The 144,179-nt window shown below is 46.6% G+C and overlaps 1 long non-coding RNA gene and 1 other non-coding gene across 2 annotated transcripts; one reads left to right on the forward strand and one right to left on the reverse strand.

Annotated features, from left to right (window-relative positions):
- Positions 1 to 38,196: 38,196 nt before the first annotated feature.
- On the reverse strand, positions 38,197 to 38,334 carry LOC114806823. Its single transcript, XR_003754881.1, has one exon. It is a non-coding gene; the product is annotated as a small nucleolar RNA SNORA7 (small nucleolar RNA).
- A 32,541-nt stretch (positions 38,335 to 70,875) lies between these two features.
- On the forward strand, positions 70,876 to 88,040 carry LOC114806396. Its single transcript, XR_003754424.2, has 3 exons — positions 70,876 to 70,963; positions 81,344 to 81,447; positions 87,896 to 88,040. It is a non-coding gene; the product is annotated as an uncharacterized LOC114806396 (long non-coding RNA).
- The last annotated feature ends 56,139 nt before the right edge of the window (positions 88,041 to 144,179 follow it).

Here is a 144,179-nt window from a genome sequence, read left to right on the forward strand (position 1 = left end):
TAGCCAGAGGTAATACTGGATTCCTAGGCCTGTTCATTTTGCTTATTTCCTGTTCAACAGCCTCAGAGGCTGTTTTCTTTTAAAACACACACAGACACACGCACACATGCGTAGAAGCCCTGCCTAGACCTCACTGCCTTGAGAATTATTTTACTCTCATTTTGAAATTCATTCACAATGTGTTTGGTAATCTATGGAGGTACGATAGAGATTCTCAGAAACAGCCATTTCCTCCTGTTCACTTGCCACCATACGAATCAAAAAAGGGAGAGAAAGAAACAATAAGTAATAATAATAGTTGTGGTATTTGTTAAGCACTTACTATGTGGCAGGCACAGTACTAAGCACTGGGGTGGATAAAAGCAAATCAGGTTGGACACAGTCCCTCTCCTGTATGGGGCTCACAGTCTTAATCCCCATTTTCCAGATAAGGCACAGTCTTTAGGAAAGAAGCTGTGAGCATAGATTCTGGATTTTCATCTGGCCAAAGGGGGGCAGTTCTCTTTCAATCAATCGTTCAATCAGTCGATAGCATCAGGCCGAGGCAGAGCACTGAAATTAGTACTTGGGAGAATACAAGCATATCACAAGGCCTAATCCTTGTCCTCCAGGGGCTTAGTGCCTAGTGGAGGAAGCAGATTTAAAAAACCAATGAATTAATTATAATAATTGTGGTATTTGTTAAGTGCTTACTATGTGCCAGGTGCTGTACTAAGCACTGGGGTGGATACTCCTAATCCCCTAAATCCCTCCTCCATCACTTGTCTGTGTGATCTTGGGCAAGTCACTTAACTTCTCTGTGCCTCAGTTACCTCATCTGTAAAATGGGGATTAAAAGTGTGAGCTCCACGTGGGACAAGCGATTGCCCTGTTTCTACCCCAGCGTTTAGAACAGTGCTTGGCACATAGTGAGCACTGAACAAATACCACTATTATCGTTATCATTATTGCAAGCAAATCGAGTTGACACAGTCACTGTTCCACATGGGGCTCACAGTCTCAATCTCCATTTTCCAGCTGAGGCAACTGAGGCTCAGAGAAGTGAAGTGACTTGCCCAAGGTCACTCAGCAGACACATGGTGGAGCCGGGATGAGAACCCGTGACCTTCTGACTCGCAGGCCAATGCTCTGTCTACCGGGAGAGGGAGGGGGGGAGTGGGGGTGAGTGAGGCACAAGTGCTGGGGATGATAGGAAATAGGGATGTGAGAGGTTAATCAGAGAAGGTCTCCCGAAGGAGATGTGATCTCAGCAGGGCTCTGAAAAGGGGAAGCTCTGAATCAATTTGAATTTTTCAGGATCTCCCCGACTTGCTATGTTCTTCGCTCTCCCCGATTCTCCCTCTTTGCCGAACGAGGAGCCTGGAGGCCTGGATTTTGAGCAGACCCTGGGGACAGGGAGTCAGAAGTAGCTGACGATAGATGGTCTGCACAAGTGACAAATTCAGTTTCCTGGGAAAAGTTGCTGACTGCTGTGTTCTAAGTGGAGCCGCTTATCTGGCCCCTCCACATGTTGTAATCAGGACAGCTGGGAGGGGAACCTTGACAAGAAGGAGGCCCAGAGTTCACTGGTGAGCCCAAGCTGCCTGGTGGTCTGAGGATGAAGTACCACTTAGGGAGATTCATGTTGGGATGAGTTGGACCTTCAGCTTTTCTCAAAGCCCAAAGCAGAAGGAATGTTTACAGAACTCTCCTAGGAACTCTAGGCATCTATCTTTTCTCCATATAATGCTGTCCACCATCTCATGGATTTTAGGGACTCATTGGTCAGTGAGGGAGTCTGGAAGCTCCAAGGCTCCTGTTTTCCTCAGCACCTGTGGGGAAAGCCGGACCGAAGCCATTTTTCGACACTCTGATTGCCTAAACTCTTTCCACTGCCCACCCCGCACGCTCCGCTCCTCTGCCGCCCACCTCCTCACCGTCCCCCGTTCTCACCTATCCCACTGTCGACCCCTGGGTCACGTCCTCCAGCGGTCCTGGAATGCCCTCCCTCCTCACCTCCGCCAAACTAATTCTCCTCCCCTCTTCAAAACCCTACTTAGAGCTCACCTCCTCCAAGAGGCCTTCCCAGATTGAACTCCCCTTTTCCCTCTGCTCCCTCTGCTCCCCCTCTACCCCCCCTTCACCTCTCCTCAGCTAAGCCCTCTTTCCCCCCCTTTCCCTCTGCTCCTCCCCATCTCCCTTCCCCTCCCCTCAGCACTGTACTCGTCTGCTCAACTGTATATATCTTCATTACCCTATTTATTTTGTTAATGAGATGGACATCACCTTGATTCTATTTATTTGCTATTGTTTTAATGAGATGTTCATCCCCTTGATTCTATTTATTGCTTTTGTTCTTGTCTGTCCGTCTCCCCTGATTAGACTGTAAGCCCATCAAAGGGCAGGGACTGTCTCTATCTGTTACCGATTTGTACATTCCAAGCGCTTAGTACAGTGCTCTGCACATAGTAAGCACTCAGTGAATACTACTGAATGAATAAACAGGCCACTTTCCATGGGCAGAGGTGCTCTTGAGCACGGCGAGGCCATTTGGTGGGAAAATCCCGTTTCCTGGAGGATGGAAATGTATTCTTGGATACTCCCCCTGCTCCCCTATTCCCAGGAGGCATTTCAGCAGCTGCTTTCAAGCGAATAGTCACACTCTTTCACATGCAGGATTCAGTGGTAACATCTCACTTGCTGAAATCGGGACATTACACATTTATGATGACACTGTTTAGTTAAACTGGGGGAGGCTCTAATTTGTTCTTGTTACTGAATTGGTTTGTAGGCCAGCATCTTGGGAAAACAGCACAATTCCAGCACGGAGATTCTCTCAAGCCAGGAAAGGTAAAAAAGGTAGGATCCGTGTTGCAAATGACAACACAGCCCGAGGATGGTGGACACAAAACCTGTTAATAAGGAAGGAAAACCTGAGGCTGGAAGCTCCTGGATGCCAGGAATTGTGGGAGCAGTGGGGCCTAGTGGAAAGATCCCAGACCTGGATTCTCATCCTGGCTCTGCCACTTGCCTGCTGGGAAACCTTGGGTAAGTCACTTCACTTCTCTGTGCCTCATTTTCTTCATCTGTTAAATAGGGATATGATGCCATTCTCCCTCCCACCTAGGAAGTGAACTCCATGGCAGGGACTTTGCCATCCAAATTATCTCAAGTCTAGGCCAGCACTTAACACAGTGCTTGATGCATAGTAAGTGTGTGACAGACATTGCCAAAAAGGGCAAACAGAAACTCCTTGTGGCCAGGGAATGTCTGCTTATTGTTGTATTATCCTTGCCCAAGCGCTTAGTACAGTGTGCTGTACACAGTAAGTGCTCAATAAATATGGTTGAATGAATAAATGAATAAGGACTTAGTGTATATCATAATAATTACCATTATTATTATTTCTATTATTATTATACTTCCTCTGCATATCTCATTGAGTATATCAATAAATCAGTGTTATTTAAATGAGCACTTACTGAGTGTAAAGCACTGCATTAAATGGTTGAGAAATTATGGTGGGTGGGAGTGGGAGTGGGATTGCTAGCTGGAGTATAGCTAGAGAGAAGCAAAGAGCAAGTCACTTCTTTGTGCCTCAGTTTCCTCACGATTAAACAGTTGACAAAGCAGTCATTGAGTTTCATGTCAATCAATTGATGGCGTTGTCCTAAGCACTCAGGAAAGTACAACAGAGGTGATAGATGCGTTTGTACCCTGCCCACCAGCAGTTTCTCCAGAGGGAGAGACAAGCATCCAAATAAATTACAGTTGTGTATGGAACTACTGAGGGTGGGATGAATATCAAGTGCTTAAAAGGGAACAACTCTATTTGGAGAAGCTGGAGTTGGCTTAAAATACAAATCCTATTAATTCATTCCCAAATACTTGAAAATTTCAGCACAAACGGATGATTAAATGACTCATCTCGTCACTGGAGCGAGCGAGACTGAATTCTCCAGGGGGCAGGGAACGAATTGGGGTGGGGGTGGAGCACTAGGGATTGTGTCATGACAGGGAGAGGGGGAGGGGGAGATGGCAGCGTGTCAGAGAATAATTCGACCCCTTCATCTTGAGGTTGATGGAATCGCTAGGACCTCGGAAACCAGCAACACAATTCTCAAGAAAATTGCACATTAGGAGTAATAATAATAATGGTATTTGTTAAGCACGTACTATGTGCCAAGCAATGTTCTAAGTGCTGGGGGAGACACAAGGTAACAGGGTTGTCCCACGTGGGGCTCACAGTCTTAATCCCCATTTTACAGATGAGGTAACTGAGATCCAGAGAAGTGAAGTGACTTGCCCAAAAATCACACAGCTGACAAGTGGCAGAGGTGGGATTAGAACCCATGACCTCTGACTCCCAAGCCCGAGCTCTTTCCACTAAGCCACGCCACTTCTCACTGATAATAGTGGTAATAACAGCAGCCTTCACTGAGGGCCCACTTGATGTGCTGCACTGTAATAAATGCTGTGGCCTAGCAGAAAGAGCAAGAGCCTGGGAGTCAGAGAAAATGTGTTCTAATCCCATCTCTGCCTCGTGTCTGCTGGGTGACCTTGGGCAAGTTACTTCACTTCTCTGCACCTCAGTTACCTCATCTGTAAAATGGGGATTAAGACTGTAAACCCAATGTGGGACAGAGACTGTGTCCAACCTGAGTGCCTTGTATCTACCCCAGCGCTTGGAACAGTGCTTGGCACATAGTAAGTGCTTAACAAATACCATTATTATTATTAGAATAAACGAGTGACATGTTCCCTGCCCCCAAGGAGCTTTCACTTTAACGAGGGATAAGGATGCAAAAATATTGACAGCTCGGTTGTTGAAAATCGACAATCGAGTACACATATTTGCATCAGTATTTAGGAGAGTGTATCAGAACAAAGAAGAAACTCCATCCGAGAGGGATTAGTTGAGAATTGAGAAAGTAGTTGAGAATTAGTTAAGAAGCAGCGTGGGCTAGTGGAAAGAGTTCGGGCCTGGGAGTCAGAAGGAAGTAGGCTCAAACACGGCTCCACCTCTTGTCTGTTGTATGCCCTTGGAGAAGTCACTTCACTTCTCTGGGCCTCAGTCCCTCATCTGTAAAAGGGGAGTTAAGACTAACAATAATAATAATAATAATGTCGGTATTTGTTAAGCACTTACTATGTGCAGAGCACTGTTCTAAGCGCTGGGGTAGATACAGGGCAATCAGATTGTCCACATGAGGCTCACAGTCTTAATCCCCATTTTGCAGATGAGGTAACTGAGGCCCAGAGAAGTTAAGTGACTTGCCCACAGTCACACAGCTGACAAGTGGCAGAGCCAGGTTCCAAACCCATGACCTCTGACTCCCAAGCCCGGGCTCTTTCCACTGAGCCACACTGCTTCTCGTGACTTGCCCACAGTCACACAGCTGACAAGTGGCAAAACTGGGATGCAAACCCATGATGCTGACTCCCAAGCCAGGGCTCTTTTCACTGAGCCACACTGACTATGAGCCTTACCTGGGACAGGGACTGTGTCCAACCCAATTATTTTGTATCTACCCCAGCACTTAAAACAGTTCCTGGCACACTGTAAGTACTTAGCAAATACCATTGAAAGAAGAAATAACATGAACCTTTTCCAGAACCCAGTCCCCACGTCCCAGTAAAACTGGACAGTGCACTTTATTCCACTGACACCTTAAGGAAATGCTGAAATGCCCATCTCTCAGGACTTGGATCAGCTTTGAAATTTGCCGCGAGAGGGGCTGTTTCCTCCTGCAAGGCCCAGTTAATTCCCTAAGGGAAAGTGTTCCCTTAATGGTTACTATGGCTTTCAGATAATAATAAAGACTGTGGTATTTATTAAGCTCTTACTATGTGCCAAGCACTGTACTAACTCCTGAGGTAGATACAAGACAATCAGGTTGGACACAGTCTCTGTCCCACATGGGGCTCCCAAGCTAAGTAGGAGGGAATGTGGATAATTATAATTGTAATGATTCTTGTTATTTTTATTATGGTAGAAAACAGATCTCTGTTTGAGTCCACAGTAAGGTCCCAGCTCAGCAGAGAGGTAGCTCTGGGAATCATTTATGTATGTATCAAAGGATAAAGATCCAGATCTTCTAACACATGGGGTTTGCATTGGTTGAAGCCCTCCACGTTAAGGAAAATGTGCATTCTTCAACATGGCTGTTTCTACCAATACTTCCCTGTGTTGGTTCCGGCTGGACATGGGCCGTCAGAAGAACGCTTAATAATAATAACCACAATAATTATGTTATTTGTTAAGCGCTTATTATGTAGTAGGCACTCTATTAAGCGCTGGGGTGGCTACAAGCAGATCGAGTTGGACCGGGTCCCTGTCCCACATAGGGCTCTCAGTCTTAATCCCTATTTGACAGATGAAGTAATTGAGGCACAGGGGAAGTGAAGTGACTTGCGCTTGGGCCACACAACAGACAAGTGGCAGAGCTGGGATTAGAACCTTTCATTCATTCAATAGTATTTATTGAGTGCTTACTATGTGCAGAGCACTGTACTAAGCGCTTGGAATGAACAGGTCGGCAATAGATAGAGACAGTCCCTGCCGTTTGACGGGCTTACAGTCTAATCGGGGGAGACAGACAGACAAGAACAATGGCAATAAATAGAGTCGAGGGGAAGAACATCTCGTAAAAACAATGGCAACTAAATAGAATCAGGCCATGTACATTTCATTAACAAAATAAATAGGGTAATGAAAATATATACAGTTGAGCGGACGAGTACAGTGCTGAGGGGTTGGGAAGGGAGAGGGGGAGGAGCAGAGGGAAATGGGGGGAAAAGAGGGTTAAGCTGCGGAGAGGTGAAGGGGGGGTGGTAGAGGGAGTAGAGGGAGAAGAGGAGCTCAGTCTGGGAAGGCCTCTTGGAGGAGGTGAGTTTTTAGTAGGGTTTTGAAGAGGGGAAGAGAATCAGTTTGGCGGAGGTGAGGAGGGAGGGCATTCCAGGACCGCTGGAGGACGTGACCCAAGAGTCGACAGTGGGATAGGTGAGAATGGGGGACGGTGAGGAGGTGGGCGGCAGAGGAGCGGAGCGTGCGGGGTGGGCAGTGGAAAGAGTTTAGGCAATCAGAGTGTCGAAAAATGGCTTCGGTCCGGCTTTCCCCACAGGTGCTGAGGAAAACAGGAGCCTTGGAGCTTCCAGACTCCCTCACTGACCAGGGGTCGACGGCGGGATAGACGAGACCGAGGGACGGTGAGGAGGTGGGTGGCGGAGGAGCCGAGCGTGCGGGGTGGGCAGTAGAAAGAGAGAAGGGAGGAGAGGTAGGAAGGGGCAAGGTGATGTAGAGCCTTGAAGCCTAGAGTGAGGAGTTTTTGTTTGGAACGGAGGTTGATAGGCAACCACTGGAGGTGTTTAAGAAGGGGAGTGACATGCCCAGATCGTTTCTGCAGGAAGATGAGCCGGGCAGCGGAGTGAAGAATAGACTGCAGCGGGGCGAGAGAGGAGGAAGGGAAGTCAGAGAGAAGGCTGACACAGTAGTCTAGCCGGGATATAACGAGAGCCGTAGCAGTAAGGTAGCCGTTTGGGTGGAGAGGAAAGGGCGGATCTCGGCGATATTGTAAAGGTGAAACCGACAGGTCTCGGTAACGGATAGGATGTGTGGGGTAAATGAGAGAGACGAGTCAAGGATGACACCGAGATTGCGGGCCCGAGAGACGGGAAGGATGGTCGTGCCATCCACGGTGATAGGGAAGTCTGGGAGAGGACCGGGTTTGGGAGGGAAGATGAGGAGCTCAGTCTTGCTCATGTTGAGTTTTAGGTGGCGGGCCGACATCCAGGTGGAGACGTCCTGAAGGCAGGAGGAGATGCGAGCCTGAAGGAATGGGGAGAGGACAGGGGCGGAGATGTAGATCTGCGTGTCATCTGCGTAGAGATGGTAGTCAAAGCCGTGAGAGCGAATGAGTTCACCAAGGGAGTGAGTGTAAATGGAGAACAGAAGAGGGCCAAGAACTGACCCTTGAGGAACTCCAACAGTTAAAGGATGGGAGGGGGAGGAGGCACCAGCGAAGCAGACCGAGAATGACCGGCCAGAGAGGTAAGAGGAGAACCAGGAGAGGTCGGAGTCCGTGAAGCCAAGGTGAGATAAGGTATGGAGGAGGAGGGGATGGTCGACAGTGTCAAAGGCAGCAGAGAGGTCAAGGAGGATTAGAACCTATGACCTTCTGATTCCCAGGCCCGTGCTCTATCCACTACACCATGCTGCTTCCCATCAAAGGTATTTATTGAGCTCTCACTGTGGCAAAATACTGTAGCAAGTGCTTGGAAGAGTACAATACAACAGAGTGGGTAGTCATATTCCCTACCCACAGTTCTGCCATCAAGTACTAACTGTAAAACATAGAGAAAATCCACAATCTGGCCAAATTGAGTGAAACTCTATTTAAGTGCTTATTTATTTATTTAGGGTAGGGAACATGCTTGCTAATTCTGTTGTTTGGTACTTTCCCAAGAACTTAGTACAGTGCTCTGCACATAGTAACCACGCAATAAATATCATTGATTGATTATCCTTTTTTCCATTCACTTGTTATGACCAGACGTAGTTCTCTTTTTTCCTACTCATTTTAAATAACGTATCTGTCTCTTACATTAGAGTATATGCTCCTTGAAAGCAGGGATTAATAATGATAATGCTGATAATGATTATTAGGGTATTTGTTAGGCAATTACTATGTACCAAAAACTGTTCTAAGCGCTGGGGTAGATACAAGGTCCTCAGGTTGTCCCCCGTGGGGTTCACAGTCTTAATCGCCCATCAAACGGCAGGGACTGTCTCTATCTGTTGCCGACATGTTCATTCCAAGCGCTTAGTACAGTGCTCTTCACATAGTAAGTGCTCAATAAATACTATTGAATGAATTAATCCCAATTTTACAGATGAGGTAACGGAGGCACCTAGAAGTTAAGTGAAGTTTATATCTTTTACTTCCATTTGTTTTTACGGTATTTGTTAAGTCTTTTCTATGTACCGGGCTTGGTACTAAGCTCTGGGGTAGATACAAGATAATCAGGTTGGACCTAGTCCTTGTCTCACATGGTGCTCACAGTCTCAACCCCCATTTTACAAATGAGATAACTGAGGCACAGAGAAGTGAAGTGACTTGCCTAGAGTCAGCAGCAGATGAGCGGCGGAGCTGGGATTAGAACCCAGGTCCTTCTGACTCCCAGGCCCGTGCTCTATCCACCAGGCCATGCTGCTTCTCCACTCTCTCAAATGCTTAGAATTCTGTGGTAAGCTGTGGAGTTAGGTACAATGTTATGAGACAATTCATTCCATGTCTCACACAAATCTCGCATTCTGTCCTCCCCATTTTACAGATGAGGAAACTAAGATCCAGAGGGTCACACAGTAGACCAGTAGCTGAACTGGGATTTGGACCCAGGTCTCCTTGACACCCAGTCCTCAGCTCTTTCCACTAGGCTACACTGCTCCCTAAGGACCTGGGAAGGACAAGATGGAGAAGTGAAGTGTTCCCTACCCCCAGGGACCTTCCATTCTATTGGGGGATTTGGAAGAGAAGTTTTGTGACAAACCACCTCATTTTCTGCTGAACCCTGACCCTTTGAATATTTTATCAAAACCCTCCTGGAGATGCCAGAATGTTCCAAACAGAGAGTAGAATGGAGATTGGGAAGGGATTGGCATGAGGGGAGAGAAGAGGGAAAGGGAAGAGCTAGAGGTCACAGGTCAAGGCCTGAGGGGCCAGAACAGTAAATTAGAAACACTGAAAATCTCCCAAAACTCAGTCACTTACTGCTATAAATTGTAGCAGCCAAATTGATCCCATGATTAAATGGCACCCACTATATTATTAAATGAAGCATCCTGATTTATGGCAAGAGCCCAGTCAGGTAAAAAAAAAAAAGCTGTAAATCTCCTTCTAATACCCCCACAAATGCTTCTGTCAAGGAACATATCAAATAATTAACTTGTTTTCCTTTTGAAATTGAACTTTCAAAATGTATGTTATGTCTATTTTACAAAACTAGTCTGGTCAGATAATAGCTTTTTCTAGGAAAGGGGGTTGATTTTCATTAGTAACATGGGTTGGGATCATTTATCTACTTTTCTAATGAGGTGGATTGTAAGGTTTGCCAAATTTGTGTTCCTTGGGGCCTAATTAAAATCAGGTGAGAGTGCAAACATGAGCCATCGAGGTGCTCTTAATCAAACCAAAATGAAAAGTACTAATTAGAGAGACTGATGGCCTTCATTAAATTCCTCAGAGGTAGCAAGATACTTAGTTTAATTTTCCTAGATGGTCAAGTAAAGATATAACTTTTAAGTAGAAGCCCAGACATTGAAATCCTCCCAGTTCAAAGGCAAACTTTGAAAACTGCATCGGAAGGAAGATCCATAGATTCCATTGTGTTTATTCCATTTCAATGCCACTGAGATTAACTCTATTTGATTTTGGTAATCCTGGAATTTTTCAGCGGATTATTTTGACATAATTGTTTCCACAGAGGATATTTGTTTGGATCTGAGACGTGAGGGTTGATTTCATTTGCTGATGTGGCAACTCCTCCGCCACAAAGTCGCTTCCCACCCGGCCCCAACCAAGACTCACGATTCCCATCCCTCAGCCCTCAGAAGTCACTCAGTCAAGTCAATCAATCGTATTTATTGAGGGCTTATTGTGTGCAAAGCACTGACCTAAATGCTTGGGAGAGCACAATATAACGATAAACAGACACATTCCCAGCCCACAGTGAGTTTACAATCCGGATTGGATAAGGCGGGCCTGCTGTCAAAGTGTCGCCACTCCAAGACGTGTTGTTATGCAAGTCAGATACTATTTCCTCCCCTACACGCAATGCAAAGTAGTGTGGCCTAGTGGAGACCTCACAGGGCCCGGGAGTCAGAGGACCTGGGTTCTAATTCTGACTCCTCCTCTTGCCCGTTGGGTGACCCTGGGCAACTCACTTCGCTTCCCAGGGCTTGTTTCCTTATCGGTGAAAGGAAACCCATACGTGTCGTCCTTCCCCCTTAGACTGTGAATGCCTTGTGGTACTGGGACTGTGTGTCACCTGATTATCTTGGTATCTGTCCCTGAACTTAGTACAGCACTTGGCACATTGGACATCCTTAATGAATACAATTATCATTATTATTATGGTATAAAGCAATTGGAGCATCGGATTTCACTATGGCTGGGAGACTTGAACTTGAACTATGGCTGGGAGACTAGAGAAGCAGCGTGGCTCAGTGGAAAGAGCACGGGCTTTGGAGTCAGGGCTCATGAGTTCAAATCCCAGCTCTGCCACTTGTCGGCTGTGTGACTGTGGGCAAGTCACTTAACTTCTCTGTGCCTCAGTTCCCTCATCTGTAAAATGGGGATTAAGACTGTGAGCCTCACGTGGGACAACTTGATTCCCCTATGTCTACCCCAGCGCTTAGAACAGTGCTCGGCACATAGTAAGCGCTTAACAAATACCAACATTATTATTATTATTATTATTACTTGAACCACCCAGGGACACTGCTCCTGATTTGGGGAGCTGTTCTGAGAACGTCACCAATATGCCAAAGTTTTGGTTCATTGAGATTTGAAAGCTTCTTTTCTGTTCATGCATTCATTCATTCATTTCGATGTTAATCAATCAATCAATCAGTGGTATTAATTGAGCCCTTACAATGTGCAGAGCACTGTACTAACTGCTTGGGAGAGTATAATACAACAGAATTCCCTGCCCTTAACGACTTACAGTGTAGAGGGGAGCTAATTTTTGCACTCCTTCTAGACTGTAAACTCCCTGGGGGCAGGGGAGCGTGTCCATTCATTCAATAGTATTTATTGAGCACTTACTATGTGTAGAGCACTGTACTAAGTGCTTGGAATGTACAATTCGGCAACAGAGACAATCCCTGCCCAGTGACGGGCTTACAGTCTACCAACTCTCTCATAGTTTAGTCTTCCAAGCATTTAGTACAGTGCTTTGCACAAAGTAAACAATTAATAAATACCATTAATTGATTGATTATTGAGCACTTACTCTGTGCAGAGCACTGTACAAAATGACTGTGAGCCCATCTTTGGGCAGGGATTGTCTCTATCTGTTGCTGAATTGTACATTCCAAGCGCTTAGTACACTGTTCTGCACATAGCACTCAATAAATACTACTGAATGAATGACTTCGAACTGTTGCGGAAGGTGATAGTGAGGGCAACCCTGAGTCCGTGTTATGTGAACTGCAAGATGGCTCCTTCGTGTCATGTGACCCATTGCAACTTTGCATTCTGGTGGGTGGGGTGTGACGAACTGGTCGGGTATCACGTGATCCAGGAAGTGCTTACTGATTGGCTACCGTTCCTAAGTGTGTCTAGCCCCGATTGGGTGTGGAAATTGAGCATGGAAGTGTTTACTGATTGGCTGCTGTTCCTATATGTGTCTCTATCCCTGATTGGGCGCGGAGGTGCTTACTGATTGGCTACGGTCCCTATGTGTGTCTAGCCCCCATTGGGCGTCCTGCGCTAGCGTCAGGTTACCAATAAAGGGGCAGGGCAGCTTTGGATTGGAACGCGGCATTCATTCAATAGTATTTATTGAGCGCTTACTATGTGCAGAGCACTGTATTAAGCGCTTGGAATGTACAATTCGGCAACAGATAGAGACAATCCCTGCCCAATAACGGGCTTACAGTCCAAACGGGGGAGACAGCAAAGTAAAACAGAACAAAACAAAAACAAGACAACATCATCAAGATGAATAGAATCATGGAGACATACACCTCATTATCAAAATAAATAGGGTAATGAATAATCTATATAAATAAGCACAATGCTAAGGGTAGGGAGAAGGGGAAGGACAGAGAGCAGGAAGGGGGAGGGGAGGGAAGTAGGAGCAGAGGGAAATGGGGGGCTCAGCCTGGGAAGGGCTCCTGAAGGAGGTGAGCTGTCAGTAGGGCTTTGAAGAGGGGAGGAGAATTAGTTTGGCAGAGGTGAGGATGGAGGGCATTCCAGGACAGCGGGAGGACGTGGGCTGGGGGTCGACGGCGGGATAGGCAAGAACGGGGGACGGTGAGGAGGTGGGCGGCAGAGGAGCGGAGCGTGCGGGGTGGGCAGTGGAAAGAGAGAAGGGAGGAGAGGTAGGAGGGGGCAAGGTGATGGACAGCCTTAAAGCCCAGAGTGAGAAGTTTTTGTTTCGTGCGAAGGTTGATGGGCAACCACTGGAGGTTTTTAAGGAGGGGAGTGACATGCCCAGAGCGTTTCTGTAGGAAGATGTTCCGGGCAGTGGAATGAAGAATAGACTGGAGCGGGGAGAGACGGGAGGAAGGGAGATCAGAGAGGAGGCTGACACAATAATCCAGCCGGGATATTATGAGCTTGTACCAGCAAGGTAACAGTTTGGATGGAGAGGAAAGGGCGGATCTTGGCAATATTGTAAAGGTGAGACCAGCAGGTGTGGGTGATGGATTGGATGTGTGGGGTGAATAAGAGAGCCGAGTCAAAGATGACACCAAGGTTGCAGGCCTGTGAGACGGGAAGGATGGTAGAGAAGCAGCGTGGCTCAGTGGAAAGAGTCCGGGTTTGGGAGTCAGAGGTCTTGGGATCTAATCCCGGCTCTGCCACTTGTCAGCTGTGTGACCGTGGGCAAGTCACTTAACTTCTCTGTGCCTCAGTTCCCTCATCTGTAAAATGGGGATGAAGTCTGTGAGTCCTTTGTGGGACAACCTGATTGCCTTGTATCTACCTCAGTCCCTAGAACAGTGATCGGCACATAGTAAGCGCTTAGCAAATACCAACATTATTATTATTATTAGTTCCATACACAGATACAGGGAAGTCAGGGAGAGGACAGGGTTTGGGAGGGAAGATAAGGAGCTCAGGTTTAGACATGTTGAGTTTTAGGGGGCAGGCAGACATCCAGGTGGAGACGTCCTGGAGGGAGGAGAAGATATGAGCCTGGAGGGAAGGGGAGAGAAGAGGGGAGGAGATGTAGATTTGTGTGTCATCTGCGTAGAGATGATAGTTGAAGCCGTGGGAATGAATGAGTTCACCGAGGGAGTGAGTGTAGATGGAGAACAGAAGAGGGCCAAGAACTGACCCTTGAGGAACCCCCTCAGTTAGAGGATGGGAGGGGGAGGAGGAGCCCGTGAAGGAGACCGAGAATGAACGGCCAGAAAGATAAGAGGAGAACTGGGAGAGAACGGAGTCCCTGAAGCCAAGGTGAGATAAAGTGTGGAGGGGAAGGGGATGGTCGACAGTGTCAAAGGCAGATGAGGGGTTGAAGAGGATTAGGATAGAGAATGAGCCATTGGATTTGGCAAGAGGGAGGTCATGGGTGACCTTTGAGAGAGCAGTCTCGGTGGAGTGGAGTGGACGGAAGCCAGATTGGAGGGGGTCCAGAGGAGAGTTGGAGTTGAGGAAATCAAGGCAGCAAGTGTAGACGACTTGTTCTAGGATTTTGGAAAGGAAGGGTAGGAGGGAAATAGGACAATAACTGGATGGGGAAGTGGGGTCGATAGAGTGCTTTTTTTAGGATGGGGGAGACATGGGCATGTTTGAAGGCAGAGGGGAAGAAGCCATTGGGAGAGTGAGCGGTTAAAGATAGAAGTTAAGGAGGGGAGGAGGGAAAGGGCGATGGTTTTTATAAGGTGAGCGGGAATGGGGTCCGAGGCACAGGTGGAGGGGTTGGCACTTGCGAGGACGGAGAAGATCTCCTCTGAGGATACTGCGGGGAAGGATGGGAAAGTAGGGGAGAGGGTTGGGAGCCGGGGGGAAGGAGAAGGGGGAGGGGTGACTTTGGGGAGCTCAGACCTGATGGTGTTAATTTTCGTAATGAAGTAGGTGGCCAGATCTTTGGGGGTGAGGGGTGGGGAAGGGGAAGGAGCAGGGGGCCTGAGGAGAGAGTTAAAAGCTTGGAACAATTGGTGGGGGTGATGGGCATGGGCGTCAATGAGGGAAGAAAAATAGTTTAGCCTGGCAGAGGAGAGGGCAGAGTTAAGGCAGGAAAGGATAAAGTTGAAGTGAATAAAGTTGACTTGGTGCTTAGACCTTTGCCAGCAGCGCGCAGCAGCTTGAGCATAAGAGCAAAGGAGGCAGACAGAGGCAGAGATCCAGGGCTGTGGGTTAGTGGAGCGAGAGCGGCGGAGGGAAAGGGGAGCGAGTTGAATAGAAAGGGTGGAGTCGAGAGCAGTAATCTGATCATTGAGAGTGGGAAGGAAGGATAAGGAGACGAGGTGGGGTGAGATGCTTTGGGAGAGATGGATGGGGTCAAGAGAGTGGAGGTCTCTGTGGGGGAGTAATACAGATGTACAGGGGGAGAGAGTGTGAGAGAGGAGGCAGGTGAGAAGGTTATGGTCAGAGAGAGGGATTTCAGAGTTGGTGAGGGTGGAGATAAATGCAGCAGTGAGAGATGATGAGATCGAGGGTGTGACCAAGTTGGTGAGTGGGTGACGTGTGGTGGAGCGGGAGGTTGGCAGAGTCAAGGAGGGATAGCAGGCAAGTGGCGGAGGGGTCACCGGGTACATCCATGTGGATGTTGAAGTCTCTGAGGATCAGAGTGGGTAGGGAGAAGGAGAGAATGAAGGTGAGAAAGGGGTCAAGGTGGTTAAAGAAGTTGAAGGTGGGACCAAGAGGGTGGTTGATGACAGCAACAAGAATCTGGAGGGGGTGGTAGAGGTGAATTGTATGGGCCTCAGAGGAGGAGAAGGAGAGGGAAGGGGGAGGAGGGATAGTGTGGAAGCGGCATTGGGGTGCGAAAAGGAAGCCGACGCCTCCTCCTTTCCCGGTGAATCTTGGGGAGTGGGAGAAGGAGAGGTCTCTGCTGGAGAGGGCAGCAGAAGATACCATATCTTCAGGGGCGAGCTAGGTCTCCGTAAGGGCGAGGAGGAGGAGAGAGTGGGAAAAGAAAAGGTCAAGGATGAAAGGTAGTTTACCTGTAATGGAGCGGGGGTTCCGGAGGCCACACTTGAAAGTAGCTGTTGGTGCGGGGGGCGGGGGGGAACGCGAGGAAAGCGGGGAGGGTTGGATGGGAATGAGATGGCGGGGACGTGGGAGGGGAGAAGGGGATGAGGGGTGGTGATGGGACAGGAGAAGGGAGTGGAAGGAGCGGGTTTGGTGGGGAAGAGCGCAAGGGGAGGAGGATGAGGGGTGGCGCTGGTAAAATGGGAATCTGGGGAGGGGAGGAGGGAAGGAGGCAGAGCAGAGTGTGGGAAAGAGCTGGGCGGGAGAGGGGATGGTGAGGATTGGGAGGGGCAGATGGGAGGAGGGGGGTTGGAAGGACATGGTGTAGTCAGAGAGGTCAGTGGCAGCACTGAGAACAATTAACGATAACATGCGATAACGGTAATATAGTAATATGATACAATAAGATAATATTAATAAGCGGGGGATGACCAGGGTCGGATGTTGACTTGTCTATGGGTCTATCAGATTAAAATCAAAAGGCTAGCAGCGAGGAGAGTCCTGGGGCTTGTGGTCCAAATGTCTCTGAGGCGGCGGAGGGAGCCCTGGGGATGTCCGACGTGGGGAAGGGTGGAGCCGTTGTGGGGGCTAGAGGAGGGGAAACTCCTGGGGAGAGGAGTAGAAAACCGAGCCACATGGGCGGGGTGAGTAGTTGCGGGTGCAGGTAGCAGCTAAAGTAACACAGTGAGAACAAGGCCAGTGTTGCCCCGGGATGGGGATTGGGGGTGGGGGGGGCGCGAGCGGGGGAAAACAATCACCTCTAGTCAGAGCACAGGGGAGGAGGGAGTGAGGGCTCCCCAAAGGATGGCCGTTTCTGGGCTGAAGAAGGGAGGACGGTTGGGAATGTAATGTCTCATGGCTTTAGGGAGCACAATGTCCCACAGCTGGGGAATGCAGTGTCCAGATGGGCTTCGGAGGGGAGGGTCCTCGGGCGAGGGGCGGGGGAAGTCTTGCAGAAGTCCGGGTGGGAGAGACCGACTACGAGCCCAGAGGCGGGTCATTGAAGTCTGATGGCGCGGCCTTCTTGGGAAGAGTAGAGAGATCTCGGAACATCCCGCCACATCCGTGTCGGCGCCCGGAGGAGGAAGATCCACTGGGAATAGCGGGACGGGCTGTCCAAGGCTCCAGGGGAGAGAAGGTCCTGAGCCCACGTGGCAGCGATCAGAGGAGGAAGATTCAGTCCCTCGTACCCCGCCGGGGTGAACGGGCTGCTCGCCACTTTTCTACTGCTCTGTTCTTTGACTCGTTCTCTCGAAGTCTTTCATCTCTTCAAGCGACTAAACGAACCCACACCCATTATTTGTCGATAAAAGAACTAAACCCCAGACTAAGCCCTGCTTTTCCTCATCTCCCACTCCCTTTGGCGTCTCCCTGACTTGCTTCCTTTGCTCTTCCCCCCTCCCAGCTCCACAGCACTTATGTATATATCTCATTTCATTTATTTATATTGATGTCTGTTTATTTGTATCGGTGTCCTTCTCCTTTCCCTAAACTATGAGCTCATTGTGGACAGGGATTGTCATTCTTTATTTTTGTACTGTACTTTCCCAAGATTTTAGTACAGTGCTCTACACCCAGTAAGCGCTTAATAAACAATTAAACAAATAAATTAGGTGATAAAAAAATTTCTCACTATTGGCTTCAAAGCTCTCTATCACCTTGCCCCCTCCTACCTCACCTCCCTTTTCTCCTTCTCCAGCCCAGCCCGCACACTCCGCTCCTCTGCTGTTGCTAACCTTCTCTCTGTGCCTCGATCTCCCCTGGCCCACTGCCTACCCCTGGCCCACGTCCTACCTGTGGCCTGGAACGCCCTCCCTCCTCAAATCCACCTAACAATCACTCTTCCCCACTTCAAAGCCCTATTGAAGGCTCACCTCCTCCCAAACTAAGCCCCCCGTTTTCCTCAGCTCCGCATCCCTTCCTAGTCACCTCAACTCTCCAGAGAGAGCAGCGTGGCTCAGTGGAAAGAGCACGGGCTTTGGAGTCAGAGGTCATGGGTTGGAATCCCAGCTCGGCCACTTGTCAGCTGTGTGACTTTGGGCAAGTCACTTAACTTCTCGGTGCCTCAGTTACCTCATCTGTAAAATGGGGATTAAGACTGTGAGCTCCACGTGGGACAACCTGATTCCCCTGTGTCTACCCCAGCGTTTAGAACAGTGCTTGGCACATAGTAAGTGCTTAACAAATACCAACATTATTATTATTAACTCTCTCCCTTTGCTCTTCCCCCCTCCCCACCCTACAACACATGTATATATACATATCAAATTCTATTTATTTATATTGTTGCCTGTTTACTTGTTTTGATGTCGATCTCCCTCCTAGACTGTAAACCCATTGTGGGCAGGGATTGGCTCTCTTTATTACTGAATTGTAATAAAGCCCTAGTACAGCACTCTGCTCACAGTAAGTGCTCAATAAATACAATTGAATGAATAAATGAATGAACTTGGGAGAGTACACGTGGCTTAGTGGAAAGAGTACAGGCTTTGGAGTCAGAGGTTGTGGGTTCTGATTGGAGGAGATGTGCCTTCAAAAGGGTCTGAAAGTGGGGAGAGTGACCGTCTGTTGGATACGGAGGCGAGGAAGTTCCAGACCAGAGGCAGGGTGTGGACGAGAAGCTTAAACATATCTACATAGGTGCAATATGTGCCAGTGCGATTATGCATATATATATATATAGGAGAGAGAGAGAGAGAGAGAGTGCATGGCTTAGTGGATAGAGCACGGGCATGGGAGTCGAAAGGATCAGGGTTCTAATCTTGGCTCTACCACATGTCTGCTGTGTGACCTTGGGCAAGTCACTTAAATTCTTTGGGTCTCAGTTACCTCATCTCTAAAATGGGGATTAAGAGTGTGAGCCCCATGTGGGACAGGCACTATGTCCAACCTGATTAATTTGTATTTACCCCAGCACTTAGAACAATGCTTAGCACATAGTACGTGCTTAACAAATACAATAATAATAATAATAGCAATTATTATTATTATTACAAATAAGTGAAAGCTGGGGATAATAATAGAATATGCAGTAGTAAGGATGGATATTGATCGGTATGAGTGGGGTGTTGTGACTTAATCAGGGAAGGCTTTCTGGAAGAGGTGGGCTGTTAAGTGGGCTTTTAAAATCTGGCCAGCTGTGGTCTCACCCACAGGGTGAATGACCAGCCCCATTCTTTTCTTTCTACTTCTCCAAAATTAATTTGGAAATCCATGTGGCACTCCAAATGGGAAAGAAGAACTAACTCAACTTCCACTATTTGTAAGGACTTGGAATATGTTTTTCATCCTAATATACTGAACTCACATAAGGCACTCCAATCCAAATCAGGGTAAACTCCTAATTCTCTGTGTCCACAATTTTCTAAAGAAAATACCAAGAACCAGGGACCCAGATTTGATGTACTCTGAGCTGCAGGCTTCTACTGACGTGATTCTAAATCAAAAGCATATGAGATTGTTAAGCAATCTCCCCTACCCCTTTCCTGTTCAAATTCCTCAAACAAGTTGTATCCACCCTCCACTTCCCCTCCTCCAATTCCTTTTAAACCTCTATTTTTCAGTTTTTGCCCCCTTCACTCCACTGAGATTGTTGTCTCCAAAGCCACCATTGACCTCCTTCTGGCCAAATCTAATGGAGTCTTTTCATTCATTCATTCATTCATTCATTCATTCATTCATTCAATTGTATTCATTCATTCAGTAGTATTTATGGAGTGCTTACTGGGTGCAGAGCACTGTACTAAGCACTTGGAATGTACAATTCGGCAACAGATAGAGACAATCCCTGCCCACAAAGGGCTCACAGTCTAGAAGGGGGGAGACAGGCATCAAAACAAGTAAACTGGCATCAGTAGCATCAAAACAAATCAACAGAATTATAGATATTAAACAATAGTATAAATGAATAGAATTATAAATATGCACATATATACACAAGTGCTGTGGCGGGGGGAGAGGGGGAGAGCAAAGAAAGTGAGTCAGGTGGATCGGGAGAGGAGGTGGAGCAGAGGAAAAGGGGGCTTAGTCTGGGAAGGCCTCCTAGAGGAGGTAAGCCTCCAGTAGGCCTTTGAAAGGGGGAAGTGTGATTGTTTGGCGGACGTGAGAAGGGAGGGCATTCCAGACCAGAGGTAGGACGTGGGCCAGGGGACAACAGCAGGACAGGCAAGAACGAGGCACAGTGAGGAGGTTAGCGGCAGAGGAGCGGAGTGTGTGGGCTGAGCTGCAGAAGGAGAGAGGGGAGGTGAGGTAAGAAGGGGCAAGGGGATGGACAACTTTGGAACCAATAGTGAGGAGTCCGTGGTTCATCTGACACAGTCCTCTGCTGATTCTCCTCTTTTCTCTCCAACTGATCCTTCTCACTCTCTTTCGCTAGCTCTTCCTTCGTCCTTGGATTTCCACTACTACCTCTATACAGATGGCTCCCAAACTCATCTCACTGCTTCAAACTCTCTCATTCTACACTCTCGGAATTTCTTCTTGCCTCCAGAACCTCTGTATGTGGATGTCCCACCACAACCTCAAATTCCACATATCCAATCGAGTTTGTGATGGGGGATGTGATTCGCATAAGAGGCATTTGGTTGACTTACTAAGTTTTTTTTAAAATTTTTGGTTTCTTTTATAGTATTCATTAAGCACTTATGTGTCAAACACCATTCTAAGCACTGGAGAGGTATAAGTGAATTAGATCAGACACACAGTCCCTGTCTCACACAGGGATCACAGTCTGAGTTGTCTGGGCATCCCATCAATTCTACCAATCCTGAGGGGAAGAGGCAGAATTAGGTTCCGACATGGTGTGCCCCCCCGCCCCCCCCCCCAGTCATTCTGGTACCTGCACCTAGGGGTGGTCACCTCTGTTTCGGACCATGGCCGATCCCGGGGGATTCATTTTTTAATTTATTTTGAAAAGGAGAGAAAACAAATCCAAGGCTTCTTATGGGTGTCTTCCCACTTCCCCTGCTCTGGTCTGACAAGTCAGGAGACAGACCTCAGGCAGGAACAAGGCTGGCCCCAGGGAAATCATTTTTTATTCATTTCAAAATGAAAAGAAAACAAACATGAAACTTCTTGCAGGGACTTTCCTGCTTTCCCCACTGGGGCTTTGACGAACCATCCCGAGGAGTTAGTGGAGAGTGGCTTTGGTTTTATTGCTATTGTTCTTGTCTGTCCGTCTCCCCCGATTAGACTGTAAGCCTGTCGAAGGGCAGGGGCTATCTCTATCTGTTACCGATTTGTACATTCCAAGCACTTAGTACAGTGCTCTGCACATAGTAAGCGCTCAATAAATACTATTGAATGAATGAATGAATGGTTGGCAACACTTACCTTCTTTGAGGGGAGGGAAATAATAATGATAATAACGATGGTATTTCTTAACCACTTCCTATGTGCCAACAACTGTTCTAAGGGCTGGGGTAGATGCAAGGTAAGCAGGTTATCCCACGTGGGGCTCACAGTCTTAATCCTCATTTTACAGATGAGGTAACTGGGGCACAGACAAGTAAAGTGGCTTATTCAAGGTCACTCAGCAGACAAGTGGTGGAGGCAGGACTAGAATCCACGTCCTCTGACTCCCAAGCCCGGGATCGTTCTGCTAAGCTATGCTGCTTCTTGATGCCCCCCACTCCCCTTGCACGAGGGCACATCTCCATTCTCCCACACAGCCCGGCGGCCGATGAGCAGGGATGCGGACCTCGAACCATCCCAGGAGCTGCTGGGAGAACACCGAATGTAGGGGTCAGGTCCGGGGTCACCCACACGTGCTTCAGGTGTGTGCCCCCATGGTCAGCCTGGGTTCCTTCTTCCACAGATTGTCTCCCCCTCCAGACTGGAAGTGTGTCGTGGGTAGGGAGCATTTCTGCGAATTCTGTTGTATCATGCTCTCCCAAGTGCGTAGTATAGTGCTCTGCACATAGCAAGTGCTGAATAAATACAATTAAATGATTCATGAAAAGTCCTGCTTCCCTTTTCCCAGGCACCACCACCTGATCAGGTGATCTAGTAATTCAATCTGAGACAGATTCTCCAATAGACATTAAAAAGAGTGTGACTGTAATATCATCTTGAAGGATTTTTCTTCAGTGGTTCCCTCAATCACTCAGTGGTATTTATTAAGCACTTACTATGTTCAAAGCACTGTACTAAGCACTTTGGAGAGTACAATACAGTAGACAAAGGGTGTCACCCCATCGTGGAACCATCCAATCCTCAACCCCTTCCTCTTCCCTTTCAAATTGGAGAAGCAACATGGTTTAGTGGAAAGATCACGGGCTTGGGAGTCAGAGGTCGTGGGTTCTAATCCAGGCTCCACCACTTTCAGCTATGTGACCTTGGGCAAGTCACTTAACTTCTCTGTGCTTCAGTTACCTCATCTGTAAAATGGGATTAATAATAATAATGATGGCATTTAAGTGCTTACTATGTGCCAAGCACTGTTCTAAGCGCTGGGGGGGGGGTACAAGGTGATCAGGTTGTCCCACGTGGGGCTCACAGTCTTAATCCCCACTACCTCTGACTCCCAAGACCATGCTCATTCCACTAAGCCACACTTCTTCCCTGTGAGCCCCACGTTGGACAACCTGACTTCCTTGTATCTACCCCAGAGCTTAGAACAGTGCTCAGCACGTAGTAAGCACTTAACAAATACCATCATTATTATTATTATTATTATTAAATCCTCCCCTCCCCATAACCTTCCCACTATACTTCCCGTTTCTGAGGCCTGCAACCTTGACACTACCTTTAACTTTTCTATTTCTCTCTCTCTTTCTCTTTTTCTCTCTCTCCTAAACTCCACACTCTGACACAGATGGGTCAGGTTTTTTTTCTCACAATATTTCTGGGATCCACCCCTCCCTCTCCATTCATTCATTCATTCATTCGTTCATTCATTCATTCAATCTTATTTATTGAGCACTTATTGTGTGCAGAGCCTTGAGCCCTGAACTAAGTGCTTAATCCAAACGGCCCACCACACCGATCCCGGCGCTCGTGGTTTCCTGACCTGACTACTACCTCAGCCTCCTCACAGACCTCTCTGCCTCCAGTCTCTCCCCACTCTGGTCCTTACTTCACTCCACTGCCTGGCCAATTTTTCTAAAACATCATTCTGTACACGTCTCCTCTTGCCTCAAAAACTTCCAATGGTTGCCTGCCCTCTTCTCATCATGCTGAAACTCCTGGCCTCTGGTTTTAAAGCACTCAGTCAGTTCTCCCCTTCCTCATTAACTACATCCTTCTCCCACTACATCCTTGCTTGCACTATTCCTTCCCCTCAAGCTAACCAACTGTCTGTGCCTCATTTCCATCTCTCCCTCTGTCATATTTGTCAGGCACTCACTGCATGCAGAGCACTGGATTAGCTGTTTGGGAGAGTACAGTACAATAGAGTCGGTGGACACGTTCCCTGCCTACTAAGCGTTTATTGTCAGGAAGTCCCTCTCAGGTCACATGCGCTAGGCCACTTCTCTCCTCATCTTCTAGGCCCTTCTAAAATCTCTTCTCCTCCAGGAGGGCTTCACTTATTAATCTCTCATCTCCTCATTCTCTTTCTCCCACCTGTCGCTCTGGCACCTCTGTGCCACTTAAGCCCTTAGGGTTTATTTGTTTGTTGTGTTGTGCTGTGTTTTTTTGTTTTGTTTTATTTGGGGTTTTATCATGGTACTCATTAAGCGCTTACTATGCCCCAGGCACTGTTCTAACATCTAGGGTAGATGTAAGCTAATCAGGTTGGATTTAGTCCGTCCCACATAGGGCTCACAGTCTTAATCCCCATTTTACAAATGAGGACATTGAGGCACAGAGAAGTGAAGTGATTTGCCCAAGATCACCGAGCAGATGTGACAGAGCCCAGGTCCTTCTGATTCCCAGACCCATGCTCTAACCACTCAGCTCCTAGGCTATTTCTGTCTCCCTCACTATTTTCCCCCAACAACTACCATTTCGGCACTTCCACATCACCAAACAATTTGGGTACTCACCCCTCCATGGCACTTACTTGCTGATCTTTCAACTCTGTTGCTTAGTGTCTGTCTCCCATGTAAGATAGCAAGTTCCTTGAGGGAAGGGAATCATGTTTTGTAACTCTATCGTACACTGCCCAGTGTTTTCTGTGGTGCTTTGCGCAAGGTAGCTGCTCGATAAATACTACTGATCGACTGACTGATTTGTTCGGGATGTAGCTAAAAAAAAAATATACACCATCTGTAAGCAAAGAACCTCCAAATTCTCCATTTCTCTTGAGCTTTTAGTTTGGGGGAGGCCACGTACCAGCAAAAGCGAATGCTACTTGGGGGATTGGCCTCCCCCGCCTCTCCACCTCAAGACGTTCTCTCCCTTTGTCACTTTTCACCTGAGTGAATTCCAGGTTGAGTCACCCCCTCAGTGACCCAGTTATTCCCAGGGGGCACAGAGACTCAAAATGACCAGCCAGTGTTCCCACCTTTTAAAAAGAGGCAGGGGTTATTTAAGGGTAATTATTCAGTTTTCCAGAAGAGTTCTAATCTATTTCTCAATAATTGTCTGTCCCTGAGGGGACAATACAGTGAACAAAATGGATCATCGGTGCCTTCAACAGGCAAAAGGAACATATGTGTCCCAGTCAGCACTGACTTCCCACTCAGAGCCAAGGGCACATTCAGGGAAAATGAGCAACTCAATCCCCAAGCTACTCCTACCACGCAGAGAGGCAGGCTGCCTCAAAATTTAGCCCAACCAGCCCCCAGGAACCCTACTGATTTTCCAGGATGTGTCCGAGCCAGCTGCCAACAGGAGGACCGCCAGAAAGCCAAAGCATAGACCAGGCATCGTTGGAACAGGGATGAAAAGCTAGAGGGAAAGCCTCGATTTTCCATTCTGGAAAACACTGGCTCCTCCCCACTGGCCCATTCTGGGAGGGGCAACACGGGATGGTTAGTCGGCAGAGCAGCCTTCTGTACAAAAAGAGTCCAGAAAGAGTGCCGCTTCAGCCTAGAAAGGAGAAGGCTGGGGAGGAACAAGACCTAAGTTGACAAAATCCTAAAGGGTGGGGATGGGTAGAATGAAACTACTCTTCACCAGATCCCACCTTATCAGGACGAAGGGGCACCTTCAACCCATCATTCAATCGATGGATGGTCTTTATTCATTCAATAGTATTTATTGAGCGCTTACTATGTGTAGAGCACTGTACTAAGTGCTTGGAATGTACAATTTGACAACAGACAGAGACAATCCCTGCCCAATGACGGGCTCACAGTCTAAACAGGGGAGACAGACAGCAAAGCAAAACAGAACAAAACAAAAACAAGACATCATCAAGATAAATAGAATCAAGGAGATATACACCTTATTGACAAAATAAGGTAATAAATAATATATACAAATGAGCACAGTGCTGAGGGGAGGGGAAGGGGGAAGAGCAGAGGGTGGGGGGGAGGGAAGGAGAGAGGAAGCAGAGGGAAAGGGGTGCTAAGTCTGGGAAGGCCTCCTGGAGGAGGTGAGCTCTCAGTAGGGCTTTGAAGAAGGGAAGAGAGTTAGTTTTGCGGAGGTGAGGAGGGAGGGCATTCCAGGTCAGCGGTAGGACATGGCCAGGGGTCAACGGCGGGATAGACATGAACAGGGGACAGTGAGGAGGTGAGCGGCAGAGGAGCGAAGCGTGCGGGGTGGGCAGTAGAAAGAGAGAAGGGAGGTGAGGTAGGAGGGGGCAAGGTGATAGAGAGCTTTGAAGCCAACACTTGAACACTTCCTCTGCATCAAGCACCGCGCTGAACACTTGAGAGAGTACGATAGAGTTGGTAGACATGATCCCTGGGTGGTAAGTGCCAAGGCAACCGGAATTAAACATCAGTTTCACAGTGGGTGATACAGACTCTCGGATTTGTTACCTCAGAGAGTTGTCAACACAAAAAATAGCAATAGGTCCAAGAATTCTCCCGAAGGATCGCCACAATGGCCATCCAAGGGGGGAAAGAAATGGAAACAGCTAAGGAGCTCTTTCTCCACCCAGCTGAAGTGTGTGAAGGGTATGAGTGGCAATTAGGAAGGCATCTACACACGAACACACAACACGCCTACACAGGCACATCCACAAACACACAAAGCTGGTCCCCATTGCTTGAAGAAGATGCTGCTGACAGTGAATTTCTCCTGTAGGCAAGTGGGTGCCTGAAATCATTGTTAGCTCCTCGGAGGGCAGGGATCACATGGACCAATTCTATTGTATTCTCCCAAACGGTTAGTACGGTGCCCTGCACACAGTGGACACTCAATAGATGCTACTGATTGATGGACAATGCCAACGTGGGAAACACAGTCCCTCCCTCACTGGGAACAGGCAGAGGTCATTCTTTGTTGTGATGTCCTGTTTCTGGTTTTTAGCACCGTTTTCACTTTGCCTCCTTGTTTGTGGTTTGTTTTAATGGTATTTGTTAAGTGCTTACTATGTGCCAGGCATTATACTAAGCGCTGGGGTAGATACAAGCTAATCAGGTTGGACACAATACATGTCCCACATGGGGCTCACGATCTTAATCCCCATTTTCCAGATGAGGAACTGAGGCACAGAGAAATGAAGTGACTTGCCTCAGTTCCCACAGCAGGTAAGTGACTCCTAGGCCCGGCCTCTATTCATTCATTCACTTGTATTTATTGAGTGCTTACTGTGTGTGGAGCACTGTACTAAGCGCTTGAAAAGTATAATTCAGCAGGAAAGTACAATTTTCTCTCTATCCTTGAGATGGTTCTGCTCGAAAAGGATCATTCCTTTCTTGGTCCAGTCGAGCTTCCCCCAGATTGTCCGTGCTTCGCATCGATCTGACCGAGGGGATAGGAATTCTTTATTTTCCCTGACTGAATTACTGATTGATTGGTCGGCTCCTAGTAACAGTAGTAGCACTGGTATCTTTTGAGCAACCACTGCGGGCAGTTCCCTGAACTAAGCAGCGTTCTCTGCCCACCAGGATCTTATTCAGATCCCAGTGCCCCGGTCAAGCTTGTGGTTTTAGACCATCACACTGTGTCTTGACTTCCTCTGTTTGCAGTCAGACAACATAAACATTTCTTTCAAATAGTTTACCCTGCCTGCAGGATATCGGAAAGAGAAAGGCGCATTCCACATGATTTGTGAAAAGACAACTCAAGCTAGTACATCTGTAGAAACGTTCCTATGATGGATTATGGCCCAAACAAATATCCCCAGTTCTGTCTCTTTAAACATCCTTCTCTTCTTCACTCCTCCAGGGGTTGTGACTAGAGACTAATACAGACAACCAATAGAGACAATTTAATACCACCTTGAGAACGTTTCTCTTTTTGGAACCTGATTTATAACTTGAAGATCTCCTGAAACTTTTCACAACAAGGAGAGCAACCGTTTCTGAAAAACGAGAGCCGTTAAAAGCTTGGGGGAAATGGCAAGGAGGAAATGTGACAGTGTATCTCACATAATAAGGAAGGTTATTAGATTTCCTGAAATAAGTAATCCCTAAAGAATGACCTTATATTGCTAACTCCATGAGTCACCCTGAAGACCTACTTTCTATTTAGACTGTGAATCCCTTGGATTAGAGGATTTGCATTTAAATGGTCTTTTTTTTTCTTCTTGTTACAGGTTTCTGGTTAGCATAATACCCCTGTTTCTATGAACAGCACATGCATAAGGGGTCATAATAAATCTCATCATTGTGATGGTGGAACAAGAGTTAGTCAAAAGGCCTTTGAGCTGTTTTAACAGATTTCATTTGGGACAGGATTGCGCTTGTCATCTTTTGGAAGAGTCTGGTGGTTTGTTCAAAGGACATTTAGGCTGATTCACTCAGTCTCCGAAGACTTCTTTCTCACTTTGGCAAGAGCAGGTGTACTTTCATAACAAATTAAACTAAAACACATATTGGAATAGTAGGACTAAACTCAAATAGTCGAATGGCTATAGACAGGGCATCTTCTCAATGTGCCCATCTCCTAATCTAGAAATTGTTCTGCAGATAAGTCAGTCAATCAGTGGTACGTATTGAGCACTTACTATGTGCAGAGCACTGTACTAAACTCTAGGGAGAGTATGATACAACAGAGGTAGCAGACACATTTCCTGCCCATAATGAGTTTTCAGTCTAGATGAGACCCAGCAAATGGAGTACTAATGAGTTTACGACATAAATTAGGCAGCACAGAAATGACTCAGACACATTCCTATCCAGGTCATAAATAAAGGCTCATTTCACAGAAACTCTGCCTGAGAGAAAAGTAAATATGATTCTTATCCAGGTCTAAACTGTGGAGGCCCAAAAATATACTTTGACTTCAATTATCAGTATATTGTGTGTCAAAAAGCACTTTGGCCTGAAATATCCAGATGAACTAAGGCCCAAGTAGGCCTGAATTATCTAGGTTGTTAGCAGCGTGGCTCAGAGGAAAGAGCCCGGGCTTGAGAGTCAGAGATCATGGGTTCGATTCCCGGCTCTGCCACTTGTCAGCTGTGTGACTGTGGGCAAGTCACTTAACTTCTCTGGGCCTCAGTTACCTCATCTGTAAAATGGGGATGAAGATTGTGACCCTCATGTGAGACAACCTGATAACCTGATTACCCTGTATTACCCTGTATCTACCCCAGCGCTTAGAACAGTGCTCTGCACATAGTAAGCGCTTAACAAATACCAACATTATTATTATTATTATCTCATTCAGACCTGGTTTTTAACTAGTAGTATTTCATGAGAGATGATGGGTGGGGGGCGGGGAGAAAGAGAGAGAGAGAGAGAGAGCTCTTCTTCAACATTATCATCATCGGTATCAATTAATAGCCTATTCAGAGCCCTGCAGTAGGCTCTGGATACACTAAAAGTAAAAGGTATTAACTCTGCCTGCAAGAACCTTACAGTCTAGTGAGGGAGAAAGTCAGACCTAGATTGCGAAAGGCAGACCTAAATCACATTCATACAATAGGAACCAGAATAAATGCACAACTACAACCTAGTCCTCCCTAAACTATAAGCTTGTCGTGGCCATGAAAACTGTGCAGCAGCTCCGTTATATTGTAATGATACTAATAATTATGGGATTTGCTAAGAGTTTACTATGTGCCAGGTACTGTCCTAAGCTCTGGGCCGGATACAAGCAAATCGAGTTGGTCACAGTCCCTATCCCATGTGGGGCTCACAGTGTCAATCCCCATTTTGCTGAAGAGGTAACTGAGGCACAGAGAAGTGAAGTGACTTGCCCAAGGCCACACAGCAGACAGGTGGCGGAGCTGGGTTTAGAATCCATGACCTTCTGACTTCCAGGCCTGCACTTTAACCACTATTCCATGCTGCTTCTCAGTGGAAAGAGCCTGGGCTTGGGAGTCAAAGGTCATGGGTTTGAATCCCAGCTCTGCAGCTTGCCAGCTGTGTGACTTTGGGCAAGTCACTTAACATCTCTGTACCTCAGTTACCTCATCTGTAAAATGGGGATTAAAAACTGTGAGCCTCATGTGGGACAATCTGTTCACCTTGTTTCCCCCTGCAGTTAGAAGAGTGCTTTGCACATAGTAAGTGCTTAACAAATACCACCATTATTATTATTATAGTGCTCTGCACACACTAAGTGCTCAATAAATACCATTGATCAATTGATTACAATCGATAAAAAGAAAACTAAGCAACAGTGATTTGAATGCTTGGCACATGACATGAGAAACGTGTCTACCACCTCTGCCATATTATATTCTCCCGAGATATTATTCATTCATTCAATCGTATTTATTGAGTGCTTAGTAAGTGCAGAGCACTGTACCGAGCACTTGGAATGTAAAATTCAGCAACAGATAGAGACAATCCCTGCCCAACAACAGGCTCACAATCTTGGCACACAAGTGCTCAATAAATATTACTGACAAGGATGATGACATGGATAGAGTGTGATATTTTAAGAGGGGGTGGGAACTTACTCCTGAGAGACATCTGAGAAGGAGGAGAAAGTTTAGGTGAGAGCAGGAGAGCCCAGTGGAGGAAAGCATGGCCTTTAGGAAGTTTATCTTCAATGTCCTCTGTCTTCCCCTCAGAGGAAGTAACAAAGTCAGCAGGGCTTATAGAGCTAGGGAGAGGAGATGGGGTGCTGCCCACTTGAAGGTGGGCACTGTGAGCCCGTTGTTGGGCAGGGATTGTCTCTATCTGTTGCCAAATTGTACATTCTAAGCCTTTAGTACAGTGCTCTGCATACAGTAAGCGCTCAATAAATACGATTGAATGAACTGTGGGGTTGGAACTCAGAGTAGTAGGATTGCTGAGGAGATGAAAGAGTGGAGTTGCTGCAGCGGAGGGTTGATTTGACGGGCCGAGGTCGGCCTTGTACCTGTATTTCTGCAAATAATGATTAATAACTATAATGATTAATAACGACAATACTCACGGTACTCGTTAAGCACTTACTATGTGTCAAACACTATTCTAAGCACTGGGATAGATATAAGCTAATCAGGTTGGGCACGGTTCTTGTCCCACATGAGGCTCACACTTTTACTCCCCATTTTGCAGATGAGGAAACTGAGGCCCAGACAAGTGAAGTGACTTGCCTAAAGTCACGCAGCAGACAAGTGGTGGAACCGGAATTAAGACCCATGACCTTCTGATTCCCAGGCCCGTGCTCTATCCACTACGCCATGCTGCTTCTCATGCTTATTGAGAACTTACTATGTGCAGAACACTGTACTAAGCGCTTGGGACAGTATGATGCAAGAGAATTAGCGGACCCTTTCCCTGCCGATCACGAGCTTACAGTCGAGAGGGAAAGTCAATAGGGAGTTCAGGACAGGCAGAGTAACTCACGAGAGGGTGGAGAGGATGTAAAGTGAGGCCAGAGTATGTGAGCTAGAACGTTACTGTCAGAGAGTGGTAATTCAGAGTTGGTGCTGAGTCTGGTAACAACGAGAACCCGTGTGAGTCTAAACTGGATGTGGGGTGTGGCAGGGGTGGAGCTGGGAGGATCACTGGTGTTAGTGCTTTATGGAAGTGGGGGAATAAGGAGGTTTCCAGGATTGTGAAGATGGAGGCTCTGATTTATCCACCTATCCATTTTTTCATTCCCTTTTATCTCCTATTTGCATTTTGCTATCCATCTCCCCGGCTGGATTGTAAGATCCTTGAAAGTAGGGACCAAGACTTCCAGCAGCACTATTGTATTTTCCCAAGTCCTTTGAATAGTACTGTGCACATGGTAGAGGGCCCAGTAAAGACTACTGATTGATTGATTGATTGAGATTCAGTGCAGGGGGTACGATTTTGAATGGGCATCCAAATAATCCTGATCAATCAGATGAGGATGATGATGGTATTTGCTAAGCAATCACTATGTGCCAAGCACTGTACTAAGCACTATGGTAGATCATCAGGTTGAACACAGTCCCTGTCCCACGAGAGGCTTAGAGTCTTAGCAGGAGGGACAATGGGGATTGAATCCCAATTTTGCAGATGAAGAAACTGAGGCACATTAGAGTGAAGCGATGCACCCAAGGTCACACTGCAGACAAGTGGCAGAGCCGGGATTAGAACCCATGACCTTCTGACTCTCAGGCCTGGGCTCTATCCACTAGGCAAACCTTCATCTCTCCCAAGCACAAAGTACAACACTCTGCACCCACAGTAAGCGCTCAATAAATACCAGTGATGATGATATGATTCTGACAGATGGAGGGGAGATGATCCAGAAACAGCAATGGGAGGTGAAGACTGATAATCTGGTGGAGTTTTCTGTTTTGGGCCTGTCGTAACACCAAAGCCAATGTACATCATGTGGCTAGTATGGCACTCTGCATACAGAAAGTACTCTGTATTTTGAAATTTTAGATTGATTTATACTGTTTTTATACCAAACATGGAAACCTGGTCCTAAAATAAACCCCAATCTGATCGCCGTAGCAATTCTAGCCTGGGTGGCTGTACCATTTCAGGGGTTTCTCACTGCCTGAAATTTTTTTTTAAATGTTCCCATCTGCACACTTTCCAAGATTCATTACTATTTCTTTTTCCAATTTAGCCTCAATATGTTCTTTATTCTATTAATTTCTACCTATTTATCTGTATAAAACAGTCAGAGCACAACCTTGCAGCTAGCATCAAAATTTAAAACCTTTTAGTTCTTTCAGTGATGCTTTCTATTTGTTTTAATTTTTTCTCTCCCACTGCTTTTTTAATTTGCCGACAACAAAAACACGCTTTGTGCTGTAGTTGATGAAATGGGCTTGTGCTTGATTCTCAATTATCCATCACCAACATCATTTATAAATGGAAAGAATCCATAATTCCCTGTCTTGAGGAGAAATCAACGACTGGAAGATATTTGCATATCAGGTTGAAATTGATGTAGAAGCAAAGACCTTCAGAAGACAATTCTCTACTGGTTGCGTGTAGTTGTAACTTTCCAAAATTGTGAATAGCTGTTGCCAATGGCTTTCTGATCAAGTTAAGTGGCCCCGAGACTATCAGTCGATTGTATTTATTGTGCACTTACTGTGTACAGAGCACTTACTAAGCACTTGGGAGAGTACAGTATAACAGAGTTGGCAAATACATTCCCTGCCCACAGTGATCTTACACTCTAGAGGGGGTGACAGATGCGAGTATAAATAAATACATTATGGATATGTATATAAGTGCCTGGGGGCTGAGGCAGGGGTGAATAAAGGATATAGGTTCAAGTGCCAGGATGACAGAGGAAACAAGGGCTTAGTCAAGGAAGGTCTCTTGGAGGAGATCCTCTTTTAAAAAGGTTTTGAGGGTAGGAAGAGTGATGGTCTGTCAGATGTGAAGAAGGAGGGAGTTCCAGACCAGGGGCAGGATGTGGGCGAGGGGTTGGTGGCGAGATAGACGAGATCACGGTATAGGGAAAGTAGGTTGGCATTAGAGGAGTGAAGTCTGTAGGCTGAGTAGTAGGAAATCAGGAAGGTAAAGTAGGAGGGGGCAGGCTGATTGAGTGCTTTAAAACCGACAGTAATGAGTTTCTTTTCGATGTTGAGGTGGATGGGCAACCACTGGAGGTTTTTGAGGAGGGGGGAAACATGGACTGAATGGTTTTGTAGAAAAATGATCCAGGGAGCAGAGTGAAATATGGACTTAAGTGGGCAGAGACAGGAGTCAGGGAGGTCAGCAAGGAGGCTGATGCAGTAATCAAGGCAATATAGGTTAAGTGCTCTGCACCCAGTAAGTGCTCAATAAATGCGATTGAATGAATGAATGAATAAGTGCTTGGATTAACATGATAGCATTTTGGATGGAGAGGAAAGGACAGATTTTACTGATGTTGTGAGGGCTGAACCAACAGCATTTGGTGACAGATTAACTATGTGGGCTGAATGAGAGAGATGCAACGAAGATAATGCCAAGGTTGTGGAATTGTGGAACAGGGAGGATGCTGGTGCTCTTTACAGTGACAGGAAATTCAGGGGGAGGAGTGGGGTTGGGTGGGAAGATAAGGAGTTCTGTTTTGGACCTGTTATGTTTTAGGCAAAAGCGGGACATCCAACTAGAGCTGTCCTAAGAGCAGGAGGAAATATGAGACTGCAGAGAAGGAGGGGGCTCAGTCTTGGAAATGGATTTGGGAATCATCCGCATAGAGATGTTAGTTGAAGCTGCAGGAGAGAATGAGATCTTCAAAGAGATGGGAGTAGATAGAGAATAGAAGGGGACCCAGACCTGAGCCTTGAGGGACCCCCACAGTTAGAGGCAGAGGAGGAACCTGCAAAAGAGACTGAGAACAAGCAGCCCGGGAAATAGGAGGAGAACCAGGAGAGGACGGATGGAGTCAGTGAAACCGAGGTTGGGTAATGTTTCCAGGAGAAGGGGGTGATCCACAGTGTCAAGGGCAGCTGAGAGGTCGAGGAGGATCAGGTTGAAGTAGACACTGTTGGAGTTGTCGAGAAGGAGATCATCGGTGAGCTATCGCAACATTTTCTCCCTCCCCATTAGACTGTGAGTCCCATGTGGGACAGGGACTGTGATGAATCTGCCGCTTGCCGGCCATGTGATCTTGGGGAAGTCACTTCACTTTTCCGTGCCTTATTTCCTCATCTTTAAAATGGGAATTCAATACATGGTCTCCCTCCTACTTAGACTTTGAGCCCCATGTGGGGCAGGGGTAATGTCTGATCTGGTTACCTGGTATTCATTCATTCATTCAATCGTATTTATTGAGCGCTTACTGTGTGTACTAGTACTTAGTGTGTACTTAGTACAGTGTGTACACTGTACTAAGAGCTTAGCACTGTACTGGTGCTCAGTATAGTGCTTTGGTACATCATAGACGATTCACAAATACCTCCAAAGAAACCTGCTTACAACCCAGTGGGGGATGAGGGTACACAAGCTGTTCAAAGTCACTAGACAAACCAGAAAGTTTAGAATATGCAGTCTCTGAATTTCTCAAGAGTCATAGTGGTAGTAACAGTAGTAGTGTTAATGGTGTTTACTGGACACCTAATTGGGTATAATGCATTCTACTAAATATTTGGAAAGATGGAACACAAGACATTTTCTTGAATCACAATGAGCTTATGCTCTAATGGTGGGAAGGCTGAAGAGGAGAGAGGCAGGACAGACATTTCCAAATAGGGCAGACAGCAGCTCATTGTGGGAAGGGAATGTGTCTGTTTATTGTTATACTGTATTCTCCAAAGCCATTGGTATAGCATTCTGCACAAAATAAGCACTCAATAAATCCGACTGACTGACTGACAAAAGCTAATTGAATGCACAATCAAAATATACACATATACACAGATGCTGAGCATGGGTATAAATAAATGAATACGTAAGTGCAAGAGGCAGCTGTTGGCTTGATACAACTCAGGGGGTAGATAATTAGTCAGGGAAGGTTCAATAGACTTCCTGGGGAAATTCTCTTGTCTCAAATTACCTTCTCTCTCTGCTGGTCTCAGCATGATGCTCTTCAGATAGACCGCTCTTCACCATAAATGAATTTGACGTCCATCAATTTCTTTTTTTCCTCTCTCTTTTCATCGTTTCCATCCCCGGTGCCTCCACCCTATATCACATCTTAATTTAATTCAGGGCCTAAATTTGTGTGTATCTTTTCTTTTGGGTACCCAAAAATTCAATCAATGAGGGTGGTTTTTTTTTCTGTAGAGAGAACTGCTAGTTTTTCTAGCCTTTCTAGAATAATGAACTGATTGTATTTTTCTTGCGGCTTATGCTTCGATTTTGTTAAAATCAATACATTGACTTATGCACCTAAGACCTATTTCACAACTTTTTCTAGCTGAATAGAAGGAGCAGGTTTATGAAACATAACAGATTAAATGGTGGTAAATTGGACCATGCCCTAAAACTCAGCATGGGTTCTAATGCCTCTCCGCCGCTTGTCTGCTGTGTGACCTTGGGCTAGTTACTTCACTTCTCTGTGCCTCAGTTCCCTCATCTGTAAAATGGGGATTAAAACTGTGAGCCTCATGTGGGACATCGACTGTGTCCAACCTGATTATCTCATGTCTACCCCAGCTCTTAGTAATAATAATAGTAGTAGTAGTACTAAGCGCCTGGGAGAGTACAATATAACAGAGTTGGTAGACACATTCCTGCCCCCAACAAGCTGACGGTCTAGAGAATGAGCTTCTCCCAAATGCTTAGTACAATGCTCTGCACACAGTAAGTGCTCAATAAATATCATTGATTGATTATGAGCAAAGAGGCAGGCAGAGGTGCAGTGCTTTATGAAATGCAGAGAAAGATATTTTACATTCAGGACTAGAAGGGGGAGAGACTGGAGGCAGGTAAGCAAAGAGGCTGCTACAGTACTCGAATAAGGAGATGTCAAGTGGTGGTCATTTGGATGGAGAGGAAGGGGTGGATTCTGGACAGCTTGTGGAGGAAGAACTGGTGGGAATTGATTGAATGTGGCTAGAAAGAGAAGGAAGAGACTAGGGTAATGCCAAGGCTGCAGGCTTGAGAGATAGAGAGGATGGTGGTTATCAACCAGCACTTAGAACAGCACCTGGCACATAGTAAGTGCTTAACAAATACCATCAAAAAAAAGATGACGAGTTGAAGTTTGGACCAATTGAACACGAGGCATCAACAGTACATCCATGTTGTCATGTCCTGGGGCTGGGAGGAAATGTGAGACTGTAGAGAAAGAGAGAGGTCAGGATTAGAGAGGTAAATTTAGGAGTCATCTGCGTAGAATTGATCGTTGAAGCTGTGAGAATTAGATGAGGTCCCCAAGGGAGTTTAGATTACTGTCTCCCAAAGGTCCACTGCAATGCCACGCTGATAGACAAACAAAACAGAATCCAGAATGAATTCTGCATTGATTCTGGAGAAGCAGCATGGCCTAGTGGACAGAGCATGGGCCTGAGAGGCAGCAGGTCTTGGGTTCTAATGTCGGCTCTGCTACTTCTCTGCTGTGTGATCTTGGGCAAGTCATTCACATCACTTCTCTGGCCCTCAGTTCCCCTATCTGAAAAATGGCGATTAAGACTGTGAGTCCCATGTGGGATAAGGACTGTGTCCAACCTTGTAACTACCCCAGCGCTTAGTACATTACCTGGGACATAGAAAGCACTTAACAAATACCATAAGAAATGAAATCAGTGGTATTTATTCAATCAATCAACAGACTGATTTTATTTATTGAGCACTTACTGTATGCAGAACATCGTACCAACCTTTGGAAGAGTACGAAATAACAGAGTCGGTAGACGCCGCATTCCCTGTCCACAACAAGCTTACAATCTAGAGAGGGAGAGAGACGTTAATCGAAATAAATGAATTAGGGAGATGTACATAGGTGTTGTGGGGATGAGGGAGGGGTGGATAAAAGGTACAAATCCAAGTGAAAGGGTGATGCAGAAGGGAGAGGGAGAAGAGGGAGTGAGGGCTTAATCATGGAAGGCCACTTGGAGGAAATATGCTTTCAATAAGGCTTTGAAGGTGGGGACAGTTATCGTCTGTTGCATATGAAGAGGGTGGGCATTCCAGGCCAGAGTCAGAACATGGGCTAAAGGTCAGTGGCGAGATAGATGAGATTGAGGTGCAGTGCGCAGGTTGGCACTAGAGGAGTGAAGTGTGCAGGCTGAGCTGAAGTTAGGAAATCAGGGAGACAAAGTGGGAGGGGGCAAAGTGATTGAGTGCCATAAAGCTAGTGATCGGACTTTCTGTCTGATGCAGAGGTGGATGGGAAACCACTGGAGGTTCTTGAGGAGTGGGGAAATCTGGACTGAGCGCTGTGGTGGAAAAAAGCTCCGAGCAGCAGAGTGAAGTATAGACTGGAGCGGGAAGAGACAGGAGGCAGTGAGGTCAGCAAGGATGCTGCCACGGTAATCAAGGTGGGATAGGAAAAGAGCTTGGATTAAAATGTTAGGAGTTCGAGTGCTTACTGTGCGCAGAGGACTGTATTCAACTCAATTCATTCGTATTTACTGAGTGTAAGGGCTTACTGTACTAAGTGCTTGTGAGTGCAATATAACAATAAACAGACACATCCCCTGCCCCCAACGAGCTCACAGTCTAGAGGACGAGCTTACTCTACTAAGACTTTAGGAGAGTATTATTGCTATTGTTCTTGTCTGTCCGTCTCCCCCAATTAGACTGTAAACCCATCAAAGGGCAGGGACTGTCTCTATCTGTGACCAATTTGTACATTCCAAGCACTTAGTACAGTGCTCTGCACATAGTAAGCACTCAATAAATACTATTGAATGAATGAATGAATGAGTACAATAGATTAGAATTGTTAGATATGATCCCAACCGTCAAGGAGTTTACAATCTAGTGAAGGCCACTATGGCTTTGGACCAGAATGCTAGTGGGGCTTTTGGGAGATTGACCGAGTTTGGTCTGTGAAAGCGTGGGGTGGCTGTGAGACCTAGACATCCATTTCCTGAAGCAGTTTCACCAGTATTACCCTTGGACCAACGTTAACATCAAATTGCAGGATAAAACCACCAACAAAGAAATCCTGGAACCCAGCCAACACAGGGGCAGTGAGGCAGTGCTCACTGCAGTCCAGCTCCACAGGGCAGACTTGTGAGGAGGATGGAAGGCAACAGGATGCATAGGCAGCTGTGGACTGAGGAACTGACGGGCTTTACCAGGTCTTGTTTTGTCTTATGCCGTCGAGTCGTCTCCGACCCATAGCGATGCCATGGACACATCTCTCCCAGAGTACCCCATCGCCATCTGGAATCGTTCTGGTAGTGGATCCATAGAGTTTTCTTGGCAAAAATATGGATGTGGTTTACCATCGCCTCCTTCCTCGCAATAAACTGGAGTCTCCACCCTCGACTCTCTCCCATGCCACTGCTGCCCAGCATGGGTGAGTTTTGACTTGTAGCAGATTGCCTTCCATTCGCTAGCCACTGGCCAAGCTAGGAATGGAATGGACAGGCCTCTGCTTGACTCTCCCTCCCTTAGCCAAGACTGGTAGAGGACTGGAAACTCTCCAGGTGTGACTCCAAGAGGCTTTAATGGGTAAGGAGGGCAAAGTCACCAATTTAAAGACACAGTGAAACACAGTTTCACACAGTTTCAAAGTGGCGGAGGACTGTTGGGAGATCACGGTAGCAGACAGTCATGTGGGTGTCATGTAAGGCAGTCAGGAGATGGGTGTCTCTTCTTGGGCAGAGGTTTTGTGGGACGGCAGTGATTGCCAATATCACACGTCAGTGCAGCGGCCGGGAACTATGGATGCACGCAGTGGGAAGTGTGTGTGGCCTTTAGAGAAGTAGCATGGCCAAATGGGTAGAGCACGGGCCTAGGAGTCAGAAGGACCTGGGTCTACTCCCGGCTCTGCCATTTATCTGGTGTGACCTCGGGCAAGTCACTTCACTTCCCTGGGCCTCAGTTCCCTCATCTATTAAATGGGGATTAAGACTGTGAGTGCTGTGTGGATCAGGCACCCTGTCCAACCTGATTAGCTTGTATCTACCCCAGCACATAGTACAGTGCCTGGTACATAGGAAGCACTTAACAAATACCACTTTAAAAAAAAAGTGGCATTCTGACATTAGCCTTTTCAGCCACTGACACGCATGGAAAGGATCTCATCGCCAGTAGCGTCAACTTCAAAAATGAAAGACTTTTTAAAGATCAGCATCTCTTTGTGGACAATACAGGAAATGCATAAAGAATTTGCAGATGTTATGTATTCATTCATTCATTCAATAGTATTTATTGAGCGCTTACTATGTGCAGAGCACTGTACTAAGCGCTTGGGATGAACAAGTCGGCAACAGATAGAGACAGTCCCTGCCGTTTGACGGGCTTACAGTCTAATCGGGGGAGACGGACAGACAAGAACAATGGCACTAAACAGCGTCAAGGGGAAGAACATCTCGTAAAAACAATGGCAACTAAATAGAATCGAGGCAATGTACAATTCATTAACAAAATAAATAGGGTAACGAAAATATATACAGTTGAGCGGACGAGTACAGTGCTGTGGGGATGACAAGGGAGAGGTGGAGGAGCAGAGGGAAAAGGGGAAAAAGAGGGTTAAGCTGCAGAGAGGTAAAGGGGGGATGGCAGAGGGAGTAGAGGGAGAAGAGGAGCTCAGTCTGGGAACGCCTCTTGGAGGAGGTGAGTTTTAAGTAGGGTTTTGAAGAGGGAAAGAGAATCAGTTTGGCGGAGGTGAGGAGGGAGGGCGTTCCAGGACCGCGGGAGGATGTGACCCAGGGGTCGACGGCGGGATAGGCGAGACCGAGGGACGGTGAGGAGGTGGGCAGCAGAGGAGCGGAGCGTGCGGGGTGGGCGGTAGAAAGAGAGAAGGGAGGAGAGGTAGGAAGGGGCAAGGTGACGGAGAGCCTTGAAGCCTAGAGTGAGGAGTTTGGTTTGGAGCGGAGGTTGATAGGCAACCACTGGAGTTGTTTAAGAAGGGGAGTGACATGCCCAGATCGTTTCTGCAGGAAGATGAGCCGGGCAGCGGAGTGAAGAATAGACTGGAGCGGGGTGAGAGAGGAGGAAGGGAGGTCAGAGAGAAGGCTGACACAGTAGTCTAGCCGGGATATAACGAGAGCCCGTAAGAGTAAGGTAGCCGTTTGGGTGGAGAGGAAAGGGCGGATCTTGGCGATATTGTAAAGGTGAAACCGGCAGGTCTTGGTAACGGATAGGATGTGTGGGGTGAACGAGAGAGACGAGTCAAGGATGACACCGAGATTGCGGGCCTGAGAGACGGGAAGGATGGTCGTGTCATCCACGGTGATAGAGAAGTCTGGGAGAGGACCGGGTTTGGGAGGGAAGATGAGGAGCTCAGTCTTGCTCATGTTGAGTTTTAGGTGGTGGGCCGACATCCAGGTGGAGACGTCCTGGAGGCAGGAGGAGATGCGAGCCTAAAGGGAGGGGGAGAGGACGGGGCGGAGATGTAGATCTGCGTGTCATCTGCGTAGAGATGGTAGTCAAAGCCGTGAGAGCGAATGAGTTCACCCAGGGAGTGAGTGTAAATGGAGAACAGAAGAGGGCCAAGAACTGACCCTTGAGGAACTCCAACAGTTAAAGGATGGGAGGGGGAGGAGGCTTCAGCGAAGGAGACCGAGAATGACCGGCCAGAGAGGTAAGAGGAGAACCAGGAGAGGACAGAGTCCATGAAGCCAAGGTGAGATAAGGTATGGAGGAGGAGGGGATGGTCGACAGTGTCAAAGGCAGCAGAGAGGTCAAGGAGGATTAGAATAGAGTAGGAGCCATTGGATTTGGCAAGAAGGAGGTCACGGGTGACCTTAGAGAGAGCAGTCTCGGTTGAGTGGAGGGGACGGAAGCCAGATTGGAGGGGGTCTAGGAGAGAATGGGAGTTAAGGAATTCTAAGCATCCATTGTAGATGACTCGTTCTAGGATTTTGGAAAGGAAGGGTAGTAGGGAGATAGGGCGATAACTGGAGGGGGAAGTGGGGTCGAGAGCGGGTTTTTTTAGGATGGGGGAGACGTGGGCATCTTTGAAGGCAGAGGGGAAGGAGCCCTTGGAGATTGAGTGGTTAAAAATAGAAGTTAAGGAAGGTAGGAGGGCAGGGGCGATGGTTTTAATAAGGTGAGAGGGAATGGGGTCCGAGGCGCAGGTGGAGGGGGTGGCACTTGCGAGGAGGGAGGAGATCTCCTCTGAGGATACTGCAGGGAAGGATGGGAAAGTAGGGGAGAGGGTTGGTGGGGGGGAGGGGAGAGGCGGAGGGGTGACTTTGGGGAGCTCAGACCTGATCGTGTTGATTTTCGTGAGGAAATAGGTGGCCAGATCATTGGGGGTGAGAGATGGGGGAGGGGGAGGAACAGGGGGCCTAAGGAGAGAGTTAAAGGTCCGGAACAATCGGCGGGGGTGACGGGCATGGGTGTCGATGAGGGAGGAGAAGAAGCTTTGCCTGGCGGAGGAGAGGGCAGAGTTAAGGCAGGAAAGGATAAATTTGAAGTGTGTGAGGTCGGCTTGGTGCTTGGACTTTCGCCAGCAGCGCTCAGCAGCTCGAGCATAGGAGCGTAGGAGGCGGACGGAGGAGGTGATCCAGGGCTGTGGGTTAGTGGAGTGAGAGCGGCGGAGGGAAAGGGGGGCGAGAGAGTCGAGATGAGTAGAGAGGGTGGAGTTGAGAGCGGAGACCTGATCATCGAGAGTGGGAAGAAAGGACAGCGCGGCAAGGTGAGGAGAGATGCTATTGGAAAGACGGATGGGATCGAGAGAGCGGAGGTCTCTGTGGGGCAGTAGCGAAGATTTGCAGAGGGAGGGAGTGTGAGAGATGAGGCAGGTGAGAAGGTTATGGTCAGAGAGAGGGATTTCAGAGTTGGTGAGGGAGGAGATAGTGCAGCGGTAGGAGATGACGAGATCGAGGGTGTGACCGAGTTGGTGAGTGGGCGCGGTATAGAAGTGGGATCTTTTGTTTTCAATGTTAGAAATGGGTCTCCCTGCAAAATGTTTCAAAATGAGTGCCCAAGGGAGAAGAAAAAAGTCTCCTTACTGGTTGCCCGGAAGTCACCCCCATCTTTAGCATCTCCTTTAGCTTTGGGTAGATGAAATAGCCAAGAGATATTCATTCGGGGACAAACCATGTCATATAGTCGAGAAGCAGCATGGCCTAGTGAAGTGAGAGCACGGGCCTGGGAGTCAGAAGGACCTGGGTTCTAATCCCAACCTCTGCCACTTGTCAGCTGTGTGACCTTGGACAAGTCACTTCACTTCTCTGGGCCTCAGTTACCTCATCTATGAAAGGGGGATTAATAATAATGATGACATTTGTTAAGCGCTTACTATTGCACTGTTCACTGTTCTAAGCGCTGGGGTAGATAACAAGGTAATCAGGTTGTCCCACATGGGGCTCACAGTCTTCATCCCCATTTTACAGATGAGGTAATTGAGGCACAGAGAAGTTAAGTGACTTGCCCAAAGTCACACAGCCAAGTGGCAGAATAGGGAGTAGAACCCACGACCTCTGATTCCCAAGCCTGAGCTCTTTCCACTAAGCCATGCTGCTTCAAGATTGCGAGCCACATGTGGGGCAGAGACTGTGTCCAATCCAATTTGCTTGCATCCACCCCAGCGCTTAGAACAGTGCCCAGCACATAGTAATCGCTTAACATACACCACAGTTATTATTACACAATCGAGAAACATAGAGCAGCACAAGCAGGGAATAGAGAAGGTTTGCCTGTTTGCAGCAGGGGCAGTTGGAGACAGAATAATTACATCCCCTCATAACAATTCCATTTTCTAACCCAAGCCAGGATGATCTTAACACTACACTAATGACTACGGCGAAGTAGGCCATAATATATCAAAACGCAGTAGACTGGAAATCCTGCAGATTTGTGTAATGAGAACTTTTATTGTCATTTGGGAGGTCGAAGTGTTTTATTTAAGCAATTCTAAATGTTGAAATGTTCAAAGTAAAATATCAGTGGTTGTTAACAGTAATGATTTTTAAATCAGGATCATTAACCAAACAGATTACTGAAAGAATTGACGATAAATGTGGTTGCAATAACCTATCAGTTTAGAAGGGTGTTTATTTTGATGAAGAAATATTGATTAGGAGATTGAAGAGTTCAAGATCAAAAATGTCGATTTCCAACTTTTAAGCAGATGGATTCTACTGGGAAAGTAAGCTTAAAGTATTATCGACTGCATCTCCTCACTCCTTACCCCCAATAAGGTTGAACTGATTCAGAACACATTAACTTTACAGGGATTTCATGACAAGTTGAGACTCACCCAGTGGCAGCAGGTTGGGGTGGGGAAGTCGGGGCGGGTAATAGGAAGATCCGATTTGGGGCTCTATAATTTCAGTGGGGAGGTACCGTGCTGTGCAACTCTATGGCAATTGAGGAGGAGAAGAAACCGTGTGTCTTCATCTCTCTGAGAGACCCCAGTGTGGCAGGCAGAATTCCACCATAATGCTTGTATTCATTTATCATTTTTGGTTCGTTGCTGGAGAAATCAGGTGGTAAGTAATTTTGCATCTGATTATTAAGTGTTTAGAAATCTGTAAATGCGAGATCATTTGCGAACAACGTTGATTTCCCCAAAGTCTTATTACTGCCATCAATTCTGCTGTCCTAGGATTGGCCAAACTACTACTTAAGGAAGAATTTCGTCTGGGAATGGGTTGTTGGGATTCCTGTCGTAACAGAGAAAAACGGCCTTCTTTATTTGTTTACCATCCCAGATGAAGGCGTAGGAGGAGAGGATGAGATGATACGTTTGTTCGAGAGCTACTAAAAAGCGGTATTCTCTGCTACAAGGATCCTCTAAAATAGCCTGGGTTTTCACTAAGTATATGTTTAGCATGTGCTCACACAGTCAAGGATATGAAAAATGACATTCTCTTCTCAGAAAAGACTCTGATAAAAATCCTCTAAATGCATTTAGAGACTGTGGAAAAAGTTAACTCGGCTAGTAGTAGCCTTACATTGATTGAATACCGGATGTAACTTGATAAGCACTAGAGTTCAAGCAATCGGTTCCCTTTACATAGATTAGCCCTGGAAGGCTAGCCCAAAAGGCATAGATATTGCTCCAACCTCTTTAGCACTTCCCTGTGAATAATTACACATCAAATATGTAAATCAGAAACTGCTGAATGTACATAGATTCCACAAACAAACACAAGTGCATTTTCAAGAGAGACTTTAATTTCCCTTCTTCTCATCCTAATTGACAACATTCATAGAAGGAGCACAATTTGAGGATTATAAAAGTCAGGAAAATGAAATACAGAGACAGTCTGAATCATATAATATGTTTCCTCTTTCATTAAAGGAATGAAATATTGTCAGTGCCCTTTATAGTTTTAATTAAGTATGTCAGTCTAATGCTTAGTTGAGAGAAGTATGCAAATGAGTGTTCCTTTTCAAGGCCAAAACTAAATGAACACAGCACTCTCATACAGTACCATCTTAATTAAGTTTTGGTGCAGAGGTCTAATGGATTAGGTCATAAATATTATAGGTACAGTATTCTTTATTTTACCTAGAAAGTGATTTCCAAAACAAAGCCCGGTCCCTGCATTCGAGGTATTAAAAGCTCTGCTGGAGCTAGTTCAACTGCCAGGAAAGAGTGGAGGAGGGAAGAGGAAAGGGGAGGGAGAGAGGGAAGGGAAAGAGAGGGGAGGTGGGCGGGAAAGGAGATGGAAGGGAGATTGAGGGAAAGGGAATGGAGGGGAAATTGAGGGAAGGGAAATGGGGGGTGGAAAGTGAGATGAGGGAGGGGGAAATGAGGGAGCGCAGGAAAAAAGTAAGGGAAAAGAGGGGAGAGGGAAGGAGGGTGAAAGGGAGGAATGGAGGAGAGGGAAAATCCAGAAGAAAGGGAAGAGGTGTGGCTGAGCAGATAGAGCCTGGGACTGCCACATGTCTGCTATGTGACCTTGGGTAAGTCACTTAACTTCTCTGTGCCTCAGTTACCTCATGTGTAAAATGGGATAAGAGCATGAGCCCCATGTGGGACAGGGACTGTGGCCAACCTGATTAACCTGTATCTACCCCAGCGCTCAGAACAGCGCTTGGCACATAGTAAGTACTTAACAAGTATCATAATTATTAATTATTCTTATGAGGGGTTAGTGAATGAGGAAAAGAAGGGGAAGAGGGGAAGAGGGAAAACAGGGAACGGGAAGAGGGGGAGAAGGAAGGGAATGTGTTTGTTTATTGTTATATTGTACTCTCCAACTCTTTCAAATTGTACTTTCCAAGCACTTAATACAGTGCTCTGCATACAGTAAGCACTCAATAAATATGATTGAATGAATGAACTCTTGCAAGTGCTTAGTACAGTGCTTTGAACACAGTATGCACTCAATAAATATGACTGAATGAATGAATGAATCCAGTGTTTAGAACAGTGCTTGGCACATAGTAAACACTTAACAAATACCATCATCATCAGCATAAAGGGTAGAGAGGGAGGGAGGGGAGTGGGGAGAGCAAGAAAAGCAGGTGGGAGGAGCAGCATGAAGTAGTGGCTTGAGCCCGGGCCTGGGAGTCAGGTCATGGGTTCTAATCCCGACTCTGCTACTTGTCTGCTGTGTGACCTTGGGCAAGGCACTCCACTTCTCTGGGCCTCAGTTCCCTCCTCTGTAAAACGGGGATTGAGACGATGAGCCCCATGTGGGACAGGGACTGCGTCCAACCCCATTTGGGCTTAGTACAGTGTCTGGCCCGTAGGAAGCAAGTAACAAATGCCATAATCAAGCATTATTAACAAATCCCATTTTGCAAAAAAAAAAAGGAGGGACGGCGCTGCGGCGGAAGGGGCCTCGGTCACTTCTCCTTCCCTCGTCGGAGACTTTCCCTTTCAGAAACCAAGCCGACAGCTCAGCCCATGCCCACCTTTCCCCAAAGCGTGGTAGGTCCCCTGGAACGACAGACCCCTCTCCTCTCCCCTCTTATTTCTCAGCTTAGTACAGTGCTTGGCACCCGGTAAGGGCTTAACAAATAGCATGAAAAAAAAGGACTTGGGTTCTAAATCCAGTTCCACTCATCTGCTGCGTGACCTTGGCCAAGTCGCTTCGCTTCTTCGTACCTTGGCTCCCTCGTCTGCAAAATGGGGATTCGATACCTGTTCTCCCTCCTACTTTAACTACAAGTTCCACGTGGGACCAGATCATCTTCTATCTACCCCAGGGCTCAGTATAGTACTTGACACACAGTGAGCTCTTAATAAATACCACGATTATTAGATGGTAAAAAGAACATTTCTTGCCATGCGCTTATATATTCTGATCGGATAACAGCCAATCCGCTGTTCATCCAGTCATTTTTTCACACTGCCAAGAGACAAAATACAGTACTGGGCTAGAGTGAGCACTGTCTGATCCAATATCACATTTTCTATATTCTTTGGTTCTGGCATCTTCGATCGTAGGCTCAAGGAGAGAGGGGATTGTATCTATTTAACCTGCCTTACTTTGCATGAAGTTAGTTGTCCGGCTCACGCAAATAATCACTTAATAAGTGTTTCTGTTGATTCTGCATAAATCTGGTTCTGCCTCCAGTTTGTAGACACCATCGGGATTTGACCTCTGACAGTGAGTCTCAGGCCCCAAGGTAAGATGGGAGAAGTTGAATTTGACTGGAGCAAGGACAGAGGGGCAGCGAAGGCGCCTGGGAAATTGAAAGTCACTACCGCCCAGGCCCTTAATACATCTCGCAGTATGGGTAATTAGATCAGCAAATGTCATGAATTATGGCAGCCTGCAATAACTAGGTCCCATTTGACAAAATGCCTTCCTCTCCGGGAATGGATAAATAGGTGATGAGGAGACATCCGTTAAATGCCGTAAGGATGCAGAAGGGCCCTTCGAATAAGCTGCTAATAGACAGCAGGCACTGTGGTCACTGTGGAAGTAGAGGGACATTCATTCGATAGTATTTATTGAGCGCTTACTATGTGCAGAGCACTGTACTAAGCGCTTGTAATGAACAAGTTGGCAAGAGATAGAGACAGTCCCTGCCGTTTTACGGGCTTACAGTCTAATCGGGGGAGACAGACAGACAAGAACAATGGCAATGAATAGAGTCAAGGGGAAGAATATCTCATAAAAACAATGGCAACTAAATAGAATCAAGGCGATGTACATTTCATTAACAAAATTAACAAAATAAATAGAGTAATGAAAATATATACAGTTGAGCAGATGAGTACAGTGCTGAGGGGATGGCAAGGGAGAGGGGGAGGAGCAGAGGGAAATGGGGGGAAAAGAGGGTTAAGCTGCGGAGAGGTGAAGGGGGGTGGTAGAGGGAGTAGAGGGAGAAGGGGAGCTCAGTCTGGGAAGGCCTCTTGGAGGAGGTGAGTTTTAAGTAGGGTTTTGAAGAGGGGAAGAGAATCAGTTTGGCGGAGGTGAGGAGGGAGGGCGTTCCAGGACCGCGGGAGGACGTGGCCCAGGGGTCGACGGCGGGATAGGCGAGACCGAGGGACGGTGAGGAGGTGGGAGGCAGAGGAGTGGAGCGTGCGGGGTGGGCAGTAGAAAGAGAGAAGGGAGGAGAGGTAGGACGGGGCAAGGTGATGTAGAGCCTCGAAGCCTAGAGTGAGGAGTTTTTGTTTGGAGCGGAGGTCGATAGGCAACCACTGGAGTTGTTTAAGAAGGGGAGTGACGTGCCCAGATCGTTTCTGCAGGAAGATGAGCCGGGCAGCGGAGTGAAGAATAGACTGGAGCAGGGCGAGAAAGAAGGAAGGGAGATCAGAGAGAAGGCTGACACAGTAGTCTAGCCGGGATATAACGAGAGCCCGTAGCAGTAAGGTAGCCATTTGGATGGAGAGGAAAGGGCGGATCTTGGCGATATTGTAAAGGTGAAACCGGCAGGTCTTGGTGATGGATTGGATGTGTGGAGTGAACAAGAGAGACGAGTCAAGGATGACAGCGAGATTGCGGGCCTGAGAAATGGGAAGGATGGTCGTGCCATCCACGGTGATAGGGAAGTCTGGGAGAGGACCAGGTTTGGGAGGGAAGATGAGGAGCTCAGTCTTGCTCATGTTGAGTTTTAGGTGGCGGGCCGACATCCAGGTGGAGACGTCCCGGAGGCAGGAGGAGATGCGAGCCTGAAGGGAGGGGGAGAGGACGGGGCGGAGATGTAGATCTGTGTGTCATCTGCGTAGAGATGGTAGTCAAAGCCATGAGAGCGAATGAGTTCACCAAGGGAGTGAGTGTAAATGGAGAACAGAAGAGGGCCAAGAACTGACCCTTGAGGAACTCCGACAGTTAAAGGATGGGAGGGGGAGGAGGCGCCAGCGAAGGAGACCGAGAATGACTGGCCAGAGAGATAAGAGGAGAACCAGGAGAGGACGGAGTCCGTGAAGCCAAGGTGAGATAAGGTATGGAGGAGGAGGGGATGGTCGACAGTGTCAAAGACAGCAGAGAGGTCAAGGAGGATTAGAAACAACCATTTTAATGTCTCTGACGGGAGTCAAGGAAGCAGTACCTTGGGCTCCTGATGGGAACTAAGATGAGAGCCATCTAGAGAGTAAAGGGTCAGGTCATTGGTTCTCATGGTGTATTGTACTCCAAGTGTAATAAGGTGTGACGTGTTTGGAGAGATAGAATAGTTTGTGTATATTCACCTATGTCAAAGGCCCCAGGGACAATCACTTGTCATTGTCCCCACTCCCTGGAGAAGATGAAAAAAAGAGAAAACCGAGAATTTTCTTGACAGCACGCATCCCAAAATCTCAAGTACAGGGAACTGAGATGAAATTGGGCCCAGAGAGTCGCCTAGTCTAGCGACAGGGAGAGTGATATTTTTGGTCATTTTAGCTTTAGAATCCAGGGGCTGTTCCCTTCTTATGTGCTTGGAGCTGACCTGCGGGACTGAGATCTCAGCGTGACCCATCCCACTCCTGGTCACTCCTCGCCATGACTCCAGACTTGGCATAGGGAGTGACCAACCCTGGTGGCCAATCTGTGCTGCTGGGCACCCACAGAGATTATGGGCCAACTATCCATACCTGAATACCTAAGATCTAGCTCACGCCCAGATCTCTTTTTCCTTCTTCCTCTTCTCCGTAAATTATTTTTGGGTCTGCTTCTCCCACCAAGCTGGTAGCTCCTGGAGGGCAGTGATCATGTCTATCGATGTTTTCCTATCATCATATCATGCCCTCCCAAGTGTTCAGTACAGTGCTCTGCACACAGTGGACTGGAAGCTCCTTGAGGGCAGGGATCATCTTTACTCTCTCTTGTGCTCTCTCAAATGCTCAGTACGGTGCTCTGCACACAGTAGACTGTAAGCTCCTTAAGGGCAGGGATCACATTTATCGTCTCTGTCATACCCTCCCAAGTGCTCCGTACAGGGCTGTGCATGTAGGTGCTCAGTAAGTACTATCAATTGATTGATTGATCAATAGAAACAATGATATGGACCACAACCTAAGAAGGCACTGTAGGCACATGAATTACAGATGCTTGGGAAGGAGGACCTGGATTCCACCCAAAACCCAGATTACTGGAGGTAGACGAAGGAACAGGAGGAGTGCTAGGGAACTCCTGGAGGTCAGTAATCTTTTTATACTAATTTTTTTAAGGGCGTTTATTAGACTATGTGTTGACTATGTGTCAAGCACTGTTCAAAGCACTGGGGTAGATACAAGTAGATCAGGTAATCAGGTTTGACATCATCACAACAATAATAATAATAATAATTATGGTATGCATTAAGTGCTTACTATGTGCCAGGCACAGTACTAAGTACTGAGGTGGATACGAGCAAATCGGGTTGGACACAGTCCCGGTCCCACATGGCATAGTGGCAAGATCATGGGCTTGGGAGTCAGAGGTCATGGGTTCTAATCCCAGCTCCGCCACTTGTCTGCTGTGTGACCTTAGGCAAGTCACTTCTCTGTGCCTCAGTTACCTCAGCTGTAAAATGGGGGTTGAGACTGTGAGTTCCATGTGGGACAGGGATGGTGTCCAACCATTACCTCGTATCTACCCCAGCACTTAGCACAGTGCTTGGTACATAGTAAGTGCCTAATTACTACAATTATTATTACTTATTATTATTATGATTAATCCCCATTTTACAGATGAGATAACTGAGGCACAGAGAAGTTAAGTAACTTGCCCAAGGCCACACAGCAGACAAGTGGCAGATCTGGGATTAGAACCCCTGACCTTCTGACTCCCAAGCCCGTGCTCTTTCCCTTAAGCCAACCTGGCAGTCCTGTTCCCACATGGGTCTCCCGATCTAAGTGGGAGGGAGAACAGGTATTGAGTCCCCATTTTACAGATGAGGAAACAGGCACAGAGTAGTGAAGTGACTTGTCCAAGCTCACACAGCAGGCAAGTGGCAGAGCCTAGATTAGAACCCAGGTCCTCTGACTCCTAGGCCCCTTCTCTATCCACTCGGCCACACTGCTTCTCTATGCCTGAAGACCTCTCCTGGGTGTGTTGAGGGAAAGGAAGAATACAGAGTCGGGAGTGGGAGGTGAGGAGGGAGGGGATTGAACATCAAGCCAATGGATGGGTGATCTGATCCCCCAAACCATTCTGTTCTCCCATCAGGCCATGAGCTTCACCCCTCAAAGGCAGACGCATGTTGGGGCATTAGCCCTCCAGGCCCAGCAGAACTTCAGGTTTCATGGGGCGTGAGCCAGTCATTAGGAAGGAAGACACCCTATACAAGCAAGATCCTCAGTGGATGATGATATTCATTGTGGGCTGTGGTTCCTACTCCCCATAGCCAAATAAATTGGAGACCATTTGAAACGTGGTCGCTTTCTTGGTGGTCTTCCTTCCCCCCGTGGCCCTTCTGACCTGGCCCCATCTGATCGAGTCTCTGCTGGGGCTGCTGGACTGAAGTGGGAGACAGGTGGTGATGATGGTCCAGGAGGAAGGGGATGCAGAGGAGGAGGAGGCCTGTCAGTGCTGCCCTTTGCCCTCTCCCCTTTCAACCTTTCCCCTCCTTCCCCATCCACCCCTTTCTTTTTTCCTCCCATCTCCCATTCTCCTTTCTCCCTTATCTCTCCTTCTCTTTCTCTTCTCCTCCCCGTCCCTCTTCTCTCTTCCCCGCTTCTCCTCTCTCCCTTCTCCCTTTCCTCTCCCACCCCCAATTCTGGCTACTTCCCCACCCCTTGGGTCCTCTTACCCCTCACCCTCCAGGTTGAGTCCTTTATTTCAGTCCCCTAGCTCCGAGAATCCCACTAGGTATGTCAAGACACACACACACACACACACACACTCATGCACACACGGACAGACCTCCCCTTCAGCAAATCCAGGTCTCATGGAGACACGAGACCTCAGCACTTTGCTGGGTGTCGGGCCTCCTGGCTTCTATTCTTGGTTCAGCCCCTTGATTCCCCACAGGGAAGAGAAATCCAGATGAGAAGGTGGAAGGGCTGGTGATGGAGGGGAGAGGTGAGAAATGGGAGGCTCAGAAGCTGGGGGAGAGAAGATGAAAGAAAAAGGGGGAAATATCGGGAGGAGGGAAGGGAATTTGGCTTGTGGGGCATGACTGAGGAAAGAGGAGTCCTGAAGATACCCCCAAATGGGGTCAAGGACCCCCACACCCCCTCCAGAGAAGACCTAGGAACAATTGACAGAGCAATCAGCTGTGGGACCCCCTGCTAGTAGAGAAGACTTGTGGCTAGAGCTTTCCCCAGAACCCGAGAGACAAACCCTGAAGCTCAGAGACTACCTCAGGCAGCCCAGATTGCTGATGCAGACCAGTGGTGAGCACATTCACCTCACACACAAACGGTCCCCCTTTCGAAACCAGGCGGAAACATATTTTTCCCTCTAGATGGTGAGCTCCCTGAGGGAGGGGATTGTCTCTCTTTATTGCTGCACTGTGATTTCCCAAGCTCTTAGTACAATGTTCTGCAGTAAGCGCTCAGTAAATGTGATTGAATGAATGAAAATCCTCTTCTACAGAGGGGGTGGAGAAGCGGGCAGCTAAAGAGCTGAAGAGGCTGGGAGGTGGCTAAGCCATCAATCAATCAATGGTACCGAGCACTTACTTTCATTCATTCAATCATATTTATTGAGCACTTACCGTGTGCAGATCACTGTACTAAGCATTTGGGAAAGTCCAACACAATAGAGTTCCCTGCCCACAATGAGCTTACAGTCTAGAGGGACAGAGAGGCATTAAAAGAAATACATAAATTACGGGTATGTACATAAGTACTGTAGGGATTGCTGAACTTCATCCAGTGACCCAAACAAATCCCTGGCTTCTATAGCCAAACTGTTCAGTTCGTACTCGTCCAGCTCTGAGCCCCTGCCCAAACTCATTTACCCCGGAGAGTGCATTCCCTGCTCTTCTCTGCCATTCTTCTCTCTCCCCTCCAACAGTAGAGCTGAAACCTACCTCCCTAAACTCCTCAAATTTCCACCCAAACTCTGTCCTCCCCCAGTCTCTCTCATCACTGTAGACAATTTCACTATCCTTCCTGCCTCACCAGCTTGTCACCTTGATGTCATCCTCAAATCATCTCGTTCCACTCACATATTCAACCTGTAATCAAATCATGTTGGCTCTACCTTCACAACCTCACCCCTGTCATCTCTGGGCCTCGGTTTCCTCATCTGGAATATGAGCTTTAGCATCCTACCTTCTTAGATGATGAACCCCATGTGGGACAGTGCTCAGTACCTTGTGAGCACTTAATACATGCCCTAATAAAAGTCACAGTCATGACATCACACTAGGCAACTTTAACATTGACTTTTCTGCAACCACCCCTATTACTTATGTATATTTCGATCCCTGCACACCAATTCATCTACTCAGCTTTCTAGATTCCTGCTATTACCAGTTATTGCTCTGTTCCTCTTAATAACGCTACCTGTAAGTAATTTCTATCTGTCCATCTTCCCCATTAGATTGTAAGCCCTCTGAGGGCAGAGACCGTGCACTTTCCTGAGCAGCGGGGAGAATATAGAGAAGTACAGTGCTGTCTGCTCATTGGAGGGACACAATAAAAAGTCCCGCTCAATTGACTTTTGACCTTGTTGAGGCTTGACCCATCCTCAAAGGCTTTTGATAATAATATCAGAGTACTATCAAAATGATTCTAATCAATTAGAAGAAAAAAATCATTTGCCGGATGTATTGCAATTGAGATTGGGGGATGCTTTTAGGGCTTTTGTGATTCTCATTTCTCTTCCCTGAAAATAAATTCTTCCTATGTTTTGCTCCATCTATTGTCGGCAAAGTATATATGTTAACTTTAAAAGTAATTTATTTTCATTCATATATATTGTAAGTTACGTGCCTACTCAAGTAAAACATAGTTGTAGTTTAATTCTAACAGTGATGAATTACTGGAGTGAATTCATGCAAACAGGGAAATTGAAATTAAATTCATCACACCAAGAAAAACACTTCCTACCCATGTGAATTAGCAGCTTTTCTGCTAAAATCAATTTGTTTTGGTAAATTATGCAAAAATCCTCAAAGGACTTAGGTAGGTAATTTATTATACTCTTGGCTGTTTCATAATGTTAGAAAATAAAATTTATTCACACAGTATTAGATGGCATAAGCTGAGAGTTTTAGTGACAATTTTTGTTTATTACCATTAATCTAACTTGTCTGAACTGACAGGACTCCCACAGTATGTGAGAAAGACTCTTGTTATAAGTTGTACACTGTAAAACACTGTGAACCTGCTCTTCCTTTGAGTAAGGACTGATAATTTGCTTGCATAGGCTATGGCCAGGGTCCGTGTTTTGCATGAAGAATATAGCTTGAATTTTGGCATTCTAAAATGGTGAAATTTCCTGGCTAATGAGCATGTGGCTAGAACCCTTCACCTGTCTACTACCCAGCGTTTGGAGTCCTTTGTAGATAATGGGCTCGTTTGTCAGTCTGTTGTTTTCAGCCGAGATACTGCCAAGACTCCTCAAGGCCCAGAAAAAAGGATTGGGGGAGATGGAAATTGCATCTGAGAATCAGTGTTCAGATTATCCCTGAATGGGTTTGGGAAATGACCTACCAACCCCCTGTTCCTCAATGGAATTGATTAAGTGCTTACCATGTTCCAAACACCATGCTGAGTGCTAGGGTAGCTACAAAATTATCAGGCTGTGCACTGCTGTGCCCCCCTCCCCGAAAACACACCTGTTCTGTATGGTGTCATACACAATATTTTGCCAAAGAAATTGTACTGTACCTGTCCCCTACAATCCCCTGGCCTGCCCCCCTTTCCCCTTGACTGAGCCCCAGGGGCAATTCGCCTCTGAGACCCTGACTTCCACCTCACTAACAGATCTATCCCAATGCTTAGAATGGTGCTTAGCACATAGTAATCGCTTAACAAATACAACCATTCTTCTTCTTATTATTATTGTTATTATTATTATCACTTCTGATCCTCCACCATCTGTGTGAAGGGCAGCTGTATTGCCTGAGTACACAGAGATCTCTTTCCCCTGAGCTGCCTCAATCAGTCCAGGACATCGAACATCTCCCTGGAGAAAGTACTGCCTGAGGACACTGAGATCTCCTTCTGCCAAACTGTTTCAGCTGGCCCAGGTCATCTAACATCGCCTGGGACAGAGAGCTGCCCGAGGAAAGAGATTTATCCCTCTCTGCCGAGCAGCCCCAGATGACCCAGGATATCTAACATTTTCCGGGAGAGAGAGTTGCCCGAGGACAGCGAGATCTCTTTCTGCCGAGCTGTTTCATCTGTTCCAGGTCATCTAACATCACCAGGGAAAGAGAGCTGCCCGAGGATACTGAGATCTCTGTCTGCCGAGCTCCCTCAGTCTGCCAGCTGACTGCTGTGTGACCTTGGGCAAGTCATTTAACTTCTCTGTGCCTCAGTCATCTCACCTGTCAAGTGGGGATTGAGACTGTGAGCCCCTCATGGAGCAGAGAATGTGTCCAACCCTATACACTTGTAAACACCCCAGTGCTTAGTACAGTCCCTCTCACAGAGTAAGCGCTAAACAAATACCACAATCTAACATCATCCAGGCAGAGAGCTGCCCCAAGACACTGAGATTTCTTTTTGCTGAGCTGCCTAAGCCGGCCTAGGAGATCTAACATCAGAACAACTGCCCAACTCCCAACTGCCCAATGTGACTACTGTCCCAATGTCACATAGAAAGCACTTAACAAATACCACTGTCATTATTGTTTTTTATCCTAATCATTATTATTATCATTACCATCCACCTGCCAGTACCCCAAGAGGTCGTTCCTGAACTACTCAATTCAACTGAAGGCCTCAATTCCTTCATCTTCTCTCTCCCTGCAGCAGGGCCTCAATTCAAGGAGAAACACACCTAACAGGTGGGACTATCTGACACCCTGGTGACCATGACCTGTCCTTTTACATATCAACATCTGCCTCCCTTTACATTTTTTTTATGGTATCTGTTAAGGACTTACTATGTGCCAGGCACTGTACTAAGTGCTGGTATGAATACAAGCAAATTGGGTTGGACACAGTCCCTGTCCCACATGGGGCTCACAGTCATTTTACAGATGAGGTAACTGAGGCACAGAGAAGTGAATTGATAGTCCCAATGTCACACAGCAGACAAGTGGCAGAGCTGGGATTAGAACCCAGGTCCTTCTGACACACAGGCCCATGCCCTATCCACTTGGCCATACTGCTTCACATCAACCCAGCCCTCTCTTTTGCCCTCTTTTTCACTCCCAAGGACCCAAGGACCTGCATTTAATTCAACAGTTAATCACAAAAGCACCAGATTAAACATTTATTGCTGTTGACAACCTCACCTATAACCCTTATACTTCTCTGGCTCCGCCATGGCCCCCCAGTCCCCTCCCTCTAATCAGCCCGTCCATGTCCTTCCTTCCCAACAGACCCCCACCATCTCCCTCCATCGGATCCCTCCCCACCCCTTGCATCACCCTCACACTCCTTCCCCACCCCGTCTCTGCCATCCTGTCCCAACCCAGTCCCTCTTCCCCCTCCCCCCGGGGCCAGCCCCCATCAGTTCACTCCCACCAACCCCTCTCCACCCCTCATGCCGTCCCCTCCTCCTGCACCTCCTGTCCCCAGCTTCAGCTAAGTGTGGTCTGGTGAACATCCTCTCCATCGTGGGGAAGCTTCCCTTCGTCCTTAACATGCTCCTGACCCATTCTCTGTTCCTCCTCACCACTGCTGAAGCCTGACTCTCTCCAGATGACACTGTCTCCCCTACTGCTCTCTCTAGAGGGGGCCTCATTTTACATCACTCCTCAAGACTCACAGTGAAAGGGTGAAGGATCGGCTTCCTTCTCACTCCCCAGTGCTGCTTTCGCACCATCCCGCCCACCCCTCCATCTCTCTCTCTCTCCTTTCCTTTGAAGCCCATATCATCTGCCTTTACCACCCACTCCAATTACTAGTCACAGTCAACTACTGCTCCCCAGGCCCCACCTCCAACTTTCTAAACCACTTTGATCACTTCTTCACATTCCTTTTCTCTTTCTCCATCCTTACATTAATCCTTTTGGACTTTCATTTCCATATGGAAGTTCCTGATGTCCCTACCGCTGTCCACTTCCTATATCCTCAACACCACTGAGCTCTACCCCTTCCTCCCACACTCACCAACTTGGACACAAACTCGATCTCACCATCTCTAGTCACTATACCAACTCTACCCTTACCAACTCTGAAATCTTTCTATACAACAGCAACCTCCACACCTGACTTCTCTCCCACAGATCTGTCCTGTTCCTCCACAGAGACCTCTGTTCTTTTGACCCCATACAATTTTCTCAAGCCATCGTGCCTCATTTAGTCTCCATGTCCATGCTACCTTCCATTGACGCACAAACCGACACCCTTGACACCACCCTCCCTACTGAACTCGACTTACTTTCTCCCCTATCCCTTCACCAATCTCGTACCACTACCCTGCAACCCTGGATCACCTCTGCAGTCTGCTTCCTTCGCTCCTGTGCAGGAGCCTCAGAGTGCTGCTGGCAGAAATCCAGATATCAGGATAAGCTTGTCCATTAAAATTCAATCTTGCCTACTTTAACTCTGCCCTCACCTCTGCCCAGCAAAATTCTTTCTCCATCTTTATTAATAACAACCATGCCTATTGCCCTTGTCAGTTCTTTCAGATGTTTAACTTACTCCTCAAACCCCCATCCTCACATCTCCCCCATCTCTTGCACGTTATGACCCAACCACATACTTCATTGAGAAAATTGAAACCATCAGGTATAATCCCCCCCCAAATTCCCCTGCTCCTCTTCAGTCCCTCCCTCCTCCTGCCCCTTCTTTCACTCTCCCATCTTTCATTCATTCATTCAATCATATTTATTGAGCGCTTACTGTGTGCAGAGCACTGTACTAAGTGCTTGGAAAGTACAATTCAGCAACAGATAGAGACAATCCCCACCCAACAACGGGCTCACAGTCTAGAAGTTCTTTCCTAGCAGTATCCCAAGTTCTTGGCCCTCTTCTGTTCTCCATTTACACTCACTCCCTTGGTGAACTCATTCGCTCTCACGGCTTTGACTACCATCTCTACGCAGATGACACGCAGATCTACATCTCTGCCCCTGTCCTCTCCCTCTCCCTTCAGGCTCGCATCTCCTCCTGCCTCCAGGATGTCTCCACCTGGATGTCGGCCCGCCACCTAAAACTCAACATGAGCAAGACTGAGCTTCTCATCTTCCCTCCCAAACCCGGTCCTCTCCCAGACTTCCCTATCACCGTGGGTGGCACAACCATCCTTCCCGTCTCTCAGGCCCACAATCTCGCTGTCATCCTTGACTCGTCTCTCTCGTTCACCCCACACATCCTATCCGTTACTGAGACCTGCCAGTTTCACCTTTACAATATCGCCAAGATCCGCCCTTTCCTCTCCACCCAAACGGCTACCTTACTGCTACGGGCTCTCGTTATATCCCGGCTAGACTACTGTATCAGCCTTCTCTCTGATCTCCCTTCCTCCTCTCTCGCCCCACTCCAGTCTATTCTTCACTCCGCTGCCCGGCTCATCTTCCTGCAGAAACGATCTGGGCACGTCACTCCCCTTCTTAAACAACTCCAGTGGTTGCCTATCAACCTCCACTCCAAACAAAAACTCCTCACTCTAGGCTTCAAGGCTCTCCGTCACCTTGCCCCTTCCTACCTCTCCTCCCTTCTCTCTTTCTACCGCCCACCCCGCACGCTCCGCTCCTCTGCCGCCCACCTCCTCACTGTCCCTCGGTCTCGCCTATCCCGCCGTCAACCCCTGGGCCACGTCCTCCCGCGGTCCTGGAACTCCCTCCCTCCTCACCTCCGCCAAACTAATTCTCTTCCCCTCTTCAAAACCCTACTTAAAACTCACCTCCTCCAAGAGGCCTTCCCAGACTGAGCTCCCCTTCTCCCTCTACTCCCTCTACCACCCCCCTTCACCTCTCCGCAGCTTAACCCTCCTTTCCCCCCATTTCCCTCTGCTCCTCCCCCTCTCCCTTCCCATCCCCTCAGCACTGTATTATTTTGTTAATGAAATGTACATCGCCTTGATTCTATTTAGTTGTTTTTACGAGATGTTCTTCCCCTTGACTCTATTTATTGCCATTGTTCTTGTCTGTCTGTCTCCCCCGATTAGACCTTAAGCCAGTCAAATGGCAGGGACTGTCTCTATCTGTTGCCGACTTGTTCATTCCAAGCGCTTAGTACAGTGCTCTGCACATAGTAAGCACTCAATAAATACTATTGAAACTATCTCCTGCCTCCTCTCAAAATCCACCCCTTTGTACCTTATCGAAATACGTATCCCCTCCCTTCTTCCCTCCTTGATTGCCATCTTCAACTGTTCATTTTCCAATGGCTTCTTCCTCACTGCTTTCAAATATCTTCATGTCTCCCCTTATCTAAGAAAAAAACTAACTTGAACTCATTACTCCCTCCAGTTATCACCCCATCTCCCACCTACCATTCCTCTCCAAAACCCTTGAGAGAGTTTTCTACACGCACTGTCTCCACTTCCTCTCCTACAATTTTCTCCTTAAATGCCTCCAAATCTGGCTCCCCCCATCCCTTCACTCCATGGAAACTGCCATCTCAAAGGTCACCAATGATCTTCTTCTTGCCAAATCTATTGGCTTCTACTCCACCCTAACTCTCCTCCACCTCGCAGCTGCCTTTGACACCATTGACCACCTCCTCCTCCTGGAAACATTATCCAACTTTGGCTTCACTGCCACTGTCCTCTCCTGGTTCTCCTCCTTTCTCTCTGGCCTCTCATTTCGTTTATTTCTTGGGTTCCTCCTCTGTCTCCCACCCTTTAATTGTGGGAGTACCTCAAGGCTCAGTTCTGGGTCTCCATCTGTTCTCCAACTACGTCCACTCCCTCGGAGAACTCATTCATTCCCACGGCTTCAACAACCATCTCTATGTGATTGATTCCCAAATCTACATCTCAGCTTTGATCTCTCCTCTGCAGTTTCATATTTCCTCCTGCTTTCAGGACATCTCTACATGGATGTCCTGCCAACACCCCCAAACTCATCATGTCCAAATCAGAACTCCTCATCTTCCCCCCCAAACTCTGCCTTCCCCATGATTTTCGCATCACTGTAGACAACATCATCATCCTCTGTCTCTCAAATTAACATTATTCTTGACTCATCTCTCTCATTCAACCCACACATTCAATCTGTCATCAGATCCTGATGGTTCTTCTTCCAACGTTGCTAAAGACCACCCTTATCTCTCCATCTAAACTGATTGATCCAAGCAGTTAATCCTACCCTGCCTTGACTACTGCATCAGCCACCTTGCTGATCTCCCTGCCTCCTGTCTCTCCCCACTCCAGTCCATACTTTACACTGCTGCTTGGATCATTTTTCTACAAAAAAATTCAGTCCATGTTTCCCCACTTCTCAAGAACCTCCAGTGGTTGCCCATCCACTTCCACATCAAATGAAAATTCCTGACCAAAGGCTTTAAAGCCCTCGATCACCTCACCTCCTCCTTCTTTACCTCCCTAATTTTCTACTACACCCCAGTCCACACACTCGGCTCCTCTAATGCTGACCAACTCACTATGTTTCGGTCTCTTCTAGCTCACTGCCAACCCCTTGCTCACATCATGCCTTTGGCCTGGAACTCCCTCCCTATTAATATCTGACAGATGATTACTCTCCCCACCTTCAAAGCCTTACTGAAGGCACATCTCTTCCAGGAGGCCTTCCCCAACTAAGCCCTCCTTTCCTCTACTCTCTCGTCCCCTCTGAGTCACCCTTGCACTTGGATTCATACCCTTTATTCAACCCACCTTCAGCCCCATGCTACTTATGTTCATATCCATAATTTATTTGAATGTCTGTCTTCCCGTCTAGACTGTAAGATCCTTGTGGGAAAAGACCCATCTTTGGAAGGTCTTTTGTGGCCACCATATTTGGGAGAGCCCACAAGGGCACTTTGGGTGGCCACTTACCACAGGACCACTTGAGACTATTGCTGGCCTGAAGTCATACAGCAGGCCAGTGGCAGAGTTAGGCCTAGAACCCTGGTCTCCTGACTTTACGACCTATGTTCCATTATATCTCAATTAACAATTTAAATCCCCAGGCCCTAGAAACAAATCCAAAGCAACTGAAGGGAGTTACTTCAGGAATCCTCATCGCTCCCACGCTCTGCCATCCTGGAGCCTCACTTCCTATCTGTCCTTGTCAGCACGAAGGGTACAAGCAGAAGATGTAAAATGTTGGGAAAGTGGTAGTGACTGCTTTAGCCAGGTCACTTATTCCAATTGCAGCTGTGGTCTCTGAACCACGAGGAGCCCAAAACTCTGCTCTTTTCTTTTTTTATGGTATTTGTAAAGCACTTACTATATGGCAAACATTGGCATAGATACAAGTTCATTGGGTTGGACACAGTCCCTGTCCCACATGGGGCTCACAGTCTAAGTAGGAGGGAGAATTGGGGCACTGAGAAGTGAAGTGACTTGCCTAAGGTCACACAGCAAACAACTGGCAGAGTCAGGATTAAGGTTGTGAGCCCCAAGTGGGACAACTAACACCCACTCCCCATGTCTTCTTCCCTCAGTCTCGGTCAAGCGTGGCCTGAGGACAGCCGCTCTGTCATGGGAAAGCTTCCCTTCATCTTCTAGACTGTTATGGGCAGGGAATGTGTTTACCAACTCTGTTACATCGTTCTCTCCCAAGCGCTTAGTCCAATGCTCTGCACACAGTATGCACTCAATAAATAACATTGATTGATTGACTGATTCCAACGTGAAAGCTGCAGCGAATCGTGCGGTATGGTGGGTCTGGCCTAGTTGGCCATCCTCTCCCTGTCTCCACCGCCGCTCAGTGGTCACGGTAGCAGGTGAATGGGCAACAGCCTCCAGGAGGACACAAGCATGGTATCCCAACCTTGGAAAATTCAGCTACACTATCAAATTACCAAATTTGCAAAACTTTAGAGAACACGATGTCTCTCACAAAGATTAGGTACAATTAGAGACATTTATGTAGCACCAGAAATAGTCTTGGGTTTCCTCCTCCAAAATTGGGGAGGGGCAATGCAGACAATTACTAAGAAGGCAGTCCATGCCTCCCCACTCCTCAAGAACCTCCACATCAAACAGAAACTCTTTACCACTGGCTTTAAACTGGTCATTCACCTTGACCCCTACTGCCTCACCTCGCTGCTCTCCACCTACAGCCCAGCCCCCACACTCCGCTCCTCTAGTATCAGCTTACTCAGTGTACCCTGATCTTGTCTATCTCACTGACCCTTTCCCACGTCCTCCCGTTAGCCTGGAACTCCCTCCCCATCCATATATACCAGACCACTACTCCCCCTACCTTCCAAGCCTTATTAAGATCACATCTTCTCCAAGAGGCAGCAGTCAAGCCCTCTTTCCCCAGCTCATTCTCCCTTCTGTCCTTGGATCTGTGACCTTTGGACATTGGATAGTCACCGCATCCCCAACCCCACAGCACTTATGTATATATCTTTAAATTATTTTCTATAAATTATTTATTTATTCATATTAATGTCTGTCTCCCCCTCTAGACTGTAAGCTCATTATGAGCAGGGAATGTGTCTGTTAATTCTATTGTATTGTACTTTTCCAAATGCTTAGTACAGTGCTCTGCACTTAGTAAGTGCTCAATAAATACCATTGATTGATTGATTAAATTACATGAGTTAATATGTTCCAGGGAGGGTTGCTATTTATACACGCTGGAATTTAGTCCCCATAAAACAAAGTAAGAGCAAAGTGGCAAAAACAGTTTTAACAATTTTTTTTTTCTTCCTCCTACTTTGACTGTAAGCTCCAAGTAGGACAGGGACTTTGTCCAACCTGATAAAACTTGTATCTACCCCAGTTCTTAGCACAGTGCTTGAAATATGGTAAGTGCTTAACAAATACCACAGGGGAAAAACGTTGCTAGAGGGATTACCACACAACAGAGAGAGACTTTTTCCCATTTTCCTTGGGAGGCAAAACAAAGTAGTTAGCAGTGATATCTGACAGAGATGGTTACATGGCTTGCAAAGATTCCAAGATTCCTGGGTAGGTGGGAAATGCATCTTGGGAAATGTGGGAAATGTAATCCTTGACATTGGCTTTCCTACTTGCAGTTCTTGTCTAGGACCAAGAAATTGCCTTTGCCTAATGGGAAATGTAGTCTCTCTTAGTTAGGTTTTCCCATTCCCCAGATTCCTCTTCCCCTCAGGACCCTCTGTAGAAGAGATCTTCATGTTTGTTTCCAAACAATGCAGCCACACACCTCCTGTCCTTCCTTCCCCCTCTCTTCCACAGATTATCAGAGAAAGGGCAGAACTCGCTTTTACCCCTCAGTCTGAGCAAATTTCAATGATACCAGTGGACAAACGTGACCTGATTTTTGGACAACCATGGTAGGGTGGAGCAAAAGGCTTCAGAGACCTTGAAGAGAAGGGGGTCAGAAAAAGAGAATGGGGAGGCATAGAGGGAAAGGGGAGCAGCAGAAGGGGAAAGAAGAAAAGAGGAGAGGAAAGGAGAGTCAGAGGATCTGGGTTCTAATCCCAGCTCTTCCAATTGCCTGCTGTGTGACATTGGCCCAGTCACTTAACCTCCAGTGCCTCCGTACCTTATCTGTAAATGGGGATTGAATACCTGTTCTTTTTTTTTAATGGCATTTTTTAAGTGTTTACTATGTGCCAGGCACTGCTCTAAGTGCTGGGGTAGATACAAACTAATTGGGTTGGATACAGTCCATGTCCCACATGGGGCTCATAATAATAATAATAATGTTGGTATTTGTTAAGTGCTTGCTATGTGCAGAGCACTGTTCTAAGCACTGGGGTAGGTACAGGGTAATCAGGTTGTCCCACATGAGACTCACAGTTAATCCCCATTTTACAGATGAGGTAACTAGGCACAGAGAAGTTAAGTGACTTGCCCACAGTCACAAAGCTGACAAGTGGCAGAGCAGGGATTCGAACCCATGACCTCTGACTCTCAAGCCCAGGCTCTTTCCACTGAACCACACTGCTTCATGGTCTGAATCATCTAACAGATGAGGCATCTGAGGCCCAGAGAAGTGAAGTGACTTGCCCAAGGTCACACAGTAGACAAGTGGAAGAGCAGGGATCAGAACCCAGTTCCTTCTGACTCCCAGACCCGTGCTCTAACCACTAGGCAACATTGCTTGTCCCTTCTACTTGGACCGTGAGCCCTACGTAGGGCAGGGACTGTGTCCCACCTGATTGACTTGTATCGATCCCAACCCTTAAAAGAGTGCTTGCCACATAGTAAGCGCTTAACAAATACCGAAAAACAAAACCCAAAGAACCAGGCAGGGGGACCAGCTGAATATGAAAGAATCACAGGTCCTTCCTGTCAGTCAATTGTATTTTTTCATTTGTTCATCATATTTATCAAGTACTCACTGTGTGCAGAGCACTGTACTGAGCGCTTGGGAAAGTACTATGCAACAATAAAGAGTGACATTCCCTGCCCACAACTAGCTCACAGTCGTGAGGCGGGGAGACAGACATCGATTCAATTAAATAAATTTATTGTGTTTACTAGGTGCAGAGCACTGTACTAAATGCTTGGGAGAGTATACTATAGTAATAAACAGACACGTTCTCTCCCCAAAAGCAATTGGCCCAATTCCTGGAGGCCTCAGGTGTGTCCTGTCTCTGGTCCTTGCTGAGAAGCTGCACAAACCTAGACACCACTCTAATGAGAGAGGTTGGGAGTTTTAATTACCCAGGCTTCCTGGAGCCAGCTCAGCTGAGGATCATTGCATGTGAGCTATTCATCTGATAAACCTTACCGCTCCACAACCAGAATTCTGGGTTTTGTGGGGGTTTTTTTTATTTCAGTATTAAATGCCAAAGAGATTTTTGAGACTAACATACCAAAAGGCTGAACTCAAGCACTATGGCAGCTGAGGCTCTGCAATACCTCCCTTGGCTAATATGCCTGCCTGGTAAGCAAGAGGGCCAAGCCTTGGTCAAAAAATGCCAGAGGAAGCCAAGGCAGACAGATTCAGCCAACCATTTAATTGTATTTATTGAGTGCTTTTTGTGTGTAGAGCTCATTGATGTTCTGTCTTTCCCTTCCATCCTGCATCTTAGCCTCCACTCTTCACTCAACCCTGTTATTCTCTCCCTGTCTTTTTACTAGGTTGTAAGTTTCTTGAGAGTAGGGATTATGTCTATTAACTCTATTGTACTTTCCCAAGCTCTTAGTAGAGTGCACTGCACAGTAGACGTATTCAACAAATGCTATTGATTAACTGCCTCTTTCTCTGTTGTGGTGTCTCTCTCTGTCTTTTTAGATTTCTTTTATGTGTCACATCTTTTGAAGACTCTTGATACCAGGCCTCTTGCTACCTCCTCACTGGACTACCATAAATGTAAATTGTTAAAATAATTACCCATTTAGATTATCTTGTATCTTGCCCTGTTATATTCTCTTGCTGTCTTTTCACTAGATTGTAAGTTTCTTGAGGGAAAGGATCATGTTCAGTGCTTTGATGTAGTGCTTAGCACTTAATAAGGAGGCTGAGTAGAAAGAGTATGGACCTAGGAATCAGGGGACTTGGGTTCTACTTCTGGCTCTGCTGCATGCCTGCTGTGTGTAACTTTGAGCAGGTCACTTAACTACCCTGGGCCTCAGTTCCCCCATTTGTAAAAGAGGGATTAAGTACAGTTCCCCCTCCAGTTTAGTGAGCCCCATGTGGGACAGGAACTGTGTCTGACCTGCTCATTTTATATCTATCCCAGCACTTACTAAAGTGTTTGACACATAGTAAGTGTTTAAATTCATTCATTCAATCATATTAAGCACTTACTGTGTGCACAGCACTGTACTAAGCCCTTAATGCCAATCATTCAAGGTATTTATTATACACTTACTGGATGGAGAGCACTAAACTAAGCAATAACTAAATTAAGAGAATATAATTTAACAGAGTTGGTAGACATGTTCCCTGTCTGCAGTGAGCTCCCAATTTAGAGAGAGAGACAGATGCAAATATAAATAACATATATTTATATATACATATATATATAAATGCCTTGGGGCTGAGGGTGGGGTGAATACTAAGTGCTCAAAGGGTAAGGATCCAAGAATATAGACAATGCATAAATACCATCATCATCATGAGAGAGAGAGAGAGAGAGGATTTAATCAGGGAAGGCCTTTTTGACTATTCTTCTTATTATGTGCTTAAGCAAAACCATATAAAGTGTTATTATATTGTTTTGGAAAGAGATGGAGCCTTAACAGGCTTACAGAGACCCAAGGAGGTGAGGTGAAGTCTGGGGTAGTAATCGCTAACTAAGGGTGGAAGCAGCAACTGAGAAGCAGTATGACCTACTGAAAAGAGCCTGGACCTGGGATTCAGAACACTCGGGTTCTAGTCTCTTTACCACTTGTTTGCTGGATAACTGTGGGCAAGTCACTTCACTTCTCTGTGCCTCAGTGACCTCATCTGCAAAATGGGGTTTAAATTCTTCTCCCACCAACTTAGACTGTGAGCCCCATGTGGGATGGGGAGTGTGTCCAACCTGATAAACTTGTATCTACACCAAGGATTAGAACATTAGAATTAAAATGGGGCTTGACACATGCCATTAAAAAAAGGTGGAAGTTGGTTTGGAACCAAGAGAGAATCTCTTTCCTACAAAGAAACAGACATTGAAATGAACGTCTAAAGTGGCAAGCAGTCCAAGTCAATAGCAGGCTAAAAAGCAGCCTGGAATCTATAGTTCAAAGACCATGCTCTGTCTTTCTGATTACATATGCTGTACCAGTTAATAAATTCCTCCTTTTTCAAGCCATTTCTCCTAATGCAAGACCTTGATGGCAAGAGACAAGCACATTCTCTCAGACAAGCCAGTTTCAGCATCAGTTTATGGAGAGCTCAAATTGGAACAAATGTTTTGTTGAATGCTTCTGGTGTTGACTGCTCCTGTCATTAATCTTGCAATAAATGCCACTAATGTCGGAGAGAGGGGGAGAGAGAGTGAGTTGCTTCGTCATTTGCTCCTTCTTAAACTGTGGCTGTGGCAATTAGTAAAGAATGTTTAATTTTCACCCAGTTTTTCAGGCCACTTATGGGTAGTTGGTGCCCTTTACTAAGGAAAATGCTATATTTTAGGGCACAATTCACTCATATCTCCACTCCTTTTTCTCTTGACATAACTATAAGACCTGTGGAGAAAGACCCGAGTAGATAGAACACGTGCCAGCGAGTCAAAAGATCAGGGTTCTCCAGCTTGCTTGTTGTGTGACCTTGGGCCAGTCACTTAATTTCTCTGTGCCTCAGTTTTCTCATCTGTAAAATGGGGAGAAACATCCTGTTCTCCCTCCCTACTAAACAGTGCGCCCTTTGTGGGATGGGGACTGCGTCCTAGCCGACTCTCGTATGGCTCTCAGTGCTCAACAATGGGCTTGGCACAGAATAAGCGCTTAATAATACCAATGTTGGTATTTGTTAAGTGCTTACTACGTGCAGAGCACTGTTCTAAGTGCTGGGGTAGATACAGGATAATCAGGTTGTCCCACGTGAGGCTCACAGTTAATCCCCATTTTACAGATGAGGTAACTGAGGCACAGAGAAGTGAAGTGACTTGCCCACAGTCACCCAGCTGACATGTGGCAGAGTCAGGTTTTGAACCCATGACCTCTGACTCCCAAGCCCAGGCTCTTTCCACTGAGCCACGCTGCTTCTCAAGGGTATTGCTGCTTAAGCAATACCCTCATTATTAATGAAGATCCCAATCTATTCTATGGCCATGGACTGTACCTGTTCTCCCTTTTAATAATCTCACAGTAGGTGTCACTGGGCACAGGGTAACGGGATGAGAGTGTGGGTGGCTCAATGCAAACCATCCCCACTGTTGCATCAACAACTCCAGGTGGTAAGACAGCATATCCCAACAAATCTGGCTGAAGAATACATCTTTCCCCTCTTCAGTTGATCGATCAATGGTATTTGTTGAGCACTTACTGTGTGCAGAACACTGTACTAAGAACTTGGGAGAGTACAACAGAGTTGGTAGACATGTTCCCTGCCCACAGCGAGCATACAGTCTAGAGGGAAGCATTAATGATTCATTCACTCGTGTTTATTGAGGGCTTACTGTGTGCAAAACACTGTATTAAGCTCTTAGGAGAGTACAGTATAACAACAGACACATTCCTGCCCAAAGCTAGCTCACAGTCTAGCATTGGATGGTTGAGCAATATTCATCTGAATCGCAAGAGGCCTGGGAGAAAAGGGGCCCAACTTTTATTTTCCAGAAATTCTCCCTCAGTGACATTCACTCTGGGATACTGTTTCATCATCAGCAGAGTCATCTTGAAACCTAGGGACAACTCTCCAGCTAAATCCTGAAGCCGTGCCCCATCCAAATACATCGTACCACAGCCTAGCCGAACAGCTTAAGTCAGTCTAAGAAAATATAAATTTCCAATTAAAATCATCCTTTGGACATGATCTTTCTAATAATAATAATTATGGCATTTGTTAAGTGCTTACTATGTGACAAGTACTGTTCTAAGCACTGGGGTAGATATAAGGTAATCAGGTTGTCGCATGAGGGGCTCACAGTCTTAATCCCCATTTTACAGATGAGATAACCGAGGCACAGAGAAATTAAGTGACTTGCCCAAAGTCACACAGCTGACACACGGTGGAGCTGGGATTAGAACCCATGACCTCTGGCTCTCAAAGCTGTGCTCTTTCCACTAAGTCACGTGGCTTCTATTGAGCAAACAACTGTATTGATATGAGTCAGAGCCCATCAACTTAGTACAGTGCCTGGCAGATAGTAAGTGCTTAACAAATACCATTATTATTATTATTATTACTATTATTATTTTTCAAGTCTAGAGAGAGTTGAATGCACTGGGGGTGGGGGAGGGAAGCAGGGGAATTCATGGCTTTCCTCCTTCCATGATTTTTTGCCTTGGGCATCTCCTCCAATGCCCAAACTCAATCCTGACAACCCCCACTTTTACGCAGTCCTTGTCACCCCAGGTCACTACCATAGAGTTTTTCTCCCCATCTCTTTCAGGTCCCCAAGTTCAGGAGGATTTAGCTTTAGTTCAGGAGGACATCAATGGCTGAAGGGAAGCCAAGTATGAACAACTAGCCCATTTGGCTTATCGATTCATTCACTCAATCACATATACAGATGAGGGCAGGGGATCAGGCCTACTTCTTTATAGTATTTGTTAAGCACTCATTATGTACCAGGCACTGTACTAAGCACTGGGGTACAAACAAGCTATTCAGGTGGGACACAATCCATGTCCCATATGGGGCTCGCAGTCTTAATCCCCATTTTACGGATGAGGCCAGAGAAGTTAAGTGAGTTGCCCAAGGTCACGCAGCAGACAAGTGGCAGAGCCGGGATTAGAAACCAAGTCCTCTTGATTCTCAGGCCCGTATTCTATCGACTAGGTCATGTTGCTTACCGAGTCCCCTAACTCTACTGTACTCAATCACTCAGTCAGTGCATTTCTTGAGCATTTACTGTGCCAGAGGACTATACTGAACCCTTGGGAGAGTCCAGTACAACAGAGTTGGTAGACAGGATCCCTGCCCTTAAGGAGTTTACAATCTAATGGAGAGCTTACATTCTCTCAAGTTCTGCACACCTTAGACTGTAAGCTCCTCAGGGTCAGGGATCATGCCTTCTCACTTTGACATTCTTCAACCCTGAGTACAGTGGTCTGCACAGAGTAAGCACATGGATAACTTGATTGTGGTTAGGTGGACTTTTTCTCAGCCAAGAAGCACCTCCCCCCCCATAGTGTAATCTCGTTATGAGCACGGAACATATCTACCAGCTTGGTTATATTGTATTCTCACAAGCACTTAGTACAGTTCTCTGTGCACAGTAAACACTCAAATACCAATGATTGATTGATTGACCTGGAACAGAGTAAACCGGAAAGGAAAGACTGAGCAGAAGTGAGGCCGAAACTAACATATAGAGGGTATTCCGAGAGTCCTTCAGCAAGCAGGATGTGATCTCAGACACTACCTTTCTCCTGAAGTGTCTAAAAAGCATGGTCATTCCCTAAAGCGCTAGGTTGATGAACACAGATTAAATCTGGAGATGGATGAGAAGTCCTCAATGGCACCAATCTCATCAGCTCTTCAGCTTCCTCGTGCACTCAGTGTTCTTTATTCTGATTTATCCTCTGCCCTTGGTCATGAGTTTATTCTGTTTTCACTGCTGTGTGTCTCCCTAGTAGAGTATAAACTCCCTGTGGGCAGGAAACGTGTCTTGTTCTTCTGTGGCGTATCCCAAGCACTTAGTACGGTACATGGAACTCAGTACCTGCTCAATATATACCATTGCTATTAATGCTACTGGCTTGCTCGCCTTTTAGGATCAGTCTCAGTGACCTCGTCTGCCCTAAGGCAACCAATAGGCAGGTGGAAACCGGTTTCCAAGAATCGGCCTATGACCATCTGCTTATTATCTCTCAAGCATGGTAGCTTCTCTCCCGGCCCAAGGCATTCACAGACTTCCATTGGGTAAGGGACAGAGACCGAGGCGGGAGGGGTTGGCAACTGTAAAATGCCAATCGGACAGGTGGCCATGAAGCTTCACGAACTGGCGATCCCGATGCTAAAGTTGGGTTGGTGCTGGGTTGGTGGTGGTTGAGCAATCCTCAAAACCTAACCATTATGTCATCACTGAAGAGAAGAATCAGACTCTCTCGATGCAGCTGACTTGTGGGAAGCCACGAGAAGGAACCTCAGACGTTCTAGGATGATGATAATGCAGCTCCCCTAAGACCGGAGAAGAGATTTCATGCAGTCACCATTTTGTCGTCTGTCCCGGTTGTTTCGGAGGACTGAAAGAGCTGTAGCAGGAAAGTAACTTTTGTGGGCCCTCGTCCACAAGATGGCAATGATGAGACAGATATGGAACAGGAGATGAAGTTTATGGGTTCTTTTTTTTCCCTATTCTCCTTTGGTAATTCAATTTATGACCGTCTATCAGGAAAGGATAAGGGGATTGCAGAGGCAGAAGGCAAGGAGAAAAAACACCATGTTAGAATTTCTTTTCGAAGAAACAGAAATATACCTGATCTTTGAGACACCACAAGCTGACATCTTTTTTCATCATCATTTTTCTCCCATAATAGTTCAAAGGAAGATTTTTCCTGACCCAAAAGTTTTGTCCATATCCCTTTCCTTTCCAAAACTATATTTTTTTTTTACCTTGGACATTAAAATCTTCATTTTTGACATTCATTTTCATGAAATCTGCATAAATGCCCGATATTGAATCCCCATATAAAATGCATAGTCAAGACTGCATATCTGATTATATTTTTTAATTTTTTTTAAAGAACAGCTTGGTGATGAGATCAGTTGCTTTTGTCTCATATAAATAAGAAACTTTCCATGGAGTCAAAAAGAATTTTAAGCTACATCTCCTAGGGATGTCAGTTAGAAAACGTTCAATTTATTCATTGCTTTTCACTGTCTTTCTGCCATGAAAATTAATACATTGCTGGGACTGAAATAAATTAGCCTTTGCTCTCCATCCAATTATCTTTTTCTTAGGTGCCTTTGCCTAATGGTGCAAGCTCATAATAATACCTTGAATTTGCATATTGTTTTTATTTTCCCAAATGTTTTCACTTCAGTGATCTCACTTTGCTCCTGTCGACAGCCCCGTGTCTATGGGAGGGGCAGGTATTTTTTGAAGAGAGAACTGAAACTCAAAGCATCTTACTGCAGGTCAGAATCTAATTCACTCAAGCCTCCACCCTATCCCTAATAATAATAACTGTGGTACTTGTTAAGTGCTTACTGTGTGTCAAGCACTTTATTAAGTGCTAGGGTAGATACAAGATAATCACGTCCCCCCGTGGGGCTCACAGTCTGTCGGAGGGGGAACAGGTCTTGAATCCCCATTTTGCAGATGAGGGAAGTGAGATACACAGAAGTGAAATGACCTCCACTAATCCACCCGCTTCCCTGCTTTCACTACACCCCGTTGTCTTCCCTGCCCTTCCTAATTACTCTGAGTTCACGATGCAGAGATCAGAGGGTGAAGGAAGGAGTGTCCAGGAGGATTGTGATGGGTCAGGTTTGGGGAACCTATCTGTCATTCATTCATTCAATCATATTTATTGAGTGCTTACTGTGTGCAAAGGACTGTACTAAGCTCTTGGGAGAGTACAGTGTAACAACAAATAGACACATTCCTCCCCACAACAGGTCCACAGTCTAGAGGTTGCCAGGTTGTTGAACACAGTCATGAGTTAGCTGTCCTTCCGAACCCAACCTACATGATTGAGGATTGATAGATAAGATTTCAGTATCATTCTTCTTTCCCGACAGAAATATTGTGGCCTAGTGGAAAGAGCCCGGCCCTGGATGTCAGAGGACCTGAGTTCTAATCCCAGCTCTCCCACTTGTCTGCTGGGTGACTTTGGGCAAGTCTCTTCTTTGTGCCTCAGTTTCCTCAAATGTAAAATGGGGATTAAATACCTGTTCTCCTACTTACTTAGATTGTGAGCCCCATGCAGGACAGGGACAGTGTCAGATCTAATTAACTTGTACCTACCCCAGCACCTAGAACAGTGTTTAACACATAGGAAGCACTTAACAAAACCCTAAGAAGCAAACAAAAAAAGCAAGTTTGTTCTTCCCTATGATTTTGAGGTTGCTATTTCCCATGTTTTCTTAAATACTTTGCTAATTGTGTTGATAGCAATGACAACCATTTTCCACCCCTGTAAGATGAGGACCCCAGAAGATTGTCGAAGCTTCATCGCTGCCATCTAGTTTGTTACTGCTCTATTTATCTGTTCTCTATCTAGGATTTCTATTTTGTTCACTTGTCTGTGAATGAACCTGTTAAGACCCTTGCTTCAAGTATGAAATAAAAAAACAAAATGTCATCTCTTTCCAATCCAACTCACCTTATTAACCAATGGAGATTATAGTGTAGCAGAGTTGGTAGACGTATTCTAGAGGGGGAGGCCAACAGTAAAATAAATTACGAATATGGACATAAGTGCTGTGGGGCTGAGGGTGGGATGACTATCAAGTGCTTAACAGGGACAGATCCAAGTGCGAGAGTGACACAAAAGGGAGGGGGAGCAGAGAAAATTAGAAGTGCTCTCTGTTCCCCCATTTTGAGCATGCTTGTGCATGCTGGGTTCCTGCTACTTGTCATCCTTCAGAAAAGCCAGGAGTGGAGAAACCTATTGAACGAGGTTGACATTTTTGACAAAACACCCTTTGCATATGCTTCCCCATCTCCGGAGATAGTACTGATGGCTCAAAATTCAGAGGGAATTGGAAATATACAAGATCTTACCTTATCCTTCTGTCAGACACACAATGGCTTGTTAGAAACCTTATGAATAGGTAAAGAACCGTGAGGCCTAGCTTATATCATTCCTAGATGTAAAAGAAAAAAGTAGTTTATACAATTCATAGTTTTATATTGATATCTCTTTTCAACACCTTCCCTACAAAGAGCTACCAGCCTAACAGAGAAGCAGCGTGGGTCAGTGGAAAGAGCACGGGCTTTGGAGTCAGGGCTCATGAGTTTGAATCCCAGCTCTGCCACTTGTCGGCTGTGTGACTGTGGGCAAGTCACTTAACTTCTCTGTGCCTCAGTTCCCTCATCTGTAAAATGGGGATTAAGACTGTGAGCCCCACGTGGGACAACCTGATTCCCCTATGTCTACCCCAGCGCTTGGAACAGTGCTCGGCACATAGTAAGCGCTTAACAAATACCAACATTATTATTATTATTATTAACAGTATTGATGGATCTCCATTTGGGTAAATCCAGGGCTAGGAAGAAAAGGTTGCTGAGAGAGGTAGGAGAGTGTCATCGAAAGGAGACTGTCTCCCATATGGGAGAGTGTCCTCAAAAGGGTGAGTGGGAGGAAGGACAGTTAGGTCTGTGGGGGTCTGAAAACAAGACAGGGTTGGAAGGGGAGCCACAGCTTCGACCTAGAGGACCTTGAACTGGATAAGTCATTTAATGCATCTGGGCCTCAGTTTCCTCATCTGTATAATGGGGCTAACCTAGCTCATCCCCCTTCTTAGATTCTCTGCACCATGGGGACTGTGTATTATCTGAAGATCTCGCATCTATGCCAACAGTTCGTACAGTGCTTCCACTGGACTGGAAGCTCACTGAGGACAGGGAACATGTCTACCAACTCTGTTAGGCTGTACTCTCCCAATCGCTTAGAACAGTGCTCTGCAGCATGGCTTAGTGGAAAGAGCACAGGCCTGGGAGTTAGAAGTCGTGGTTCTAATCCCTTCTCCACCACTTGTCAGCTCTGTGACTTTGGGCAAGTCACAACTTCTCTGGGCCTCAGTTCCCTCATCTGGAAAATGGGATTGAAGCCTGTGAGCCCTACGTGGAACAACCTGATAACCTTGTATCTATCCCAGTGCTTAGAACAGTGCTTGGCACATAGTAAGCACTTAACTAATACCATCATTATTATCAATATCATTATAAATACCATTGACTGATAGTACCTGGAGAAGCAGCGTGGCTCAATGGAAAGAGCCCGGGCTTGGGAGTCAGAGGTCATGGGTTCGAATCCTGACTCCACCACCTGTCAGCTGTGTGAGTCTGGGCAAGTCACTTAACTTCTCTGGGCCTCAGTTACCTCCTCTGTAAAATGGGGATTGAGACTATGAGCCCCATGTGGGACAGGAACTGCGTCCAATCCATCTGCTTGTATCCACCCCAGCACTTAGTACAGTGCCTGGCACATAGTTAAGCACTTAACAAATGCCATAATTATTACATTGTCCATGGATGCAAGGTGAGACAAGGAGCCATTTGGTAGACTTGGAGATAGTGTGCTGAACTGTGAGTTTTCTTTTCAAATATTTTGTCCTAGTTATTCCCAGATTTGCATTTCACAATCTTCAAAATACAACACAGAGCTAACATTTTGACTGTGAGGCAGTCAGTGATATTTATTGAATGCCTGCAATCGATTGATCTGTCATATTTATTGAGCATTTACTGTGTGTAGAGCATGGTACTGAATGCTTGGGAGAGTACAACACAACAATATAACAGACACATTCCCTACCCACATTGAGTTCCCAGTCTAGAGGGGGAGACGGACAGTAATATGAATAAATAAATTACAGATACATACATAAATGTTGTGGGGCTGAGGAGGGGAGTGAATAAAGGGAGCAAATCAGGGCAACACAGAAGGGAGTGGGAGAAAAGTAAATAGGGCTTAGTCAGGGAAGGCCTCTTGGAGGAGATGTGCCTTCAATAAGGCTTTGAAGGTGGGGAGAGTCATTGTCTTTTGGATATGAAGAGGGAAGGTGTTCCAGGCCAGAGGAAGGACGTGGGTGAGAGGTCGGCGGCGAGATAGATGAAATCGAGCTACACTGAATAGGTTGGCGTTAGAGGAGTGAATTCTGCAGGTTGGGTTATAATAGTAGAGTAGCAAGGTGAGATAGGAAGGGGCAAGGTGACTGAGTGCTTTAAAGCCAATGGTGAGGAGTTTCTGTTTGATGTGGAGGTGGTTGGGCAACCCGTGGTGTTTCTTGAAGAGTAGGAAAACATGGACTGAATGTTTTTGTAGAAAAATGATCCAGGCAATAGAGTGAAGTATGGACTGGAATGGAGGGAGAGAGGAGGCAGGGAGTCAGCAAGGAAGTTGATAGAGCAATCAAGATAGGGTAGGATAAGTAATAATAATATTGGTATTTGTTAAGCGCTTACTATGTGCCGAGCACTGTTCTAAGCGCTGGGGTAGATACAGGGTAATCAGGTCCCATGCGGGGCTCACAGTCTTAATCCCCATTTTCCAGATGAGGTAACTGAGGCACAGAGAAGTTAAGTGACTTGCCCAAAGTCACACAGCTGACAAGCGGCAGAGCCGGGATTAGAACCCATGACCTCAGACTCCTGAACCCGAGCTCTTTCCACTGAGCCACGCTGCTTCTCTACTTGGATTAACGTGGTAGTGTGGATGGAGAAGAAAGGATGGATTTTAGCAGTGTTGTGACGGTTGAACAGAAAAGATTTTGTAATAGATTGAATATGTGGGATGAATGAGAGAGAGGACTCAAGGATAATGCCAAAGTTACAGGCTTGTTTTTCTTTGATTTTTTTGTTTGTTTTTTCATGTTATTAGGTGCTTACTATGTGCCAGCACTGTTGTAAACTCTGGGGTAGATACAAGGCCGTAAGGTTGGACACAGTCCCTGTCCCCCATAGAGCTCCCAGACTTAATCCCCATTTTACAGAAGAGGTAACTGAGGCACAGAGAAGTGAAATTACTTGCCTAAGGTCACATAGCAGACAAGTGGTGAAGCAGGAACTAGAACCCAGTTCCTTCTGACTCCCTGGCCTGTGTTCTATCCACTAGGCACCACTGCTTCTTGTGAAACAGGAAGAATGCTGGTATTGTCTACAGTGATGTGAAATTCAGGGGGTGGACAGAGTTTGGGTGGGAAGATAAGGAGTTTTGTTTTGGACATGTTAAGTTTGAGGTGATGGCGGGGCATTCAAGTCTTGAAGAAAGGAGAAGTGTGAGACTGCAGAGAAGTTAAAGAGATCAGGACTGGAGATGTAGATTTGGGTATCATCCTCATAGAGGTGGTAGTTGAAGCCATGGGAATGAATGAGTTCTCCAAGAGAATGAGTGTAGATGGAGAACAGAAGGGGACTCAAAATTGAACCTGGAGGGGCCCCCTCAGATAGGAGGTGGGAGACAGAAGAGAAGCTTGAGAGAGACAAAGAATAGGTGGACAGAGAGAGATTGGAGGAGAACCAGGAGAAGACAGTGTCAGTGAAGCCGAGGTTGGATAAAATTTTCAGAAGGAGAGGGTGGTTGACAGTGTCGAAAGCAGTTGAGAGGTCAAGGAGGATTAGGACAGAGGAGAGGCCATTGGATTTGTCAAGAAGGGGATCATTTGTGACCTTTGAGAGGGTGGTTTCTGTGGGGTGAAGGAGTTGGAAGCCAGATTGGAGGGAGGGCAAGGAGAGAATTGGAAGTGAGGCACTTGAAAAAGCCGGTGTGGATAACTTGCTCAAGTAGTTTGGAGAAGAATGGTAGGAGGGAGATGGGGTGATAACTGGAGGGAACCGAGGGGTCAAGAGAGGATTTTTTTAGGATAGGAGTGACATGAGCACATTTGAAAGCAGTGGGAAAGAAGCCATTGGAGAGCGAACATTTGAAGATGGCGGTTAGGGAGGGAAGAAGGGAGGGGGCAAGTTCTTTGATAAGTTCTTTGGTGTGAAGGAATGGGGTCGGATGGACAGGTGGAGGGGGCGGATTTTGAGAGAATGCAGGAGATATCTTGAGATACTGTTGGCAAAAATGGGAGAGTTGAAGAAGGGGCAGGAGGAGGGAGGGACTGGAGAGGAGCCGGGAAGATTTTAGGGAGATCATGCCTGATAGTTTTAATTTTCTCATTTAGGTAGGTAGCCAAGTCATCAGGTAGCCAAGTCACCATAAGAGATAGGGGAGGCAGGGGGTTTGAGGAGGGAGAATGCAAAGCTCTGTACTAAGTGCTTGGACAAGTGACACAGAGCAAGACGTCCTTAAACTCCTTACAGTCTAACGGGGGACCAATAGTAGTTAGGGTTAATAATGAACAGTTCCTAAAAATCTATATTGTAGGCAAAGCACACAACTGTAATCGAAGGGAAATTTGTACTAGTCTGAGGAGAATTCATGAAAGGGGAATTTTGAGAAGGAACTTTATGGCTGTCTGGCAGGTAATAAGGGAGACCGATCAAGGAAGACTGTAGCTCTGGAGGAAGATGGGGAATATGGAGTGAAAGAAGAGACAATGACAGAGGTCAAGAGAAGTGCTTGGAAGAATGGTTCAGCTATGTGAATTCTGAGCTTTATTGAAAAAGGCAAGAAAACTCCTGGGGCTATTTTCAGGCAGAAGGTTGAGGTGGGCTGGTAAATTAATAAGAAAGCCATTTCAGTAGCGGTCTCAAACAGAGGAGAGTGAATTCAACAGTAAGCACAAGGTCAAGGCCATTATATTCTGTAAAAATTATGCCAATGGAGAGAAAGAACTGGTATTTGGAAATACCTTGGTAAACAGGAGCCTGCAAACTTACTGCCACCACAGGAACAGTTGATAGTGGCCAGACTAATCTGAGGCCTTCTCACAGTAAGGAAGCAGCATGGCCTAAGCGAAAGAGCCCGGACCTGGGTTCTAATCCTGACTCCACCACTTGTCTGCTGTGTGACCATGGACAAGTCACTCAGCTTCTCTGTGCCTCAGTTACCTCGTCTGTAAAATGGTGATTAAGACTGTGAGCCCCATGTGGGACATGGACTTTGTCCATTCTGATTAGCTTGTATCTAGTCCAGAGTTTAGTACAGTGCCTGGAATGTAGTAAGGATTTGACAAATACAAATTTAACAATTTTTTTAAAAATTAGCTTGTGTCTACCCCAGTGCTTAGTAAAGTGCCTGGCACATATTAAGTGCTTAAAATATGTCATTGGAGAAAAAAACCACACCAATTTAAACACAGTGAAAGCACATAATTATTATTATTTGCAGTTAAACCATTTGAGTGTAACCAGCTGGAGGGCAGAGATGATGTATTTTATTTTTGTTGTACTCTCCCAAGCTCTTAATTACAATAATGATAATCATAATAATGGTATTTGCTAAGCACTTACTAAGTGAGAAGCACTGTTCTGAACACTGGGTTTGATACAAGGTTATCAGGTCAGGCGCAGGCCTTGTCCCACACGGTTGCTCACGGTCTAAGTAGGAAGGAGTAGGATCGAATCCCCATTTTACAGATGAGGAAACTGAGGCACAGAGAAGTTTAGTGACTTACCTAAGGCCACACAGCAGACGAGTGGCAGAGCTGGGATTAGAACCCAGGTCCTCCAACTCCCAGGTCCAGGTTTCTTTCTACTAGGCAACCCTGCTTGTCTAACACAGTGCTCTGCATACAGTAGGTGTCCAGTACAGTATTCTGCACCTGGAACAGTGCTCCATACAGAGTAGTCACTCAGTTCACAATGCCTTATGAATGTATATTAAGCCTAACAATGACACTGAAAGTATTAGAGGCTACAAATGTGTGTAAAATTTGCCATTTTGGCATTTCTTGGACAGATTTTTTCCTGTTCCAGGGTTAGGTGAGACTATTTGGACTTTAGATCGACATTCTTGTGAATTCTAGCGAAATTCTAGTGAATTTGGCTTTTGTTGGCTTTTATGCGACCTGTTTTGCTCGTTTGAGGAGAAGAATCGAAAAGCATGCATCTTCAGTGAAATGTTCTCCATTTTCTCCTGCACCATTTTGGCATGGGAGATTACATTGAATCATCTCTGCCTTTAATTGATGGAAGTTTAAATAATGAAAATACCATAAAATCACTCAAAAGCCTTCTCCTCCTTGAAAGAGACCCAAAGGAAATCTCTCATTTGATATCCTCCAAAGCTTAATTTCAACTAAAATATGAAAACCAATTTTGGTGTTCCAAAATCTCAAACACTCAAGAAACAGAAACAAGCTAGGTGCACCGCTCTAGACTGTAAGCTTCTCCTTTAGAAAGTAAACTCCTTGTAGGCAGGGAATGTGTCCACCTATTCTACTGTATTTTTTCATTTTTTTAAATGGTATTTTTTAAGTGCTTACTGTGTGACAGGCACTGTTCTATGCATTGCGGTAGATTCAAAGTAATCAAGTTGGACACAGTCCATGTCCCACATGGTGCTACCAAGTCTTAATCCCCATTTTACAGATGGGATAACTGAGGCCCAGAGAAGTGAAGTGACTTGCCCCAGGCCACACAGCAGACAAGTGGCAGAGCCGGCATTAGAATTCAGGTCCTCTGATTCCCAGGCTCCCAACCTTCACTAGCAGCCCTTCACTTTGCAACCACACCCGCCCTTTACTTATCAGGCCTCCATTCATCTGCAGGCTGGCCGGAGGGCCAGTGGGAAAACATTTAGGGAATGTGTCTGTTATATTATTCCATTGTACTCTCCCTAATGCTTAGTACAGTGATCTGCACAAACGAAGCGCTCAATAATTACAATTGGCTGACTAATGGAGTCACCCCCCCTCCCCACACAGATCCTTTCTATCTCTCGCCTCCTCCATTTTACCACCACATGGCTCTTCACTGTAGCCCCAGTGGAGCCAGACTTTGCATCTCGACTCAGGCATCTGAGACCTGATAGTACAAACAGAGTTGATCAATTAGTCCGTGGTATTTGAGTGCTGACTGTATGCAGAACACTGGACTAAGCCCTCCTCTAATAATAATGATAATAATAGTATTTGTTAAGCCCTTACTATGTGCCAGGCACTGTACAACCAAATCGGGTTGGACACAGTCCCTGTCCCACATGGGGCTCAGAGTCTCAATCCACATTTTACAGATGAGGTAACTGAGGTCCAGAGAAGTGAAGTGACTTGCCCCAGGTCACAGCAGAGAAGTGGCTGAGCTGGGTTAAGAACCCATGTCCTTATGACACCCAAGCCCGTGCTCTATCCACTATGCCATACTCTAGACTGGAAGCTCATTGTGGGCAGGGATGGTGTCTTCCAATTCTGTTCATTTTGGACTCTCCCAAGCACTTAGTACAGTGCTCTGCAAACAGTCAGTGCTCAATAAATGCCGTGGATCGATTGATTGGGAGAGGACAATGCGACAGAGTTGGTAGATGCATTCCCTGCCCACAAGGGGCTTCTAGTCTAGAGTTGGTGAGAATCCTACTGACTTCTCCCATGTGAACAGCACCACCCCTCCATCTTCCCCAGATGACAGTCCTGGACATCTGCTCTCTGCTGCTCTCCACCAAACAATAACAAACTCTGAAAGTTGTTCCCTTTTATTCTCACCTGTTGGCATTCCTATGGGTATCCAGCAGACATCCATTCTCCTCCCACAGCCAGCCCAGAGGAGTTCTCCCCAGGACCTTGTGCATCTGGTTTTTGTTGTGGGCTGTGGCTCATGAAACTGCTTGAATAACCTGGATGATCAGACCCCCTCATCGGTGCAATTCAGACCTGTAGCTTGGTATCATCATCCCTGGTATTTATTGGGCCCTTATGGTGTGCAGAGAATTGTATTAAGCACTTGGGAGAGTACAATGCATCAGAGTTGGTAGGCAAGTTTCCTGCTCACAATAAGCTTACAGCTCGATGCCCTGTTGTCACTCACCAGAAGCCATCTGGATCCTATTTTCTTCTTCTCTGCTCTTACGCTGACCCAGTGTCGGGGTTTCTTCAGGTTTCTCATCAGCTCTCGGTGCAAGGGTAGATGCTGTGAAGCCGTTGATTATCACCTTGACATGTTCTTTTGTGAAAGACTCAGGATCAGGGGAGAAGCAAGAACATGGGACTGCGAGTCAGAGGACCTGGGTTCTAGTCCCAGCTCTGCCAATTGATTGCTGTGTGACCCTGGGCAAGTCACTTATCTTCTCTGGAACTCAGTTCCCTCATTTGCAAAGTGGAGATTCGATACCAGTGCTTCCTCCTACTTAGACTGGAAGCCCCCGGGTGGGACCTGATTATCTTGTATCTACTCTAGTGCTTGACATGTAGTGAATGCTAATCAAGGATCATTATTATTATCATTATTATTATGTCACAGCCAGCAGCTTGGAACAGTTCAGGGATGATTGTTTCAAAGACTAACAAGGATGTTTACAACTTCATTCATTCACTCGTTCATGCACTGATTTTTCAGTCACAAACACACACCCATGAGTGCATTTCACTGTCATTGGACAGCTATGTACAGTGTGCAGAACACCATTTCTAAGCGCAGGGGAAGACTTCAATGGAGGAAAAATAGGCATGATCTCTGGCCCTCCAAAGAGGCTCAAAATCTAAGAACCTGTTGAGTTGAAAGAGTAGAGGAGATTCCTCGTGGATTATCTATGAATTTTGACTTCAGGCTTCCAGGTCCTCTTTGCATTTTCTAGACTGGGAGAGTGTGGGGAAGGGAGATGGTGGAGAAACTGGAGATAGGGACACCCAGTCAATCAACAAAATAACGACAATAAAAATCATGCTGCTGCTAGAGGAAAAAGTTTTAAAGTATCAGCTTCTTGGAAAAAGTCCTCAACTTTGTCACTTTTTTTTTTTTTTGCTTCAAAGGAGCTCATCTTCAATGGTGGAAGGTGTATTCACAGTATCCTGCTACAGCTCTTGCCCTCTGGCTAAGATTCCCCCTGGACTCTGTTCTCTTCAACAGTGCTGAGGTGATGTGTGTGGGGTTAGCGAGAAGGAAAAATTCCTTAGTTGGGTAGATAAATTCATTTCAATAGATAATCTATATCCTGTATGGGAGGACCACCTCATATTTTAATTAATTGATCATTATATTTATTAAGCACTTACTATGTGCTTAATACTACTACTAAGGTCTGGGGAAGAGACAGGAAATAATCAGGTCAGACACAGTCCCTGCCCCTACCGGGCTTATAGACTAAATAGGAGGGTAAACAAGTATTGAATCTCCACAGAGAAGCAGCGTGGCTCAGTGGAAAGAACATGGGCTTTGGAGTCAGGGGTCATGAGTTCGAATCCCATCTCTGCCACTTGTCAGCTGTGTGACTGTGGGCAAGTCACTTAACTTCTCTGTGCCTCAGTTCCCTCATCTGTAAAATGGGGATTAAGACTGTGAGCCCCACGTGGGACAACCTGATTCCCCTGTGTCTACCCCAGCGCTTAGAACAGTGCTCGGCACATAGTAAGCGCTTAACAAATACCAACATTATTATTTTACAGATGAAGGAACTTTAATACAGAGAAGGGAAGTGACTTCCCTAGGTCACACACCTGGCAAGTGGCAGAGTAGGAATTAGAATCCAACTTCTCTGAGTCCCAGGCCCAAGCTCTTTCCATTAGTAAACCCTGCTTCCCTTAACTTTTCCATTCCATTCCTTCACAATGTACATCTTCCTCTTCCTCAACCAATCCCCTTTTTTGTTTTTGTTTTTCATGGTATTTAAGTGCTTATTAATTAATTGTGGTATTTGTTAAGCAAGCGGTGGTATTTGTGGTATTTGTGGTATTGTGTTATTTGTTATGTTCATTCAGTAGTATTTATTGAGCGCTTACTATGTGCAGACCACTGTTCTAAGTGCTGAGGTAGTTACTAGGTAATCAGGTTGTTCCAAGTGGGACTCACAGCCTTAATCCCCATTTTACAGATGAGGTCACTGGAGCACAGAGAAGTTAAGTGGCTTGCCCAAGGTCAAACAGCAGACAAGTGGCAGAGGCAGGATTAGAACCCAGGTCCTTCTGACTCAAAGATCCAGGATCTTTCCACTAGGACATGCTGCTTTTTATTGTGCAGAAGCCCATCAGAGGCCTTCTGTTCCCCACCATGAAAGGAGGAGGAGCAGGTAGAAGAAGAGGAATTCAGTTTCCACTCTCAGCACATGTCTTCTCCCCCACATTGGACATTTTGTCTCCTTGAAGTCTATAGATATATGCCAAACTAGATGAGGGCTTCAAGGCCCTTTCTCTGGGCCTTTCTTTCTTTGCTTTCTGTCTGCTTCTCTTCTTAGGTGTCCCTCATTGACTGGTTTTCCACTGTTCCTCTGTACCCTAGTTTCCCCTGTGCACCCTCTATCCCCTTCGCCCCAGAAATGAATAGGAGCAAAGCCCACAGATGTTAGTGAAACAAATGCCTAAAGGGTGGGAGAAAAGTGGAAATTGCATTCATCTTCTTCTACCTGCTCCTCCTCCCTTCTCCTCCTCGTCCTCTGCTCCTCCTCTTCTTCCTCCCCCCCCTTCCTCACCTGTTTCTTCTTCCCTCCTCCTCCTATCCTCCTCCACTTCTTTCTCTTCTTCTTCCTCCTCCGCTCCCTACTCTCATCTCACTGCCCCGGCTGGAGCCCCCTTGGCCAAGGGGATTGGTTGGAGGAGGAATGGCAAATCAGCCAAATCACTAGGAAGTGTTGTTCAGGTCTAAAAGGGAGGAAGAGCAGGTAATTTCTTCCCCTTTCAATAGATGGGGATATTAAGGTTCAGATAGATCGAGTGACTCCCCTGAGGCAGTAGAAGTAATAGTCTTTTTAAAGTGCCTTCTGTATACAGAGTAGTAACAATATTTAGCATTTTCTAAGCACTTACCACGTGCAGAGCATTGTACTGAGCGCTGGGAAAGAGTTCACGAGTGGGAATTAGATACGATCCTTGTCTCAGGGATCTCACAATCTAAGCACTTTGCCTCGCTCTGTGGTAATTAGACATCCCAGTCCATCAAGGGGCTCAGAATCAAAATCTAAAGCAGGGGTAGGGGACTGGTGACCAACGCATGGGGAAAAGCGAAACAATCAATCAATCAGTGGTATTTTTGAGTGCTTCCTATGTGCAGGACACTGTACAAAGTGCTTGGGAGAGTACGATACAGCAGAATTAGCAGTTCCATTCCCCGCCCATAATGAGCTTATACTGAAAACACTCTCCACCAGGCCATGACTGTAAATGAACTGAGCTCTAGATAGAGCATGCTTGGCAGCATTTTTCCTCAAATCCCACACACCTCCTTCAGGTTATATGCCTTTCAAAGCAGTGCAAGCGACAGTTTGGGACTTTTGTGTTGTTCGAGTTTATTTTAGTCCTCGGATAAAAAGCTCTGAAGTACCCATCGGTCTGATTCCGATGAAAGATAAACCTTATTATATTTTTGGGTGCCTGAGTGGGATCAACAGCATATACTAAAGATGAAGATTGTTCACACAATGAATACATCTGATATCTCTGTTTCAATTTCATACAAGTCCAAACTGATAACAAGCTGGTCTTAGAGTGTTGTCTTTTTTAATATTCAGGGCGAAGATGACGTTCCTTTCTATGCATGAAAGTTGAAGCAGCTTGATACATTAATAGCTAAATTGAAAATGGGTTACAGACTTTAGAAATTACTTTTGAATTACTTCTCATCAGAAGCCCTTGTGGCTTTGGTGATCTGATGAACAATTGATTTTTATTTCGTAAAAGCAGATAAAACGATAAACCACTGAATTTGAGTAGCTCCAGCTCCTTTACTCATATCACCTAATTCTTCATCAAATGCTTATGGATTTATGAAATATTCATCAATCAACTGTATTTATTGCACTCTTACTATGTAGAGTGCTGTACTAAGTGTTTGGGGGAGTACACTAGATGTAGTAATAATAATACTAATAATTGTGGTGTTTAAGCATTTACCAGGTACTGTACTAAGCACTAGAGTGGATAGGATACAAGCAAATTGGGTTGGACACAGTCCCTGTCCCACAGTCTCAACCTCCATTTTACAGATGAGATAACTGAAGCCCAAAGAAGTAAAATGACTTGCCCAAGGTCACACAGCAGACAAGTGGTGGATCTGGGATTAGAACATGAGCAGGGCACTGTACTGAGTGTTTGGGAGAGGACAATAGAGTTAGTAATCCTGATCCCTGTGCTCAAGGAGTTTACAGTCTACCAGGAGAGAGACAAAATCTATACAGCTAGGAGGAAACAGAATGACAGATCGATAGGTGGATAGATAAGTGCTTCAGTAGTTGAGCATGTAATCAATCCATGGGATTTATTGAGCACTTACTATGTGCAGAACACTGTACTGAATGCTTGGGCTGATCACAGCAAATATACAGTTTGGAGAGGGAGATAGACTTTAATATAAGTGAATAATTTATGAGCTATAATTTCCTAAGCACTGGGGTACATACAAGGAAATCAGGTTGGACACAGTCCCTGTCCCACATGAGGCTCACAGTCTTCATCCCCATTTCACAGATGAGGTAATTGAGGCAAAGAAACGTTAAGTGATTTGCCTAAAGTCACCAGCAGACAGGTGGTGGAACCATGCTGCTCTTGCTGTTAGAATTCACTTCTGTGAATTTCAGTTTATGATTTGCAGTTCTGCCAGAATCAGTGCTTCCACTCTGAGTTTCAGTTGGGACACCCTTAGAGGATGAGGGAAGGTTTTTCTGACAACAGATACCTGTCTGGCTTCCGTGCTCTGCGGCTTCAGAAGAAACGAGCTATGAGCATGCCCGGATTGGGCATCATGAGTACTACAGTGCAAGTTTTTCCTAATGGTGGCATCTGTTAAGCATCTACTATGCGCTGAGCCCTGTGTTATGCCTGGGACAGGTACAGTAGAAGCAGGTCAGACACAGTCCCCATCCCACATGGAGCTAATAGTCTCAGGGAGAGGGAGAACTGGTATCTTATCTCTGTTTTTACAGATGAGGAAACTGAGGCTCAGAGAAGTGAAGTGACTTACCCAAGGTCACACAGCAGGAAGTGGCAAATCGGGATTAGATCCCAGGTCCTCGATCTCCCATGCTCTTTCCAGTAATACCATAATTATAATCATTCTAATTATATAAGCCATTCTACCTGTATGGAGTAGGTACCATGTCTGATTATTTCGTATCTAATCCGGGTCTTGGTACATACTAAGCACTTAATAAATACCACAATTATTGTTAGTATTCTAAGACCTGATTAATTTGTACCTACCCTAGTACTGTACTAGTAAGCATTTAGCAAACATTATTTTGTATTATTATTACTGTGATTATTAATTTTATCATTAATAGACCGGCTCAGCTGCACTTGAAATGTTTGTCAGAGAATTAAAAATAAAGACTAGATACCCATGGTCTGGGGAAAGTTTAGGGTGGGACCCCTGTTTTAAATCCTGGGTACATAACAGGTCAATCAGGTTGGACACAGTCCCGGTCCCCCATGAAGCTCACAGTCTAAGTTGGAGGGAGAACAGGTATTGAATTCTCATTTTACAGATGAGGAAACAGGCTCAGAGTAGTGAAGTGATTGGCCCAAGGTCACACAGTAGACAAGTGGTGGAGTTGGGATTAGAACCCACTCTTCTAACTGCCAGGCCCATGTTCTTTCCGCTAGGGCACACTGCTCTTCAGTAAGCTGAACCTTTGGGCATCTTTACCTCATTAAGTGCCTTATTAAGTCTTCTTTCCACTGCAGAGAATGTCAAACTTTTTGGATAAATTATTATCAGACAAGCTTTATGTTTGCTCACCTTCTGGATGTTGATGATGTGAAGAAGTCAACAAGTTAAGGTTTTTGTTAATGAGACAATTACATTCTGACAAGGTAACAGTTGTGGAGAGTGTGGTGCTGAGTTAAATGACTATGTTATAATAGCAAGTAGGTTGTGACGTTAGTTGGATTGCTGACAGGTTACAGGTATTGGAAGCCCAAACAAAGCGAACCCTCTTGTGCTAACACTAACTTCTTCAGAAAAAGAAAATGGACTAGAGACCCTGAGTTAGGGTTTAGCTGAGCTTCCAGGGACTAAGAAGCCCAGTCAAGTGTTAATCAATCCATCAGTCAATCACTTGATAGCATTTATTGAGCCCCTACTGAGAGCTAGCCACTATACTAAGCATTTGGGAAAGTTCAACAGTAGCCAGCCAGTAGACTGTAAGCTCATTGTGGGCATGGAATGTGTCTGTTTATTGTTATATTGTACTCTCCCAAGCGCTTAGTATGATGCTCTGCACTCAGTAAATACTACTGAATGAATTAATGAATGAATGAAGGGTCCCTCAATCAATCAGTCAATGGTATTTATTGAGGGCTTACTGTGTGCAGAGCGCTTAGTACTGTGTACTGTCCAAAAGGAGATTGCAGTCTAGAAGGGGAGATAGATTAAAATCCAATTCAGCTATGTAAATGCTGTGGGGCCGAGGGTGGGATTAGGGTGAGGGTCAAGTGCTTAAAGGGTTCAGGTCCAAGTGCATAGGTGACCCAAAAAGGGAGGAAGTTGAAGAAAGGAAGGCTTAGTTGGGAAAGGCCTCTTGGAGGAGATATGATTTTTATAATGCTTTGAAGATGGAGAGAGTAGTGGTCTGTCAGATAAGAAGAGGGAGGACGTTCCAGGCCAGAGCGAGGATGCGGGTGAGGGATCGGAGGTGACATAGAGGAGATGGAGGGACAGTGAAAAGGTCGGCATTAGAGGAGTGGAGTGTGCGCTCTGGGTAGCAGTAGGAGACAAGTGAAGTGAGACAGGAGGGGCCCAGGTGATTGACTGCTTTCAGCTGACGGCGAGGAGTTTCTGTTTGAGGCAGAGGTGGCTGGGCAACCACTGGAGGGTCTTGAGGAGTGGGGAGAGAAGCTTTCAGTCTGATGCGACTCTGCCTTCTGATATTCCTTCTTTCTACTCCCTCTCCTTTCTGCCTCACCTACACACTTGGATCTGTCCCCTTTAAGCACTTGATATACATGCCACAGCCCTTATGGACATATTCTTATACTGCCATTTCTCTGATCTGTAATTTATTTTTACGTCTGTCTCCCCCTCTAGACTGGTAGCTCTTTGTGGGCAAGGATCACATCAATCAACTCAGTTATATTGTACTCCATGCTGCCACTTGCCTCCTGTGTGACCCTGGGCAAGTCACTGAACTTCTCTGTGCCCCAGTTTCCTCATAGGTAAAATGGGGCTTCAATGCCTTCTCTCCCTCATACTTAGAATTTGAGCCCTGGTTGGGAGGACTGTGTCCAACTTGAATACTTTGTATCTACCCAGTTGTTAGTACAGTGCTTGGCACATGCTAAATACTTAAGAAATCCCACAATTATTATTATTTTAATTCTCCCAAGCTCTTCATACAGATTGACTGATGGGTAAAAGTCAAGGAACTCCTTCTCCCACAGGCACCCTCTGAAGGTCTAAAATGAGCCCCGGAATATCTCTCTAAGCAAGTCCCACTCTGCAACGTTTTCATGGAGCAGAAATGAGCTGGGGGAGCTGAATGAACGAGCAGAAATGAATGCATTGCTTCTTATTAAAGAACCTGATTGGGATAGAAAATGAGATTTCTTTGTGAAGGGCATCAACTCCAGGCCATTAATGCAGTTCAGGTTCTGAACATTGATGCTGCTTCCTAAATATGTTTTCATTTCCTGCTGAAGTATGCCCAAGTCCACTGAGGTATGTATCCCACAGAGTTAGAGCCTTGGTATGAAGGGGAAGAAAACCTTGCTACTTTTTTCAGCAGTATAAATTCAGGTGAGCTCCTTGAGGATGGGGATCATGTCTTCTTCCTCTGTCGGACTCTTTCAAGCACTCAATCAGTGCTCTGCATGCAGAAAGTCCTGAAGAAATACCACTGATTGATTGACTGATGTGGAAGAGTGGTCCAAGCTTTTTATTTTTTAAATTGCATCCATTAAGCACTTACTGTGTGCCAGGCACTATGCTAAGCACTGGGGTAGACCCAAGTTAATTGGGTTGGACACAGTCCCTGTCCCCTGCGAGGCCCAAAGTCTTAATCCTCATTTTACAGATGAGGTAACTGAGGCACAGAAAATTGAAGTGGCTTGCTCAAGGTCACACAGCAGACAGGTGGAGTAGACAGTGTTAGAACTCAGGTTCTTCTCGACTCCCAGGCCCGTTCTGCTTCCTAAGCAATTGCATTGTGGTAAGTAAAACTGCTTGAGCAAAAACAGTATTTCCTAGTGGGTAGAGTATGGGTCTGGGAGTCAGAGGACCTGGGTTCTAATCCTGGCTCCATCACTTGTCTTCCATGTGAACTTGGGTGAGTCACTCATCTTCTCTATGACTCAGTTTCTCAACTGTAAAATGGGAATTCAGTGCCTGTTCTCCCTCCTAATTAGGCTGAGAGACCCATGTGGGACAGGGACTGTGTCTGACCTAATTAACATATATAAACCCCGTGCTTAAAACTGTGCTTGACGCATAGTAAGTGCTTACAAATGCCATTAATTTATTGAAAAAACCCAACAAACTCAATCGATTTCTCAGTGGTTGTACTGAGCCCCTACTGAGTTCATGACACTGTGCCAAGCAATCAGAAGAGTATTCCAGAAATGCAACAGACATTCCCTGCCCTTCCGAAGCTTTGCAGGGAGACAGGTCAACATGCATTATTCACAGATGAGAAGCAGCATGACCCAGCGGAAAGAGCACGGGGCTGGGAACCAAAAGACCCAAGTTCTAATCCCAGACCCGCCTCTTGTCTGCTGTTTGACCTTGGGCAAGTCACTTGCTTTGCTTAGTACAGTGCTCTGCACATAGTAAGCACTAAATAAATACTATTGAATGAATACAGTGCCTGGCACATAGTAAGCACTTAACAAATACCATAATTATAATTATTCTCTGTGCCTCAATTACCTCATCAGTAAAATGTGGATTAAGACTGTGAGCCCCATGTGGGATATGGATTGTGTCCAACCTGATTAACTTGTATTACCCCAATGCCTGGCACATACTAAGTGCTTAACAAACACCATTTAAAAAAAAAAAAAAGATGAGTAGGAGGAAGAATAATGATATAACATTATTACTCTAAAAAGAGCAGTATGCTGCAATGCCCATTTTATGCATCTTCCAGACACAAATTAGATGACCAATTCTGATTATAGTATAAAGCTACTTAGGGCAGGGACTAGATCTTGGATTGTCATTGTTCTCCCCCATAGTTCCATGCATAGAAGGTATTAGCCTCCTCTGAGTATTGCTGACTGAAGAAAATGCTAGCAACAGAGAGAACAGACAAAAAGCCTATAAGCCCGGCTCCCTAGCATCATCCAGCCAGTGGCATTTGTTGAGCAAACACTGTGTACAGAGCATTTGGGAGAGTAATTCGATTCAATTCAATTGTACAGTACAATAGAGTGGGTAGACATGATCCCTGCCCATGTGGAGCTATCAATCTAGAGCGGGAGACAGACAATGGAGCCTGGGCCTGGAAGTCAGAAGGACCTGGGTTCTAATTCCGCCTCCCACCACTTACCTGCTGTGTGACCCTGGGCATGTTAGGTAAATTCATTCATTCAATAGTATTTATTGAGTGCTTACTATGTGCAGAGCACTGTACTAAGCACTTGGAATGTACAATTCGGCAACAGATACAGTCCCTTCCCATTGAGGGGCTTACAGTCTAATCGGGGGAGACAGACAGACAAAAAACATTAGCAATAAATAGAATCAAGGGGATGAACATCTCATTAAAACAATAGCAATAAATAGAATCGAGGTGATGTACATCTCATTAACAAAATAAATAGGGTGATGAAAATATATACAATTGAGCGAACAAGCACAGTGCTGAGGGGAGGGGAAGGGAGAGGGGGATGAGCAGAGGGAAAGGGGGGGAAAGAGAGTTTAACAGAGGGGAGGTGAAGGGGGGGTAGAGGGGGAGTACAGGGAGCAGAGGGAAAAGAGGAAGCTCAGTCTGGGAAGGCCTCTTGGAGGAGGTGAGCTCTAAGTAGGGCTTTGAAGAGGGGAAGAGAATTAGTTTGGCAGAGGTGAGGAGGGCGGGCATTCCAGGACAGTGGGAGGACGCGGCCCAGGGGTCGACGGTGGGATAGGCGAGAACGGGGGACGGTGAGGAGGTGGGCGGCAGAGGAGTGGAGCGTGCGGGGTGGGTGGTAGAAAGAGAGAAGGGAGGAGAAGTAGGAGGGGGCAAGGTGATGGAGAGCCTTGAAGCCTAGAGTGAGAAGTTTTTGTTTCGTACGGAGGTCGATCGGCAACCACTGGAGGTTTTTAAGAAGGGGAGTGACAGGCCCAGAGCGTTTCTGCAGGAAGATGAGCCGGGCAGCGGAATGAAGAATAGACTGGAGCGGGGAGAGACAGGAGAAAGGGAGATCAGAGAGAAGGCTGACACAATAATCCAACCGGGATATTATGAGAGCCCGTAACAGTAGGATAGCCGTTTGGGTGGAGAGGAAAGGGCGGATCTTGGCAATATTATAAAGGTGAGACCGGCAGGTTTTGGTGATGGATTGGATGTGTGGGGTGAACGAGAGAGCCGAGTCAAAGATGACACCGAGGTTGTGGGCCTGAGAGACGGGAAGGATGGTCGTACCATCCACAGTGATAGGGAAGTCAGGAAGAGGACAGGGCTTGGGAGTCAAGATGAGGAGCTCAGTTTTGGTCATGCTGAGTTTTAGGTGGCGGGCAGACATCCAGGTAGAGATGTCTTGGAGGCAGGAGGAGATACGAGCCTGAAGGGAGGGGGAGAGGACGGGGCAGAGATGTAGATCTGTGTGTCATCTGCATAGAGATGACAGTTGAAGCCGTGGGAACGAATGAGTTCACCGAGGGAGTGAGTGTAGATGGAGAACAGAAGAGGGCCAAGAACTGACCCTTGAGGAACTCCTACAGTTAGAGGATGGAGGGGAAGGAGGAGCCTGCGAAGGAGACCGAGAATGAACGGCCAGAGAAATAAGAGGAGAACCAGGAGAGGACGGAGTCCGTGAAGCCAAGGTGAGATAAGGTGTGGAGGAGAAGGGGATGGTCGACAGTGTCAGAGGCAGCTGAGAGGTCAAGGAGGATTAGGATAGAGTAGGAGCCATTGGATTTGGCAAGAAGGAGGTCACAGGTGACCTTAGAGATAGCAGTCTCGGTAGAGTGGAGGGGACAGAAGTCGGATCGGTGGGGGTCCGGGAGAGAATGGGAGTTAAGGAATTCTAGGCAGCGAGTGTAGATGACTCATTCTAGGAGCTTGGAAAGGAAGGGTACTAGGGAGAGAGGACGATAACTGGAAGGGGAAGTGGGGTCGAGAGAGGGTTTTTTTTAGGATGGGGGACACATGGGCATGTTTGAAGGCAGAGGGGAAGAAACCATTGGAGAGTGAGAAGTTAAAGATAGAAGTTAAGGAGGGGAGGAGGGCAGGGGCGATGGTTTTTATAAGGTGAGAGGGAATGGGGTCTGAGGCACAGGTGGAGGGGGTGGCACTTGCGAGGAGGGAGGAGATCTCCTCTGAGGATACTGCAGGGAAGGATGGCAAAGTAGGAGGGAGGGTTGGAGGGGGGGAGGCAGGAGGAGGGGTGACTTTGGGGAGCTCAGACCTTATTGTGTTAATTTTCATGATGAAGTAGGTGGCTAGATCGTTGGGGGTGAGGGATGGGGGAGGGGGAGCAACAGGGGGCCTGAGGAGAGAATTAAAGGTCCGGAAGAGTTGGCGGGGGTGATGGGCATGGGTGTCGATGAGGGAAGAGAAGAAGTTTTGTCTGGCGGAGGAGAGGGCAGAGTTAAGACAGGATAGGATAAATTTGCAATGCATAAGGTCGGCTTGGTGCTTGGACCTTCGCCAGCAGCACTCGGCAGCTCGAGCATAGGAGTGTAGGAGGCAGACAGAGGCAGTGACCCAGGGCTGTGGGTTAGTGGAGCAAGAGCGGCGGAGGGAAAGGGGGGCGAGAGAGTTGAGATGCGTAGAGAGCGTGGAGTTGAGAGCGGTAACCTGATCATCGAGAGTGGGAAGAGAGGACGGGGGGCAAGGTGGGGAGAGATGCTTTAGGAGAGATGGATGGATCAAGATGGATCAAGAGAGTGGAGGTCTCTGTGGGGGAATAGTACAGATTTGCAGGGGGAGAGAGTGAGAGAGGAGGCAGGTGAGAAGGTTATGGTCCGAGAGAGGGATTTCAGAGTCGGTGAGGGAGGAGATAGCGCAGCGGTAGGAGATGACGAGATTAAGGGCGTGACCGAGTCGGTGAGTGGGTGAGGTATGGTGGAGCAGGAGGTCGGCAGAGTCGAGGAGCGATAGCAGGCGGGCGGCAGAGGGGTCACCGGGTACATCCGTGTGGATGTTGAAGTCTCCGAGGATCAGAGTGGGCAGAGAGAAGGAGAGAAGGAAGGTGAGAAAGGGGTCTAGGTGGTTGAAGAAGTCGGTGGTGGGACCGGGAGGGTGGTAGATGACAGCTACAAGTATCTGGGGGGGGGTGGTAGAAGCGAATGATATGGGCTTCGAAGGAGGGGAAGGAGAGGGAAGGGGGAGGAGGGATAGTGCGGAAGCGGCATGGGGTGAGAGGAGGAAGCCCACGCCTCCTCCCTTTCTGGTGAGTCTAGGGGAGTGGGAGAAGGAGAGGCTTCCGCTGGAGAGAGCAGTGGCGGAGACCGTGTCTTCGGGAGTGAGCCAAGTCTCCGTAAGGGCGAGGAAGAGGAGGAGAGAGCGGGAAAGGAAGAGGTCATGGATGAAAGGTAGTTTACCTGTAATGGAGCGGGGGGGGGGGCAGAGGCCACACTTGAAAGTAGCTGTGGGAGCCGGGGGAGGGGAGGGTTTGGATGGGGACGAGGTGGCGGGGCCCTGGACGGGGAGGGGGGGAGGAAGGGTGGCGGTGGGATGGGAGGACTGGGATGGGGTGCGGGTGGGGAAGAGGGAAGGGGGGAGGGGGGGAGGAGGGGGTTCGGTGGGGGGGAGCGTAGGGGGAGGGGGAAGAGGGGTGGCGCTGGTAAAGTGGGGTTCTAGGGCGGGGGAGGGGAGGGGGGGAGGAGGCAGAGGAGAGAGCAGGAAAGAGCTGAGCGAGAGAGGGGAAGGGGAAGGAGAGGATTCGGAGGGGCAGATCGGGGCGGGGAGAGACTCGGCGAGGCCGGAGAGGTAGGTGGCGGCACTGACGACGATTAACCATCACGTGCGAAAGCGGTAATCTAGTGCCACGATACGATAAAATAGCATCGATAAGAGGGTGACGACCAGGGTGGGGTGTCGACCCGACCGAGGGTCGACCCGATCGGAATCCAAGTGAAAAGGTCAGCGGCGAGGAGAGTCCCGGGGCTCACGTCCAGATGTCCGTGAGGCGGCGGCGGGAGCCCCGAGGATGTCCGGGGGGCGGGTTGGGGCGTGGGCGGCGGCTAAGGTGAGGTAACACGAGGACGACGAGGACGACAAGGACGTCGTCGGCCGGGCCGGGCCGGGGGAGATGGAGCACCTCACGGGGGAAGAGGGAGTGAGGCCTTCCCAACATGGACGCTTCCCGGCGGAGAGCGGCGAGGGCGGTTGGGAGGAGCAAGGGAGCACAAGGTCCCCGGGCCCGAGCGAGCGGGGGAGCACAGGGTCCCCGGGGGAGCACAGGGTCCCCGGGCCCGAGCGAGCGGGGGGAGCACAGGGTCCCCGGGGAGCACAGGGTCCCCGGGCCCGAGCGAGCGGGGGAGCACAGGGTCCCGGGGGAGCACAGGGTCCCGGGCCCGAGCGAGCGGGGGAGCACAGGGTCCCCGGGGGAGCACAGGGTCCCCGGGCCCGAGCGAGCGGGGGAGCACAGGTCCCCGGGGGAGCACAGGGTCCCCGGGCCCGAGCGAGCGGGGGAAGCACAGGGTCCCCGGGGAGCACAGGGTCCCCCGGGCCCGAGCGAGCGGGGGAGCACAGGGTCCCCGGGGAGCACAGGGTCCCGGGCCCGAGCGAGCGGGGGAGCACAGGGTCCCCGGGGGAGCACAGGGTCCCCGGGCCCGAGCGAGCGGGGAGCACAGGGTCCCCGGGGGAGCACAGGGTCCCGGGCCCGAGCGAGCGGGGGAGCACAGGGTCCCCGGGGGAGCACCAGGGTCCCCGGGCCCGAGCGAGCGGGGGAGCACAGGGTCCCCGGGGGAGCACAGGGTCCCCGGGCCCGAGCGAGCGGGGGAGCACAGGGTCCCCCGGGGAGCACAGGGTCCCGGCCGAGCGAGCGGGGGAGCACAGGGTCCCCGGGGGAGCACAGGGTCCCGGGCCCGAGCGAGCAGGGGAGCACAGGGTCCCCGGGGAGCACAGGGTCCCGGGCCCGAGCGAGCGGGGGAGCACAGGGTCCCCGGGGGAGCACAGGGTCCCGGGCCGAGCGAGCGGGGGAGCACAGGGTCCCCGGGGGAGCACAGGGTCCCCGGGCCCGAGCGAGCGGGGGAGCACAGGGTCCCCGGGGGAGCACAGGGTCCCCGGGCCCGAGCGAGCGGGGGAGCACAGGGTCCCCGGGGGAGCACAGGGTCCCCGGGCCCGAGCGAGCGGGGGAGCACAGGGTCCCCGGGGGAGCACAGGGTCCCCGGGCCCGAGCGAGCGGGGGAGCACAGGGTCCCCGGGGAGCACAGGGTCCCCGGGCCCGAGCGAGCAGGGGAGCACAGGGTCCCCGGGGGAGCACAGGGTCCCCGGGCCCGAGCGAGCAGGGGAGCACAGGGTCCCCGGGGGAGCACAGGGTCCCCGGGCCCGAGCGAGCGGGGGAGCACAGGGTCCCCGGGGGAGCACAGGGTCCCCGGGCCCGAGCGAGCGGGGGAGCACAGGGTCCCCGGGGGAGCACAGGGTCCCCGGGCCCGAGCGAGCGGGGGAGCACAGGGTCCCCGGGGGAGCACAGGGTCCCCGGGCCCGAGCGAGCAGGGGAGCACAGCGTTCCCGGGGAAGCACAGGGTCCCCGGGCCCGAGCGAACGGGGGAGCACGACGTCCCCAGGAGCAGAATGGGAGCTGGGGTCTGCGGGGTCTGCGGGGGCGAGGGGGAGGGGGTTTCCTCGGCGTGGGAGTCCCGGAGCGGGGGTGCGGAGGCCCGGGCGGCAGAGGCGACCGTCATTCAGCGCGGGGGCAGGTGATGGAGGACCCCTAACGCGGCTCCCAGGAGGCGGAGGTCCGGAGCGGCCGCGGGGCGATGCCCGGAGGAGCGGGGTTGGTGCGGGCGCGGCTCCGGGTGCGGGCGCGGGCGCGGGCGTTGGGAGGGTCGGCTCGGCTCGGCTCGGCTCGGCTCGGCTCGGCTCGGCTCGGCTCGGCTCGGCTCGGCTCCCCCCCGCCCCCCTGCCCCCGGGAGAGGCGGTGGCGGCTGGGACGAGGGGGCGGGCGGCGGGCGAAGGGGGTGGGGGGGCGGGGGGCGTCGGCGGGAAGAGGGTCCGGGCGGCCCGGGGCTCCGCCGCCAGGGAGAGGAGCTCCCCGCTCCACGTGGCGGCCCGTTGGTCCGGGAAGGAGGGGACCGGCGCGCCGAGGCTCAGCCCCGAGGGAGCGCACATCCCCAGCCCACGTGGCGCTGGCTCCGAGGGTCCGGGCGGTCCCAAGCCTCAGCTCCCGGGGGAGGAGATCGGCAGCCGGAGAGCTAGCCGGGAATAGGGGACGGGCGGTCCAAGGCTCCGCTGCAAGGGAGAGGAGGGCTTCAGTTACATCACCTGTATAACTGGGATTAGACTGTGAGCCCCATGTGGGAAGTAGACTGGGATTATCTTCTATCTACCCCAGGATTTAAACCAGTGTACGGAACATAGTAAACACTTAACAAATACCATAAAATGGTGCTTACTGTGATCCAAGTACTGTTTAAGTCCTGGAGCTGATAAATGGTAGTCAGGTTGGACAAAGTCCCTGTACCACATGAATTTCATTCCCCATTATACAGAAGAGGTAACTGAGGCACAGAGAAGTGAGTGACTTGTCCAAGGTTACACAACAGACAGGTCCTTCTGACTCCCAGGCCAGGCTCCTTCTTGTCTCCTTTGGTTAATGTGAATGCCACTGGACAAGTAAATATGGAGCTACCCAATTATTTACATTTCCAGTTAATCTTCAAACCAAAATCCATTAGGTTTTTAATGCTCAAATGCAAGGTGTCACTACAATTCATTTATTCATTGAGGATATAGGAACTGTATAATTATATATCAACCTCAGGAGGCAGCTGGATTATAATGAAATATTATTTACTGTGCACCATCATAATAACATATGATACAGTTATGATTTTGCAGCATGATTAGGGAAACCCATCTTGAGCTCCCTCCCTTTGCAGAACACAGAGGACAAATTAAGTATAATAGGAAAGGAAATTTAACATAATGCTTACTTGGGAACAGTACCACATTGAAGTAACTGAATTGACACTAAGAATGACAGAACCAAAGGAAAGGAAAAAAGTGAAAGAATTTCATTTTTGAACACTCTATTAACCCATTCCTCGTGACACTTAAATATTACTGGGGAGTAAAATAACCCTGCCAATTCTCATTCTGCTTCCTCTGTGGCCCCTGGTACTGTTTATGAACTGATGCCCCACGGCAGGTTAGAGTGCCATGAGAAGATTCCCAGAGTTTAGCTAGCATGCTAACTTCAGATTTCTTCCAGAGGCCAGGGAATGTCTACCAAGTCTGTTATATTGTACTCTCCCAGGTGCTTAGTACTGGATTGGGAAGAAATTATTACTTGGAGGGTGTTCTGATGGCCTCATTTCCCCGCTTGGCCTAGTGGATAGAGCACGGGCCTTGGAGTCAGAGGGATCTGGGTTCTAATCCCGGCTCTGCCGCTGGCCTGCTGTGTGACCTTGGGTAAATCACTTAACATCTCTGTGCCTCTGTTACCTTATCTATAAAATGGGAATAATAGTGTGAGTGAGCCCCACGGGGGACAGGGACTGTGTCCAACTTGATTAACTTGTATCTATCCCAGTACTTAGAATAATGCTTGGCACATAGTAAGCACTTAACAAGTACCAAGATTATTATCATTATTATTATTGCTCCCATTCTCTTCCACATCAGCCTTGCACATGGATTTGCTCTATTTACATATCTCTAAATCATTTACATATGTGTAAATCATTTATTTATATTAATGTCTGTCCTCTAGACTGTAAACTCGTTGTGGGCGGGTAACACATCTACCACCTCTGTTATATCGTCTTCTCCCAAGCGGTTAGTACAGTGCTCTGCACCCAGTAAGCACTCAATAAATACAGGTGGTTGATTGACTGAGGGAAAGGATTGCATTCTCCCAAATACCTAGTACAGTGCTCTTGCTCACAGTTGGTGCTCAATCAACACCATGGTGAGCTTCTCACTTGCCTTGGACAAAATTTTCTAGAAACAATGCGGGACACTGACCGGATAACCAAAATATCTCAATTTCCAGGAGCATCCTGAGTCTAGCTCACACCTGGAATCAAACTATTTATCCATCAACCCATCGATGGTACTTATTGAGCGTTTACTGTCTGCAGAGCACTGTGCTAAGTGCTTTGGGAGAGTCCGATAGAACCGAGTCAGTAGACAGGTTCCCTGCCCACGATGACAACCCAGTGGAGAGGATAATTCTTATGGTCACTTCCTTCGGACCTGTCTCTGCCTCTAGCCAACTGGTCATGGTTTTACAAATAAGCCCCCGGCTCAGAGACCCCGCCCATAGCTGGCTCAGCAGAGATCCAAGGACTGGTCCATCTGTGGGCGAAGTCAGAGATCATCCAAATGAAGCCGCTGTAAGGTCCCAAGAGCTTAGTAGAGTGCTCTACACACAGTAAGCGCTCAATAAATATGATTGAATGATGAATGAAGGGGCCATTTCTCATCCGGGTAGGGAAACGAAAGCGGCATTTTTCTGTAATGGGGTGAAAAAGAAGGCCTTTATACCTGTGTGTTCTTAGCTGAGACTCTTAGGGATAATGATTCTCAGCATACGGATCTTGTACCAGCATTTTGAAGTAAGATTTGTCTACATCCTTCTTTTTCTTTGAAGTGCTGCCTGCACAGTACTCTCCCTAAGAGGAGTGAGTGACGATGATACATCTCTTTCCTGGAGGTAATTGTGCATCTCATCCCCACACTGTAAATGGGGAATTTCTGTATCAGTTCTTCTTGGTGGTCTATTATAACATTATCAGTAACTGTCTCTAACCCATTAGCGGGTAGGCAATAATTACTTGTCATTTCAAAACCCGTGTCACATGTGGTTAGCGGTGTTATCTTTGGGGCCGATTCCAAACCATGCAGTGAAATGGGTCTCAGGAAGAAGGGAAGTTAACCATAATCTCTCTCTCACTGATGGCTTCCAGTTCCTCCAAGAATGCAGGTGGTGAAGAATGTCTCACTGAAGCAGCATGTTCTAGGGGAAGGAGCCCAGGCCTGGGAGTCAGAGGACGTGGGTTCTAATCCTGTCTTTGCCACATGTCTGCTGTGAGACCTTGTACAAGTCACTTAGCTGCTCTGTACCTCATCTGTACAATGGACATGAAGACTATGAGCAACCATGTGGGACATGGACTGTGTCCAACTTGATAGTCTTGTATCTACCCCAGTGCTCAGTACAGTGCCTGGCACATAGTAAGCACTTAAATACCGTTAATAAAAAAAACCAAAATGAAGATTCCCTAATGTTCTGAGCGGGGAATGTGTCTGCCAACTCTGTTGCACTGGACTCTCCCAACAGTTTAGTGCAGTTCTCTGCACGTAGTGTTCCATAAATAACATTAATGGATTCAGGACTCTGGAACACTGATGTTGAGCCTAGGAAGAATGTGATCTTGGTGAGCTCCTAAAGCTGTGCTGGAGTGGTGGCAAAAGGTCGGCTGACTTGGTGAGTCTGCTGCAGGGCCTGGGGGAAGAGCCCAGCTCTGGGAATTGGGACTCCTCGCTTCTAGTCCCCTAGCTCTGCTTCCTGGGTCTGTGCCATCTGTGAGAAAAGTTTCCGACCGGAGAACCCCCTAGGGTATTCCATGAATGACCCACCGGGGGTCATACTCTTGTTAATGTCCGTCTCCCACTCTATACTGGAAGCTTGTTGTTGGCAGGGAACGTGACTGCCATCTCTGTCGTATTGGACTCTCCCAAGTGCTTAGTACAGTGCCCATAGTAAGCGCTCAATAAACACCACTGACTGAAAGCTAACGAGGGCGGACGTGAAATACCGTCATCTGCATTCTGCAATATCTGTCTGCCTTTTTCCCCGCTGCATCAGATTGTAAACTCCTTGGACCAAGGGAGCATGTATTTTGCTTCTGGTGTACTCTCTCCAGTGCTTTGCACAGTGCTCTGTGCATTGGTCTTCAATAAATACCTTGGTTTGATTGATTGATTGAAGATAATCTCCTCAACCAAATCTCCTAGGACCAAAAACAACTCCAGCTAGTTAGATGATAAGGCCCTTGTGGGTGGGGAAGCTTTGTCATTGGTTGTACCCTCCCAAGCACTTAGTACATCTGTGAAACACTTACTGGGTGCCAGACACTGTTCTACGTGCTGGGTTAGATGCAGTCAAGTTAGAGGCAATGTTCCACATGGGGCTCATAGTATTAATCCCCATTTCAGAGATGGGGTAAATGAGGCCCACAGAAGTTAAGTGACTTGCCCAAGCTCATACAGAGGAGAAGTGGCAGGGCCAGGATTAAAGCCCAGGTTCTTCTGACTCCCAACCCCATGCTATATTCAGTAGGCCATGCTGCCTCTTCCCAACATCTTCGTGCTATTACCTTTTACCAATCAGTCAATCAATTATGTTTATTGAACACTTACTATGTGCTGAGCACTGAACTAAGAACTTGGGAAAGAACAATATAACAGAGTCGGTAGACATGTTCCCTGCTCACAAGGGAGTCTACAGTCTAGATGGGGAGGCACATTTTGAAATAAATGATGGATAGGTACACGAGTGCAGTAGGGCAGAGGGCGGGGTGAATATCAAGTGCTTAAAGGGTAAATCCAAATGGGAGAGGGAATAGGAGAAATGTGGGGTTAGTCGGGGAAGGCTTCTTGTATCCTGGTTCTTCCACCTCTCACACTCTTTATAGAAATAATGCCCATCTCTCTCCCCTAATAAACTGTAAGCTCCTCAAGGACAAGGAACGAGGATCTTGCATCTGCTATTTGTTGCCGTCTTTCCAAGCGCTTAGTACAGTGCTCTGTACACAGTAAGCACACAATGAATACAAATGAATGAATGAATGAATACGCTATACACCTCCAAGTAGCAGCGTGAGAAGCAGCGTGGCCCTGTGGATAAAGCCCGGGCCTGGGAGTCAGAAGGATCTGGATTTTCTTTTTTTTTTATGGCATTTGTTAAGTGCTTGTTGTTGTTGCTATTGTCTTATGCAATGGAGTCGTGTCCGACCCATAGTGACGCCACGGACCTATCTCTCCCAAAACCCCCCACTTCCATCTGCAGTCATTCTGGTAGCGGATCCATAGAGTTTTCTTGGTAAAAATCCAGAAGTGGTTTACCATTGCCTCCTTCCACGCAGTAAATGAGTCTCTGCCCTCGACTCTCTCCTGTCCCGCTGCAGCCCAGCACAGGCGAGTTTTGCCTTGTAGCAGATGGCCTTCCATTCGATAGCTACTGCCCAAGCTAGGAATGGAATGGACAGGCCTCTGCTCGACTCCCCCTCCTGTAGTCAAGACTGGTAGAGTACTGGAAACTCTCCACGTGTGACTCTGAGTGGGGGTTAAGTGCTAACTACGTGTCAAACACTGTTCTAAGCTCTGGGATAGATACAAATTGATTAGGTTGGACACAGTCCCTATCCCGCATTGGGCTCCCAATCTAAATCGGCAGTTCTAATCCGGCTCCACCTTTTGCCTGCTCCGTGACCTTGAGGAAGTCACTTTGCTTCTCTGTGTATCAGTTACCTCATCTGTAAAATGGAGACTAAGACTTTGAGCCCCACGTGGGACATGGACTGCATCCAACCTGGCCATCATGTATCTACCCCAGCGCTTAGTAGAGTGACTGACACAAAGTAAGTGTTTAACAAATACCATTAAAATAAGATAGCACTTAGTGCAGCACACAGTAGGTTCTCCCCAAATGGCATGAGAGAGAAAATGCTTTGAAGATATCCTAAAGTCTAACTTAAAAGAATATAAAAGAAATACAGCATCTTGAGAGGCTCTGCCCTAGATCACGCTGAAAGGCAGGATATGATAGAATATGCAGGCCCTTGAAGTCTCACCCTGACCAAAAAAAAAAAAAAAGAGCCAGAGGTCAGGAGGAGGAACCCAGGACTGAAGGCCCTATAAACCTGGTCCCCCAGGTAGAAATGTTTCCTCACAATGTGGCAAACCTTGCCTGTCTCTGAGAGGCTTTATTAGTCCTAATAGTTGCACTGGAAGATGTCAAAGATTTTATCCATTTTAGCATTCAGAGTCACAAATACCGAGATTAAAAATTGGCTCTGCTTTTAGTAGTCTTGAAGGCCAAATGTTAATTACGCTTTCTACCCTGCCTCCCTTTCGTACATCAGCTTGATTCTTTTTCATGACGGTTTTCTTAATGTCTCAGTTTTTTTTTTTTAAATCTTATTAATCCCGGTGTCGCCCTGAGGAATGTTTATCCTGTCACATTTTGAATGGGGCAAGTCTAGCTCGACTTGTACTAACATGTGAAGTACAAGTAGAAATCTCTTGCCACTGGAGTGTAATAACTCTTCATTGCTGTTTGATCATCTGTGCTTTTGTAGGTTTCTGCATTCCTTCAGGGAACCCGGTATTGCCATTTGTGATGAGAAAGTCAGTTGCTGTTGAATAAAAACGAATTTTCCAAGTTCTTCTCAGGTTATCCAACCCTTCTCTAACAGGTTGGGGGATTCTGGAACCAGGCAAGGGTTAATGTGGATGTCCTGGTTGTGTGTATGTGTGGGGTGTGTATGTATTTGTGTGTGTGTGTGGTATAATTTGAAATGTCTCTTTTGGCTACTATTCCTGCTCCTCTCTCCTCAATTCTACCCCTACACTAGGGAGCTGTTGCTCTTTCAAACACGGATTTTTTGTGCTTGTCAAATACATTTACACCAGTGTCCTAGCCCAAAATGAAGAATCAGCACTTCCAGGAGCCTTTTTTTGTGTGTTGTTCAAATGAGTTTATTACTGGTTTATATTTCATTGCCTATCAAACAGATGTTGTTTGCTCTCTGAGGAATTTTCGGCTTTTCCCAACGTCTCTGGCTTGGTGAATCACCAGATGTCCCGTTTCTCTGCAGCGGTGCTGATGAGGGTGAGGGAAGTGAAAGGATATGCCTGAGGACCTGGAAGATAAATAAAGCTTTTCCTTCTTTTCCTGAGCTGGGGAACCACAGTGGCCGCAAATGGGAAACTTGGGAACATGCAGTGATTGAACCCAAGGTTATCTGACCACAACTCCCCAACTCCACAACTCCCCAATGGGGTCTTAGGAGACCCCCCAAACTGCTCCCTAATGTTTCTGACCTTGGTTTGAGTGTAAGGTTCCCCCAGGGCAGGGCTCCTGTCTTCTTGGTCATGAGTAACATGAGTAACATGAGTAACTTCATGGTCATGAGTTTGAATCCCAGCTCTGCCACTTGTCAGCTGTGTGACTGTGGGCAAGTCACTTAACTTCTCTGTGCCTCAGTTACCTCATCTGTAAAATGGGGATTAAGACTGTGAGCCCCACGTGGGACATCCTGATTCCCCTGTGTCTACCCCAGCGCTTAGAACAGTGCTCGGCACATAGTAAGCGCTTAACAAATACCAACATTATTATTATTATTATTCTTCCTCTTTTGTGCTTAGTACAAGGGCTCATGGGCACTTCATCAATACTATGGACTGGTTCATTGATTTACTTTCCAATTACCAGATGGCAGCTACAGGGATTGTCTCTCTTTGTTGCTGAATTGTACTTTCCAAGTGCTTAGTACAGTGCTCTGCACACAGTAAACGCTCAATAAATACGATTGAATGAATGGATGAATGAGACTTGTGCTGTAGTTTCCTGATTGGGGGGGCAGACATGTAACATGACTGCATTCAGCACGTCGCTGAAGACAAGAACGATCAAACAATTGATCAATCGTATTTATTGAGTGCTTACTATATTCAGAACACTGTACTAAGTTTACAAGGGGCTCACAGTCTTAATTCCCATTTTACAGATGAGGTAACTGAGGCACAGAGAAGTGAAGTGACTTCCCCAAGGCCACACCACAGACAAATGGCGGAGCCAGGATCAGAAACCAGGTCCTTCGGACTCCTAGGCCTGTGCTCTATCCACCAGTCCAGGCTGCTTCTCATCAGTGCTGCTTATGAGCAAGCTGCTTCTCGTGTGCGTAAGTGCTGCAGGGCTGAGGGAGGGTAAATGGAGGGTGCAAATCCAAGTGCAAGGACCATGCAGAAGGGGGTGGGAGAAGAGGAAATGAGGGCTTCAGTCGGGGAAGGCCTCTTGAAGGAAGTGTGATTTTAAAGGTGCTTTCTGTGATGATGCTATTGCAAGTGGTGGTGCTGAGGTGTCACCGATGTTTTCACGGTGGTTTCTTCCAAGCAGTCAGTCAGTCGATCAAAAATGCTATTAATTGAGGAGCCACTCTTCTGTACTAAGTGCTTGGGAAAGAACATTAGAAGCAAGTCACCCTTTCCTTGCCTCCAGGAGTTTGCGTTCTGATGGGGAAAACTGGCAGACAGAGGTTATTTTTGAGATGGTGGGAGCAGACTGTAAGGTCCTCGAAGGTAGCACTAGTTGGAGAAATATAAGGGGTGGTAGTAGCGGTCGTAATGGTATTCATTAACTGCTTACTGTGGGCAGAGCATTTAGTGGTCATGGCTTCCAATTCTGTTTTATTGTTTTCTTCCAAGTGCTTAAAACAGTGCTCTGCACATAGGAAGCACTCATATACCGCTCACTGATTGATTGCTCTGCACATAGAGAGTGCTCAATAAATACGACTGCTTGCTTGATTGAGAGGAGGACAAATAGGGTTATGAGGAGAAGCAGGCTGAGCAAATCAGGGTCAACGATTAATGGTATTTATTGAACACTTACACCGTGTGAGTGTGTGTGTGTTTACTAAGCACTTGGGAGAGGACAATATTACAGAGTTGGTAGACACGTTCCCTGCTCACAATGAGCTGAATCTTACCCATTTACTAGGTCATGAGAAGCAGCATGACCTAGTCGATAGAGCCTAGACCTGGGAGTCACAAGGACCTGAGTTCTAATCCCGGCTCCTCCACTCATCTGCTGTGTGACTTTGGGCAGGTCGTTTCACTTCCTTGGACCTCAGTGCCCTCATCTGCAAAATAGGGATTAAGACTGTGACCCCCATGAGAAGCAACATGGCATAGTGGATATGGACCTAGGAGTCAGAAGGTCATGGGTTGTAATAACTGGCTCCACCACTTGTCTGCTGTGTATCCTTGGGCCAGTCACTTTATTTCTCTGTGCCTCCATTACCTCATCTGTAAAATGGAGATTGAGACTGTGAGCCCCGCGTGGGACAGGGACTGTGTCCAACTTGATTTGCTTGTATCCACCCCAGTGCTTAGTACAGTGAGAAGTGGCATGGCTCAGTGGAAAGAGCATGGGCTTCGGAGTCAGGGGTCATGGGTTCAAATCCTGGATCCACCGCTTGTCAGCTGTGTGACTTTGGGCAAGTCGCTTAACTTCTCTGGGCATCAGTTACCTCATCTGTAAAATGGGGATTAAGACTGTGAGCCTCATGTGGGACAACCTGATTACACTGTATCTACCCCAGTGCTTAGAGCAGAGCTCTGCACATAGTATGCGCTTAAGAAATACCAACATTATTATTATTATTACAGTGCCTGGCACATAGTAAGTGCTGAACAAATACCATTATTATTATGTGGGACATGGACTGTGAACAACCTTGTATCTTCCCTAGCCCTTAGTAGAGTGTCTAGCACAAAGCAAACTCTTAACAAAAACCATTAAAAAAAATTCCTACTCATCCCTAGCACTCGGAACAGATCAAGAGAAACTAGGGAACATGTGGAGAGGCTAATTTTTGGAGACAGAGGGTGGGAGGATGGCATTCAGACTAGATGCCTTCCAAAAAGGGCTGCAGGCCCAGTGACTTAGCTTTGAGCCCATGCAAGCCCAGGCTGCTTCTACTATCTGCACCCAGGTGAATTATCGCTACCGGGGTGAGAAAGGTCCAACAACTTCACTCATTCTATATCCAAAATTCACCCATTTCACCCAAACCACAAAGCCTCTTAAAGTTATTAAACATTACAAGCCACAACTTGATGGACAGCACTGAGTTCTTACAAGTCTCTCCGACTGCGGCTCTATTAAATAAAAGCCAGAACATCTGTTCTCCTCGTAGGGAGCTCACACTTCCCGCGTACGGCAATTGGAACCTGCTAGGGGAGCAGCCTGATTGCCTGTTAGCTCTTTAAGTGGCTCTTTATTAAAGCAGGTGCTTTCTTCTGTTGGCAAGGCTGAGGGTTTTCTGCTCAGACTCCCATTTCCAAGTTTGGGGAGGGGTCTGGGATTTGGGGAGAGTTGGGCTGCCACAAAATCTGCCTTCCCTATGCGTTACCTTAGACAAGAAGGGGAGGGCGGCAGTGTGGCCCATTGGAAAGAGGACAGGATTGGAGTCAGCAGACCTGGGTTCTAAGCCTGGCTCTATCGATCACCTTGTGTGTGACCTTGGGAAATCACTTAGCTTTTCTGGACCTCAGTTTCTTCACCTGTAAAATGGGGGTTAAATATCAGTGCTCCCTCCCTTTAGAGTGTGAGCCCCATGTGGTTGAAGACTGTGTCCATCCAAGACTGTATGGATGATCTTGTATTTTCATCAGCACTTAGTATGGTATTTATCATATAATAAGTGCTTAACAAAGACCACAATTATTATTATTCATTTTTCTCAACAGAAAGGTACTGTAGTGGAAAAGGCATGGAAACTGACTGAGGGTCAGAAGACCCAGATTTTGTCACTGCCCTGCTTGCATTGTACTCTCCCAAGCACTAAGTACAGTGATCTGCACACAGTGAGTGCTCAATAAATACAACTGAATGAAGTCACTAAGCTCTACACCTCAGTTTCCTCATCTGTAAAATGGGGATTCAGTGGCTGTTCTACCCCCTGCTTAGACCACGAGCCTCCTGTGGGACAGGGACTGAGACAATCTGATTAGCTTGTATCTACCTCAGTGCTTAGGGCAGTGCTTGATCCATAGTAAAAACTTAAGAAATACCATAATTATTATTCCTATTATTATCATATTGAGGGCTCCCCCTGAATCCTAAATTCCTTTCCTAAGGGGCCTTTAAGCAAGTCAATCTTTCTGGGTGTCAGTTTTTTCATCTGTAAAATGGAGGATAAGATACCTGTCCTCCCTTCCTCTTAATCCATCAAGCGATCCCATTTATTGAGTGCATATTGTGTGCAGAGTGCTGTACTGTGTGCTTGGGAGAGTATGGTATAACAGAGTTGGTGGCACCTTCCCCATCCACAACAAACTTACAGTCTAGTGGGGGAGACAGACATTCATATTGATAAATAAATTACGGATCTGGACACAAGTGCTGTGGGGCTGAGGGAGGGGTGAACAAAAAGTGAAAATCCAAGTGCAAAGATGACACAAAAGAGCGGGAGAAGAGGGAATGAGAGCTAAATCTGGGAAGTCGTCTTGGAATAGATGTGCATTTAAACAGTTAGTTCCATAAAAATAATAATAATAATGATTGTATTTGTTAAGGGCCTCCTATGTGCCTAGCACTGTTCTAAGTGCTGGGGTAGGTACAAGGTAATCAGGCTGTCCCACATGGGGCTCACAGTATTAATCCCCATTTTACAGATGAAGTAAGTGAGGTCCAGAGAAGTGAAGCGACTTTCCCAAGGTCCCACAACAGACAAATAGCAGAGCCGGGATTAGAACTCATGACCTCTGACTCCCAAGCCCGTGCTCTTTCCACTAAGCCATGCTGCTTCCATGAAGGATAGGGATTCTTTCCGGTCTAATGATCTTGAATCCACCCTGTGCTTGGCAAATATTAAGCACTTGATGAACACTGGTAGCATTATCATTATTAAAATGAGGATAAGATACTTGTTACCCCTAATGACAGCCCCATGTGGAACATGGATTGGGTCTGATTGGATTCTCTTGTATCTTCCCCAGTGTTTAGTAGAGGATTAGTGGTTTCTCAGTCAATCAATGGCATTTATTGAGCATCTACTGAGTACAAGGTACTGCACTTGCCACAATTCCCAAGTCAAGGCACTTTTGGAAAACCAAACCAGCCCAGAGGGACATCCTCTGACCCACCTGAATCTCAAACATTCTTAGGGGCAGTAGTTGTATCTCCTCAGAATGTCAGTCGTTTGAGCGATTTATCAACATCAGAAAGTTTTCTAATAAAGGGAGGTTTTCCACACAGAGTCTTAGCTCTTTGAGAACCCCTCATCTGGGAATTAGAGGATCTGAGTTCTAATCCCAGCTCTACCATTTGTCTGCTGTGTGAACTTGGGCTACAACCGAGCCCGCACACTTCGCTCTTCTAATGCTAACCTCACTGTGCCTCAATCTCGCCTTTCTCGCTGCTGATCTTGGCCCACGTCCTGTCTCCGCCTGGAATGCCCTCTCTCCTCACATCTGACAGACAATTAATCTCCCCCCATTCAAAGCCCTACTAAAGGCACATCTCCTCTAAGAGGCCTTCCCGGACTAGGCCCCACCTTTCCTCATCTTCCACTCCCTTCTGCGTCTCCCTGACTTGCTCCCTTTGCTCTCCCCCCTCCCAGCCCCACAACACTTATTTACACCTCTGTAATTTATTTATATTGATGTCTGTCTCCCCCCACATAGACTCTAAGCTCACTGTGGTCAGGGAATGTGTCTGTTGTTGTATTGTACTCTCCCAAGTGCTTAGTATAGTCCTCTGCACCTAGTAAGTGCTCAATAAATATGATCGAATGAATTTAAGAAATACCATAATTATTATTCCTATTATTATCATACTGAGGGCTCCCCCTGAATCCTAAAGCCGAACCGGTTTCTGGAATCTGCTTCTCCTCAGGCCAGGAGGGTGAGGTGTTTGTCAGGGACGAGGAACTTCACTCCTGCAGCGATGCAGGGAGCAGCAATCGTTCTTTTCCCTCTGCCCCATTTATTATCCTCAATATTAATATCCATGGCCTTGCCAAACCGGCTGCCACCCTAATTGTGAAAGAAAGTGTTGCCAGGTGTTCTGACCCCTTGTCCTAATAAATAAATCATTAGAAAACATTATTAATAAGAGCATTTGTTGCCTAGCAGGGCGGAGGTTTTTTTGGAAGAAATAGGGGAACGTGACGTGGTGAGCAGAGTGCTTGGGGTTATGTTACTGAGAAGACCTTTCCTCAGGGTTCAGGAGAGAAGGATTTCTGACCCTGCTGAAGTACAGTGAAGGCCTCTGAAAACCAGAGGAACGGGCAGAAGGGGAGTGAAAAGTGTATTAGGGCTTACGAGATTCCAAGAAGTGGGCCTAGATATAGAATGGGAATAATCATAATCATGGTATTCATTACGTGGTTACTATGTGCCAGGCACCTTACTAAGCGCTGGGGTAGATTCCATAGCTGACCTCCCAGCCTCCTGCCTCTCCCCACTCCAGTTCATACTTCACTCTGCTGCCCAGATCATTTTTCTACAAAAACGTTCAGGACATGTCACCCCACTCCTCAAAAATCTCCAGTGGTTGCCCATCCAACTCTGTACTCAAAGAACAACCATTGGCTTAAAAGTATTCAACCACCTTGCTCCCTCCTACCTCACCTCAATTCTCTCTTTCTACAACCCAGCCCGCACACTCCGCTCCTCTGGTGCTAACCTTCTCACTAGGTCTCCATCTCACCTGTCTAGCCACCGACCCCTGATCCACCTCCTGCCTCTGGCAGAGAGTTACTCTCTCCCAGTTCAAAGCCTTACTGAAGGCACATCTCCTCCAGGAGGCCCTCCCAGACTAAGCACCCCCTTTCCTCTTCCCTCACTCCCTTCTGCATTGCCCTTACTTGCTCCCTTTGTTCTCCCCCTTCCCCCAACCCCATAGCACTTATGTACATATCTGTCATTTATGTTACTTATATTAATGCCTGTCTCCCCCATCTCGACTATACGGTCGCTATGGACTGGGAATGTGTCCGTTCATTGTTGTATTGTACTCTCCTAGGTGTTTACTACTTGCACACAGTAAAGTACTCAGTAAATACAATTGAATGAATGAATACAAGCTAATCGGGTTGGAGGCAGTCCCTGGTCCACATGGGGCTCACTGTCTTAATCCCTATTTTCCAAATGAGGTCATTGAGGCCCAGAGATGTGAAGCGATTAGACCAAGGTCACACAGCAGATGAGTGGTGGAGCCGGGATTAAAACTCAGGTCCTCTGAGTCCTAGGCCTGTGCTCTTTCCACTAGACTACCCAGCTTCTCAGGATGATCAGATCGGACACAGGCCTTATGTCCTACAAGAAACTCACAGTCTAAGAGGGAGGGGGAGAGAATTGGGATCTTCTCCCATTTTCAGATGAGGAAACTGAGGCCAAGAGAAATTGGGTGACTTGCCCCAGCAGGGTGGTGGCCATGGCAGAACAGAAGCTAGGTCTCCTGACTGGAGACTGTGCTCTTTCTGCAATGCCATTTGGAGAAAAGAGAAAGCAGAGGAGTTCTTTGTAACATGAACTTGTGGAAAGAGCATGGGCCCGGGAATCAGAGGACCTGGGTTCTAATCCTGGCTCTGCCAATTGCCTGCTCTGTGTGCGACCGTGGGCAAGTCACTTCACTTTTCTTGGCCTCAGATACCTCATCTGTAAAATGGGGGTTAAATCCTACTCCCTACTAGTTAGACTGCAGGAATGTGTCCAACCTGATTAACTTGCATCTACCTCGGCGCATAGTACAGTCTTGACACATAGTGCGTGCTTAATAAGTACCGTTTATTTTTAGGTGGGGAGGGGGCAGTGGCAGAGTGGGTGGGTGGGATGAAAACTCACCATGGACCTTCCTCTCTAGTGTTTTTTCCTACCTCTTCTTCAGTTTTTCATTCCTGCTAGATTGTTATATTGTACTCTCCCAAGTGCTTAGTACAGTGCTCTGCACAGAAGTGCTCAATAAATACCATTGCATGCATGCATGCATGAATGAATGAATGAATGAATGAATGAATTGAAAGGGCAGAGATGTCCCAAGTGCTTAGTCCATTTTGAGGGCTAAATACATACCATTGATTGAAGGTTCTTTAATCTATGGCTCTGATTAGAGGTCTCACCCTTTTTTAGGTTTTGTACTTTTTTTTTGGAGTGAGGCAAGAGAGAAAATGGAAGGTGGAAGGGTTTCCCTCTCCAATAAATCAATCACATTTATTGAATGCTTCCTATGTGCAGAACACTGTACTAAGGGCATGGGGGAGTACAATATAACAGATTTGGTAGACACGTTCCCTGCTCACATTGAGCTTACAGTCTAGAATGGGACACTGACAACGATGTGAAGAAACATATTCTGGATATGGACATAAGTGCTACGGGGCTGAGGGTGGAGTGAATAAAGTGTGCAAATCCAAGTGCAAGGATGGTGCAGAAAGGAGAGGGAGTAAGGGAAATGAGGGGATAGTCGGGGAAGACCACTTGGAGGAGATGGGATTTGAATAATGCTTCGAAGGTGGGGAGATTGGTGATCTGTTGGATACAAAAGGGGAGGGCTCCAGTGGTTAGCGAGGGAGACACTGCTATGCAGGGACATGGCTATGATCTAGAGAATCTCTCCTACAGTACCTGGAACCTTCCGTGAGCCATGCCACTCCCTTTGACCAATTTTCCTTTTAATGGTATTTGTTTTATGTGCCAGACACGGTATTGAGTGCTGAGGAAGATGAAAGCTAATCAGATTTCACACAGTCCATGTCCCACATGGGGCTCAGTCTCCATCTCCATTTGATAGATGAGGGAACTGAGGCCCAGAGAAGTGAAGTGACCTGTCCGAGGTCACACAGCAGACAAGTGGTGGAGCTGGGTTTGGAATCCAGGTCCTCTGATTCCCGGGCTTGGATCTTTCCACTAGATCCCGCTGCTTTCTGACCTTTTCCTCTGTAAATCCCATCCCCTCCGAGCCCTCCCCAACCCTCCGCCCACCCCAAACTCCTGTCCACTCACACCCATTCTCAAAATGTTATGGTGGCGCTCTTGAAATTGTACTGCTATATTCTTATGGCTTCCGTTGTTTCATTCAGAAGAAATTACTTTCTGGGATAAATTATTTTGGGTGAGAAGTCTAATTAAACTGTTTTGTATTATTCTAAACTCTGTCCTTTAAAATTTTGGAATGTAACATTATCAACATCTTTCAGGAAAGAAATTAATCCCACTCAGAAACATTTCTCTTATGCCAAGTGAATTCTGATTTTGGACAGATTCTCTTAATTTAGCCATCCAAATGACTAATAAAATATTAACCCTTAGCAGCCTGGACCTCATTTTTGTGGAACTGTAGGATGTGGTCAGCGGCTCTCCCACCTCCAGTCTCAGAAGTAAATTCCCTCTAGCTTGGAAGCTCGTTGTGGGCAGGGAATGTGTCTACCAACTCTGTTGTAGTGTACTCTCCCAAGCACTTAGTACAGTGCTCTGCACACAGTAAGCATCCGATAAATCCAATTGATTGATCGATTGATTGAATTGGGATCAGAAGAAAGAATGACATCTTCAGAGATTCCTTCTCCTTTTCTCTGTCCCTCTGCCACGGAAGGAAATAAAACTCCCCTGATATAAATTGCCCTGTTAATTAATGCTTGCTTACATGTTGCTATAGCAATTGTTTTTCTTCTCAGCAGCAGCGGCATTCATTCATTCAGTCATAGTTATTGAGCGCTAACTGTATTCATCTATAAAATGGGGATTGAGAGTGTGAGCCCCATGTGGGACAGGGACTGTGTCCAGCCGAATTTGCTTTCATCCACCCCAGTGCTTAGTAGAGTACCTGGCACATCGTAAGTTCTTAACAAATACCATAATAATAATAATACTGTGAACAGAGCACTGTACTGAGCACTTGTGAGAGTACAATACAACAATAAACAGACACATTCCCTACCCACAATGAGCTTACAGTCTAGAGGGGGGAGACAGACATTTATATAAATGAATGAATTACAGATATGCACATAAAGCGTCTACCGTGTGCCCAGCATTTTCCTGAGTGACTGTACTGAGTGTCTTCTGTGGGCAGAGCAATGGGCTGGGTGTGCTATAGATGGAGCATTGCCTTGTATGTACTGTGGGTGGAGCATAACCCCTTGGCTGAGTGGGATTTGTGAGGGGTTTATGAGTCAGAAGCAAAGTGGTCTAGTGGAAAGAGCACTGGCCTAGAGTCAGAGCACGTGGCTTCTAATTCATTCATTCAATTGTATTTTTTAATCGCTTACTGTGTGCAGAGCACTGTATTAAGCACTTGGGAAAGTACAATACAACAATAAACCATCATATTCCATGCCCACAATGAGCTCACAATAGTCCCAGCTCCCTTGCTTTTCTCCTCTGTGACCTGGGGCAGGTCACTTCACTTCTCTGGGCCTCGGTTTCTTCTGTAAAATGGGGATTGAATACCCGTTCTCCCTCTTTTTCATCCAGTGGATGGGGAGACGAGGCAAAAGCAAAAACGACAACAGGCACTGCAAACATCAGACACAATAACACGAAGTGAGACAGCCTATGTGTGAGTGTGGATACATGGCCTGAACTCTGGGTCCCTCACTGGGCTTTTCAGTCTCCTTCACATGCCCACACAAACACACACACACACACACACACACACACACACACGAGAATTTCACCATCAGTCATGTCTTCTTTGACTATGAAGAACCATTATGAACGCTCATCACAATCACAGCGAAGAAGGAGAAATACATCCATAGGAAAAATGTGTGGGTCGTCAACTGACAAACTTTGAGAACCTACACTGTGAAAACCAAAGAAAGAGTTCCTTGGCTTCCTCTCACCTGAAAAAGTAACCATCTTGTCTTTTTTTCAGCAACCTGCATCCCCGTCTGCCTGCATCTAGAGCCGAGAGATTTTAACCTCATTCAGCTCACTGCCTCCAAGCAGGACAAGAAAGATGAAAGTTGTGAAAGGTTGTAGATCATTACCCGGTTAAAGAGGCACTGTACGAAGACTAGAAAGACAAGATTTTTAAATTTTCATAAGAAATCAAAGAGATGGCTGCAAGAAACCTATCGAGATGGCATTTTGAGAGATAGATCAAATCTAATCAAATGTGGGGGTTGTTAATTAAGTGAATCAAATAGCTGTCATAGGCACATGCTGTTGTATGTCATTATTTGCAGATATTTAACTCCAGGACCCATATTACTATCAATATTTAATTTATAACAGACCAATATAGTTGCAGATATGGTATCTGTTTGTTCAGCTAAATCAGTACACTCAAGAAAAAATCTGTTGCAGTGCTAAACAGCTGTCCTTTCGCTAGACTTGGGTTGGGTGTTTTTAATTTTTTTAAAATGTGATGTAGTCATGCTTCCTTTCCTTAATCAGACTGTATCATTCGAGTGTAAGGTCCTTGAGGGCAGAGATGCAATCAATAGTATTTACTGAACATTTTCTGCGTGCAGAGTAGTGTGCTAGGCACTGGGGAGAGAACATCACAACAGAGCTGGTAGACACATTTCCTGTCCACAGGAAGTTTGCACTCCTGTTTCTACTGTACACTCCAAAGTGTGTAGTACAGTGTTTTGCACTCAGTAGGTGCCTAATAAAAAACTAATAAATCAATAATAACCCACATATTCAATCTTCCACTAAATCCTACAGGTTCAATCTTCACAACACCGTTAAAATCCTCCCTTTCCTCTCCATCCAAACTGCTACTATGTTAATCCAAGTCCTGATCCCAACCCACCTTGATTACTGTACCAGCCTCCTTGCTGACCTCCCTGCCTCCTGTCTCTCCACATTCCAGTCCATACTTCACTCTGCTGCCCGGATCATTTTTCTGCAAAACCGTTCAATCCATATTTCCCCAATCCTCAAGAACTTCCTTTGGTTGCCCATTCACCCACTCATCTGACAGAAATTCCTTACCATCACCTTTAAAGCATTCAATCTCCTTGCCCCCTCCTACCTCAACTCTCTGATTTCCTACTACAACCCAGCCCAGACACTTCACTCCTCTAATGCCAACCATCTCACTGTGCTTTGATCTCGCCTTTCTCGCCACGGACCCCTGGCCGACATCCTGCTTCTGGCCTAGAATGCCCTCCCTCTTCAATTCCGACAGATGATAGCTCTCCCCACCTTCAAAGACATATTGAAGGCACATCTCCTCCAAGAGGACTTTCCTGACTAGGCCCTCGTTTCCTCTTCTCCCACGCCCTTCTGCGTCATCCTTGCACTTGGATTCGCATCCTTTATTCACCCCTCCCTTAGCCCCATGGCACTTATGTACATATCTGCAATTCACATTCATATCAATGTCAGTCTTCCCCTCAGATTGTAAGCTCCGTGGCTCAGTGGAAAGAGCACGGGCTTGGGAGTCAGAGGTCATGGGTTCGTATCCCAGCTCTGCCACTTGTCAGCTGTGTGGCTGTGGGCAAGTCACTTCACTTCTCTGTGCCTCAGTTACCTCATGTGTAAAATGGGGATTAAAACTGTGAGCCCCACGTGGGACAACCTGATCACCTTGTATCCCCCAGCACTTAGAACAGTGTTTTGCACATAGTAAGCGCTTAATAATAATAATAATGTTGGTATTTGTTAAGCACTTACTATGTGCCGAGCACTGTTCTAAGCGCTGGGGTAGACACAAGGGAATCATAACATATACCACCATTTATTTTTATTTTAAGCTTGTTGTGGGCAGGGAACATGTCTACCAATTCTGTTAGATTGTAGTCTCCCAAGCACTTAGAACAGAACAGTACACAGTAAGTACACAGTAAGTGCTCAACAAATACAATTGATTGATTGACTGGTATCTGTTGAATGTCTACATAGGGCAAAGCACTGGTCTAAATGCTTCGGAGAGTAGAAAATAATTACTAGACATAATCCTAGTATCTTACGGTTCAGCAAGGGAGGCAGACACGAATTACAAATAGGCTGATTAATCGAAGCAATGTGCACTGAACATAAATGCTTCTGGCATTAATATCTGTGATGTTTGTTAAGCGCTTACTATGTACTAAGCGCTGGGGTGGATACCAGCATTGTGAGAATTTAAATGCTTTGATGAGGGGGAAGGGTTGCACTGGCAGTGGATGATAGAAAGTCGGGGGGATGAGAGATTGCTCCGGGAAGATTAGATCTCAGAAGGGCTTTGAGGATGGGAGAGAATTCCAGGCTGGAGGGAGCAAGAGGTTAGCTTGAAAATGAGGTTCAGTGAGTAGGTTGGGTTGAGAGAAATGAAGATTACGTGGTCCAGTGTAGGGGGAGAAAAGAATGGTTAAGTAGGAGGGGGAGAGCGGATTGGATGTTTCAAAGCCAATGGTCAGGAGTTTCTGTTTGAGGGAGCGTGATATGGGCAACCACTGGAGGTTTCTGAAGAGAGGGACTATATGTGCAGTGAGACATTTTAGAAAAATGATTCTGGCAATGGAGGAAAGAATACACTAGAAAGAGGAGAGATTGGATGCAGAGGGATCAGTGATGAAGCTGAGGCAGTAGTCGAGCTCATTATGGGCAGGGAACATGTCTACTAATTCTGCTGTACTCTCTCAAGCACTTAGAATGGTGATCAGCACATAGTAAGTGCTCACTAAATACCATTGATTGATCGATGGATATGACAAGTACCGAAACCAGTGTGGTGTCCACTTGGATGGGGAGGCGGGGAGGCATTCGAGAAGTGTGGGGGGCTTGGGGGTTGAAGGAGAGGGAGGAGTCAAGTACAAAACCAAACCTGTGGGCCTGAGAATCAGGTGGGGTTGATTGTGATGGGGGAGTGAGGTCGAGGAAAGGATATGGGGTTGGGGAGAGAAGGAGTTGAGATTTAGCTGCATTAACCTTGGGGTGCCAGCAGGATGTACAAGTACAGTTGTCCTGGAAGAAGGAGGAGATGTGAGATTGCAGAGAAGGAGAGAGGTTGGGTGAGGTTGGAAGTGGGTGAGCTCCCTTTGATTGGTCATTAGGCTGAACATTTCCAAATGGATGAGCTCAAATCCAACCCCGTATGTGAAGGGGCAGGAATGAGTAAAGGTGTGAAAGGATGTTATGCATGGGGGAGAGTGATTCCCCCTCACACAGAGGGCAAGGCTGATGGCCGGGGGGCTGGGGGATTTCGGGGGGGAGGGAGAGGAGAACAGGCAGGAAATGTGTCTTGTGCTGCTTCTGTTACAGTTTCCCAAGCGCTCAGTATAGTGCATGGCGTGTAGGGAGAGCTCCATAAATGGTATTCATTCATTCAATAGTATTTATTGAGCACTTACTATGTACAGAGCACTGTACTAAGCGCTTGGAATGAACAAGTCGGCAACAGATAGAGACAGTCCCTGCCGTTTGACGGGCTTACAGTCTAATCGGGGGAGACGGACAGACAAGAACAATGGCAATAAATAGAGTCAAGGGAAAGAACATCTCGTAAAAACAATGGCAACTAAATAGAATCAAGGTGATGTACATTTCATTAACAAAATAAATAGGGTAATGAAAATATATACAGTTGAGCGGACGAGTACAGTGCTGAGGGGATGGGAAGGGAGAGGGGGAGGAGCAGAGGGAAATGGGGGAAAAGAGGGTTAAGCTGCAGAGAGGTGAAGGGGGGGTGGTAGAGGGAGTAGAGGGAGAAGAGGAGCTCAGTCTGGGAAGGCCTCTTGGAGGAGGTGAGTTTTAAGTAGGGTTTTGAAGAGGCGAAGAGAATCAGTTTGGCGGAGCTGAGGAGGGAGGGCGTTCCAGGACCGCGGGAGGATGTGGCCCGGGGGTCGACGGCGGGATAGGCGAGACCGAGGGACGGTGAGGAGGTGGGCGGCAGAGGAGCGGAGCATGCAGGGTGGGCGGTAGAAAGAGAGAAGGGAGGAGAGGTAGGAAGGAGCAAGGTGATGTAGAGCCTTGAAGCCTAGAGAAAGGAGTTTTTGTTTGGAGAGGAGGTTGATAGGCAACCACTGGAGTTGTTTAAGAAGGGGAGTGACATGCCCAGATTGTTTCTGCAGGAAGATGAGCCGGGTAGCGGAGTGAAGAATAGACTGGAGCGGGGCGAGAGAGGAGGAAGGGAGGTCAGAGAGAAGGCTGACACAGTAGTCTAGCCGGGATATAACGAGAGCCCGTAGCAGTAAGGTAGCCGTTTGGGTGGAGAGGAAAGGGCGGATCTCGGCGATATTGTAAAGGTGAAACGGGCAGGTCTCGGTAACAGATAGGATATGTGGGGTGAACGAGAGAGACGAGTCAAGGATGACACCGAGATTGCGGGCCCGAGAGACGGGAAGGACGGTCGTGCCATCCACGGTGATAGGGAAGTCTGGGAGAGGACCGGGTTTGGGAGGGAAAATGAGGAGCTCAGTCTTACTCATGTTGAGTTTTAGGTGGTGGGCCGACATCCAGGTGGAGACGTCCCGGAGGCAGGAGGAGATGCGAGCCTGAAGGGAGGGGGAGAGGACAGGGGCGGAGATGTAGATCTGTGTGTCATCTGCGTAGAGATGGTAGTCAAAGCCGTGAGAGCGAATGAGTTCACCCAGGGAGTGAGTGTAAATGGAGAACAGAAGAGGGCCAAGAACTGACCCTTGAGGAACTCCAACAGTTAAAGGATGGGAGGGGGAGGAGGTGCCAGCGAAGGAGAGCGAGAATGACCGGCCAGAGAGGTAAGAGGTGAACCAGGAGAGGACGGAGTCCGTGAAGCCAAGGTGAGATAAGGTATGGAGGAGGAGGGGATGGTCGACAGTGTCAAAGGCAGCAGAGAGGTCAAGGAGGATTAGAATGGAGTAGGAGCCATCAGATTTGGCAAGAAGGAGGTCATGGTATGGTATGACAACTAACTACTACTGAGGCTTCACTGTTAGAGTGATTCCGTGTCATAAAGAGATCAGAACATGCTGACTGCAAAAACACAAACCAGTCATCTTGCATCATCTGCACTGACAGTGATCTTCTAGCAGGATTTCCATTTCCTCCTCACAATCCCCTGATTTTTCTGACTCGTTACAGAGAAACCTGGATGGATTGTGTCAAGCTTTATGGGGGAGAAAAACATTTTAAATCAACTGACTTTGTCACCCGACAGAAAGTGGATAACAGACCTAGATGAACGTCTTCAGGAAAGAGCCAGACGATAAATCATTCTGGGTTTAGTTTGTCATTTATTTCAGTAAACTATTCATGGAAGCAGCAAAGCCTAGTGGAAAGACTATGGTCCTGGGAGTCAGATGACCTGGGTTCTAATGCTGCCACTTGTCTGCTGTGTGACCTTTGGCAAGTCACTTCCTTTTCTTTATGCCCCAGTCTCCTCAACTGTAAAATGGGGGTTAAATCCTACATCCGCGCCCCCCCCCACCACTGAGACTGTGAGCCTCATGTGGAACAGGGACTGTGTTCAACCTGAATATCTTCTATCTACCCCAGCACTTGGAACAGTGTTTGGCACATAGTAAGCACATAACCAATATGATGATAATAGAGACAATTTTGCACACCTGACAATAGTATAATCCACTATTAAAGCTTTTATAGCCAACTCTCAATCATCAGTGATCATGGGGACAGTGAGATTATGAAATAAATGTGATTTCAGGTAATCCATTCATTCCCTTCATTTGAACCACCAGATTCCACCTTTCCTCCTCTTACTCTTTATTCTCTTCTTCCTCCTCTGCTACCAAAAAAAAAAAAAAACAAAAACAAAAAAAGCCCCGACATTTATGGGAACAATTAACCAGGAGCAAAATGGATTCACTTGCCTCCTCCCCTCTGTTTCCCATAATGCTTTGGGGTGGAGAAATGATGAACAGTAAAATGGATATCAAGAAGAGAAAGAGCAGGAAAAGGGGAAGTAGAGAGAGTAGGTGGAGGAAGATGAGGAGTAAAAAGAAAAGAAGAAAAATGGAGAGGATGATGCAGAAGAGGAGGAAGAAGAGTGGGAGGAAGAGGAGGAAGAGAAAGATGATGCCTGAGCAATCTATAACTAGGATCACTTGATGCTGAATAATGAGTTGCCCATAGATTCAATTTACGAAGACATAGAAACTATCAGGGAAAATCCAGCAATGAGGGAAAATTCTACAACTCCAAGTTCATTCAGGGGATGACTGGATAAAATTCAAAATCTTTTGTGGCTCCCTGGGATTCATAATGTGAAACAAATAATGGTGCTGAAGCCAGAAAAGTGATCTGAAAAGGGTTTAGAAATGGAAGATGCACAAAATTGCAATTGTGTCTAGATTAAAACGTGGTGTTTGGCCACAATTCAACAAATATCAGACGTCCTCTCTTCTTACTACAATGAAAAAGCTTTGTATTTGTTATGTCTTCACTCACTGCCAAGTACTGGGCTAAACCCTGGAATGACAAAAGACTATTGCATTAACCTGGGATTTACAATCTAAGGGGGAGGAGGGGGGAAGCAGGTATTTCACCCCCATTTTACAGATGAGGAAACTGAGGCCCAAAGAAGTTAAGTGACTTGCCCACATTGACTTAGCAGCCAGTGGCAGAGCTGGGACTAGAACTCAGATCTCCCAAATCCCACTCCCAATCTTTTTCCATTAAGCCACACTGTCTCCTACATCCTAATAAAAGGATGATCGAAGATTCTTATTCTCTGCTGCAATATGAGGTCATCAAATGAATAAAGTTCAAATGGTTGGGGCAGGGTATGATATTCTAGTTTTCTGAATGGTATTGAACCAGGAGTTGGTTCATCTCTTTAGTGATCATTAAGATAATTCAGACTTTGAAACTTCAGATGGTGTTTAAGGAAGATCAGTCAGAACAAAGTAGTGAATCCTCTCCCAGAGGACTCCCAAGAAACGGTTCATTGAATAACTGATTGTCTAAAATCAAAACGACAGAAATCATATAGTCTCAAAACAGAAATCCTAGAAGAAGTAAGAAGTCAAAATGGACCGACCAAGAAAGCCAGCTAATGGAGAGTGTGGGCTTTGTACAAATACACATTTTATTTTTGAAAATTTCTATTTTTCAGGAATTTTTGACAGTTTGTAAATTCCTCTGGACTGTAAACTCCTCGTGGGCAGGGAACATAGCTACCAACTCTGTTGTATTGTACTCTCTCAAGTGCTCAGTACAGTGCTCTGTATACAGCGCTCAATAAATGCTAGTGTTTGCTTGATTGATTACATAGACGTTTCAATTGTAATGGGTACAGACTGAGTGCAGCTTCTCTGTAGTAGGCTCTAAGGAATCTAATTGGTCTTTAGATTTCTGATTTTATTAATTTAGAATTATCTTAAAAGCTTTGAGGGGGAAAACATCCAATTGGAAAGGGAAGAGATGAGGCGTCATCTGTCTAGGTCAGAGAGACTGGGGTTCAGGAGGGGAGTCTGCATTCTTGGTCCAGCTCTGCCTCTAGCCTGCTGTGTGATCTTGGACCAGTCACTTAACATCTCTGTGCCTCAGAGTCCTCATCTATAAAATAGAAATAAGCTACCGGCTCTCCCTCCCCCTAGAGAAGCAGCATGGGCTAGTGGGTAGAGCACGGGCCTGGGAATCAGAAGGTTATGGGGTTTAATCCCGACTCCACCACTTATCTGCAGTGTGACCTTGGGCAAGTCTCTGTGTCTCAATTACCTCATCTGTAAAAATGGGGATCAAGACTGTGAGCCCCACGTGGGACAGGGACTGTGTCCAACCCAATTTGCTTGTATCCACTCCCGCACTTAGTACAGTGCCTGGCACATAGTAAACACTTAAATATCATAATTATTATTATTATTACCTCTTAGATGGTGAGCCTCACGAGGGGCAGGGACTGACTACATCCAGACCGATTTTCTTGACTCTACTCTTGGATTTAGCACAGTGCTTGACATATAATAAGCCCTTAATAAATGACATAATTATCATCAATTATCAAGAATAGCTATCTTTATATACATAGTAACAAGTCATGATTGAAAAACATTTTGGCAAGGCCAATTTGCATCGAGCCTTTTAAGAAAGGCTTAAGGAGCCAGAAAATGTGTATTTGAAATTGGTTGGTAATTTTCCAGTGATCCTGAATCTAATCGAGTCAAAGACAAAAGAACATTCTAGCTGATAACAGTTGGAGCCACCCAAATGAGAACCCAGTTTTCTATGGAGAATGACTCAATTTTTCTAGGCTGGGACTTCTGAGAAGAAACTTTAAGAAACTAAGAGAAACCCAATGTGGCCATGTTCTTCAAACATTAGAAACCTCTGAAATAGACAGGTCATATACTGAGAGATTAAAGTTTCCAACTAATCATATAGCTCTGAAAGGACAATCACAGGATGTCAAAAGAGCAGCCATTTCTGTACCCATGATCTACGCCCTTCTGAAAGTGCTGATAAACAATCTGAAATAATGAAAAGAGGAAGTCAGAGTCAATTTAAGTGCAAGATGCTGGGTGCAGTGGTCAACAGAGAAATAAACCGAAAAGGATTTGGAAGTAAATGCCAATTTGCCATCTCCACCATGGCACTTGTCTTTCTGAAAGGAGGGAAAAAAGGTGAAAATGTCCAAAGTGATCTCTATTGTAGGATGCTCGATATAGCGAAGGTCTTTGTCCTAATGCCAAGTCCCTGTAAATGAGAAATGTCCAAAGATTGAGAGAAAAATAAAAACATATGAAAGTATCAAGTCCTTTGAGAATTTAAAAAAAAAAACCAAGGCAAAGCATGGTTGCCATGAGAGAAAATTATTAGAAGAAAATAGGTTCAACCAAAGTTAAATGTTCATGTTTCTTTGGTAATTTCTTCTTTGTCTCAAGATACACAGTCCCTTCCATCTGTCACTATGTTTTTCTCATCATCCTTCCGAGGAATGGAAGAGCTTGGGGTCTCTCTCTTACTCTCAAGGGAGAGTGAATGAATGGGTCCCACAAGAAATACCTAATGCCCAGTATAACCTTACTAGAGTTGGCACTGGGAATGTCATAATTAGGTCAGTCAAATGTATTTACTGAGCGCTTCCTGAGTGCAGAGCACTGTATTAAGCACTTGGAAGAATACAATATAACAATATAGCAGACCCATTCCCTTTCCACACAAACTTACAGTCTAGAGGGGGAGACGGACAATAATATAAATAAATAAATGAAAGTGCATCATTTTCTATAAGAGAAATGAAAGTACAATGTCAACATCAAGCCTTGACTATTGCATCAGCCTCCTAACTGACCTCCCTGCCTCCTGTTTATCCAGGCCATACTTCACTCTGCTGACCTGATCATTTTTCTCAATAAACATTCAGTCCATATCTCCCTGCTCCTCCAAACCTCCATTAGTTGCCTATTTACCCCTCCATCAAACAGAAACTCCTTACCATTTGCTTTAAGGCACACCATCGGCTCTCCTCATCTTACCTGACCTCCCTGATCTGTTACCACTCAGCCCTCACACTTGGCTCCTCTAACGTCAGCCTACTCACTGCACCTCCATCTCACCTATCTCGCCACCGATTCCTTGCCCACACCCTTCCTCGGGCCTGGAACTTTCTTCCTCTTTATATCTGACGGAATATAGCTCTCCCCATTTTCAAAGAACTTTTTAAATCGCTTCTCCTCCAAGAGGCCTTCCCTGGATAAAGTCTCATTCCCCTCATCCGCCTTGCTCTCTGAATCACCTATGCACTTTGATCTAAATAATAATAATAATAATAATGGTATTTGTTAAGCACTTATTAGGTGCCAAGCACTGTTTAAAGCACTGTGGTAGATGCAGGGTAACCAAGTTGTCCCACTTGGGGCTCACACTTTTAATCTCCATTTTACAGATGAGGTAACTGAAGCACAGAGAAGTTAAGTGACTTGCCCAAGGTCACACAGCAGACAAGTGGCAGAGATGGGATTAGAACCCACATTCTCTGATTCCCAAGCCCATGCTCTTTCCACTAAGCCACTCTGCTTCTCCTTGATGTTCATGCACTCTCAGCCCACTGCACTTTTGTACATGTATTTGGACTCTGCCATTTCCCCTTTCTATAGTTTATTTCTGTCTTCCCCCACTAGATTGTAAACTCCTTGAGATCAGGGATCATATCTACTAACTCTACTATATTGTACTTTCCCAAGTGCTTAATAAAGAACTCTGCACACAGTAAACATTCAGTGAATACCACTGATTGATTGTCTGGGTGTTTAAAAGTTGATGTTTCATATATTCACTGAAGAAGGGTTGGCCATTCCCATCTAGTGTCTCAATCCCATGTGGCTTTTCCTCTCCCTCTCATCAACCCTTTTTACACATATGTGGAACTCTCGCTCGGCAAGCAAAAATAATGATAATTACAGTATTTATCAAGTGCTTACTATGTGCCAGGCACTGTACTAAGTGCTGGGATGGATACAAAAAAATCACGTTAGACACAGTCCCTGTCCCACGTGGGGCTCTAATCTCAATTCCTGTTTCATAGATGATGTAATGGAGGCACAGAGAAGTGAAGTGACTTGCCCAAGGCCACACAGCAGACAACTTGTTTTGACATCTGTCTCCCTGCTTCTAGACTGTGAGCCCGTTGTGGGCAGAGATTGTTTCTCTTGGTTGCTGAATTGTACTTTCCAAGCGCTTAGTACAGTGATCTGCCTACAGTAAGCACTCAATAAATACAATTGAATGAATGAATGAATGAATGGCAGAACTGGGATTTGAACCCATGATCTTCTGACTACCAGGCCTGTGTTCTATCCACTATGCCATGCTGCTTTCTGTCAGATTTGGCCACTAATATGGAACTCATTTACTATGTCTCACACCTAGCATACCTATATGAAAAACCCAACTAAAATTTAGGAATCCAGCATTGTAAAAGATCTAATATATTCCCTCTTGACTCTCTGGCTTTTTTCTTTGTTTGTTTTTTGTTTGTTTGTTTGTGAAACTAGGCCGTCGATTAAAAACATGGTTAAAAGGTTGAAAAGATTGTCCTCTGCTTCTCTTCATTTTCCAAGAAGCCCGTTGCTATTATCCAAAACAAGATTTGACAGTTGCTGTGTTTTTTGGAGGGAGAAGAAAAAGCTTTGGCTTTTTTGGTTTAACTGAGCCTCTATAAAAGCAATCAATAAACTCTTTCATATTCTCCAAGCATTCCACACATTTACATAATCATAGCACCTCTCTTCCCTGTATCAGATCTTCCCTTTATTTTTTTTTCTGCAAAGGTCAAGATACAGGGCAGATGCCTATATGCTCATGGTTGTTATTAGTCTGCTTTGGCCATGTCCTTTCTCAGTGGCTTTTATTGTGCTCATCTGTTCAGGAAGACTAGGTTTTCCAAAGCTCATTTGCTGGTTAATTGCACTCTCAGATCCTCTAAGATGTCTGGAGCACCTGCTCTCCACTTCACAGTCTCTTTTGATCTCTCCAGAAATATCCAACTTCGATTGCGTGAAAATCTTTTGTAACTCTTCTACGTGCCTGGAAAGCTGGAGAAAATTTGCCATTGGACTGTTGCAATTCGAAGCAGCAAGAGCTTTCGAGACTTGCAGTCTGTGACCATACTGGTCCAACATCAATGCCTAGCAGTGGAGTCGGGGGGATCCTAGCATGGCTTGTGGACAGCAGAATTGTTGATGTTTTTCTGCAGGTGGCTTCTCCCGCCTTTCCCCACACACATGAACGTGCACACACACAAACACTCTCTCGAACACCCAGACCCATCCCTGGATCCCTCCTGAGGCAACCGTGGTTGAACAAACTGTAGCAATACAGCCGACGCTATCACTCCTTGCCTCAGAGGGATCACAACTGGATTGATGACATGTGCTGACCATTAGCTCTGCAGTCAAATCTGCCTCCCAAGTTCTCCATCCTCTTTGTGATTGAATGGAGGCTCAGCCATTGTTTGTGATGAGAGACACGGAAGCAACATGGCCTAGTGGAAAGAGCCCGGGCCTGGGGGTCAGAAGGACCTGGGTTCTAATCCCGGCTCCGCCCCTTGTCTGCTGTTGACCTTGAGCAAGTCACTTCGCTTCTCTGGGCCTCAGTGACCTCATCAGTAAAATAGGGAGCAAGACTGGTCAGCTGCATATACCTATGGGTTGGCTTGAACAAGTCAATTGTCAATGAAGCCCTTGAAATTTCAAGCCCTTGACTCAATGGGCAGCTTCTAACAAGCTCTTCAAAGGCTGCCCCCCAAAATGTTAAAGAAATAGTGGCTGTAGCTACAGAATTGTATCGTTACTTATTATTTTGAAGTCTGAATCCCCCAGTAGAGTGTCAGATGCTTGTGGGCAACAGATCTCCCCCAATTAGACTGTAAGCCTGTCAAACAGCAGGGACTGTCTCTATCTGTTGCCAACTTGTTCATTCCAAGTGCTTAGTACAGTGCTCTGCACATAGTAAGCGCTCAATAAATACTATTGAATGAATCTGTCTTCTGCTTCATCTGTTGAACTTTTCCAAGTGCTTAGTACAGTGAACAGCACTCAGTAAGTGCTCAATAAATACAGTTACTACTATTATCAATCAATCCATCAGTGGTATTTGTTGAATGCTTACTATGTGTGGAGCACTGTACTAAGCACTTGGGAGAGTACAGTACATCAGAATTCGACATGTTCCCTGCCCATAATGAGCTTACGGTCTAGAAGAAGAAACAGACATTAGTATGAATAATTACTATTACTACTACTACCTCTCAGAGAAGCAGCATGGTTCAGTGGCAAGAGCCCGGGCTTGGGAGTCAGAGATCGTGGGTTCTAATCCCGACTCCGCTGTGTGACTATGGGCAAGTCACTTAACTTCTCTGTGCTTCAGTTACCTCGTCTGGACAATGGGGATTAAAACTATGAGCCCCACATAGGACAACCTGATTATCTTTTATTTACCCAGTGCTTAGAACAGTTCTTGGCACATAGTAAGCGCTTAACAAATACCAAATTATTGTATATTCAATAGTATTTATTTATTCAGTAGTATTTATTGAGCACATACTATGTGCAGAGCACTGTACTAAGTGCTTGGAATGTACAATTCGGTAACTGAGACAATCCCTGCCCTTTGACGGGCTTACAGTCTAATCGGGGAAGACAGATGGGCAAAAGCAAGACAACTTAATGGCAATAAATAGAATCAAGTGGATGTACACCTCATTAACAAAATAAATAGGGTAATAAAAATATATACAAATGAGCACAGTGCTGAGGGGAGGGGAAAGGGGAAGGGGAGGAGCAGAGGGAAAGGGGGGAAAGGGGGCTTAGCTGAGGGGAGGTGAAGGCGGGGGCAGAGAGGGAACAGATGGAACAGAGGGAAAAGGGGAAGCTCAGTCTGGGAAGGCCTCTTGGAGGAGGTGAGCTCTCACCTCTACTCCTATTACTATTTCTATGAGAAGTAGCATGGCTTTGTCGAAAGAGCGCGGGTTTAGGAGTCAGAGGTCATGGGTTCTAATCCCAGCTCCGCCACTTGTCTGCTGTGTGACCTTGGACACGTCACTTCACTTCTCTGTACCTCAGTTTGCTCATCTGTAAAATGGGGATTAAGACTGTGAGCCCCATGTGGGACACCCTGATCTCCTTGTATCTACCCTAGTGCTTCGAACAGTGCTTGGCACAAAGTATGTGCTGAACAAATACCACTATCATTATTACTGCTACTACTTCTAATAATAATGTTGGTATTTGTTAAGTGCTTACTATGTGCAGAGCACTGTTCTAAGCGCTGGGAGAGATACAGGGTAACCAGGTTGTCCCAAGTGAGGCTCACAGTTAATCCCCATTTTACAGATGAGGTCACTGAGGCACAGAGAAGTGAAGTGACTTGCCCACAGTCACACAACTGACAAGTGGCAGAGCCGGGATTCGAACCCATGACCTCTGACTTTGATTTTCAAGTGTAGGTGAAATTGTTTTTCTTCTTTGGGGTTTCCTATTCATTCGCTAATACTTATTGAACACCTATTTGAGACAGACCATTGTACTAATTGCTGAGAAAGAGTCCCAAGATAATTATCCATCGCAAAGATCCAAATTTTTGTCAGTCACTTCCTGGATAAGGTCCCTTTTATATGGAAATGAGGAATAGTTTTTTGTTTTTAATGTTAAGCACTATGTTTCAAACATTGTTTTAAATGTTGGGGTAGATATAAGTTCATCATGTTTGATGCAGTCCCTGCCCACATGAGGATCACAGTCTAAGTAGGAGGGAGTAGGATTGAATCCCTATTTTACAGATGAGGAAACTGAAGCACTGAGAAGTGAAGTGACTTGCTTGTCACACAACAGACAAGTGGTAAAGCTGAGAATAGAACCCACGTCCTTTGACTCACAGGCCCGTGCTCTTTCCACTTGGCCACACTGCTCCTTTTAAAACAAGTTTTGCTTTTTTTCTCAGCTTTAGAGGAGGAAAATTGCAATGTTTTTTCAAAGCCAGAGTCACATGACTGGAGGGCCCCCCATGTGATCGGATCCCCAGAGCTTCCAAGAATCCACTGCCATGGGAGTGAGGCCAGAAAACTATCATAAATGAATAGGCCAAATTCAATGACACACATGCTTTCCTGGGCCTTGAACAAATTTGGCACGATTCCCTATGCGGTCAAGGCAGATCAAACATCTGAGAGTGAAACTTGAGAGTGAAAGAGCATGATTCCAGGTAGAGGGATCTGAAGCCCTCCTACTCCTGAATGTAAAAGTTCCACACAAGTTTACCGCTTCATTAGACTAATTGCCCTCCAAGAAGTTTTAGAGAAATTTATCTTTCTGAACCCTGAGGAATAGAGCTCCCAGGAAGACAGAATTGCCTCAATAAATGGCCTACTCTCTACTCAGTTATCTGTGATTTCAAGTCTGTCTCCAAAAGGGAATCAAATATTTCCACACCGAGGTTATCACGAAATGGTGAGCACACGCTAAAAGCCAGTCACGCTTTCCCACCCAATCCCCAAGTAGCCAGCAATATACATGAAAAAGTGGCTGAGAGGAGTAGCGAGTGCAGTCCACTGCCAAAGAAGAGAGGGAAATCTCATTGTTCCCCTAAGTATCATGTGATGGGCCTTAGTTGAATCTGGTAGTCTTATTGGCCATGCAAGGATGGGCTATCTTTACTTTCCTTGGCCAAATCAGCACTGATGATAATAATAATAATGATGGTATTTGTTAAGCGCTTACTATGTGCCAAGCCCTGTTCTAAGTGCTGGGGTAGATACAAGGTCATCAGGTTGTTCCACATGGGGCTCACAGTCTTAATCCCCACTGTACAGATAAGAAAACCATAAGGCACAGAGAAGTGAAGTGACTTGTCCAAGGTCACAGAGCAGACAAGTGGCGCAGTGGGGATTAGAACACAGGTTTTTAATAGACAGTTCACATTGTGCTAAGCACTGTGATAAGCACTGGAGTGACTTCAGGAGGAACAATAAAATGCCACAAAGCCCCACCAGGGGCTCACAAACTAAAAGCAGGGAAGCAGCATTGCCTAGTGGATAAAGCACGGGCCTGTGAGTCAATTCTAATCTGGTCTCTGCCATTTGTCTGCTGTGTGACCTTGGACAAGTCACTTAACTTCTCTGTGCCTCAGTTCCCTCATCTGTAAAATGGGAATTAAGACTGTGAGCCCTATGTGGGACAGGGACTGTATCCAACCCTGTTATCTTGTATCTACAACAGCGTTTAGAACTGTGCCTGGTACACAGCAAGTGCTTAACATATACCCTCAATATTATTATTATCATTCAAATCCTGGCTCCGATGCTTGTCTGCTATGTGACCGTGGACAAGACACTTTATTTCTCTGAGTCTCAAGATCCAAGCAAATGCAGATATAAGACTGTGAGCCTCATGTGGCCTGGGGACTCTGTCCAACACGCTTTGCTTGTATCCACCCTAGTCATTAGTACAGTGCCTGGCACATAGTAAGCGTTTGATTGATCATTCAACCATTACACAATCACTGAGCAGCTACTATGTGTAGAGCACTATATCGAGTGGGGGTGATGAACAACTTCGTAGTGAGAAACTGTACTTGGTGCTGGGTAGAGTACAAGAGAAATAAGAGAAATGATAGACATCAAAGACAGGGTCCCTCCCCTTGATGAGTTTACAGTCTAACATTGCTCTGCCCACAGTAAGCGCTCAATAAGTATGACTGACTGAATGAATAAATGACAAGTTGTTGATTGATTGTTTAAGGTAGAGATCAATATGTGTCCATTGCGATGCAAGACTGACAGCACTTTCCACCTTTTGCTGCAGTGTGGCATTTGTTCCCCCCGGCGTCCGGTGTTGTTTTGTTTTTCCTCAACGAGGCATGTCACACATTCCCATGGATGGATCTCTTTCATTGCCTCCTGGGAAGAAAACACTGTGGTGCAGAGAAGCAGTGTGGCTCACTGGAAAGAGCCTGGGCTTGGGAGTCAGAGGTCGTGGGTTCTAATCCCGGCTCTGCCACTTGTCAGCTGTGTGACCTTGGGCAAGTCACTTAACTTCTCTGTGCCTCAGTTCCCTAATCTGTAAAATAGGGATGAAGACTGTGAGCCTCACGTGGGACAACCTCATTCACTTGTATCTACCCCAGCGCTTAGAATAGTGCTCGGCTACATAGTAAGTGCTTAACAAATACCAACATTGTTATTATTATTATTATTATTGTTATTATTGTTAAAATGGGGCTTGGAGTCAGCAGACCTGGGTTCAAATCCTGCCTCTACCACTTGCCTGCTGGGTGACTTCAGGCAGGTCACTTCACGTTTCTGTCCCTCTGTTTCCTCATCTGCCCACCTCCCCTACCCCCAGCCCCCAGACTGAAAGATCACTGTGGGCTGGGAATGTGTCTGTTCATTGTTATACTGACTGTACTCTCCCAACCACTTAGTACAGTGCTCTGAACACGGTAAGCACTCAGTAATTCAATTGAAAGAACGAATAAATAAAAAGGAGACTAAATACCTATTCTCCCTTCTATTTAGACTGTGAGCCCCATGTGAGACAGGGACCGTGTCCAACATCATTGCTTTGTTTCTAACCCCAGTGCTTAACATGATGTTTGGCATTGCTGACCACTCTGCCTCCTAACTCTCCTTAATCCAGTTGTCACTTCCATCTGCTGCCCATTTCATTTTTTCTAAAAACATGCTCAATCCTTGTTTCCACACAGTTCCAAGATGGACTGGCACATTTTGATTTACAAAATGTGAATCGGGCCAAAGTCTTCAAGATGATATACTAAACGGGTGGTTTTTAATAGTTACAGGCTGATTGCCTCATAGTCATATTACTAAGTTAGTCACCTGATCTTCTGAGCAGGCGGTGGCCCTAGGGAAGAGGGAGGCGGGGCTTTTCCAGAAGCTCCAGAGGAGGGATGGACCCAGGCTCAGGACTTTGGGGACCAGGCTTCGTCAGATTACTTTGTGTGATTGGCAGGGGGAGATGGTTCCACATTTGGTCATAGTTCAACCTCTACAGTTTGGGGTTGGTAAAACTGATAGGAAGCTCAGATTAATTTGTAAGCCAACCAAACACCTCTTATCACACCCTCGTTGCGAACCCCTCCCCACTCCTCAAGCAGCTCCATACCCCTCCACATCAAACAGCAACACCTTTCCATTGGCTTTAGAACACTCAATCACTTTGCCCCTCCTACCTCACCTCCCTGATTTCCTACTACAATCCAGCCCGCATGCTTTACTCCTGTAACACTCACTGTACCTCAATCTCATAATAATAATAATAATGGTATTTGTTAAGTGTTTATTATATGCCAAGCATTGTTTTAAGTGCTGGGGTAGATGTAAGGTAACCAGGTTGTCCCACTTGAGGCTCACACTTTTAATCTCCATTTTACAGATGAGGTAACTGAGGCACAGAGAAGTTGTGACTTGCCCAAAGTCACAAGGCTGACAAGTGGCAGAGCCAGGATTAGAACCCATGACCTCCGACTCCCAAACCCATGCTCTTTCCACTAAGCCACACTCCTTCTCTCATCTATCTCACTTCTGACCCCTCCCATCCTCTCTTGGACCTCAAACCTCCTCCCCCTTCATGTCCTACAGACCCCCCACTCTCCCCACCTTGAAAGGCTTATTCAAATTCCATCTCCTCCAAGAGGCCTTCCCTGACTATCCCCACCTTTCCCCTTCTCCCTCTCCCTTCAGTGGCACCCCTGCATTTGGATCTGCACCTTCTAAGCTCGTTGTGGGCAGGGGACGTGTCTACTAGTTCCATCATATTGTACTTGCCCAAGTGCTTAGTACAGCGCTCTGCACACAGTAAGCACTCAATAAATACAATTGACTGATCGAGTGATTTAAGCACTTAATATTTATCCCAACCTCAGCGTCACAGCGCTCAAGTCCATAGGCATAGTTTATTTTAATGTCAGTCTCCCCTTCTAGACTGTAAGCTCCTCGTGGGCAGGGAATGTGTTTACCAACTCCATTGTACTCTCCCAAGCACTCAGTACAGTTCTGCCCACAGTAAGTGCTCAATAAATACCACCGATTGATTGTCACCTCCACTGCAAGTCACATTCTGGGACCCTCGCCTCAATTCTCAAGTCCAATTTTTTTAGAACTGAAGGAATTCTGCCAACGGATAATGAACTGCAATCCTCATAACTGCTCAGACCGCCTCTCAATTCAAACGAAAGATGGTGAAATAAAGTCACATGCTTATCCCCCCCTCCTCCTCCATGCTACGAGTGAAGGTTTTTCAATCCCATCGTCAAACCTAAGTGCACTAGATGACTTTTGTAGTCCCCTCCTCTCTTATTGGTCATTCTTCATTCAATTTCCAATCTCGGTGACAGAGCTCTCCAAGAGAATTTGATTTAAAAGTTTCGAGAAAGATTTTTGTGAAACACTATCGACTTGCCTTATTATAATCAAGATAGTTTCCCTCCGCTGTGTTCTTTTATCCAGTCATTTAATGAGTTTATCAAAAAAGCAATCAAGTTTGGCATAATTTGTTCCTTATAAATTGAGAAGAACCTCATGGAAATAAACTGCTGTTTAGTGGCATGGAGGAATGCGCTGGCCATTTGAATGGAAACTCAGTCTTTCTTCCCCTCAGGATCTGTTGATCTCTAGTAAGCAAGGGTCTAGGAGACCTAACTCACCGTTCGTCTCATAAACAATTCCAATACTGTGTTGAGTTCAGGTGTGCAAAGGGACAGGCATTTCTTGGCACTGAGGGGAGATATGGGAAGCTGAAGCTATCCTACTAGACCGAAGCTGGCCTTGAGTTACCCACATTCCTGAAGACACCCAGGAGGCTGTCCCCGGATGATGATAAAAATAATAATGATGATAATCCTGGTATTCTTTAAGTGCTTACTGCATTCTAGGCACTGTACTAAGTCCTGGGGTAGGAACAAGATAATCAGATGGACACAGTCCCTGTCTCACACAGGGCTCATGTTCTTAATCCCCATTTTACAGATGAGGCAACTGAGGCCCAGAGAAGTTAAGTGAGTTGCCCAAGATCCCACGACAGACAAGCGGTGGAGTCAGGATTAGAACCCAGATCTTGAGCCACTTGGAGAAAGAGCATGGGTCTATAAAACAAAAACTCCTCACTATTGGCTTCAAAGCTCTCCATCACCTCTCCCCTTCTTACCACACCTCCCTTCTCTTCTTCTACATCCCAGCCCACACACTCCACTCCTCTGGTGCCGCTAACCTTCTCACTGTGCCTCGTTCTCACTTGTCCCATCATCGACCCCTGGCCCACGTCCTACCTCCGGCCTGGAACACCTTCCTTCCTCAAATCCGCCAAACAATCACTCTTCCCCCCTACAAAGCCCTACTGAAGGCTCACTTCCTCCAAGAGGCCTTCCCAGACTAAACTCCCTTTTTCCTCAGCTCCCCCTCCCCTCCGCATCGCCTCAACTCACTCCCTTTGCTCTACCCCCCCACCCTATAGCACTTATACATTTATGTACATATCTGTAATTCTATTTATTTATATTGATGCCTGTTTACTTGTTTTGATGTGTATATATCTTTAATTCTATTTATTTATATTGACATCTGTTTCCTTGTTTTGTTGTCTGTCTCCCCCCCTTTGAGACCGTAAGCTTGGTGTGGGCAGGGATTGTCTCTCTTTATTGCCAAATTGTACTTTCCAAGCACTTAGTACAGTACTCTGCACCCAGTAAGTGCTCAATAAATACAATTAAATGAATGAATGAATGAATGAATGGGTCTGGGAGTCAGGAGACTTGGGTTCCAATCCCAGTTTTTGGTTTTTTGTTTTGCCTTTAGTGGTATTTTTTAAGTGCCTATTTTGTGCCAGGCACTGTACTAAGCGCTAGGGTAGATACAAGCAAATCAGGTTGGATACAGTCCCTGTCCCGCATAGGGCTCACAGTCTCAATCCATATTTTACAGATGAGGGAACCGAGGTCCAGAAAAGTGAAGCAACTTGCCCAGGGTCACACAGCAGGCAAGTGGTGGATCCGGGATTAGAACCCAGGTCCTTCTGACTCCCAATCCCATGCTTTATCCATTAGACCATGATGCTTCCAGTTCTACCATTGGCTTGGTCTAATGATCCATCTCACTGCCAAACCCTAACTATGTTCTCCCCCGGTCTGGAACTCTCTCCCCCTTCATATCAGACAGACGATCACTTTCCCCATCTTCCAAGCCCTCCTAAAATCATTCATTCATTCATTCATTCAGTAGTATTTATTGAGCGCTTACTATGTGCAGAGCACTGTACTAATCACTTGGAATGTACAATTCGGCAACAAAGACAATCCCTGCCCATTGGTGGGCTTACAGTCTGATCGGGGGAGACAGACAAAAACAATAGCAATAAATAGAATCAAGGGAATGTACACCTCATTAACAAAATAAATAGGGTAATAAAAATATATACAAATGAGCAACTGAGCACAGTGCTGAGGGGAGGGGAAGGGAGAGGGGGAGGAGCAGAGGGAAAGGGAGGAAAGGGGGCTTAGCTGAGGGGAGGAGAAGGGGGGGCAGAGAGGCAGCAGAGGGAGCAGAGGGAAAAGGGGAAGCTCAGTCTGGGAAGGCCTCTTGGAGGAGGTGAGCTCTCAGTAGAGCTTGGAATCTCTTACACAAGGCCTTTCCCAACTAAGCCCTCACTTTCCCCACTCCCTCACCTTTCTTTGTCATCTTTGCACTCAGATCTGTACCCTTTATTCACCCCACCCTCAGCCCCACAACAATTATGTTCATATCCATATTCATTTCAATGCCTGCCTCCCCCTCTAGACTGTAACCTCGTTATGGGCAGGGAACATGCCTACCAAATCTGACATATTGTAGTCTCCCTAGTGCTTAGAACAGTGCTCTGCACACAGTAAACACTCAATAAACACCATTGATTTTTTTGATTGACCTTTTAGGGTCTCAGTTTCCTCATCTGTAAAATGGGGTTAGGGTATCTACTCTTACCTTCCTCTTGTCCTGTGAGTCCTGGGCCAGACAATGACCATGTCTGATCTGACTATCATGTTCCTAGCCCAAAGCTCAGCTCAGTGCTCGGCACAGAATAAGCCCTTAATAAACACAGTAATTCAAGGGAAGTAATCAATCAGTTGTATTTACTGAACACTGACTGTGTGTGGAGTACTGTACTAGCAGCAGCGTGGAGAAGCAGGGAGAAGCAGCGTGGCTCAGTGGAAAGAGCACGGGCTTTGGAGTCAGGGCTCATGAGTTCGAATCCCAGCTCTGCCACTTGTCAGCTGTGTGACTGTGGGAAAGTCACTTAACTTCTCTGTGCCTCAGTTCTCTCATCTGTAAAATGGGGATTAAGACTGTGAGCCCCACGTGGGACAACCTGATTTCCCTGTGTCTACCCCAGGGTTTAGAACAGTGCTCGGCACATAGTAAGCGCTTAACAAATACCAACATTATTATTATTATTATTACTAAGCGTTTGGGAAAATACGACGGAACAGAGTTAGTAGACACGTACGCTGCCCACGAAGAGCTTACAGTCAAGAGGTGAAGACAGACATTAATATACATAAATAAGTTACCTATCTGGGCATAAGTGCTATGGGGCTGAAAGGGGTGAATGAAGAGTGCAAACCCAAGTACAAGAGTGATGCAGAATGGAGTGGGAGAAGAGGAAATGAGGGCATAGTCAGGAAAGCAGCTCGGCCTAGTGGATGGAGCAAGGACCTGGCAGTCAGAAGGACCCGGGTTCTAATCTTTGCTCTTTCACTTGTCTGCTGTGGGACCTCAGACAAGTCACTTGACTTTTCTGTGCTTCAGTTACCTCATCTTTAAAATGGGATTAAGACTGTGAGCCCCATGTGAGACAGGGACTGTGCCCAACCCGATTAATTTGTATATGCCCCAGTGTTTAGAACAGTGCCTGGCACATAGTAAGCCGTTAGAAAACTTTTTTTTTTTTAAAAAAAAAGGGATGTTCTCTTGGTGGAGATGTGCTTTTAATAGGGCTTTGAAGGTGGGGAGAGTGATAGTCTGTAGGATATGAAGGAGGCGTGGCGTTCCGGGCCAGAAGCAGGGCGTGGGTGAGAGGTTGGCGGTGAGATAGATGAGATCGAGGTACGGTGACTACAGGGAGACTAAGGTTCAGGGGCATGAGAGGAGCAACCTGAGTGGGTTGGGTGGTAGTAGGAGAACATCTGGGTAAGGTAAGAGGGGACAAGGTGATTGAGTGCTTTAAAGCCTAGCAGCAGCTTGGCCTAGTGGATAGAGCATGGGCCTGGGAATCAGAGGACCTGGGTTCTAATCCCCACTCTGCACTTGGTCTTCTGTGTGTCCTTGGGCAACTCACTTCACTTCTCTGTGCCTCAGTAACCTCATCTGTAAAATGGGGATTAAATCCTCCAATTTAGTCTGTAAGACCCTGAGGGAGAGGGACTGTTTCCAACTTGATCATCTAATGGTCAGTACTTTGCCTGGCACGTAATAAGCCCTTAACAAGTTCTATAAAAAAACAATTCTTAAGACAGTTTCTAAGTAGCTAGAGAGGAACAACTCATTTCACTCCTGTAAACTCAACCTCTAGACTGTAAGATCATTGTGGGCAGGGAATGTGTCTTTTATATTGTTATATTGCCCTCTCCCAAGGGTTTAGTACAGTGCTTTGCACACTGTTAACGCTCAATAAAAACCAATGATTGATCGATCCATCGATTGATTCGAGCCACCGGGAGATCGTCTGGGATGCCGCAGTAGAGAAACAAGGAGCCAAGATTGGAACTAGAAGCAGCGTGGCTCAGTGGAAAGAGCATGGGCTTTGGAGTCAGAGGTCATGAGTTCGAATCCCAGCTCTGCCACTTGTCAGCTGTGTGACCGTGGGCAAGTCACTTAACTTCTCTGTGCCTCAGTTACCTCATCTGTAAAATGGGGATGAAGACTGTGAGCCCCACGTGGGACATCCTGATTCCCCTGTGTCTACCCCAGCGCTTAGAACAGTGCTCGGCACATAGGAAGCGCTTAACAAATACCAACATTATTATTAACTAGAAAATTCTTCCTTTCTTCCATACAATGACATTCTCTTCCTTTCTTTGATTGACTGATGGCTTGATTCTTTCAACCAAAAATACAAAATGACCAGTAGGTACATGGGTCATCGTTGGTAGAATTCAGGGGGTACTGGTGTCAGAATATGATCCCATCCACTGGGAACTCACTTTTCAACTCAACAGCCTAAGAGAGGCAGCTTGGCCTACTGATAGAGCACGGGCCTGGGAGTCAGAAAGATCAGGGTTCTAATGCCAGCTCCGTCACTTTGCTGCGTGACCTTGCACAAGTCACTTGACTTCTCTGTACTTCAGTTACCTCATCTGTAAAATGGGGATTAAAACTGTGAGCCTCATGTGGGACAGGGATTCTGTCCAACCTGACAACCTTTTATCTAACCCATCACTTAGTACAGTGCCTGGCACATAGTAGGCACCTAACAAATACCATTAAAAAAACCCCAGCATCAGCAGAGGTTTGAGAGGCAATCAATCAATCACTGGTATTTATTGAGCAGTCACTGAGGATCAAGCACTGGATAAACTCTTGGGAGAGACCAGAAAAATCAAAGAACTTCTTCCCAACCCTCAAGGAGTTCACACTCTAGTGAAAGACCCAGTCAAAAGTATTTACAGAGAGTGGAGTAAAGGGGAACAGCAAGGACATAACAGTATATCGTAAGTGCCCTATAAATACTGTAATTATTAGTAAAAGAGAAAGTCACAAAGCACTACCTTGAGGTACTAATAAATGGCCTACTTCTTCTTGTGTGAATTCATCTCCCTAAGTTGAGCTGGCTTCTTCTTCATCTTCGAAAATGGACGGGTTTATTTTGAGATTCATATCCGCCTGGAAGGAGGAATAGTAAGAAAATACCTGATAGGTGACTTTCTCTCCCATCTCATTTGGGAAAGAACTAAGAATAGACTCTGACTGGGGTCAATTTTTCATAGTCGCAGCCATCATTCATTCATTCATTCATTCAGTCATATTTATTGAGCACTTATTGTGTGCAGAGCACCATACTAAGCACTTGGGAGAGTACAATATGACAATAAACACATTCCCTACCAACAACATTCCTGTAACCTGAATCATAAATGTTGGAATTTCACATCAGGGATAGATACCAAGTCATCTCATTCATATGAATCAATCAATCAATCAATGGTATTTATTGAATGCTTACTACATGCAAAGAACTATACTAAGTGCTTGAGAGAGTACAATACACAGAATTAGAAGACACATCACCTGCCCATAATGAATTTAGAATCTAGAGGATGTATGCAAATCCTCATTACATTTCTATACAGTTCTAGGTCTGGTTGAAGTCAATCCTAAAACAGAGTATCCTGATTCCATTTAGATACAAATTTATTTATTTGTTCATTTATTTATTTATTCATTCATTCAGACAATAGCATTTATCAAATGCCTACTGTGTGCATTGTAATCTATCATGTAGTTAATTCTTTATTCTGGTTACTCTATTTGTAATTATTTGTATGTCCATCTCCCCCATCCAAATGTAAGGTCCTTGTGAAATGGAAATGTGTCTTTTTATATGTTGTCTCAAGCGTTTAGTACAGTACATTGCATCCAGTGGGTTCTTAATACATGCCCTTTCAACCAACAGCAAGGAACTGAACTGAGCAGCCGGTGTGTAATAATAATAATAAAAATAATAATAATTGTGGGATTTGTTAAGTGCTTACTATGTGCCGGGCACTGTACTAAGTGCTGGGGTGGATGCAAGCAACAATCGGGTTAGACATACTCCTTGTCCCACGTGGGGCTCCCAGTCTCGATCCCCATTTCACACATGAGGTAACTGAGGCCCAGAGAATTGAAGTGACTTTCTCAAGATCACCCAGCAGACTAGTGGCAGAGCTGGGATTAGAACCCAAGACCTCCTGATTCCCAGGCTAGTGCTCTATCCACTACACTATGGTACATAGCAGTTCAGGTGCCTCCTAGGTAGACGGTGTTGTACGGGCCATTTTTCTGTGGGGAAACCACTGCACAAGGTAGAGCCCTGTACTGGCTACATACTAATGTCCAGCATTGCACTGGATACCTACTGAGTGTAGAGCACTGCATCAGATGTCTGGGAGAGTACAAGAGGAAGTAAAAGACCAAATCTCTGCCCTCAAGGAGATTACAGTCCCATGCAGGAGACAGGATGGCATGTTCCCACTGCTAGAGTGGGAGCAGGAGGAAAAATACGGAGACAGTGATTGAGGAATAACAGAAATAACATTGTCCATAGCCATAATTAATGTGCTTATATTAGCATCTGTCTCCCTTCTAGACTGTAAGCTCCTTGTGGGCCAAAGGTTTTTTATCTACCAACTCTGTTATATTGGACACGCCCAAGCACTTAGTACAGTGTTCTGCATGCAGTAAGTGCTCAATAAATACCATTGAAAGTTTGATTGCTTGATTGATTAACCATTATTGGGTGAATTGATTGACCATTATGTTTGACAGGGAAATCAATCAATCCATTGTATTTATTGACCGCTTTCTGAGTGCAGAGATATGCATAAAGGATTTAATAATGTTGGTATTTGTTAAGCGCTTACTATGTGCCGAGCACTGTTCTAAGCGCTGGGATAGACACAGCGGAATCAGGATGTCCCACGTGGGGCTCACAGTCTTAATCCCCATTTTACAGATGAGGTAACTGAGGCCCAGAGAAGTTAAGTGACTTGCCCACAGTCACACAGCTGACAAGTGGCAGAGCCGGGATTTGAACTCATGACCTCTGACTCCAAAGCCCATGCTCTTTCCACTGAGCCACGCTGCTTCTCTAAAGGATTTGGGAGAGTAAAATATAACAGAGTTGGTAGACATGTTTCCTGCCACCAGGAGCTTACAGTCTACAGGAAGAGCTGATTCTTAGTAGACTGCTTAAAAGGTTGATAGAATTGGCATTCTGGAAAAAGCTTTCAACCAATTTGTCCTGAATTCTGCTAAGGGACTTTTTGTTGTTTGTTTGTTTGTTTGTGTTCTTTCTATTACCTCATTATATTGCACTGATGAAGAGTTTCTGATGAATATCTCTCATACGCTTTCAAACAGTTGCCTCAGGTAGCAAATACTGTAATTATTTAGAAAAAAATAGCAGAAATGAAGAAACAAATGTAAAAACATTAGAAATGACTGTTTAACTAATCATCTGGCAGATCGTGATTATATGGCAGCAAGCGGATTTGCTGCTTTTTTTGAAAAAAGCTGTGCCTAAGACAGTATTTTCAATGGAAAGGAAGATCTTCAAGATTTTCAACCTTCCAATGTCCTTTTCCATCACGTTTAGTATCATTTATGTCACCACCTCTCAGTACCTGGATTGGTTTTTATTTTCTGAACCAGAAGTCAAGCTCCATATGACCCATAAGTATTCAGGTGACTAAGTCTGTGTGCATAACTCTACGACCAAGTGAAGGAATTGCAAATACTATTCCAGAGAAAAGTACGAATGGCTGCATAGTTGGCATAATAAGGATTCGTTCCCTTCTTACCATTGTGTCATTTCCCCAGGTTGTCACTGAAACGTTCCAATGAAGCTTCTTAAGGATATTCATGTCATTCATGGTACGATCGTGAGCTTCTCTTTCAGTGAATTTGAAGATGACATTGTAAGGTTCGTTTCAAAGCGTATTACCAGTAAAATCAGATGGATCACTTTGGATGATGTGAAGCCACAGCCTGGTTTGTACTTAGAGACTGTCTTGCTCTGATGCTTTGCTGGAGTGTACACAAAAATACAGATACACTGCCCTGGACGCACGGGCGATTTAGATCCTTTCACCAGGGAATGTCATGGAATTTTGAAAAGGCCGTGGGTTTTGTGACCGAGATCCAGGATTATCCATGAAATCATCGTAGTTTTCTCTGAGGCAGATAGAAACACAAGTCATCCCTAAAGCCTGGCTAGTATTAAATTTCCTTGAGGCCATAATTGCCTGGATTCCCGAGCTCTGAGGTAAAACTCCGTTAGATCAAGAAGGCAGGAATCTCAACCGTTTCTCACTTAGGGGTTCTGTCTTTCACTAAAACATACCGCGCTCTGCTATCAATCAATCAGTGACATTTAATGAGTACTTACTGTGTGTAGAGCACTGTACTAAGCACTTGGGAGAACACAGCACAACTGAGTCAGTAGGCACATTCCCTGCCACGAGGCGCTTAGAATATAGATGGAGAAGCAGACGCCAAAATCAATTCAGATATTTGTATAAGTGGGGGAGAGGGTGGGGTTAGGGTGGTACAGAGTTCTGCACCCAGAAAGTGTTCACTAAATGCCATTGATTGATTGATCGCCTTTTATAAGTTATTCATTCATTCATTCAATGGTATTTATTGAGTGCTTACTGTGTGCAGAGCACTGTACCAAACATTTGAAAAGAATACAACAAAGGTAGTAGAGGAGCAGCATGGCCTAGTGGAAAGAGCTTGGGCCTGGGAGCTGAGAGGATCTGAGTTCTAATGTCGGCTCTGCTATTTGACCTTGGCAAGTCATTTAACTTCTCTATGCCTCAGTTTCCTCACTTGTAAATCGGGGCATTCAATATCAGTTCTCCCTCCTATTTAGACTGTGAGGCCCATGTAGGACAGAGACTGTGTCCAAACTGATTAACTTGTATCTACCCCAGCGCTTAGAACAGCGGTTGACACATAGTAAGAATTTAAGAAATAGCATAATATAATAAATTAATGTAACATCTCCTCTAGAAGCCTTCCCTAATGAATTTATCTTGGTTAAGCACTTACTATATGCCAGGCACTGTACTAAGAGCTGGGATAGATACAAGCTAATCAGGTTGATCACAAATACGCCTCTACCACCCACTCCAGTTACTTGTCGCCGTCATCTACCGCCCTCCCGGTCCCACCTCCGACTTCTTCAACCACCTTGACCCCCTTCTCACCTTCCTTCTCTCCCTCTCTCTGCCCACTCTGATCCTTGGAGACTTCAACATCCATACGGATGTACCCGACGACTCCTCTGCCGCCCGCCTGCTATCCCTCCTCGACTCTGCCGACCTCCTCCTCCACCATACCGCGCCCACTCACCGACTCGGTCACACCCTCGATCTTGTCATCTCCTACCGCTGCACTATCTCCTCCCTCACCAACTCTGAAATCCCTCTCTCTGACCATAACCTTCTCACCTGCCTCATCTCTCACACTCCCTCCCCCTGCAAATCTTCGCTACTGCCCCACAGAGACCTCCGCTCTCTCGATCCCATCTGTCTTTCCAATAGCATCTCTCCTCACCTTGCCGCCCTGTCCTCTCTTCCCACTCTCGACGATCGGGTCTCCGCTCTCAACTCCACCCTCTCTACTCATCTCGACTCTCTCGCCCCCCTTTCCCTCCGCCGCTCTCGCTCCACTAACCCGCAGCCCTGGATCACCTCCTCCGTCCGCCTCCTACGCTCCTATGCTCGAGCTGCTGAGCGCTGCTGGCGAAAGTCCAAGCACCAAGCCGACCTCACACACTTCAAATTTATCCTTTCCTGCCTTAACTCTGCCCTCTCCTCCGCCAGGCAAAGCTTCTTCTCCTCCCTCATCGACACCCATGCCCGTCACCCCCGCCGATTGTTCCGGACCTTTAACTCTCTCCTTAGGCCCCCTGTTCCTCCCCCTCCCCCATCTCTCACCCCCAATGATCTGGCCACCTATTTCCTCACGAAAATCAACACGATCAGGTCTGAGCTCCCCAAAGTCACCCCTCCGCCTCTCCCCTCCCCCCCCACCAACCCCCTCCCCTACTTTCCCATCCTTCCCTGCAGTATCCTCAGAGGAGATCTCCTCCCTCCTCGCAAGTGCCACCCCCTCCACCTGCGCCTCGGACCCCATTCCCTCTCACCTTCTTAAAGCCATCGCCCCTGCCCTCCTCCCTTCCTTAACTTCTATTTTTAACCACTCAATCTCCAAGGGCTCCTTCCCCTCTGCCTTCAAACATGCCCACGTCTCCCCCATCCTAAAAAAACCCGCTCTTGACCCCACTTCCCCCTCCAGTTATCGTCCTATCTCCCTACTACCCTTCCTTTCCAAAATCCTAGAACGAGTCGTCTACAATCGATGCCTAGAATTCCTTAACTCCCATTCTCTCCTAGACCCCCTCCAATCTGGCTTCTGTCCCCTCCACTCTACCGAGACTGCTCTCTCTAAGGTCACCCATGACCTCCTTCTTGCCAAATCCAATGGCTCCTCCTCCATTCTGATCCTCCTTGACCTCTCTGCTGCCTTTGACACTGTCGACCATCCCCTCCTCCTCCATACCTTATCTCACCTTGGCTTCACGGACTCTGTCCTCTCCCGGTTCTCCTCTTACCTCTCTGGCCGATCATTCTTGGTCTCCTTCGCTGGAGCCTCCTCCCCCTCCCATCCTTTAACTGTTGGAGTTCCTCAAGGGTCAGTTCTTGGCCCTCTTCTGTTCTCCATTTACACTCACTCCCTGGGTGAACTCATCCGCTCTCACGGCTTTGACTACCATCTCTACGCAGATGACACACAGATCTACATCTCCGCCCCTGTCCTCTCCCCCTCCCTTCAGGCTCGCATCTCCTCCTGCCTCCGGGACGTCTCCACCTGGATGTCAGCCCACCACCTAAAACTCAACATGAGTAAGACTGAGCTCCTCATTTTCCCTCCCAAACCCGGTCCTCTCCCAGACTTCTCTATCACCGTGGATGGCACGACCATCCTTCCCGTCCCGCAGGCCCGCAATCTCGGTGTCATCCTTGACTCGTCCCTCTCGTTCACCCCACACATCCTATCCGTTACCAAGACCTGCCGGTTTCACCTCTACAATATCGCCAAGATCCGCCCTTTCCTCTCCACCCAAACGGCTACCTTACTATTACGGGCTCTCGTTATATCCCGGCTAGACTACTGTGTCAGCCTTCTCTCTGACCTCCCTTCCTCCTCTCTCGCCCCGCTCCGGTCTATTCTTCACTCCGCTGCCCGGCTCATCTTCCTGCAGAAACGATCTGGGCATGTCACTCCCTTCTTAAACAACTCCAGTAGTTGCCTATCGACCTCCGCTCCAAACAAAAACTCCTCACTCTAGGCTTCAAGGCTCTCCATCACCTTGCCCCTTCCTACCTCTCCTCCCTTCTCTCTTTCTACCGCCCACCCCGTACGCTCCGCTCCTCTGCCGCCCACCTCCTCGCCATCCCTCGGTCTCGCCTATCCCACCGTCGACCCCCGGGTC

This window comes from Ornithorhynchus anatinus, chromosome X1 (genome assembly GCF_004115215.2).
Source record: "Ornithorhynchus anatinus isolate Pmale09 chromosome X1, mOrnAna1.pri.v4, whole genome shotgun sequence".
NCBI lineage: Eukaryota > Metazoa > Chordata > Mammalia > Monotremata > Ornithorhynchidae > Ornithorhynchus > Ornithorhynchus anatinus.